The sequence below is a fragment of the Notechis scutatus genome, chromosome 4 (assembly GCF_049901735.1).
Source record: "Notechis scutatus isolate UNSWTSFEM ecotype Mainland chromosome 4, rNotScu1.2, whole genome shotgun sequence".
In the NCBI taxonomy this organism is placed as follows: Eukaryota; Metazoa; Chordata; class Lepidosauria; order Squamata; family Elapidae; genus Notechis; species Notechis scutatus.
The window spans coordinates 98619092-98763270 of NC_142012.1; the positions used below are offsets into that span (position 1 = coordinate 98619092).

A 144179-nucleotide genomic window follows, 5' to 3' on the forward strand; every position below is an offset into this window, starting at 1 on the left:
CGGCTTCAGAACTTTCCTCAGAGCCTTAACAAGGTTTGAGTCAGTCTCAATACATAAGAGATATCAAATATAACTATGCCATTTTATACATGGGGAAGATTTTAATTTCAAAATCCCATATAAAGCTAATGAAAACAACTCTAAAGATCTTTTAAAATTCCCAAGAAAACCAGAGAGGTCAACAATCACATATACAGAATCCCCAATAAAGTCGCTACAGTCAACTTGGATAAACCAATTAGAAATACTGGTAAAAGGTTAACCTCAGATTACAGAAAAAATATCTTTCCACCTAAGAAACATATTTCAAGTTATTTTCCCAAGCTCTACTTCCCTCTCCCCTTCTCATTTTTTCCCCCTTTCTCTTTCTTTAGATACAGATGCGAGCATTGTAATCACTTACCAAACTTCAAATGCTCAGTTTTATAGACACTTATTTAGATAAGTAACGTGCTTAACCGAGTGTGCTCTTAGACTTTATGCATTTGGTTTACTTAAAGAACAAAGTGGAGAAGCTTGATGGTTGCCTAAGGGAATGGAACATATAAGTAAGTGAGATGTAAACCCAAAGCATCATAGGAAATGTCAGTGTGGTTTTGATGGCGACATCTCCTAGAGAAGAGATGATTGATGGGCTCAGGCTGGCTAATCACTTGAAACCTAAAGAGGTATTCCAGAGTATTGGATAATTAACAGTATGGAACCCACAGTGAGAATGGAGAGGAACTAAAGTATATAAATGTATACACCAGGGGTGCAGTGGCTCATGTGGTTTAGAATGGATTGTCACAATCTGCAAGCCTATGTTTGAGACCCAAGTGCTGCAGTGAGACAGGGTAAGCGCCCGTCATTTGCTCCAGCTCCTGCTGACCTAGCAGTTCAAAAGCATGCAAATACAAGTAGATAAATAAATACATTTTGGTGGACTCAAAAATGGGGACGTGAAAGGAACCCACAACTGGATGTCCCTCAGGCAACAGTGATATCACCGATTAATCCTTCAACCTGGAAGAACCTTGCTGCTTCCAATTCTTGTTGCTTCCAACATGATGTCCTATGCCAGGGGCCCCCAAACTTGGCAACTTTAAGACTATGCTGACTGAAGAATTCTGGGAATTAAAGTCCACAAGTCTTAAAGTTGCCAAGTTTGGGGACCTCTGTCCTATACCCTGAACTCCAGATTTGGCACCACAATTTCCTGGGTTGTCCTCCAACTATTTCCTAATACTGTGTAGGAACTTTGTGATGCTAACTGATCATGACTCTAATTGTAACACGATGGAAATCTATTCTTACTTGATTTGTCCTTCTTGCCTCATCCTTTTTCATTTATTTATTGTATCTTTTAAAGTGTACTCTCAAGAGCAGGGATATTTCTAAACCACTTTTAAATCCTTTTTTTTTTTAAACTAGCAAGCTTACATGTCTTGGAATAAATATTCATATTTCAATCAGTAGGTTCGTGGCAGGGTTCTTAGACTGGAGACTTCAGTGATGTATTATTTTCAGATAATGTTACAAAACTAATAAATCAACAAGGATGTCCAAAAGTGAATTTTAAATCAAGAAAGGCTCCTGCAGGTGAGACAAACCTACACCCCCTGCAAATCACAGCTCCTCTTAGGGTAACAACCAGCCTTAGTCTAAGACAGAGGTGTCAAAGTGGTGGCCCGTGGGCTAGATGCATCATGCACAGGCCAAACCCACCCCAGCTCCGCGAATGGGAAAAATGTAGCGAAATGTCATGTGACGGCAACGTGACTCTGCGACTTTGATGCCCGTGGTCCAAGAGATAAACCAAACTTTTTACAAAAGGCCATTTGTCCATTTAGATCAATCAATTATGTGCCAAAATAATAGCAATTGGAGAAACAGCTTAGTGTAGTGGTTAAGATGCTGATCTAAAAACCAGAAGATTGTGAATTCTAGTCCTGGCTTAGGTATAAATACTGGCTGAGTGACGTTGGGCCAGTCACTCTCTCTCAGCCTAACCCACCTCGCAGGGTTGTTGTTGCAGGAAAAATAGGAGAAAGGAGTAAAATGTTCTTACTTTATAAAGTAATAAAAATGGGATAAAAATTTAATATTAAGGACAGAGTGAGGTGATGCTATGAATATGCTATAAATCGCTATTGGAAAATGCCTACTCATCTGGATTGCAGTTGAAACCAGTGTATTTAATGGAGAGGGAGAGAGAGTTTTGTAAATATTTTTATTTATTTTTTTACAAAAGGGGGAAAAATGAGGATTACAATCTGAAAATAATCTTATTGTATAAAATCAAATTGCAGACGATGTATTTCATATGGAAATGGATATCCACATCTGTATAAATACATATGGATGCATTTCTACGGATAAGAATGTACATGCATTTTCATTTATATTTGTGTTCTTTATCACTGAACCCAGCATGAATGAGTAGTGTCTGATGGACAACCCACACCATGTGATTTTACAATGAAATGAATTTTAGAAAAGAATGTAGATATATCATCAGAATAACTTGCCTGGGCCTGGTTTCATCCTTTCCAGAGTTCTCCCTCAACCAAGGTACAGGAGCCAGAGACACCAACAGAGGCGCCAACAGAGCATGGAATCGAAAAATTTCAAGAAGGTATCTGTAAATGCATGATTGAAGATCCACTCTTTTTCTGCATGCCTTTCTGATGCCCCCTCCACCCCCCCACCCCCCCCGATAGCAATAAAACAGCACTTAGGCCAGTACCTGGCTTATATTTCCCAATCAGAGCTTAATTTATTTCATCAATGCTTTTACAGAAACATACAAAGAGTGAGTGACAGCTCTATTTCCCTAAGCAATTATCTTGATGTATCTAGAAATCCTGATAGAATTACAATTCTCCAGTGCATATACTCAAGTGTTTAAACATATGCACCTGTCATTCACACTTTACATATTTGCTGCGGGAAGAATCATTATCCTATAAATCGGAGACCCTGCCCACCGTTGAATTTTAAGAAAGCCCCAGAATTATTCTACATGTACCACAGCACATGTAAAGTAAGAGTAGGGTTTTGAAAGTCAGCAGCAAAACAATTTAGCCCTCTTGCACTCATGTAGCATTTCAGAAACATTCTGCCATTAGATATATTGTAGTCATTAAAAGTTGATTTCATGTTTTCAATGTATTCCTTCATAATACAGCCATTCTGAAATTATATTTGTGCTCAGTTTGAAGAGGTCTGTCCTAACGGGCAAAAGTTTTTCAGGAAGCAAAAGTTTTGAAAACATTGTTGTCCAAATCTTCAAGAAATCCCAAGGCTGTGGGCTGGCCTGGGAAGCAAAGGATCATTCCGGAAGAAAGCACTAGTGTACTAATTCTGCACTTTTCCAAAGTAAATGGCATGAACATGAGCATAACGTCACCAAGACTCAAATTCAATTCAGGGAGATTTGAAATCCAACAGGATCCCCAACCTTTCGGGCGGCCGGTCCGACAGGGGGGGGGGGGGAGGCATCTTTTATGACGGGGGGGGGTGATTGGGGGGGGGGGGGGGGGTCATTCGAAAGAAAGCGGCCTGTGGCTTTTTCGGAAAGTGGGGCTGGGCATTTTTTAAAGAAATGGTGAGCTTTTACCGGAAGCCTAGAAGCGCTTTTAGATGGCGGCGAGCCGGGGGGCAGTCTCAAGTTCAATTCCGGAGACTTGCGGTCTGACCCTGTACAGTATAGGCAATTTCTTGCTGAGGCATCAGGGTCCAACCATTCTTTGTCTCTGCACAACTTTGGCCAAATTGTTATACAAACCCTTCAGCATCAACTTTAACAGATAACAGATAATCAGAGTTGGAAGGGACCTTGTAGGTCATCTAGTCCAACCCCCCCCCAAGCGGGAGACCCTACACCATTTCTGACAGATGGCAGTCCAATCTCTTCTTGAAAGTCTCAAGTGATGGCGCTCCCACAACTTCCGAGGGCAAGCTGTTCCATTGGTTGATTGTTCTCACTGTCAGAAAGTTTCTCCTTATTTCCAGATTGAATCTCTCCTTGTTCTGTTTCCATCCATTATTCCTTGTCTGGCCTTCAGGGGCTTTAGAAAATAGCTTGACCCCTTCCTCTCTGTGGCAGCCCCTCAAATATTGGAAGACCGCTATCATGTCTCCCTTGGTCCTTCTCTTTACTAAACTAGCCAAGCCCAGTTCCTGCAACTGTTCTTCATATGTTTTAGTCTCCAGTCCCCTAATCATCCTGGCTGTTCTTCTCTGTACTTTTTCTAGAGTCTCAACATTTTTTTATAGTGTGGTGAACAAAACTGGATGCAGTACTCTAGGTGTGGTCTTACTAAGGCTTTATAGAGTGGTATTAGCACCTCCCTTGATCTTGCATTACGTTAGGCTACCTTACTTTGGTCTCTTCAAACCACTTTTTCTTATAATTGGTACGCAACACAATCTTGTTGAAAATTAATGTCAGTTTAAAGTCAGTGTTGCAAAGGACAAAAATTGCCATGCATAGCAAAACAAACAAATAATTGTAATTTAAAAAAAGCAAGGGGACCATGTTTCAGGGTGAGAACTGAATGTGTGGTAACAAACGAAATGTTTCTTTAGTTTTGAAAAGCTTTTGTTAAACCCTATTTGTATTTTTTAAAAAAAGCTGACTGATACCAATTGAGTAAATGCCATATTTTGTATTGTGTGTCTAAATTTCCATATGTTTGTATCTTTTTTCTTCTTCTTTGAAATCATTTTCAACTAGATATGGCTTGGGTGGCACAAGAGCTTATTCTGTTACTAGATTAAATAAACAGCACTTATCTATTCCAGAACAGCAGGAGGCTGAAGAACACAAGGACACTCAAACCTTCTGCTGAAGAATACAAGGACACTCAAACCTTCTGCATATTCCATTAATTTAAACTCTTCTTTTCAAAATAGACTTCCAAAATTTAGATTAGAGTCTTAGCCAATTCATTATCATAAACAAGAAAAAGGACCAAGTACAATTTTATATTTGTCTACTTCAGAATAAGCAGATTTCATTCCTGGTGAATGAGTATAAGAAGAATATCTAGATCTTGAAAATAACCACATAGATTATGAAGGAGCCAAGCTTTGTTCTATCTTTCTACTAATTTTCTAACTCTACCACCGGATTCAGAAAGTGCTATCGCACTGTTTACTTCCCAGCTTTCTTGCATTCTTATCATTTGTGAGGAAAATGGCACATTTTTTTGGCAAGCAAATGAATAAGTTCATATTTCACTTCTTTGAGAAGACATTAGTGGACGCTGTCATGACCAAGTCTGCTGTGTAGACTGTGTAGGCTGTGTAGACTTTCAAAATGTCCTAGTATAGTGAAGAACAACAAACGTTATTGGATATGTCTAGTCTAGTGAAAAGAAGGACTAAGGATGACATGATAGCAGTATTCCAGGGTTTGAGAGGCTGCCTCAAATACTGGAGTGAGGACATGGGCCATGTTTCGACAGCCAAGAGCAATGAGTGACCTTTGGAGAGAATGGAGATGGATGGAGGGGGAATTTAAGTGGGAAGAGTCATCTCATGCATACAGTATGTGCTTGGGCTTGACTTTTGACGGATGGGGGCTGAGTCATTAATTTGAACTGTTGGAAGTTATAACTGTTGAAAGAAATATCCTTCTGGGTTCAGTTCCAAGTGGGGAAAAAGACACTGGAAACATGGAGGCTGTTTAGAAGGTTTAATGGTGGACAGGAGGACCCCATGGCTTGAAGCTCCAGAGTGAAAAGGAAGGATGACCACATGCTTCAAGGTGAAGGAAGAGATCAAGAAAGGGCTGAGGTGCTGAGAGTGCCTGGGTTTTATAATCTTTGTTGGGATTTGAATTGGAGCTTGTATTCTGATTGGTTGTCAGACTCCCATGAGGCCATGCAGGGGCAACTCTGTTGGCTGTTCTGAGTTCCAGGCCTGGTTGAGCCTTGCTGGATGATGATGCACTGAAAGGGGCTTTTGGCAATAGCTTTACCTGGAGATCTTCGTTATGTAAAGTATTCTGGCCCAGGCCTTAATTTAACAAAGGTGGGGATGAGTTTCTGCTTCTGAGTTTCTACTCTTTTTAGAGGAAATATTCTGCCTTTTTAATATTTCCTAGGATATATACTTCCTACAGAAGTTAAAACACACCCCTCTCCTAGGAAAATGAAATTCTTCAGGATATATTTAAAAAGGCAGGATATTTCCCCTAAAAGAGAAGTAGAAACTCAGAGAGGCAGAAACTCAGGCCCCCCCCACCTTTGTCAATGGGCCATTAAGGCCTGAGCCAGTCTATTCTACATAACTTAAGATCTATCTGCTCCAGCCACAATAGGAATTGTCCAAAGCCCTTTCATTACATCATCATCCAGCAAGGCTCAACCAAGCCTGGGACTCAGGACGGCGTACAGCAGTGGTTGCCAACCAGTGGACCGGGGACCACTGATGGTCAGTGAGAAAATGTTGGTGGTCCGCAGAGAAAGCACCCCCCCCCCCGCAAAGCAATTAATCCAGGCTGCACGGAACACAAGGTTGCGCTGTCCACATGGCCCGTGGGAACACAAGGCTTGTGTTGCTTGAATTGCAAACAATATGAAGTAGTGAGGGGAGGGGGGAAAGGATGGAGGGGGGGAAACTTGCTCCACTCACCTGGCCACCGGGCTGCTTCTTTCTTCTTCTTTCTTCTGCTTTTGGCTGCACACCAGGAAAGCAGCAAAAGTCTTTCTTTCTCTCCCCCAAACTCCACCAAAAATGAGTCTTTGAGACCCTGCAACGCATCCTGCTCCAAGAGGCTGTGCCAGTGCAACAAGTCTCACAAGGACTCATTTCTGCCGGAGTTTGGGGGGGAGAAAGAAAGACTTCTGCTGCTTCTGCTGCTTTCCTTGCATGAAGCCAAAAGTCAGTCTCTCTCTCTCTCTCTCTCTCTCCCCCTGAGAACAGAGCTGGAGATTGTATCCTGCGATCCCAAATAAGGAATGATTGATCGGTAAGAAAACAGGTTGGGAAATTTTCCTGCAGACTTTTTTGGGGATTTTCCCAGGGTCTCTGGTCCACGGGATTTAAAATTATGCATTTGGTGGTCCCTGAGGTCCAAAAAGTTGGCGATCCCTGGCTTACAGAGTTGCCCCTGCATGGCTCTGTGGGAGTCGGACAACCAATCAGAAAACAAGCTCAAATTCAAATCCCAACAGAGGGCATAAAACCCAGCATTTCTGCCCTTTTTCTTCACCCAAGAGCTGCAAGGCATGTCATCCTGTTCATCAATAAACCTTCTTTCCAAGCAACTTTCATGAATCCAGTGTCTTTTTCCCCACTTAGAACTGAACCCAGAAGGATATTTCTTCCAACAGAACAAAGTCACGTTAATACCATTGTGATATTATAGGTCTTATATTATAGCTTCGTTCAACTCAAAAGAGCTTTCAGCAGTCATAGTTAGAAGAGGCTCTGCGAGATGTCACCAGATTGACTGAACTGGAATTAAAAGGTTTTAATCCTGAATGGGGCTAGATGTGGCTAAGGCATAGTGGCTGAGGCATTAGGGCAGAAACCATATGTTTAATTTTGTCTTCGGCACAAAACCAGACAAGTACTCTTGAGGCGGTCACACACTCTCTCTCAAGCATAAGAAGAAGGCAAACTACACACACACACTCACACACAAAATTCTCACTGTGTGGGAAGTCCAGTTATTTTTTATTTATCTAGAACGTTCATAATGGTTGCCCATCTTAAATAAATAATTCTGAATGGATAAGACCCAAAGCACAAAAATAAGCAAAGTATTTCCTTTACCAGTTTAAATCAAAAGAAATAGATCAGCTTCTAATGTTGACATCTGTGGTCTTTCCCAGGAATCTTAACAATTATTAAAATCAGCATTCTGAACAGCACAGTTTTATTACAAGCTGCAATTGCTACAACAATCTACCATTCAAAAATAATCAACCTGTGATAATGAAGCCTAAATATATAAAACTATCCATCCTCTTCTTTTTGTTCTGTAGAATTTTGTTAGCTTTTAAGTCAGGTTTTTGGAAAAGATGCGATGCTCCTTCCTCTTTTGCAACTCCATCTAGTGGCGCTGGAAAAAAATCATTTCCAAAAAAGGAAGCAAAGCAAAGCAAAGAAAGCAAGAACGGCCTGAAATGTTACATTTCCATCCATGCAAGGGCTCTTTCTGATGGGAGAACTGTCAACTGATCTATTATACAGTATAGAACCTAATTACACCTGTGTGTTTGGGTGAGGGTTATAAGTTTTCTTCATTTTATACTGTTGGAAGAAATATCTGTCTGGTTCAGTTCCAAGCTGGGGGGAAAACACTGGAAACAACATGGAGGCTGATTGGAAAGATGGTTTATTGAATAGAACCGCAAAGACAGTTCTGGGTCAGCTGAACAAAATGGTTGAGTGATGGATTTTTATCGGTTTCTGTGACTTTGAGGTTTTAGCTGTTCGGGGAGGGATGCAATGAATGTACTTGTGTTCGTCTTGTGTTGGATCTTGGACGAGGGCTGCTTTCTAATCCTACCGTTGTGCCAAGGAGTTTCAAAATATCCTGTCTTGAATGGATTTCTGCCTGTGGTATTTGCTTTGCTTATGAATAGAGCTATCTAGATACCTGTTTTCCTCTTTCAATAAGCTCTTTATCTATTAAGTGCTGGCTATTAAAAAAAAGACTTGGGCACTGCTTCCTGCTTCTAAAAACATGTTTCTCCATTTCTCCTTAGGGAAATACAATATTCTGCCTTTTTAATATTTCCCAAAATATTTCATTCTTCTGGGAGGGCGGCTTCCCACAATACCTACCTATAACTTGCACTTTTCAGTAATTGTAATCAGAGGGGACCCAGAGGGCACTGAAAAGGACTTGGGGGGGTGGGTCTCTGGTAATCCAAGTGGCAACTTTAATAAGACCATAGAAATGTGCCCTCCCTTGTTTGAGTGTATTGTGGGAAGCTAATCCTAGGCCTGGTTCAAATATTTATTTGAAACATTACATGGTTAATGGCTTAGGATGTTACATGAAATTGTCGTTCAAAACCAGCTTTTTGTGCTTAACCAAAGCATAGCTTGTAATAATAAGTAAACTCGATCTCAAACTTCTTTAATCCAGTTAGAGGGTTTGTAGGATTTGTTCTTCAAATTGACATTTTTGCCTGTTTCATCGATGTTATTTCCTTAAACGCAGGTCAGTAGCTCGTAATCATTCTCGATTAAACAAATGTAAGCTATTTATAATTCACAAATAAACATGCATTATGTATTGCAGTAAAAATAGACCTTTATATGGTGATGATGTTAACACATAGTACCTGTGACTCATTTCTAAATATAGATCGCTTTTCATTAGAGAAAGGAAGGCAAAGAATTTAAGCCAAGCTTTGGCACCCTTCGCTCGCCTTTACATTTTCAAATCTAAGCTGTCAATGCTTGCTCTTCTCCTGCAGCCACTGACCCCTGGTCTTTCTGCACTGCATGGGACAGCATTCCTTATTTCAACACACCCTACATGAAGTATTTTTAGCCACACACATTTACACCCCTCAGATGGGAATCAGAAGTAGGTAATAACTCATTCTGGAAGTATTATGTCTAACTGTTCACATCCAATTGCATTTATATTATGCCCTTTCAATTTTCTTTGACAAATATGAAGGCAGAACTGTTGCTCATGAAAGTAAGCCTGATTAATCATGCACAATTCAACAGTAATAGGTTCAAAATGTATACCGCAACTGTTTTCCTTTTTAAATACACAACTGTATTTTTCTGGACAGGCAGGTATCAGCCTATCACTTATCAGATTAACAAAAGCTACCCAAGAGCTCTGTCAGAATCCAATGGATGCTTTTCTTTTCTTTCTAAATGTATCCCCTTGGTTACAACGGAAAGTCATTGTTTTGCTTTAACTGCATTGGGTCTTTTTGTCCTAGGAACTGCCTGGTCTATTTTTCCCTAAAAGAGTCAGAGATTAAATGTTATTACTCACCATTTAGCTCTCAGGAGCTTTCTGAACTAAATAGGAAAAGTGGCGCAGATCAAAATAACAGAATAAGAATAACAGAACAACAGAGTTGGAAAGGACCTTGGAGGTCTTCTAGTCCAATGGTAGCCAAACAGCGGGCTGGGGACCTCTGGTGGTCCACGAGAAAATTTTGGTGGTCCACAGAAAAATGCCATCCCCAAAGCAATTAATCCAGGTTGCGTGGGAACACAAGGCTGCGCTGCCCAGTGTCGCTTGCATTGCAAACAACGCCAAGGTAGTGAGGGGAGGGGGGAAAGGGCGGAGGGGGGAACTTGCCCCACTTGCCCCACATGCTTCACCTGGCCACCGGGCTGCTTCTTTCCATTTCTTTCTTCTTCTGCTTTTGGCTGCACACAAGGAAAGCCACAAAAGTTTCTTTCTCTCCCCCAAACTCCACCAGAAATGAGTCTTTGGGACCCTGCAACGCATCCTGCTCCAAGAGGCTGCATCGGTGCAACAAGTAAGACTCATTTCTGGCAGAGTTTGAGGGAGAGAAAGAAAGACTTCTGCTGCTTCTGCTGCTTTCCTTGCATGAAGCCAAAAGTCTCTCTCTCTCTCTCTCTCTCTTTCTTTCTCTCCCTCCTCCCAAGAACCGAGCTGGAGACAGTATCCTGCGATCCCAAATAAAGAATGATCGATCGATAGGAAAACGGGGTGGGGAATTTTCCTGCAGACTTTTTTGGGGATTTTCCCAGGGTTTCTGGCCTGCGGGATTTAAAATTATGAGTTTGATGGTCTCTGAGGTCCAAAAGGTTGGCGACTCTTCTTCTAGTCCAATCCTCGGGTTTGTCCAATCTTTTCTTAAAAACTTTCTGATGCCCCCCACAACTGTTGGAAGTAAGCCTAGCTAGCTCGAGATTCACAGGGTCTCAGTTTCCAGACTGAGTCCATTAATTGCAGCGGTTGTTCAGTCCCAAGAAGGCTGGAAATCTGGTAAGATATTCAGATCACGAATAACAATAAATATTCAAGGCATTCCAAAAGCATGGTCTCCTGTGTAATCCTTACAAAACTATTTCCAAGTATGTTGCAATCACACAGAACCTGCCTGAGAATTCTGGGAAACGTAGTCCCAGAACCTCTGGAAGACACCAGACTAGAGAAGTCTGCTATAGGTTGTCTATGTACATTAGGTTGGATGAGGCAAAACCTCAGTCAATAAAAGCTGGGCATGAAAGCAGAGATATTGACATGCTGTGTGTCATTGCCTTTATCTCTCAAGCTAAGCACAGGTTGTCGAATGCAGCAAAGTATTCTCTTTAATGCAAAAGATTCAGCTGACCATCTGATGGGCTTTATTCATTAAAAGGGAGCAGGGTGAGATACAAAGGCCAAACAAGGATGAAGACTTTCAGTTACATCAACAGACACCTAGCTTCTAAAGCATGGGATGAAATGGCCCACTTTAATCTTGAAATGGTCAAAGCCCTATTCCAAGTAGCGTGTCTGGATTTTGTATGAAATTAGAATAATAACAGAGTTGGGAGGAACCTTGAAGGTCTTCTAGTCCAAACCACTGTTTGGGCAGGAAACCCTATATTATTTCAGACAAATGGTTGTCCAATCTCTTCTTTAAAACTTGCCATGTTGGAGCATTCACAACTTCCGGAGGCAAATTGTTCCACTGAATAATTGTTCTTAACTGTCAGGTAATTTCTCCTTAGTTCTAGGTTGCTTCTCTCCTTGATTAGTTTCCACCCATTTTTTCTTCTCCTGCCCTTAGGTGCTTTGGAGAATCGCTTGACTCCTTTGTGGCAACCCCCTGAGATATTGGAACACTGCTATCGTGTCTCCCCTAGTCCTTCTTTTCATGAGACTACACATACCCAGTTCCTGCAACTTTTCCTCATATGTTTTAGCTGCCAGTCCCCTAATCATCTTTGTTGCTCTTCTCTGCACTCTTTACAGAGTCTCAGCATCTTTTTTACACCATGGTGACCAAAACTGGATGCAGTATTCCAAGTGTGGTCTTACTGTAGGAAGTTGGCACCCGCACCTCTCCTAGAAAATTGAAATATCCTAGGAAATATTAAAAAGGCAGACTATTTCCCCTCAAAAGAGTAGAAACTCAGAAGCAGAAACTCACCTCAGAAGTAGAAGAAACTCATCCCCACCTTTGTTAATTGGTGGGCCATTAAGGCCTGGGCCAGAATACTTTACATAACAAAGATCTCCAGGTAAAGCTATACAATTGCCAAAAGCCCTTTTCAGTGCATCATCATCCAGTAAGGCTCAGCCAGGCCTGGAACTCAGGACAGCCTACAGAGTTGCCTCTGCATGGCCCCATGGGAGTCTGACAACCAATCAGAATACAAGCTCCAATTCAAATCCCAGCAAAGGTTATAAAACCCAGGCACTCTCAGCACCTCAGCCCTTTCTTGATCTCTTTCTTCACCTTGAAGCATGTGATCATCCTTCCTTTTCACTCTGGAGCTCCAGGCCATGTTGTCCTGTCCACCATTAAACCTTCCAAACAGCCTCCATGTTTCCAGTGTCTTTTTCCCCACTTAGAACTGAACCCAGAAGGATATTTCTTCCAACTTTACCAAGGCATTATAAAGTGGTATTAACACTTCACATGATCTTGATTCTATCCCTCTATTAATGCAGCCTACAACTGTGTTGGCTTTTTTGTCAGCTGCAACACACTTAGTGGCTCATATTTAAGTGATTGCCCACTAGGACTCCAAGATCCCTGTGACACTTACTGCTATTGAGCAAGGTACCACCTATATACTGTACCTGTGCATTTAGTTTTTCTTGCCCAAACGTAGAACCTTACTATTTTCATCATTCAATTTCATTTTGTTAGATTGCGCCCAATGTTCAAGTCCGTCAAGTTTCTTCTCTATATTAAGCCTATTTTCTGGAGTGTTGGCTACTCCTGGCAGCTTGGTGTTGTCTGCAAATGTGATGAATCCTCCATCTATCCCCTCATCCAAATCATTGATGAAGATATTGAAGAGTACTGAGCCTAAAACAGCCTTGAGGTACCCCACTGCATATTCCCTCCATGTAGATGCACTTCCATTGAGGACTACACATTGAGTGCAGTTGGTCAGCCAGTTATGAATCCATCTGGTGGAGATGCTGTCTAACCCACATTTTTCTATCTTATCAAGTAATAGGTTGTAGTCTGCTTTATCAAATGCCTTACTGAAGTCCAAGTAAATTATATCCACAGCATTCCTCTGGTCACTAAGTTTGGCTCCATGTCCAGTTTCTAATAAACTGGAATAGTTAGGTAATAAACATATCAGGAGCTAGAAAACCAAGTTTTACAAAGTGAGATGTGGGATCTAGTCAGGCTTCACCTTCAGAAGAAGAGATGGAAGTGGAAAAGGGCAACAATCATCACAGCAAAGAGCACATTCGCTTGTTGCCTATTTTCCCAGAAAGGAGACATAGAATAATATAAATCAGAATAAGACAAACGTTGGTTGAATATTAGGAAAACCTTGCAAACTGGTTATACCAGTCTAGGGGTGGAATAAATTATCTAGAGAAGGGAACAGGTCATTTTCCACCAGTTTAAGCAGAGACCAAAGAGACATTGTGAGAAAGCTTCAGTTTGGGTGTGTGCAATGAGCTGATTATGTGGTTTCAACAAACAAAAAAAAAAAAAAAAGGAAAGCATCATGTTTGCGCTAAGTAGCAAAATATCTTGGACTGACCCTGAGTCAGTTTTCTTATTCTCAGAGGCTGGGAACAATACTGAGAAGAAAAAAAAATTGCACGCTTAAAGACAATGAGCGAATTTACAGCAGAGATGATATTCAAACCAGAGCTGTCTTAATGCACAGGCCCACTTGCCTGTGGGCCCCACAAGCATAGGGGCCCCATACTAATCTGTGTATGTTAACCCTTCAATGCACCTTGTATCATATAAATACAGTATATTATACATATATTATGCAAATATATGTTTAATTTTGTTGACCATTGACATTTTTATTCCTGTGAGCAGTTGTCATATGGGCCCCAGAATACTGCTTTGCCCCGGGCCCATAATGCGGTTAAGACCTGATTCAAACCAGGGACTCTATTTCACTGAATCTGAATCTCTGAGCCATTCTGCTATGCCATTTCATATGTATCTGAGTGTGTGTATATTTCTGAAATGTATATTCCTACTTTTTGATTATTAAAAATAAATGCAAACCACGTGATTCCCTTTGCTTGTTAAAGGCATCTGGAATACCACTTTCTTCTTATGGTTTTCTCAACATGTCTTGTTAAGTAACCGCATGGAGCATATGGCAGGATTATACACATCTCTTTTAAACATATGACTGCTGTGTTAAGTACTGAGAAACCAGCTGCACATATTAAACTGTCTGGTAAGCTAAACAGAGAGCCAATGTGGCATAACGGTTAAGATGTTAAAGCAGGAATGAGAAGATTGAACAAAAGGGGATACAAATCTAATCAATCCATAAACATATTGGCCCAGATAATAAGCTTAAATTCCTTGGACACTTCAACTAAAAAAAGGATATCAGTCTGGGAAATAGAGATTTTGCTGGTGACTCAGATGAATCCAAGTCTTTTTACTACACAGTATTATGGAACACTGGTATATCTCATTTTATTGGGCTTCATTTTTATTACATGTCACAAATACTGCATTTTTTTTTATACAACACTCTCCACCAACAAAAAGATTATGACTCGATGAAGGCTCAGATGATGGTTAGCATTTTTAGCAATCAAGTATTTTTTTAAATTAAAGTGCATGTACTGGATATTTTTTTAGACATAGTTTTATTTTATTTTTATTTATTTTATTTTATTTGGTTTGTCAATTGCTTACAAGATAATAGGTATAAGTAAAAACATAGTTATAAATACATGGATACATATAAGAAAAATAAAAGAAACAATAGGACAGGGACTGTAGGCACGTTGGTGTGCTTATGCACACCCCCTACAGACCTCTTAGGAAAGGGGTGAGGTCAATAGTAGAAAGTCTAAGGTTAAAGTTTTTGGGGTTTGGGGAAGAAACCACAGAGTCAGGTAGAGTATTCCAGACATTGACTACTCTGTTGCTGAAGTCATATTTCCTGCAATCAAGTTTGGTACGGTTCACCTTTAGTTTGTATCTATTGTGTGCTCTTGTATTGTTATGGTTGAAGCTGAAGTATTCATTGACAGGTAGAACATTGCAATGTATGATTTTATATATTATACTTAGATCGGACCGAAGGTGGCGTAGTTCTAGGTTTTCTAGGTCTAGAATTTCAAGTCTGGTGGCATAAGGTATTCTGCAATGAGTAGAGGAGTGGAGAACTCTTCTTGTGAAATATTTCTGGACTTTCTCAACTGTGTTAATATCAGATACGTAATGTGGGTTCCAGACTGATGAGCTGTATTTGAGTATTGGTCTAGCAATAGTTAGTGTAATATTACCAGAGAAAAAGCTCCGTAAGATTAGGTTAACAACTAATAATAATGCTATCACACGCTTAGTAGATTACTATATAGTGTAAACATAACTTTTAGATACACTGGAAAACCAAAGCATTCATATGACTTGCTTAATTTTGATATTCACCTATATTGCAGTGGTCTGGAAACAATTCCAATATCTTTGAGATATGCCTGAATACTAATGTTTGATAGGTGGATCAAGAGAATGAATGACGATTGGAAATTCTGACTTCATCCTATACTTTCATTCACTAATCTAACCATATCATTCACCATCCCCACTGCCAAGTAGACCAGCTGCCTCATTTTGATCTTTGCTGCTCTCACAGCAAAAGAGTGAACTTTGATGATAAATTGGAAGATTAAGAAAATGCCCAATTTTGGACCTCTTTTAACGACCCCATAATCCCTTGCTGGGTGGAGTCTGGGCAACTGAATGGAGTTAGCAGAGTGTTTAATGGCCGGATGCCCTTCCTGTCACCAATGTGGAATTTTGTTCAGCATTTTCTCATTGTGCCCAGAGAGGGGAATATCTGTCTCGATCTAGGATCGAACTCACGGCCTACTGATTGTGAGGTGAGAGTTCCACCTCTAGGTCACTGCACCACTCCAACTTCTGTATTTTTATGATTGGACTATTTGGTATAAAGGCCATATTTTGCTTTGTCCGTATCAATAAACTTCTGTGGCTCTCTCATGTCACTGAACCTGCCAACCTCTCCTCCCTCATCACTGAGGAAGCCAAGACTAATTATAATAAATCAAGAATAATTATAAGACCCTGAGAGCCGTTCTGCCCGTTGTTCAACATCACCCTTCCAAGTACTGTACATTGATTTATTTTCTGTACAGGAAGGGACAACACCTCTTCAATTAAATGAGGCCAACTAAGATGCTTGCGTTAATCAAGAAAGCCTTAATGACATGGACAAATGAATTAGTCTCTTGATTTTCGAGTTCTGCAGGTACAGTCTGCCTTTCTTCAAAGCAAACATTGTACTTCTCTTTTTAATCTCTCCCTAAAGCAATAATTCTGAGAGGTGGGTACGTTTGAAAAACAGCAACTACCCCATTCAATGAACTTTCATGGCTGAGGGAAGACTTGAACCTGAGTATCCCTGAGTATCCCTGAGTCTAAACCAGGGGGTCCCAAACGTGGCAACTTTAAGACTTGTGGACTTCAACTCCCATAGCTGGCATTCTGGGAGTTGAAGTCCACAAGTCTTAAAGTTGCCACGTTTGGGAACCCCTGGTCTAACCTAACATTTCACCACTCATACTATCTCTAAATCGTCATTATCAATACAATTGTAGAAAATTAAAATGTATCTCAGGAACCATGGCATGTCTCTCAGGAAGTAAAAACATCTTTGTGGTTTTTAAGAGCATATGAGTTTGTTTTTTTCCTAAGGAGATTCACCTAATGCCAAGCGTGAGTGATACCTTCTCATTTCAGCTAAAGTATTTTTTTTATTTTTGTCCTAGCCTCTTCATCAATTCAATTGTTTTATCTAATGTTTACTGTTAAGTTCGCCGTTGGAAAGAAGGCTCGGGAGTCAGTGACCGTTTTCAGCTCTTTATTAGGTCCCGAGATCGACTCGGGGTTTAGGAGATCGGCGGCGGCTTATATTGTCTGGCCGCGGAGGCCGCGACCAATGGCACCACTTTGAATCTCCCGCAATTAGTTTCCACCAATCGCGGGGATTCGCAGTGGGCCAATCAGTGCGGCTCGCTCGGCCAATCAGGTCGCCGTGCGCCCTGGCCAATCAGGGCACGGTGTTTACAAGTATGCTAATGGATCGTACAGAACATTTACATTTTTCTTCTTCCTTGAACTGTATTTTGTACAGGTGGATAATTCACTGAGTGACTTAGCTTAATTCGATGCCCTAGAGAACATTGGATAAGAGCTTTGTCATATACAAACAGTGCGGATAGTCCTTGACTTATGACTTGCCACAGCAGTGGTGAGATTCAATTTTTTTTTTACTACCAGTTCTGTGGGCGTGGCTTGGTGGGCATGGCAGGGGAAGGATACTGTAACATCTCCATTCCCTTCCCACACCTGGGGGAAGGTTACTGCAAAATCCCATTCCCTCCCCACCCCATTAACCTGCTTTCCAGCTCCGTTCTCCCGTGCAGGGCAACAGAAGAAGACCCAGCCGATCAGCTGGGACTCGGGAGGCAGAGAATAGATGTGGGAGGGGCCAGTCAGAGGTGGGATTTGCTGGTTCTCTGAACTACTCAAAATTTCCGCTATTGGTTCTCCAGAACTGGTCAGAACCTGATGAATACCACCTCTGTGTCACAGAGTTTAAAGTTACATGGATCTCTCCAGGGTTACTTACACCCCAGTTCCGAAGTTCTGGTAGCTACCCTTCCCTGACCGCATTTCAGGCATTTAGCAACTGGCCCACATTTAAAGCCATTTGCTGGGTCCTGCGGTCACATGACCATGTTTAATGACATTCTTGCCCAAAACTGGCATTTTTAGTAAAACCAGCCCTTTGTGAACAATTGCTCTGGCTAATGACTACCACATTCACTTCACAGTCATGATTGCTGCAAAAAAGGTTGAAAAATTGGGTCAGTCATGTGGATGGCCTCTTTTATGTCTGTCACAATTTACAACCTTAATGAGCAGGTTCCGTTACTGTCATAAGTTGAGGACTACCTGTATCAGTGGTGGGCTTCAAATATTTTTACTACCGGTTCTGTGGGCGTGGCTTGGTGGGCGTGGCAGGGGAAGGATACTGTAAAATCTCCAGTCAGAGGTGGGATTTGCCGGTTCTCCGAACTACTCAAAATTTCTCCAGAACTGGTCAGAACCTGCTGAATACCCACCTCTGACCTGTATGATCAATGATTGCACTAAGATGACAGTAGAAAAGTATTGTAGTACAGAGTCCTTGGTGTCACCTAGTTTGGGTAATGAAACGTCTGCAAGGAAACAAGGAAGCTCAGAGAGCACCAAGGACCCCCGTTTCAATCATGACCTACAAATATGCTCCTTTATTAGTATTATAGTAGTTTGAAGAACATTGTTCTAATCTAATCTAGTCTAAACAAATAAGCACACATCTACTCCTGCTGACATCTCCCTGGGAATTAAGCCTGCTTTTATCATCTCTGTCCTATCATATTAAAATATAGCTTTAAAAAACTCAGAATGCTAACTTAATTCTGTCATTTTCTACTTCACCTCTTATGCAAAATACTTTGGGCTTTTCTGAGGAGAAAAGTAACATAGAAATTTAAAGGAAATAAACGATGCAGAGAAGTCACCTGCCTACCTCCAGTCAAAACTGACAATCAACTGATGACTCTGATGAACAAGTTCACTCGGTTGAACAAACCGAACCATGATGACAACGTTCATTTTCTACAGATTGTTTCCAAGGTGAGCAAAAGGGCCACATTCCTCAATTGTTGAGGCAAATGCCTTGAGTGGGAAAATGTCTCATTAACTTGCTCTTATAGATGCACACCAACGCTCACAACTCCCACTTTGTTCAACTGATTGCTGGTAAGTAGTCAAGCATCTGATAGATGCTAAGGCTAGATGGTCTTTTAATAGCTGATCATCTATTTTAGGGATTTGGACTGTAATACATGCCAGAATCAGGAAGTAAACTTCAGAAAGGAAAAGAGGGCAGAGAAATAAACATCAAGGGGTGGGGCAATTTTAATTTCAAGAATCCAAGTAAGAGAGAACTTTAGGTAGGACAGTGTATAAACAGCCTGGTAAAACAGCCTACTTAATTGGCTAGCAGAGTAATTGAAAGAAGGGGACGTTTCTTGATATTTCCAAGATAGGGATAAATTATCTGACATTTTCCAACAGAATGGAGTTTTTTTTTTTCCCCTCTTCATGTTTTCCTCCTTTCCCCCCTTAATTGTAAGAGGTGGTTGCTCTCACAGCCCGATTACTGTTTTGCATCCTTCACAGGGCACCGAGAATAATGCTGTAACATTGTGGAAGGGAATGGGTGAATACCATCACTCTCTCAACTAAATAAATAATAATCTGTCACCATGGGTTGAGAAATCATCAATATAAGGACGATATTCGGTTCAACCCCTCTACACAAGGTGAGTGAAGTGGACCCTGCCATCTTGCAGTGCCTGGAGGCTTGCAGTGCCTGGAGGCTGTAGGGGATGCAGGGAGCCTCAAGATCCAAGTGTTTGTCATCCTTACTTGTGAACGGGGTTGCATTACCCATTCAGACTCAGTTTGCAACCTCGGGGTCCTCCTGGACTCACATCCCCTGCTGAGAGAGACTAGGAGAGCTTTTTCACAGTGTGTTGATCCAAGGCAGCCATGCAGCTGGCAGTTCAAATCACCCCTTTATTGCTCCAAATTTCCCCAAACGCTCCCACGTTTTCAGCAAGTCCTAGAGCAAAGTGATCACACACATACACACACACGCACACACACGCACACAACTCCAGCACACCACTGTGAGCATAATGACTGCAAAGCAAGAAATCCAGCAGGGCAAGTCAAGGAGTCCAGGAAACAAAGAAGCAAGGCAATCAGATGAGGAAAAAAATGCAAGGAATCCAGAAACGTTCAAATGTCGGCAACGGCACTCAACACTCCACGAATTCAGCGTTTGTTCCTGACAAATCCCCCTCCCCACAGCGTCCTCTTAAGTTTCTTGTGAAGAGGGCGCTCTCCTCCCAAGTCCTTGGGTCAGTCTGCGCTGTTCTCGCCTTCTCTCTACTCTCCTTGCTCGAGGATCAGGAGGATGTGTCCTTGCTCATCGCCTGAGCTCTGTCTCTCATGTTCACTGCTTAGCATCTCTTGGTCATCCTGCTCCTCTTCCTCCCTGCCCACAAGCCGTCCCAATTCTGGAAGGCCCTGGCCTGACTGGGCCTGCTCTTCCCCACCTTCCTCCACAGCCAATGACACCACCTCCTCGATCTCCGTCGGTTCCAGTTCCAGCTCGTCTTCTTCCGCAGTTTCAGGCTCCGACAGGGTCATGACACACAGCTTGTACAACAGCTATGACCTTTCCTGGATCATGACTCCCTGCACTCAATTACTCAAGCCATGGTCATCTCTTGTCTGGGCTACTGAAATGCGCCATTCAGAGGCTTCAGTCCAAAGTGGCGAGAGCAGCCTTTGAAGCCCCTAGGATGGTCAATATTGCACTTCTGCTCCATGAACTTCATTGGCTACTGGTTTGCTTCGAGTGTGGTTCAACGTGTTGATCATGACTTTTAAAGCCCTTAATGGCATAGGTTCAGGCTACCTGATGAACCATTTCATCCCACTAGGATAAGTCTGTCCTACTTATGTTGGCAGGCAGGGCCTACTTTGGATCTCGGAGGTCAAAGGATTCCAACTTTCAGGATCCAGAAGAAGAGCCTTTTCTCCTACAGCACTTGCTCTTTGGAGCATCCTACCCATTAAAATAAGATTCTCCCCTACCCTCCTATCCTTCTGCAAGAGCCTGAAGACATGGCTCTGCTGGTTGGATTGAGGAACAGATGGGGAGTTACAACTGGAGGTGGCTCCTGGGTTGATGGCAGATTCCCCACTCCTCCCCCCTCCTCCCCCATCATCCCCTCTTTTTGTTATCATATTGATATATTCTTCGTGTGTTCTTTTTCATTGTTTATTTTATTGTTCTTTATTTTACTTCTGTTCACACTCTTTTCATTTCTTCCTGTTTGTTGTTGTAAGCTACCTAGAGTAGCCCTATGGGGAGATAGGCAGCAAATACATCTTAAAAATAAATAATAAATAAAATGAATTCTTTTCATTATGTCATTGATTTTGTAGCCTAAAGCAAATGGGAGATGTATTCTAACAATCTCTAGAAGACACAAATTCCACTCTTCTGGAAATTTCTCATGCTTTACTGAAGTCTACAAATTTATCTACAAAATGCTTACTGATCTTCATATTAATTAAATCTAAGTAATGTGGCAGCTAGCCCAGAAGACTCCACATTAAGGTACCATCTTCATTGTTTATATAACCTTTTGCTGCAAATGTTTTGATTATTTCTGGAAGCAAATAGGCTAATACCTAATATAACTTCTATTTATTTTACTGGTTTTACTCATCTTGAATTTGCAGGTCTATTGGCTGAGATTAGAGATTTTTCTTGTACTGCATCAGAACTAATAGGATGGATTTGTGAGTAGGAAGTTCGAAGGAAATGCTTAACGGCAAAGCTTTGGCAGGATGTTAACCGTGCAGCAGCCCACTTTAGAGGAACCAGATGCTCTGAGAGTGGGAAGAGAGGAAGGAAATATGGAAATGACGGATATGAGAAGGCAAGAGAGTCATTGACAGCAGAAAATGAGAGGAAGAAGGGGTACTGCTCTAAGGAAACCTAGAAGAGAAAAACCGAGGAATGGAATTGAAGGTGAGAGAAGTGTGGTTAAATGAAAAGGACCAAAGGAAATAATAGAAAGAGGAGCAAAGAGGAACAGCAGATATATTATTATCATATTGTTTACTCCATATTCCTGAATGAGAACAAATATCTGTCAAGTAATGAGTTAGAGCAGTGATTATCAACCTTTGCTTCACCATCCACCCCATTTAAATACCTTTTGTGGTCACAGATATGGCCACAGACCACCAAGACTTAATTCAAGATTTAAACCATAACATTTGTTCAAAGCTTCAATGATCTCCTGTAATGACATTGCCCCCCGCCCCCGCCCCAGGAATCCATGGACCACAGGTTGAGAACCACTGAGATCTAGCATTTAAGATTTGGGGGGGGGGGTATAATCAGGGCTGCTGCAATTAAAAAAAATATCTACACATATGTTGTAGGTTTATTGTGCAGAGAAGAGCAACAAAGATGATTAGGGGGCTGGAGGCTAAAACATATGAAGAACGGTTGCAGGAATTGGGTGTGTCTGGTTTAATGAAAAGAAGGACTAGGGGTGACATGATAGCAGTGTTCCAATATCTCAGGGGTTGCCACAAAGAAGAGGGAGTCAAGCTATTCTCCAAAGCACCTGAAGGCAGGACAAGAAACAATGGGTGGAAACTAATCAAGGAGAGAAGCAACCTAGAATTAAGAAGAAATTTCCTACAGTTAGAACAATTGTTCAGTGGAACAACTTGCCTCCAGAAGCTGGGAATGCTCCAATACTGGAAGTTTTTAAAAAGAGATTGGACAACCATTTGTCTGAAATGCTATAGGGTTTCCTGCCTGAGCCAGGGGTTGGACTAGAAGACCTCCAAGGTCCCTTCCAACTCCATTATTTGGTTTGGGGGTAAATACTTTTGTATGGTGACAAAAAATTTATATTCCACTTATACAATCAAACTTGGGTGACATAATGGATGCAAACCTTCAACTTAATCTTTCGGTGCCAAAAAAGCATTTTAAAAACTAATGGTATTTGGATATATAAGGAGGGTATGTGTCTTCTGCAGATCTAAATGTTGCAGGCCGTAAGTGTTGCTTATAACCATAGCCACAAGCTATTTGAAAAGTTGTTATAAATAGAACTTTTAAACTCACATTGAATAGCAATGACATAACCACTTCACACATAGCAACTTGCGGGGGGGTGGGAAGGAAAGAATCCTGCTGAATATTGCCTGATTGTGATCTCAAATTGCAGAGATTGTAGTCTTATGTACAATCATGTTAGTGGAAGATGTGAAGATTCAAAGAAGGCAGAGAAGTTGCTTGAAAGAAAGAGACAAAGAGAAGTTTGTTTGTTTTTAAAGAAATAGGGATGTAAAACAAAACACAGCACAAATAGATGGATATGTGGTTCAGGACAGTCCTATCCACAAGTTTTTATTTATTTATTTATTTATTTATTTGATTTGCCAATTGTTTACAAGATAATAAGTATAAGTGTATACATAGTTGTGAATACATGAAATGGGTATATATAAGAAAAATAAAAGAATAGAGAAACAATAGGACAGGGACGGTAGGCACGTTGGTGCACTTATGCACGCCCCTACAGACCTCTTAGGAAAGGGTGGAGGTCAATAGTAGACAGTCTAAGGTTAAAGTTTTGGGGTTTGGGGAAGAAACTACAGAGTCGGGTAGAGTATTCCAGACATTGACCACTCTATTGCTGAAGTCGTATTTCCTGCAATCAAGTTTGGTGCGGTTAACTTTGAGTTTGTATCTATTGTGTGCTCTTGTGTTGTTATGGTTGAAGCTGAAGTATTCATTGACAGGTAGGACATTGCAATGTATGATTTTATATACCATGCTTAAATCAGACCGAAGACGGCGTAATTCAAGGTTTTCTAGTTCTAGAATTTCAAGTCTGGTGGCATAAGGTATTCTACAACGAGTAGAGGAGTGGAGAACTCTTCTTGTGAAATATTTCTGGACTTTCTCAATTGTGCTAATATCAGATACGTAATGTGGGTTCCAGACTGATGAACTGTATTCGAGTATTGGTCTAGCAAATGTTTTGTATGCTCTGGTTAGTAGTGTGATATTACCAGAGAAAAAGCTACGTAGGATTAGGTTAACAACTCTTAATGCCTTTTTGGCTATGTAGTTGCAGTGGGCTCTAGCACTTAGATCATTAGAGGTGAGTATTCCAAGGTCCTTTACAGAGCTTGGGTCATCAACAAGATCTTGACTATTCAGCTTGTATTTTATTTTCTGATTTTTTTTGCCAATATGTAAGACAGAGCATTTATTTGTTGAGATTTGAAGTTGCCATTTGTTTGACCATTCTGATACATAGTCAAGATCTTTTTGTAGGGTAGCAGTATTGTCTGTGGTATTGAACAGCTTTACATCATCATGCAGTCCTCAACCCTCAGCAAAAAAAAAAAATGCTTATAACCTTGATCACAGTTTTATGTCACATTTACAAGAGTAGCCCTCTAGACGCATTTGTTGAAAAATGCATTTTCTGTCTCCCAGTGACGTGAGTGGAGTTTCTGTAGCACAGTTCCAGCAAACTGTAGTCTATGACTGCCACTTGATGGCATGAAGAAGAATAGAATCCTGTTATCTGAAGTGTTAGTTCTGTGCTTCACCTTTTTTTCCAAAACCATACGAAATTAAATATATCCATCTGTGATTCTTCGTTGCAGAATTTCATTAATTCACATTTTCCTTTTTTAAAAAATTCATACAAAGTATTTGGATTTAGACATCTTTGCCATGTAAAAAATAAACCAAAGTAATATGTAAAAAAGTTTTGGATCAGTATTTGCATATTCTCTCTCTCTCTCTCTCTCTCTCTCACACACACACACACACACACACACACACAGAGAGAGAGAGAGAGAGAAACAGAGACAGAGACAGAGAGAGACAGAGAGATAATGTCCCTCTCTTCCCAGGAAATATTTACATCATTAAAGATCATTTTTTAAAAACTGTTTCACCTGGTGTTTTGATTTCTTCTGATAACGACAATCCTAACCAATTAAGGGTTCAATTAATTCTTTTCATAATGAGTCTTTCAGGCATCCCAGTCTTAACTTTGTTGGGAAATTTTCCTTCTGAACTCCCCGAGCAAAAAACTGGTGTTGATATTTTGGATTTGCCTCTTATCAATCAATCCTTTAAAATATCTGATGAGTTGCAAAAATGATTTGGATTTCCTAAAACTAGTTGATTCAATAATTGATTCAGCTTGGAGCTGAACTCCTAAATTATTAATATTACTAGGGAAGGATTTGAAAGTTCCCAAATTTACAATAAACAATTGAAAGGTATTTGTTAAGACAGATATAGGAAGCTAGCCAGAAACTTGAACAAATAATAATAAATCGATAGGCAAGGTTTTATAGCCTGCTATGTAACCTCAACATTATGGGTCGGGGAGGTTCAAGGGAGGGGAGATTGAACAGCATATACTCAAGGCACAAATGTCATTCCAACTGCCTAGTTAAAGCAAGCAGGCACACACATCAGGCAGTAACAATCATCATCATCATGTTAGGGCTGTTTAATACTAGATCATTGAGAAAGTCAAACAATTACAAAAAGAAATAAATATGCTCCATTGATTATAGAAAGGCCTTCAATTGTATAGGTAGTCCTTGACTTACGACCACAATTGAGCACAACATTTCTTTGTTAAGTGAGACATTTGTTAAGCGAGTTTCCCCCATTTTGTTTGCCACAGTTGTTAAGTGAATAACCGTAGTTGATTAGTTAGTAACCTGGTTGTTAAGTGAATCTGGCTTCCCCATTGACTTTGCTTGTCAGATGGTCGCAAAAGAGGATCACAGGACCTTGGGACACATCAACGGTCATAACTATGAGTCAGTTGCCAAGCATCTGAATTGTGATCACATGATCATGGGGTTGCTGCAAAGATTGAACTGTGAAAAAGGGTCATAAGTCACTTTTTTCAGTGCCGTCGTAACTTCAAACGGTCATTAAGCGAACTGTTGTAAGTCAAGGACTACCTGTATTGACGGGATCAAGTCATGGAATATCTTTAGGAAAATGGGAATACCAGAACCTCTTATTGTCCTCATGCAAAACTTATGTATAAGAAAACCACAATCTGGGAGAATATGGTGAAGCTCTAGTTTCATCAACAGAAGTGGGAAAGGCTGTACACCCTCCTTTATTTATTCAACCAACAGGCTGAATAAATTTAGGGAGGCAAGGTTGGAAGATCAACATTGTTTTAAAATTTTGGGAAAGAAACATTAATGTCCCGTGCTTTGTTGATAACATTCCTCTGCTCGTTAAAAATGCAAATAATCTGCAAGCATTAGTTAATGATGGTTACGGAGCACAGTGAAAAAAAATAGGACTAAAATTAAATATAAAGAAGACCAACAGGTATAGCAACCAACTTTAGAACTGACAGTGAAGATATTGAAGTTGGGGACAGTTTCTCCCTTTTAGTATCAATTATCAATATTAAAGGAGTCAACAATTAAAAAATATTCCCACTTAATAAAGGTAAAGGTTCCGCTCGCACATACGTGCTAGTTGTTTCCAGCTCTGGAGGGCCGTGCTCAGCTCCGTTACAAAGCCGAAGAGCCAGCGCTGTCCGAAGACGTCTCTGTGGTCATGTGGCCGGCATGACTAAATGCTGAAGGTGCACGGAACGCTGTTACTTAATAGATTTGGAATAAAGGCTTTGGAAAAGATAATAAAGGCTTTGGAAAAGATATATCAATGCAGTGACATGTGTCTTTGCCAGTGACTTCAACTTGCAAACATCACAATCATACAAGCTATGTGAAACGGTATGGAAGCCAAAGTTGAACTTTGAAGCAGCAGGATAAATGAATGTTTTTTTGAATGTTGATATTGGAAAAGACTCCTGAAACTATCATGAATGGCCAAGAAAACAAACAAACGATAATTATGGGAAGACCATAAATCTTTAGAAAAGTGTATAATGCTGAGATAGATGGAAGAAAAGAGAAGAGGATGATCAGCAGCAGATAGAAGAACCTGATTTTCTCTCTCATATGTTTGACATTCATTCTATGATTGCACAATTTTGTTTCAATATTATCAATATGGCCAAACAGAGAAGAGAAATATGAGTTAAAAATACCAATGTATGTTTAAATTATACACTGAAGAAATCAGAATCTGTCGAAGTATAAAAATTCTGGATGGACATGGTCTATGACTGAAATATGGTTTTATTATGATGGAAAGCCAAATACACAATTTCATATCCTAGATTGAAAACATGCCTTCAATGTATACTTATAAATTATTATTTTATCATTGTAGTGACATAATTTAGTCAACATTAGTGTGTAGTCAAGATTTTACCTGGTTTAAAAACTGGGATGTTTGTTTCGTGTACATCTATGACGGTACCTATTATTATGTCTTTTCTGTCTATTTCTGTTTGTGTTGCTGCATTTTTTCTTGCATTTTATTAATATGTATATAGTTCCTGCAATTTTTTCTAAAACATAAAAATCCACATAACAATCTATGTTTAATGGTTAAACGGTATTCCAAGTATGAGTGGAAGGTGCTGGCAAATCACTTATACCATTTATTACTCACTGAACCAGGGTCATAGAAAAACCCTATATCACAATACCATATAGTTACTGTAATTTGGCTGTGTCATCCTATCACTAAAGATAGCTCAATGAAGACCACCTGTCTTGAATTAATTATATGGATGGTATTGGTCAATCCAAATCCACAAAGCGAAAGCTATTACCTCATACAATATATAACTACCATTTTAGAATATTATAATGTCATTTAGGCAAAGCATGATATAAAGAATTATGTCAGGATTTTTATGAGGAATGTTGAACAGTCAAGGGGGGGGGGCGGGTTGAACATAAAATATAGAACACAGAATAACAGAGTTGGAAGGGAGATTGGAGGTCATCTAGTTGAATCCCCTGCTCAAGGAGGAAAGTCTATACCAGGGGTCACTCTGGAGGCCCACGGGCTGGATGCATCACACGCAGGCCATGCCTGGGTAGCTCAGTGAAAGGGGAAAAAACCCATTTTGATACCATCATGTGATGGCAATTTGATGCGGCGAGTTTGACACCTGAGATCTATACCATTTCAGACAAATGACTGTCCAATCTGTTCTTGAAAGCTCCCAGTGATGGGGCATCCACAATTTCTGATGCAAGGCACTGGTTGATTGTTCTCATCATAGGAAGTTACTCCTTAGTTCTAGGTTGCTTCTCTCCTTTATTAGTCTCCATTCATTGGTTCTTGTTTTGCCTTCTGGCGCTTTGGAAAATAGTTCGCCCCCCTCATCTTTGTAGCAGCTCCTCAAATACTGCTATCATATCTTCTTTTCACTAGATTAGGTATACCCAATTCCTGCAACAGTTCTTCACATTTTTTAACCTCCAGCTCCTTACTCATCTTCGCTGGTCTTCTCTGCACTCTTTCCAAAGTCTCAATATCTTTTCTATATTGTGGTGATCAAAACTGGACGCAATATTCCAAGTGTGGCCATACTAAGACCGTGTAAATATATAATCCATCAGAACTTCTGGTACTGGCAGTGGCAATGATGATCACTGACTTCAAAATAACAGATACAACTTGGTAATCAAAGCCCTGCTTCTTTTTAATGTGTCACATGCAGTGCATGCATGTAAAAAGGCACATGGCTTCTATTGTCTGCTCAGCGCGGCGGCTCAGCAGTTAAGCTGGAAAGCCGGCAGCCCAGGTTTGAGACCTGAGCACCATATGACAGGGTGAGCTCCTGTCTTCAGCCCAGCTCCTGCCAACCTAGCAGTTTGAAAGCACGAAAATGCAAGTAGATAAATAGGTACCACTTTGGTGGGAAGGTAACAGTGATCCATGTCATGCTGCCCACAGGTTGGTAGAAATGTCTTTGTAGGGTGGCTCAATGACCTTGAAACAGAGATGAGCACCCTATAGTCCAGGGGTGGGATCCGACAAGGTTAACTACCAGTTTGGTCATTTACGAGGTTGGGTGATTTATGATGTGCTTCCCTGCACGCTGCCAGCGTGCGTCTATAAATTGTCATCAGCATGCTGCGTGCAGAGAAGCAGCCTTTCAAAAAGCCCTTTTTTCCTGCTTTTTTAACTGCAGCTGTGCCTCGCACGGCAGCTGAAGTTGAAAAAAATCAGGAAATAAAGATCAGGTAAGAGCCCGGGTGGGTGGGTGAGCTGCTCTTCAGAGCTACCGGTTCTACAGAGGTGGACAGAACCAGTAGAAACTCACCCCAGCTATAGTCGTCAATGACTAGTGGAATAAAATCCATAGGGACTCTTTTACTTTTATTTTCTATTGTTTGGTAATAATCATCATTCTGAAGCCAATGACTATTGCTGCAGATTCCCCTAATTGTGTTTCTGTGGAACTTAAATGTTCCATGGTAACAGCTGGAACCAAAACAAGCTTCTTGAACTATAGTGTATTGTCCTGGCAAGAACAGAAGCTGAACTATTGTGTAAATATGGAACAGATGTCTACAACTTGCAAAGATGCTAGCCAAGATCTCAAAACCAAAGATCCTCTGAAAAAGTAGGTAGAAAACTACCTACTTCATGAAGCACCAGTGCTTAAAATAACTGAAACAAAACATTCCATTTTGTCCCCTGTTAGTGCAAAAGTCTGGAACATGGGATGCTTTGTTCTGAACTAAAAAATGTGAAATCTGTAATTTCTAATTATATCCAAAAGTTATTCATGCTTTTTTGGGGTTGAAATGACTAACAGTTTATCTATCTGGACAGTTTTCATTTAATCTGGAATGTTCTTTGCCACCCTAACTTGATATGAGCAGAATGAGAGCAAGTCTTACAGATATCCAGCATTATATAACAGAGGCATTTTAAATAAGTTTTCACTGTGCTTTTTACTGCAATATTTTTTTACTGAAGACCTTTTTCTTATAGGTTTTCTTATTCACAAAAACATATTATAGAAACGATAATATAAATGGTTAATTTATGGTGACACTGAAATTTTCTGAGATTTCAAAATAAAAATGAGATTTTATTTCATATACATGTCAATGATTTTATTATATACATTAGAAAGATTTCAAGTAGATAAAAGGACTTTATCTTGAATATTGTAAAATGGATTTGAAACAGAACTATGTACAAACGATGTACACATTATTGCTAAAATGTATAAATTTTTTATGTATGATAAAATGGGCTGAAATTTTGATTGTAATGTACAAATGGAACAATGGGAGATATTTGGATGAAAGAATGAAATTCTCCATAGACACTTCTGAATTAAAATATGTATTTAAATCCAAAATGTTTTAACTTTCATACATATCCACCAAACACAAAAGGTTCCCTCTTGTTCCCAGTATTCCTTCCTCTTTTACCGCTTTGGGTGTCAAAGGACTTGTTTACATTTGAAGTGATTATGATGATACAATGATGTCCAATCTATGGGCTACCTAATTATATAGTTTCAGATCTTGTATGGCTTCTTTCAGTTGTTTCATGCTAACTGGTGTCGGCTTTGAAATTCAAAGTATCTTTATGCCCTAGGCAATTTTTCCTGGGGGAAATAACAATACATAACTTTATAAAAGTTCTATTTAGGATTATAACAATGTGATTCTCAGTCATCCAGGTCATGGTTGTCTCAAAGGTGCTTTTTCAAGAGGCAACTGGACTTTCTGGTTTTACTTTGAAGATGTTTTGCTTCATATCCAAGAAGCTTCTTCAGCTCTGATTGGATGGTGAGGAATGTAACCTACTCTGTATTGGTTTACAAAGCACTGTTACAAAATGTAACAGTACTTTTTCCATCCCCCCCCATTCAGTCAGAGCTGAAGAAGCTTCTTAGTTAAGAAGCAAAATGCCTTCAAAGAAAAAACCATAAAGTCCAGTTGCCTCTTTAAAAAGCACCTTTGGGATTTAATTCAGAAGAACTTCAAGATTAATATTCAACAGAAGCCACATATGTTGCTTTGAGGCTGAGTGAATTTGATAAATGACTTTGATGATTAGAAAATAGTAAATAGAAAAAAAAGCAATGTTGTAATCTTAGAAAAAGAAGTCAATTTAAATGTATGCGTACAACTTGTAACAGGAAACTGGAAATATTTTCTTTATATTTTTACTTCTTTCTGCACTTTTGGCTTCATTCTTCCTTAACCTTTTTCTTAACTTTTTTCTTTCTCTTATCTTGATTTTTTAAAAATCTTTATAGCGTAAAAAGTCTAAGTTATTAAGAAAATAAAAGTTTACTTCTATTAACTGCACAGCGCAGCTATTGGATTTGAGGTGAAACTGCAGTTTTCAACTTGCATTCCCTTACGAAAAGGAAGGCATTTGGTAACAGTTAAAGATGTGCTAACATTTAAAACGTGCTACACAGTATTTGCCATTTTAAGCGTCTTCCGTTTTGTAAAAAGTGAACCCCATAAAACCCAATTAAAATATTTATATACTTTCATAAGAGGCCTCAAAAGATATATCTATATCTATATCTATATCTATATCTATATCTATATCTATATCTATATCTATAGATAGATAGATAGATAGATAGATAGATAGATAGATAGATAGATAGATAGATAGATAGATAGATAGATAGAGATAAAAATAATAAAAGTACATTCGGTAGCCTTAAAAAAAACCGGGACCTCTCCAATAAACCATGTTCAATGGGACGGTCAGAATCAGATCCGAAGGGGATCATCCAGGAGACCGCAAAGCCATGCACAAAACTCTTCTAAATTCGTTGCAGTCATCTAGTGGCCGTCCGGATTTTCGCAGCCCTCGTGCACGCAAAGCCAAAACAGGTCCCTACTAAAACCTAAAGGGAGAGGAGAAAGAAAGACGAAGAGAAAGGCAGAAGGACAACCGGCGACCTTTAGGCTTCACCCTGCTAAGGAACCGCGCATCCTCCCCGCTCGAACTAGCAACCTGTCGTCCGCCTTCGCTATGCGTGACGTCAAACAGTGCTATTCAAAATAATAATAATTTTAAAAAAAATTCTCTGAATTGCGGCAGTTACGTAATGAGAACTCCCTTCTCTCGCTCTTACTCGGGAAGCCTCCCCGACAATACGGAGTTTTCGTAACCGGGGGCGAGAGACTCTTTCTCCCACACACCCGACCCTTCCAAGTAGGCAGGCTTGCCTCCCAGAACAACATGGCGGGCTGGGTTTGGGAAGCCTGGTGAAGCGGGAAAGGGTGGGGGAAGTGCGGACGGAAGGAGGTCGCGGGCGAGAGGAACCGCCGCAGTCTGGCAATTCGACTGACGGGTCCTCCTTCCTGACAGCCCGGCGGGGAAGCGATGAGGGAGGGCGGCAGTCGCTCGCCGCCGCCGCCGCTGCTGCCACGTCTCGCCTCTCCCTTTGCTGTTTGGACCAGCGCGGGGCTGCTTGGAGCAACGCGCGAAAACAAAAAAAAAAACCCGATCCGATCCAGTTAGTCAGGCCCTCTTTAAACTGCGGAGGAGAGAGAGAGAGAGAGAGCGAGGCGCTGAGGGAATCTCCGCGGCGCTCGCCTTAGAGCGGTTGGGACGGAGTAGCGTTGCTCCTCTCGGGCGCTTTTGGCGGGACAGGGAAGAAGCGGCACGCGCAGATTGGAGTTCCCTTTTTTTTGGCGGGAGCGGGGGGGAGAAGGATAAGACAAGGGTGTTTTTTTTTTGTTTTTGGCGGGAGGGGTGAGGAGAGAAGGATAAGATAAGGGAGGGGGCGTTAAAACCCTGCTCCAGTGGCCGCCGCCGCCGCCGCCGCCTCCGGGCGAGCGCGGAAGGTTGCCTGAGGTAACCGCGGGCGAGGGAGGCGGAGGCGAGCTGGGCAGAGCGGAGCCGGGGCGAGGAGAGGATGGCAGGCAGCCCCAGAGCCGGCTGACGGGAAAGGAGAAGAGAAGAGACCGAGAGGGAAAGAAACGAGGACTTGGAGGGAGCCATGGCGCTGCCCAACCCGCCGCCTGCCCTTGTCGCCGCCGCCGCCGCCGGTTCGGATCTCCTGCCTGCGGTCGTCGACAAACGCCCCATGCTGGGTTGCGACGTAAAACAGGAAAGCGTGGATCCCCCTCCGGCGGAGGAGAAGGGATCCCAGCCACCGGAAGAAGGGATGGCAGCTGCGGAGGAGGAGGAGGAAGAAGAAAGGAAACTCGGCGTGGGAGAAGGCGAGGAACTGCTTCCTCACCTGCCTGAACCGAGGTCGGCTTCTGGGGTAAGGATCGGCTCCAAGTAGGGACCGGCGTAGGAGGCTTCCCTCTTTCGGAGATGCCGCCCTGTCCCAAGGGGACTGCATGCATAAATGCATTATTTGATGGGGTGTTGTTTTTTTTAACCCTGTTTAAGGGCAATTGGGGTTTGGGGGATTGAAACTAAAAGCATGTTTATTAACCCTTACCATGAATCGAGTATGATAACATATTCACCCATAAAGTGGCCATAATACGGGGAGAGAAATTGTGTTTTTGGTTTTTTTCTGACAAGCGAATGGGGCCAAGTTGGGTCTTTTGCTTGGCAGAGAATTCAGTCTTTCCTTAGATTTGGATCTCCTGGTCTCTTGCCTTAGTTTTCCAGTCCCTTCAGCTGTCATTAGAAACTAAGTATTCCATCTAAGCAGAGGGAGCAAAGCAAACTCAATTTTTTTAAAAAAAGGTTGTGGATTAGGCTAGCTTGAGTACCTCTTTTGTGATATTTATTTGGATTTTTCTTATTCATTATTTTTTTTTCTCCTATGGATAAATATCAGGGAAAAGTTATCTAGAAGGATTGGAGCGGGAAGTAAGTTTGCAGGAACAACTTCAAAAACCTAGTTGTCATCAAAACTGCTAAATAAGTCTTGGATATTAAATTTAATAGGGACCCCATTTATTCCTGGTGCAGAGCACATAATGATTCCCATCACATCTCCAACAAACAAATGTAACCCAATTCCGCAAGTTTATCTAAATTAGTTCATAGTACCAAACATAGAAGACTGCTACAAAACAAATATTTGTATAAATAACTTATAATTTAGGTCTTCTTGTGCAATCTGGTGTCTTCCAGATTTGTGAGTTGAGAACTATCATCTGCCAGTCACCATGGAGAGTACCAGACTAGTGATAGTTCCCTAATATGATGGTGTTAAGTTTATAATATTCCACATTCCTTCCTTCAAAATTAAGCTAGCCCATTAACAAATTGGTGACCTTTCTGAACTTGCTTTTTGTTGTTTTAATGCAGAGGGAAGAAGGTTACGCAAGAAGGAAACTATCTTCTAGAACTACTGTATGTTGCATCATGTATTAGTCTGATAGTATATTTGTTTACTTCCCATGGGAAGATGCATGCCTGTCATGAAAAACAGCAGGGGAATTATTACTGCTCTAAAAAAAGTTGAACATAGGCTGTTATTTTCCACCATAGTCACTTGTTCTGATTTCCAGCCACCTCCCCCTCTTCTCAATAAACTCATGTACTGGATGATCCCTTAAGGGTCGTTTAGAGACAAAACAGTTCAGCTGAAGATATGAGGAATAACAGTACCAAAGTACTGTTATATTTGAAACTACAGAAAACAATTTCCATTTCTGACTTTTTTGCTGAATTACTAGGAAAAAAGCCAAGAATACAAATCAGCAAATATATACATTTAAAAATACCTGCATTTTTAAAAATAATTTCTCCAAATCAACTAGTCTCTTGCCCAGTTACCTCCTTTCTTACAAAAGCTGCCTAGTTACAGCTACAGCAGAAATAGAAAATTGGAGGGATGCTTTGTTAGGTCCTGCCTATTTCCACTTCCATCTAATTTATTCTGAGAAATATTCCAACTGCTCAGTAGTATCTCAGTATAATAAGTGTCTGCTGCTCACAGAGGCTTGGATTTAGAAGTGTATTTTTCCTGCTTGCAGTGGTATTTTTGCTTGGAAAATATCAACAAGCCATTGTAGTCTTATTTTGAATAGGAATAGAATTCCAGGTTACTTCGTTTCATCTCCACAACTGCTTCTTTGACATCAAGCATCTGTGCTACCTTTCAAAAGCTATATTTCACCCATAACAAAAAAAATGGTTAATAAAATTAAGAATTATAGTAAGAATTATAGTAAGAAACAAGACAGGAGTTTCCTTATAACTGATGAATCTAGGCGCAAGTTGTACTTTGAACACATCATATCAGGACAAAATAGTTACACATATGGTATACATCTGTAATTTAAAATAATTTAGTTGCTAGACTTAATCTTAACATATAATTTTAATTTGTCAGCTATATTAGCTCCTTCAGATTAATTTAAATAAGATGTATTTTTATAATTAGATTTTAAGAGTAACTTTTACAAAAGAAATGAATAATTAGAACTGTTTACTTATGAATTAAACTGGTAATCCATAAATCTTTATTAGTTATGAACCATTGGACATTTACACTGTTTTGAGTATGGTATACAACAGAGGCAGAAAGGGAATAGAAGCCTATGTATTCAATACTATTATATATATTAGACTTGTTCCTTTAGTACTGTCACGTACTCCACAGTGGAAAAAACACTCATACTATAGTGGGGGAAAGCATTCATCCTATATCCAATGTTAAATTATTAAAAAATACTTAAGAACATGAAATGATTTGAAGTAGAGATCTTCACTAACAGTGTCATAGTCACTCATATTCAATTCATTGTACTGAATATTACAAGCATAGCATAATGGAAAAAAGTCTTCAATTATCAGTAGCTTAATATGGTGCTATATTACTAAGAACAAGTAGTTTCTTTACAACAGATGGAAGGTAGAAAGGCATTTTGAACATGTATTTGCAAACTATTTGCCAGTTCTAACTAGCACAGAAATAAAAGGGAAAAAAACTTCATATTTTAATGGCTGAATTAGTTCATGTATGAGGTTGAATGTTTAAAACAACTATCTTCCTTTTTTCTGGATTTGTTTGTGAGCTGCTTTCTACTTTAAAGTTTTCTCTCAGAAAAACAGTTTGCTGTCTGGAAAGGCAGCACAAGAAAAAAATCACTAGTTATTATTTCATCAAATACTGAACATCCTCAGAAGAACTAATATTTCTAATTAACACCGAATCAATTACCGGTATACTGTGTTTAAAAAATCCCTGAATTTAAAAATGTAGACAAAAGTATAGATTTTTCTGATTTCTGTCTTTATTTTCTTATTTTATATTACTTTATATTAGGCTTATCTTTCTTGTTAAAACTTTAAATAACATTAAAGCATAATTCATGTCAAGATAATACAGTTGACTTATAACTATTTCAGTGACAAAGTTAATGCACCATTCCAAATTCCAGTATCAAAATCAAATATCAGAGACTAATATAAACCAATAAACCTAGAATACATGTAAAAAAGAACGTTCTTTGAATGTGGTCAAATGTAAAATTCTAAAGGCCAGTTTTGAAAATACATCAAGTCCAGTTCATGTGAGAAATTTGTTACACTACATTATGTATTTTTCCATATTCTTTTGGTAGTCACTATTGATATAGTTGAAACAGATGCAGAATTACATATATGGAATTTCTTTTACGGTATTTGCTTCAATATCATGGGATTTCAACAGTTTCAGATGCTTATCACTACACAAGCACATTTGATTAGAACACTTTCTGGTTAGTAAACTACAGGCCACATCTAAGAGACTGCAATGGGAGGTTTATTGGTTTATTCTAAACTACTGTTAATTCAGCGGTCCAGCAGAGAATTTAAAGACATCCAGTATGAAAAATTGTGAAAGAAAGGGATCCCATCAAAGCTGGTAGTATTGTTCCATCATTAACATTATGAAGAATCAGTCAGCTCTGTTTTCACTAAGAAAGCCAGATAATTTAATTTAAAGAATCTTAATTTTGAAGGGAAAGGTACCTATTGGTGAGGCAAGGTAATAAATTAGCAAACAGAAATTGTTTATTTTTCTCTTCACCACAGCAGAGAAATGGCTACATGACTTTTGATAAGAATGCAATTAATAGTTTTGACAGGACTGTTCTAGTTAAATAGTATGGCAGAGTGCACCTAGTAGAGGTGATGGGAAGAATAAGTCCAGACTGATCAGAATAATAGAAATAACCATGACAATGATAATGGTAATAGTAGCAATGCAACATCTTCAATCCTATCCTGACATTTTTGCACATATGAAAGATTCCAGATTGACCTTCTCTCCAATAGTAAAAACGGAAAGGTAGGGAATAATTTCTTCTGTGAGCCCATTCTCTGCTTTATTTAGATGAAAATAGTATTTTACCAATATCAGCACAGAAACTAATAGTGTATATTTGATAACAATCATTCGTTTACTGCTGATTCAAAGTTATGACAGCGTTGAAAAACTTATGATCTGTGCTCAAATTTACAAATTGCACCACCTCCAGAGCCACATAATAACAATTTGTGTTCTCATTTACACCAGTTGCAGCATCCTGTGGTGATGTGGTTACAATTCCTGATTTTCCCAGCTGTCTTCTGACAAGTAAAGTCAGTGGGGAAAGCTGAATTCACTTAATGACCAGAGTAAAAATTATAGTAAAATCAGATGTGATGGCTTAACAATTGCTTAGTGATAGAAGATCTGGCTCTAATTGTAGTTGTAAGTCAAGGACTACCTGTATTGAGCAGTCTTCTTATTTAAATGCCATCAATTTGATTTACTGCATATTTCAATTTTTATACTGCTTTTCATTTTGCAAATCATATATAAAATACATAAAACTGAAGTCAGTATTCACTTCTTTAGAAAATGCTCAGAAATGAATTCGTAACATCAGGAGATATGACACATCAATTGTAAGAGAAGTCTATTGAAATACTCATCCATACTAAATTTATTTTCTTGAATGGTTTGAGTAGAATTATCAAAAGCAAAAACCATAAAATGTGTAAAAATTACAACCATGTTAAATAAATGCTTCAGCTTATCTAGGGAGAGGAACAGATGGAGATTCAAGAACACAATGATATTTTGGTAATAAGCGTCAATGCTTATAAAACATTAAATAAATATAGAAAAAGGAAGTATTGCATCTCATTTACTTCAAATAATTTTTAAAATTCTAAAAATGAAAAAATATTAACTCCACTACTTTGGCATTCTGTAAGTGGGAGTACTAATTCAAACAAGTATGATACATGTAGTCCTCAATGGCCATTATGGTTGTAAGTCATCCCAGTCACAAAGGGGGTCACCCCATGACTGATCTGATTTTACAGCCTTTTTTGTGGCAGTCATTAAGTGAACACCATGGTAATAATAATGACCTTCTGGGATTAAAAAAAACATAGTAGTCATAAAGCAAGTCCATTGTTCACTATGAGTCATTTTTGCCAAAAACTGCAAAAAGTTCTCTGCAGAAATGTTGTAAAACGTGGTAAATGCTAGATGCTGCAAACAACTATAAATGCAGGACCATTGCCAAGAGTTTAACATGTGATTATGTGACCATTGGGGGGGAACGGCCTTTGGAACTTCAGAACTGTGTAATAAGTAGCCCAGGAGAGATTCATCATAACTTCAAATGGTCACTGTGACCAATCGTAAGTCAAGGACTACCTGTAGGCTTGTAGGGGAGCACAGAAAAAGTGTGGACTGTTGTGCTAATTAGATTATAACTGAGGTGGTTTCAAGGTGTTACTGCACATTCAAAATTGGTACCTTTCTGCTTTTGTCTCTACTACTACAATTTTAGTTCCCATTCAAGCTGCTTATAGAATCTGAACAGCATTTAGTATTAAAAATATATTGTTCATTCATAATTACTCCACCCTCCTCTCCCACACTTTAGCTTCTGTCATTTTTTCCCCTTTAGAGTGAAGGCTGAAATAACAGTACTCAGACAGAGCATTATGGACTCCTCTAGAGCTTTTTGAAGAAATTTACATTTTTAGCACATGACATGTAGTTGGGTTTTTTTTTATTCAAAAACAACATTTATTGTGGAGTCTTTTGGGAATATTCACATATTTTTTTCTGGCATATCGAGCCTTCAGATAGCTTACTGCTACATTTTCACATTTTCTTGATACATGAACTTTAGCATTACCAGATCAAAACCCCAGACAATCTTGTATAGTCTTGGCAGCAATCTAGTAGTCATCTGGATTTGTGCAGTCAATAGCTGGTAACTGAAGTGTATCTAAAATTATTTCAAAGTTGAAAATGTTCATTTAAAATTTAATTTTGGAGAGGGGAGAAAATGTAAGGCAACCTTTTACTTCTATTTCATAACCTATAAATAAATATGGATACAAAAGCCACTACATTCTCTTTGAAGACAGATCTACATTCAGAGGTGGTATTCAGCAGGTTCTGACCAGTTCTGGAGAACTAGTAGTGGAAATTTTGAGTAGTTCAGAGAACTGGCAAATCCCACCTCTGACTGGCCCTGCCCCCATCTATTCTCTGCCTCCCGAGTCCCAGCTGATCGGCTGGGTCTTCCTTGGTTGCTCTGCACAGGAGAACGGAGCTGGAAAGCAGGTAAAGGTGAGGAGGGAATGTGGATTTTGCAGTAACCTTCCCCTGCTACACCCATCAAGCCACACCATGCCCACTAAGCCACACCCACAGAACCGGTAGTAAAAAAATATATTAATCCCACCATTGTCTACAGTCCTCCATGGAAATCTGATTTGATTTGGTCTGCAGCCATCCATTCTCTGGAAGGGTAAAGGGACTAATAATTGAAATTTTGTCTTTCCAAAAATTATTGCTTTTTATTTTTAATTGTCCATAACAAAATTTTTATTATAATATGAGGCAGAAAAGAGCTTTTTCATGAGAAAAAAAACAACAGCCATGAACAGAGAAAAGAGCCTGTGGCATACTGGTTAAAGTACTAAACTAGCACAGGTAGACCCAGGTTCAAGCCATCCTCAGCCACAGAAGCCTGCTTAGTGACTTTGGGCCAGTTATTCTCAATCCAATATCACAATCCTACATCAGAAGAACATTGTTGTCAGTAAAGTAGAGGGAGATAAATAAAGTAAAGTAAATTGCCTTAAGCTCCTAAAGGAAAGACTGGTATGACTCTTAACAAATAAAACTAACTGTTGCAACTTGGAAATATTAATATGTGTCTGAATTGTTTCAATTTTATCCATCTCTGAAAAAGCTTTAAAAGTCCCCCCCCCCCGCCCCCATACTTGGAGTGGGGCTATATAAAGAGCCTTACAATTAGATTTCCAGCTCAGAAAGTATCAAAGAGAGTGAGGGATAATTTGAATACCATAATCTGATAAAGACTGCCAAATGTCATACAAATTGGTGCAAAAAATATATTCCCTACTTTCTAGATTACTTAAGTCTCCACAATTTTCTATATTTTGCAACAAAAGAATATGACACACAACAAAGCTAGACTGTGAGTAAGTGAATTGTGTCAAATACAGTATGCTTGGAAATATGCTTAGAGGAATTTTCCTGTCACTGTTTTCCTTTTTTTTAATATAGCATCTGTTTACCATGCCCAGAAATCCTTTGCCCTTGCAATTTGAATACAACTACCATCTATCAATTTCCTTAACTCCAACACACACACACACCTCATTGACAGGAATAAAAGATAGAAGATTAGGCATACTGCTTACCAAGATTGGGAATTAGGAAGGAAAATGGGAAGAATGGATTGACTTTGCTTATCAGAAGGTTGCAAAAGGTGACCATATGACTCCAGGATACTGCAACCATCATAAATATGAGTCAGTTGCCAAGCATCTGAATTTGGATCACATGACCATGGGGTTGCTGCAACAGTCATAAATGAGAAAAATGATCATAAGCCACTTTTTTCAATGCCATTGTAATTTTGAATGGTCACTAAACAAATTTAGGTTGAAGTTGAAGACTATTCATATGATGGAATCCATATGAATATTCTGTAAAGAAACAGAACATGGTACGGGAAATGAGACAACTGGAAAATTGGATAAATGTATTGATGGATGTTAGAATGTGTGTGAAAATAGTAATGTATATTCATATAGCTTTCTGTTCATCCTTCACAGTTTTAACATCTATTCAAAAGGCTGCAGACAGAGCAACCTATTACAACTGTCTTTCCATTATTTTTCCTATCACGATTATATGAGAAATTCTGAAAAACTTGTCTAAAAATGTATATATCTTTTTGACAGGTAGCGTGTTATTCTGCCTTTCCATCATTCATTATTTCATTCAGTGGAATTTATATGCCACTCCAATCGAGGAGGTCTCCTAGCAGCTTACATTTATTTCTTACAGTAATAGAATTAAAATTAGTCTCCTCTCCACCCCATCTCACATTAAAACAACCTTCATCTTGCATTCTAGTTTTGGATTTATGTCAAGTAACAACACAGCCCTGGCTCCACATTCATTCTGAAATCAATCAACATTAAATATGTAGCACTGACTTACACTTGAATTTTCATTCATCAATGAAATATAGATTTTTTTTTTCTGTATTGCATTCCAAGTTGTACTACTTTTAAATATGGAAGTTTTTAATGTGTTCCTTTTTTCTAAACCATTGCCACTGCGTTGCTAATAAGAAAAGTAATGTTCTATGAACTGGAACCCTGTCAAAGTTCATTGTCAAGCACTTTGTTTATTTTTCCTAATTTCAGGGAATGGAGAGAGGACACAAAAATGATATTTCTCCTTTCAGCAGTTTCATTTCAACCATCAGCCAAAAGAAGGAAGATTCTGTAAATGAAAATTCACCTGAACAATTAGTTATTACTGATATAAAAAATGGTGAGAAAATAAAAGATTTAATTTTTAGTCATTTCTAGCTGAAGGGGGTACTTGACATTTGAAGATGTTCTTTTTATTTGTGTTATGACAATGCTTTCAGTACTTTTGTAGAACTCTCTTTGTGTGAAGTATTAACATGATACAGCACAGTAAGAAACAATCTTCTAGTAAGTAGTTATAACAGCTCAGTAGGGATTGTAGGGTGCAGTAACTGGAATGAATTTTAACACACATAGTGTTCAGTTTGCACATGTTAATGAATAGTAATAACAGTAACCTGCCACCAGCTTAATTATGTTTTCAAACAGTATTTGTTCTTCCAAGGGTTTTATAAAACTTTGATTGCAAAAAAGATTTCATAATAGTTAGTGTGTTTAGGAAAGACTTTTTAAAGTTACATATAAGAATAACTGGAGTTGAATCTGTCTTTATAAACAGAAGAATTATGAATGAATAAGCAATCATGAGAATATGCAAAATATTGGAACTTTATAGTATTTTATATTTTGTTATTTTTGGCCCTTTTACAAAGTGGTTTCTGATTCTTATCCTTCACATACCCTCATTTAAAGGATTTAACATTTTATTAAATAGGAACTTTAGCTGAACAGGCTAAATGTGTGAAGCAAAATGTAATAATCAAAGCAAGTATGAAAGAGCAGAGTTGCATCATGACATTGTGAAACATGTTTCATCCATATGGATGCCTATGTTTAACTACAGAATAAAAATGATCGGAATTCTATATTTGAGGTTGAACATCCAAATTGCCTCTGTCAGGACCATGCACTTATAATAAAATGAGTTATCTCAGAATCTCTTGAGAGATGTAGGAGAAAAAAGAGTCTTAACGTTTATTACAAGTTACAAGTAATTTAAATATATATGAACTTATCACAAAGTTAAGGGCTGGAATTAAACATACAATTTTCCTATTTATAAAGAGAATTAGAAAAAAATGAGTTTTCACTACACAAAATCTGTTTTTTAAAGAAAGCTGTCCTTCAATCATCTTGCATTTTACCAGTTTTCCAGGTACCTTAGCTGTTTTTGTCAGTAATGTATAGAAATCAAATAATCAGAGTTGGCAGCTACAGGTAGTCCTCGATTTATGACCATTTATAACATTCAAAGTTATGATGTCCTTGGAAAAAGTGACTTCTGGCATGTACTCACATTTATGGCCATCACATCATCCCCATGATCACATGATCATAATTCAGGCATCTGGCAACTGACTTGCATGTATGACCTGTTGCAGCATCCTACGGTGATGTGATGATGATTTCCAGCCTTTTTTGTTGATTTCAGGAAAAGAATGCACATTGGGGAATCTGGATTTGCTTAACAATTTAAAATTGGGTTTGACTCAAATTATAACCACTACATCTTATGACAGAAATTACTGTCCATTGTAGCTATGAATCAAGGATTACCTGTACAGACTCTACTTTGCTATAATGGGTTTTTACATTGTATATATACAAATATTTATTTTTTCCTAACTTCTTAACCCATCTCCAACTTTTTGCAGTCTTTCAGTTAACAGTACAAAGGAGTCTAGAAATTCAGAGCCATACCTTACAACTGAAAATTTAGTAACTAGCTTGGAGAGAAATATGTGTTTGATCCCAGTCTAGCACTTGCCATCTTGTAATTTCATTTTCTGGAATTATTGGAGCTAATAATACTTTTAACAACCAAATTGTATATTTAAAATGTGGTTCTATGGTTTGCTCATTCTTGGGTGTCACAGATGGAAATGTACACCTCACTACGCTATGGATGCTTCTGGGCTGAAAGGAGGACAATATAGCCATCACTCTTCACACTGCTCTGACTCATCTGGAACAGCGGGAGGGCTATGTGAGGATGCTTTTTCTAGATTTTAGTTCTGCATTTAACACAATTCTTCCACATAGACTAGTGTCTAAATTTATGGACCTTGGGCTTTCTTATTCCATCTGCCTTTGGATTATGGATTTCCCATCTGGCTGCTCTCAGAGGGTCAAATGAGGTGATCATATCTCTTCAGCCCTTATTCTTAACACTGGTATACCACAGGGTTGCGTGTTGAGTCCCTTACTCTATCCTCTTTATGTGCATGACTCCATTCCCACTCACACCAGTAATACTATTATTAAATTTGCAGATGATACAACATTGGTGGAACTTATCTCGGGGTGGGTGGGTAGATGAGTCTGCCTATGGAAATGAGGTGGACCTGTTGCTTTCAAGGTGTGGAGACAATAATTTGGTCCTTAACACCAATAAGACCAAAGAGCTTATAATGGGCTATAGAAGGAATAGATCAGACATCCAGCCCTTGCTTATCAATGGAGACTCAATGGAGCAAGTGATCAGTTTAAGTTTCTGGGTGTTGTTCTAAAAGAGGTCCTGACCTGGGGCACTCACATTGCAGCACTGGTAAAAGGGCCCAGCAGAGATTATATTACCTGAGACTTCTCAGGAAATAATAACTGAATGAAAAAGTTCTGGTAACCTACCACTGCACTATAGAGAGTATTTTAACTTAATGCACCTCTGTATGGTTTGCCAATTGCACAGTGGCAGATAGGAAAGCACTCCAGAGGGTTAACATCATTGCCCAGAGGATCATTGGTTGCCCTCTCCCCTCTTTGGAAGAGCTTTATAGCTCCCGCTGCCTTAAGAAAGTTCAAAACATTCTCAAAGATCGATCTCATCCTGGGAACCCATTTTTTGAACTATTACCATCTGGCAGACGGTACAGGACAATAAAAACAAGGACAAACAGGCTGAAAAGCAGCTTCTATCCCAGAGCAGTAACTATATTGAATTCTACTGTATAGTGTAATATTAATGCAGTATCAGTGGTTTTCAATTCAATTATATAGAATGTGAAGAATGTTTTTGTTTTATTTTTATAGTTTTCTTAAGTATGATGTACACTGAAGATAGCATTTAATTTCATTGTACAAGGTACAATGACAATAAAGTAAACCAAATTAGCTACCTATAACCTGCTGTCCAGGCGGTGCCAGAATATGGTAACAGCACACATTCTTCCGAGAGGCTCCTTTCATGAGGACTATAGGATTATATTTTAAATGTTACGTCATATAGTATGCCTTTTTTTAATTGTGATGCTTTTGACATGAATAAACAAACAAAAGTATTTGGTGTTAGTAAGAAATTGCACTCATTCCACTTTTAGGTCAAAAATATATTAATTCCAGGGTGGAATTCTGCAGTTATATTGAAATACAGTTTGATCATTGTGTTCACATATTTGTTAGTTGAGCAATCTGTATTTATGTGATCATTAAATCAGATTTGGCATTCATTTGCAACTCTTGTATTTCTCTTGAGCTATTTCCTAAAGCATTTTGTTTTATAATGTTTAGAATCTGAAGTGTGTATTCCATATGATACCTGAATTTGAAGAACTTTTAATTTTATTCCTTGAAAAGAATGACATGATCAAAACTGAGTTCAGCTTGATCTCAAATTCTACAGAAATTAAATTTTCCTGACTTTGAATTCTATAAGGAATTATGACTAGTTTAAAATTGGGGGGTGGTTGCATATTATTCCTCTCATTTAGTTCTTACTTACGTATAAATAGTTCAATTAGATTTCCAGACAACTGAATTCTAAATTATATTGTCTTCTTTATGTAAGAAGTTATCCTTTCTGCAATGCCAATAAAATTATTAGAACATTTATAAGATCATTTGTGAATATATTATTTTAAATAAATGGTATTATTCTTATAATGGCTTTTTAACTGAGAATATATGTTTATGTGAACTGTTTATTATGTAAAGATGCTGGTTTTCTTCCTCAGCAGAGTTCTAAATGCATTTCAGGGAAGTTCTGGAATGAAAAAGAATTAAGAGGCAGCTTAGAGGCTAGGATTGGAAGCAACATCCTCTCTTAAGTATCTTTCCAGGATCAGAAGTAAAAATTTAATAATATTTACTCAAGGTTGCATTATTTTGGATAGCCATTTTCATGTGCTATTTACCTGAGCATTGTAATACTGATTTTTTTTGTTTGTTTCATTTTTCTCTTATTTTTAAATTAGCAAAAGAACAGTCACTTGGCCTTGGTGTTAGGCAAAAGCAGCGTACCTCAGTGGATATACTTCCAGTAGAAATGAAAGTTTCAATCCCATTGGAACCCTCCTGTCTCACCCAAACAAAAACTATGAAAGAGTTTTGGTAAGCAGTGTTGCTACATATTTGATATGCAACTAAGTTCAACTTATCAGTGTATGGTCTGCTTAAGGTAATTATTGTTATTTTACTTGGTGAGGACTTTGTGAGTAATAGACCAATTATTGCAGAAATTACTGTAGTAATTTCTGTAATTACTGTAGTAATTTAAAAATATTATGTAAAATTTCTGACTAAACCAGTGCTTACTTTTTCACTTAGGCCTAGAGGGTTTTTTTTAAAATACTGTACATATTCATATAGGCTTGTGCTGAAGAAAGGTGTTGAAAAGTCATTTTTTCTCAAGGATAAACATGTCTAGTTCCCTTAATTTCTTCTCATGAGACATTTCTTCTTATTCTTCTTAACTTCTGCATCTGTTTTGTTTCCTCTGAATCTTTTATAAAAACAAGTGCCCAGAAACTCAAAATAAGGATTCACCAATACAGAATGCTGCCTAGTAGAACTATTTATTTATATACGGTGGGCCTTTTTTTGAGCCCGAAAAAGGCTGGGGGTCTTTTCGGGGAATTTCCCCTTTCTCCTCATCTAGGCGCCCGGCCTCGCCACCAGCCGCCTACGGGTCTGGCGCGCGAGAGCTCCCTACTCCCACCAAACACCTTTGCTGCAGACCCAAGACCTTTGGCACCTGCCTCTGTTGCTTTCCCTTCTGCCCATTCCGCTGCCGTTTGGAATGCCGTTGGAGCTGCCGCCGCCGTTGGAGCTGCCTCTGCCGTTTGGAGCTGCCTCTGCCGTTTGGAGCCGCCGCCGCCATTTGAAGCTGCCGCTTTCGCGTTTGGAGCACTACCGCTGTTTGAAGCACCACTGCCACTCCAAACACGGCGGCAGCTCCAAACACGGAGCGGCAGCTCCAAACGCGTGACGGCGGCACTCCAAGCGGCGGCGGCGGCTCAAGCGGCAGAGGCAGCTCCAAACGGCGGCGCGGCTCCAAACGGCAGAGGCAGCTCCAAACGGCGGCAGCAGCTCCAACGGCACTCCAAGCGGCGGTGGTAGCTCCAACGGCACTCCAAATGGCAAGTCCCCCCACCCTTCCCCCTATTTTGCATGTTTTAAACTAGGCCTAAATTTGGGGGAGGGGCTTAATTGATTTTATGCCTAGAAAACATGCTGGGCCTTCCTATTGGTGGAGGCCGTATTGTTGAGAAACACGGTATGTCCTGCCTTTATTAGTTTTACAAATAACTCAAGGCAGCGAACATACCAAATACAATTTTCTTCTCCTAGTTTCCCCAAAACAAGAGAGAGTCACCCCAGCTGGCTTTCATGGATATAGCAGGACTTGAAATCACAGCCTCCCGCTTTCTAGCCTGGTACCTTAACCACTAGATTAAATTGGCTTTCTGTGGTTTGCAAACTAAACTTCTGTTGATACAAATCAAAATTGTATCTGCCTTTTAGCAATCATGTTGGGCTGCTAACTCATATCAGCAAGATGATCATCTATTGTTCCCATGTGGATACCTGGAGTAATATCTTCACAGTTATTTAATCTCATCCCTACAAGATAGTAAGCTTCATAAGTCAGTTAATCTTACCAAACATTCGTTTTTTTATCACAGTAGGAAAACTTCAACCATTGTTTCTCTCCACTTTGTCCTTTTCAGATAACTGTTGCATCCATTCTGTTCTTCAGGGCTTTTGCAGTTGCTGTTACTAGAGTCGCTTATTCCTTTTCTGGAGACTTGCAGTCTTCTGCAAAGGCCTAAAAGCTATTATGGAGCTTCAGGGCTGAAGAATATGTATTTACATATCTTGCTTCTGGTCTACTATTGTTAAAAAAATCATTTCTGGTCCTTGAAATCCACTGGGTCGACTCCTTTCTTTGATTCTCTTATGAAGAGTGGCTTTCTCTGACAGTTTCAGTTGCAGAGCTTCATTTGTTTGGCTTGAAAATCCGTTCTCTATCTGCTATAACCACAAAAGCTTATATTTGCTACAAATCTATGCAAAAACACATCACAAGTACTGTAACTCATAATAACTTCATGATCATGTCAATTTATCTTCATCTTAACTTCTTACCACTATTTCTTTTTGTCCCCACCTCAAGCTCTCAGATTAGCCAAGAATTCACTATCATCTTAGAGGAAAAGTTTCCCAGATTCTTGAACTCCATTGACAAATTATTTTTAGTTTTTGCTTAGTGAACATTTCATGCTGCAATATTTGCTGGAGCCTGTTCTTACCAAGAAGTAATAATTCACAATAAGCAATGTAGAGTTTTCTGGCTATGCACCTTGTAGGAAAACTGCTGATCATAATCCTTCAAACCCATAATCAGCTTCTGTTTGCTTGTCTATCTAATACTAAGGCTTTCTCTTCTGTTTGTTGTTCCTGGTGATTTGTTTTGAGCAAATTATTTGGAAAGTATTTTATGTTATTCAGCGTTAATCAAAAATAGACAGAGGTCTTTGAGGTTAAGCCTTTCTTTTTATTAATGTTATATACACGTAATAATGCTTATTTTCATTTTAATATATATAGATATTCAATAAGAGATTAATTTATAACATGTTGAATTTTGGACTTTCTTAGGGATGACATAGAAAAATCTAAGTTAACAGGAGACTGGAAGGAAATCTATGACTTTTATTCAAAAACATTTGATTCTTTTCCAGAAGTTAACACTACATTTAAGGTAAAATTGGCAATACTTTCACTGTTTTTTCTTTTCTCTTCCAGTTTGTGACTTAAAAACAGGAATTACCAATAGTGTAAAATATATGTTACCAGTTATAATATTGTATAATTAAAACCAAAAAACGAAAATAGAAGATGGGTAGATTAAAGAAAAAAATGGTTAAAAAAACCCAATACCATGAAATGCATTATTTTTGTATTGGTTCAAAGTCATTTTCTCAACTGAGGCTTTGTGTTTTTTAAAATGTTTATTTTGTAAAAGTATGAAAACTACAACTGTATCTATAAATAAATAAAAACCAGAAAGTAAGAACTCCAGAAATAAAAAATACAGGTGGAATATATTCATAATACAAATTGAAAGATTAGCATTGTCAGAGCCACAATATACATCTATTCAGGAGGCAAGAATCTTAACCTTGCCATTGTGCCCCACCATATTTCCAGATAATCACACTTAAGGAATTAGTAGAAGTCTCAGGAGACTTCCTGCTTAACAAATAGGTATAAATTTTGACTGGTGGGACGTCACCCTGAACTGGTCCACTTCAAAAACTGGTCACCCAGTTTCTGAAGTGCACCAGTTGCAGTTCTACCTGGACCTTACACATCTCAGTAACTTACATATCAAGCGAGACTATTGCAACATGCTTTATGTGGGACTCTTTAGAGACAAACCTGAATTTTGTACAGCAGTAGAACTGACTGTTCAGTTCCACCACGGCAAGGGACACCCATTTTGAGATTATTGCTGTAGATTTTCAGGCAAAATTCAAAGTGCTCGTCATTATACTTAAAGCCCTACATGGCTCAGCACTAGATTATGTCAGGCAACCCTAACCAGAATGGAATCTGCCTCCCCAAAGGGATGATCAAAAAAAGAGTCCACTGGAATCCCATCTGTCATCTGAGGTATGTGATATGGACAAGATGGCAGGCGTTCTTGGTAGTTACCACCAATTTAGGACAACCATTCTTCCCAGAAACACCCATAACTCCCACTCTTCTGTCTTTTCACAAACACTGCAATTTTATTTCATCGTACCTTTGGCCGTAGCTGAATTGAGGTGCTATGATGCTGTTCTTTTGTTTTTTTCAAGGTAAACTTTATTATATTAGTTTTTGTTTTAAGTGTATTATCTCATTGTTTTGCTGCCTAAAATTCCATTAAATGAATAAAAACATTTAATTATAATTTTAAAAAATAAATATTATTCCAAGAATTATCGTTGCAACACAAGTTGAAAATACATTAGAGAAGGTTATCTCATGTTTATTGTTTCAATTTGCAGAAATATACCGAAACTCCTTTTAATTCCATTGAAGATTGTGGAATTGATGCTAAATATGTGAATGCAGTTTATGATACCTTACCTCAAGCTGTAAGTCAGCTCTTCTTTCTTCTTTGTAATCTTGTGCAGAATACTGTAACGATATCTTTATATTACAGTTCAATTTTTTCCAGTTATTATTATATATATTGGGTAGCTTCTGGGTTTATTCAGTTGTTGTAACTGTCAATATTTCTAATGTACACTTTAATAATTTCCAGAATTTACAATCTCTTTGAATTTGCCTAATTTGTTTTTCAATTATAACTGAAAAGATGGTTGTATGATGCTGTAAACAGCAGATTTTTAAAAAAGAAATATGGGTATTAAATCTAGACTTAGGGTATACACATAAGTACTACATGAATGTTCCCACTTGGTCTGAAACATCTTTTTTGCCTTTGAAATAATCACTGCAGAACAATATAAATAATAAATGCTAATTTTTAATATATTGTAATGTTATTTTCAAAAATACATTATTTAAATTAGTTGCATAATTTAATCTGTCCACATAAACCTGAACTGAACCATGAAATAAGTTTACATGGGAAAGATAGTGACAATATGAATTTGAACATATATTCATTTTAAAGAGAACAGATCTAAATAACTTTTCAACTGTCCTAAATAACAACTGTACAGCATTGTATCATGGCTAACATAGCTAAATAATATTTTCAAACTGAAATGTTTCTGAATTTTAATTAATTTCCACACCCCAAAATTGTTATAGAAACTACTGGTCATTAGTTGCACACTATTTATCTGTAAGGGTTGGAAGAAATATTGCTTGCTTTTGGGTCCGTGAAATTCTGCATAAATGGACAGAGATACAGATGATTTGCTTGATGTTGAGATAAAATCAGACAGAGATACAGATGATTTGCTTGATGTTGAGATAAAATCATTTCTGTAAAAAAATGCATGGGAAAATGAAAGCTTATAATCTCTTAGAAGGGATTATATGTTTTATGTGTTTATTTTAAAAAGAATCGTACGTGCTAATTCACAATGCTTTGTGAATTCTCTCTCTTTCAGCTTCTTTTTAAATACTCACCTGATCAATGTTGCATGGTCAGCAGTTCAAAAGGAGATGCAAAATAGAGAAGAGAAAAATACTATGTTGATATAAAATATTGAATGAAAATATCAACTGTTGGCTTAAGTTATTTGCTAGCACAAAAGAACAGAAAGAAAAACTTTCTATATGCAAGAATAAAAATCACATATATGATATATAATTACTAATATAGAAACAGCGCACTAGTACATATTGAAGAATTTCTGAGAAGACAGTATAAATCATACACTATCTTCTTCAGCACCAAATTATTGTTCATAAGTTAGAGACTGAAAATTAGTTGCAACCGTTTTTACAATGCTCTGTGTCCTTTGAGGGAAAAATTGTGGAAATAAGGAAGCAGGGAGAGAAGAGAGATTTCTAGCACATATAAATACCAAGTAGGCAAAGTGCACGCACATGCACGCACTTTTGGCACACAACTACGAAAAGGTGAGCCATCACTGATATAGGATATATAAAAATCTAGAAAGATGATAATTACTTTGAGAGAAAGATGCTAAAGTGATCAACAAACGCATTGTTGATTTACAGCAATTTATCTACCTACATAAGAGTGGAAAAATTTTGAGTAGTCACTGCCATCCAGCTTCAAAAGTAGATACTATAATTAGAATGTAACATTCGAAATTATTCTCTTGGTATATTAAATACTTTAGTGATTTATAAATATGAGGAACATTTAAAAGTAAAATTCCACTAACAATTGTTTACTCCTTAAGGGCGTGTAGAAAGCTATGATTATTTTAAAATTGTAATATTTAATAGCTCAGTAAGTACAATTCAGAGAAATCATGGAACAAGTACAAGTACAATTCATCTATATTACGGAGCAAAGTAAAATATATGACTAAATGTGCAGAGGTTGTGCTTCCCATTGCTCACATGCCATTAACTTAAATGTCATTTAGTCTTACATGCTCTAGCTTTGCCACCAAAAATATGAACAGTCTGAAAAAAACTTCTGTAAATTCTGAAAAGAGAAATTACCCTCTTTCTCCATCAGAGAAAAAGACACCATTTCCTTTAGTCATAACTTTCAGCCGTATGATTTAGATTAGAATGTTATTGGCTATGCTGGAATTAAGTGATACCATAATGAAATTGGTGTCTTACAATTAAATATTTTTCCTAAAATAAATCTACAAATGGAAAATAGACATTTTGTAAAGTTTTAGGCACAAAGGGATCCATTACAATAAAAACTATATCTTCTAAAAACTGGAATCTATCTATCTATCTATCTATCTATCTATCTATCTATCTATCTATCTATCTATGTACCTACTGACCTACCTACCTATCTTTATACATAAACAAATGTGTGTGTGTAAATATATATTGTCATCATTATCAATCTCAGACGTAACATTTGAAAATTGCCATATCTATTTAAACAATTATATGAACATATAGCAATTTCTTACTGACAATAGAAAGTGGTCAAAATTGCTTGTTCCTATGCTATGATAGATCCCAGAAAATTGATTGCCCCACTGTATAAAAGCAAATATCAGTTTATATCTCTATAAAGAAAGGAAAAGACCCGGGGGTGGGGGAGGCTGAATTCAATGAGTTTTAAATAGAAAAATTGGAACTTAGAAAAAAGATCACCAATCAGTGATTTTGAAAAAAGTTACATTTTGAGATTTCTTTTACATTTCAGAATTATGCTTTAAAAATATATTGCATTTTATGTAAATGTTTCTAAGTTCTCATTTTTATAATTGTGATCTGACCATTTAGTGATAATAATTGTTTCAATTGTGTTATTGATAAAAAATTATCTGGATTATTTCACTCCTTTTTCATTTGTTCTAGCCTCAAGATATCCAGAAGTGTGTCCTAAAAGGAATAATTAATGGTTTATTGCATGAATGTAAAGGGTAAATACAACTAACTTTTATATATGTCTATAAGACATGATATTTTAATTTCTACAGAAATTGAATTTTAAATACATAACTTATTAGACATAAGAGCCAGTTTAATGCAGTGGTGAAGGTGCTGGCCTGAAAACCAGGAGATTATGAGTTCTACAGAATCTCACCTTAGGCATGAAAGCCATCTAGGTGTCTTTGGGCCAGTTACTCTCTCGGTAAAACCCACCTCATGGGATTGCTGTGGGGACAAGAAGGAAGGAATGAGTTGAATTGAATAGTTACATTGTTGATCTTACATTTTTTGCAATAAGTCTATTAGCTGATATAAATATTAGGTCTCTGTACAAAATTGTGTCTTATTTCTATTCTCTGCATTTCACAGTTTATAAGCTTATTAATATATAATTTTAACATGAGTTTGATAAATAAAAACTCACATGAACAAATGGAAAACATTTTCCCTTTCTGATGAAAAAACTCATTCTATTTTATAGCTCCAAAGTGTTACATATAACTAGGGATAATTTTGTAACATAATCAGAGAGTATTAATGTTTATGTGGTATGCCTTTATATTTATTCTTAAATTAAATAACTACATCATTTATGCACGGGTGTAGCTAGTATAAAATAGCTGTAATTCCACTTAGAATTGAGCATGCATTTACATACTTAGATTGTGCCTTTCATTTTTCACTTATTCATGTTCTTTCAGACCACAAACAAAAGATGATCTCAGAGCATATTTTGTTCTTCTACAGGTAAGAAGGGAGAAAAGTATTTATTCAGGGGTCTTTGTATGCCATCTCCTGTTGCAAGTCATGTTATTTTACCTAGCGCTCATTATGCCAGTCCTTGTCAAGCTCTGGGGAAATCAGGAGATTCAGGCAGTTCAAATGAATATAAAGATTTATTGCAAGCTTAAGCTCTGTACAAGAATCTGAGCTACTAATGGTCAGGGGAAATTAGTGGGAAGTAGGAATAGAAAGAAATTCAAGGTGGGCTGGACTTAGATCGTTTGTGGGCACACAGGGACTCATGACTGATGACATGTTTGACCCCTCCCTTGAGTTCAGCCATGTGGCCATGTGACTGTGCGCGGCTTTTTTTTTGCTTTTTTGCACTTACCCCCCCATCCATTTATTGGGCCTTCTGGCCCAAAAAAAGAAGAGCCTCTGGGGGGGCATTTCCTGAGGTTCAGGAAGAAAAAAAAAACAGAGCGTGGGAGGGGCACACAGCACCCCTCCATGCTCCATTTTGGGACCTTCCTGGTCTCAGAAGAGCCTCTTTGGGGGCGTTTTTGCTCCTAGAAGGCTCCTCTGAGGCTTAGGAAGGCAAAAAATGGAGGGGGGCTGAGCCTCTCCCATTTTTTGCCTTCCTGGGCCTCAGCAAGGGGAATCCCATCATAGCTGATCATATGAACAGCTGATTGTCAGGAGGGAAAAGAAAGAAAGAAATACCTTAAGGGGCTAGCGTCAGGCAGGGTGAGCGAGCATCGGGCAGGTGGAGCAAGCGAGCCAGCGGCAGCCAGGCAACCGGGTCGGGGGCAGGGCCAGCCAGAATTTACTACTGGTTTGGCGACCCATGCCAAATCCTTGCTACTGGTTTGCCCAATCCGGTGCAAACCAGCTGAATACCACTACTGCTTTGCATCTTTATAGCACTTATGCACAAAGAGAATTCTAACAATAATGAGCATCAAATGCAAGAATAGATCAGTCTCACTGTTTGAAACAACATGTATTCATATTTATTTGTGTGTGATAATTTATGGTTGCAGTTAGCACTTCAGTGTAACTGCCAGAGTGAAATTTATAGAAGGGAGCTTTTATCTTGACTGGATTTTGTTCAGGTACAAAACAAACTGTCTGGCACTGCTGTGTTTACCCAGTTATTGCTGTACTGTAATAGTGTACTTCTGAAATCAATGAATTGGCTTAATGTATGATTTTATCCCAGTGATACAATTCGAACAAGGATAGCCTCATCTTATTATGTTTCTAGCTTAACTCCATCATAACTCAACAGCACTGTTAGGTAAGGTTGCTTGTATACCAATTAATCACTGACAGAATCATACAGTACTCCGTCTATTTTCAATACAAAGGAAAAGGCAGCCTTTTTACTTCTAGGGGTGTTGTATGGTTACTTCACTAAATTGAACTCGTTGATGAAGCCACCAGGAGTCGGAGGAAATATTACTTTTAAAAAAATCATAAAACAATCCATGTGTTACTCCATAATGAGAAAAATCCACAGTTGGGTTATACTTTATCAGAACCACTCAAAATAACTTAAACTTATTTCAGTAATATTATTATAATTTGGAGACAGATAGTTTATTTTGTTTTTTGTACAATATACTAATGAAGTTTTTTTAATCTTTTTCAGAATCCTCTATTTAGTAACACAACAACATATGTTATTTTTGCTCACTTGCTAAGACAGATTGCTGCTTTACCCGAAGATGATCATCACTACCTAATTCACTGGTTGAAGAAGTAAGGCTATTTTCTGTTGTTTAAAATTATGAGTTTTATGTTTTCAGTTATTATAGGTGGTTATTATTTATCCATGGTAGTCAAAATACCCTGAAGTACTCACACTATTGAAGAAAATATTGCTAAGATTCCATGAATTCTGTTTTATATCAATTAAACTTTATTCATTATTACAACAAAAACTGCCCCGAGTGACTTTGACCTTCTCAAAGTATTGGACAAGGAAATTCTGTGCCTAAACCAAAATGTGAAACCCACTGATTCCAATGACATAAATTCATCAATTTATAGTTATAGTTATCTAGTTACAACTACATGCTAAATTGGCAACAATAGGTTAGAAAAAGTAACTTATCTTTCATGGAAAGGGTTAATAGTTCTGCTGAATACATTTTTTCTAGAATTTTATATTTCACATGATTGTTTTGTAGAAACATTTTGTGGACTGTTATTAAGAATAAGAACTATGAATTCTGCTAGGACTCCTGCTATTATAAAAACAATATTACTATATTTTATAGGATGTCACAGAAGCGAATCAAGCAAATTATAAGTAGAATCATACAATTTATTTCTTTGCGTCTCTTTCCGGCAAAACCTGAAGATTTGCCTCCTATGGAGAAGTGTACCTGGTGGATTCCATCAGCAACCAAAGTTTTGTCTTTATTTAGTAAGTTTAGATGCAATTAATTTTTTCTGAATTCTCATAGCTATAAGGCATTAAATCATCACAAATTATGTCAGTATAATATTAGTATTTTTCTCTTCAAACCAACATATTACATAATAGCAGAAAACATTTCAACAGAACATGTATGTATAGTCTGTATATGGTACAGTATTTTATAATTATTTTTAGCCACTTTTAAGAGAAAATATTTAAAGGTTTCCACATTATAATAGTAGTAACATTTTAATGGCTTGGAGCAGTGCTCACGAACCAGAGGACTGGGGACCACTGCTGGTCCGCGAGAAAATTCACCCCCAAAGCACCCTCCTCAAAGCAATTAATCCAAGCTGCATGGGAACAAAAGGCTGTGCCACCCCATGGCCCGCGGGAACACAAGGCTTGCTTCGCTTGCATTGTGAACAACACGAAGTAGTGAGGGGAGGGGGGAACTTGCCCCACTCGCCCACACACCTCGCCTGGCTACCGGGCTGCTTCTTTCCGCTTCTTTCTTCTGCTTTTGGCTGCATGCAAGCAAAGCAGCAAAAGTCTTTCTTTCTGCCCCCCAAACTCCACCAGAAATGAGTCTTTGGGACCCTGCAAGGCATCCTGCTCCAAGAGGCTGCGCCAGCACAACAAGTCTCACAAAGACTCATTTCTGGCAGAGTTTGGGGGAGAGAAAGAAAGACTTCTGCTGCTTTCCTTGCATGAAGTCTCTCTCCCTGTACCCCAAGAACAGCTGGAGATGGAATCCTGTGATCCCAAATAAAGAATGATCGATTGGTAGGAAAATGGGAGGGGGGATTTTCCCAGGGTCTCTGGTCTGTGGGATTTAAAATTATGAGTTTGGTGGTCCCTGAGGTCCAAAAGGTTGGCGACCCCTGGCTTGGAGGACTTGTGATTACAGCTATTATAAAGAATGCCATTGTAAATAAATATATTACAGCAATGATCTGTTTCAGTTATCTAAGAATATAAATATGAGACTGTTACTTAAAAAAATGCTGCAGTAGCTTAAGTATTTATCTTTTCTAACTTACTAACTTATTAAAAAGATCAGAATTACATACAGTAGTCCTCAACTTACAACCATTCGTTTAGTGACTGTTTGAAGCTACAACATTGCAATATCCCCATGATCAAAAATCGATGTTTGGAAATTAGAATATATTTCTGACAATTGCAGTGTCCCAGGGTCATGGCATCACTATTTGTAAGCTTCTCATCTGGCTTCCAATAAGCAAAGTAAATGTGGAAAATGCTTAACAGCTATGGCAAAAAAAGGTCATAAAATGAGGCCACCTCTCCTAACAATTGTCTTGTTTAACAACAGAAATTTTGGGCTCAGTTGTGATTATAAATCAAGGACTACCTGTATGTTACCACCAAAAACTATGTAACTATGGTTTCTGGTTCCACTCATACTTTTAAAAGTCTAAACTTATCCCTTTTGTTACAGAATATTGTTGCATCAAAGAATATTATTGGGTTTTTTTTTAATAACTATGAATTTCATTGTTTTAAACAAGGTTGTCAAACATTATTACTAATAACTAAATATGTCATTGCAGATGCTTCAAATAGTCTAGGTAATCCTTCTCTTATTCCATATACGGATTTTTATAATTCTACGCTAGATCATATTGATCTCATGGAAGATTATCATAATTGGCAGTGTTATGGAAATTCTCATAGGTAAGGGATTATTTAATAGTAATTTTTATTTGTAAAATAGTTATCTTAAAATACTTTATAAGTGATACACAGGTTATCAACCTGCACCAGATTATAATTTCCTTACAATTTTTCTTTAGTTTTTGGTTCATAACAAATTCAATGTGACAGCTAAAGTGTTCTTTTTTTCAAAATAAATTGCATATCCATTCACAACAAAACTGTAAATGTTTTTTCAGTATTCAGAATCAGTTTATTCTTAGTATTTGGCACAATCTGAACAATTTTGAAATACAAATGATACTTTTTTTTCAAAACAACTTTCCAAGAAGCTTAGTGTAAAAGCAATATAGCCTTTCTTACTATTTCATATTGTAATATTTTTGTGTGTAGCTCAAAATCATTTAATGTTCATTTAATGTTCTTAAAACTTTAAAGTGCTTTGTGGAATGTAAAAAGTATTTCAGTTTTTGAGTAGATGTTAGTTGAAGATCAAATATCTAGGATCATTTTTGTGTGTCATTTATAGCTGTTATAGCTGCCTGTAATGCCATTAAGGCTGACTTATTCCATATATGTTCTTCTATCAGTAGCCCCTTAAGTGCTCTTTATTAATCATATTAAGGGTGGGCTTTGAAAATTTTAGCAACTGGTTATCTGCCCGGTTGCTGGTTGGGTGTGGCCTAGTCACCTCCTCCACCATCGGGGGGGGGGCGTTTTCACCCTCCCCAGGCTACAGAGGCTTTCCTCGAGCCTCTGGGAGGGTGAGAACAGTCTTCCCGGGCTATGGTGGCCATCCGGAGGCTGGAAAAGGACCCATTTCTGGTCTTTTGGAGCTTCTGGGATGCCTATTTTTCACCCTCCCCAAGCCTCCATGCCTTGTACTTACCTGGGATCCAATATGGGCTCCATGGAGACTCCTGGGAGGGGCCAGCCAGGGGTGGGATTTGCCAGTTTGCCAAACCAGCAATTAAAAATGATAAAATTAGCTATCGGTTCTCCCGAACCGGGGCAAATCAGTAGCAGCCCACACCTGGTCATATCAAGTTATTCTTTAGGATCTAGATTTTCTCTATCTAAATAGCTTAATATGTCCTGGACTACATCATTTATATTTTTCAATGACCATAATTCTGAAACATCAGTCAGATATACATGGAAGGTACTATAGCAATAGCACTTAGACTTATATACCACTTCACGGTGCTTTACAGCCCTCTCGAAGTGGTTTACAGAGTCAGCATATTGCCCCCGAGAATCTGGGTCCTCATTTTACCCACCTCAGAAGAATGGAAGGCTGAGTCAACCTTAAGCTGGTGAGACCCAAACTGCTGGCAACCGGTGATCAGCAGAAGTAGCCTGCAATACTGCATTCTAACCACTGCGCCATGGTGGCTCTTATTTATTTATTTGTTTGTTTGTTTGTTTGTTTGTTTATTTTTGTCAATTGCTTACAAGATAATAGGTATAATTAAAAACATAGTTATGAATACATGGATACATATAACAAAAATTTAAAAAATAAAATAAAAGAAACAATAGAACAGGGACGGTAGGCACGTTGGTGCGCTTATGCACACCCCCTACAGACCTCTTAGGAAAGGGGTGAGGTCAATAGTAGACAGTCTAAGGTTAAAGTTTTTGGGGTTTGGGGAAGAAACCACAGAGTCAGGTAGAGTATTCCAGACATTGACCACTCTGTTGCTGAAGTCGTATTTCCTGCAATCAAGTTTGGTGCGATTAACCTTGAGTTTTTATCTATTGTTTGCTCTTGTGTTGTTATGGTTGAAGCTGAAGTATTCATTGACAGGTAGGACATTTGCAATGTATGATTTTATATACTATACTTAGATCGGACCAAAGGCGGCATAGTTCTAGGTTTTCTAGGTCTAGAATTTCGAGTCTGGTGGCATAAGGTATTCTGCAACGAGTAGAGGAGTGGAGAACTCTTCTTGTGAAATATTTCTGGACTTTCTCAGCTGTGTTAATATCAGATATGTAATGTGGGTTCCAGACTGATGAGCTGTATTCGAGTATTGGTCTAGCAAATGTTTTGTATGCTTTAGTTATTAGTGTAATATTACCAGAGAAAAAGCTACGCATAAGATTAGGTTAACAACTCTTAACGCCTTTTTGGCTATGTAGTTACAGTAGGCTCTAGCACTTAGGTCATTAGAGATGAGTACTCCAAGATCCTTGACAGAGTTTGGATCATCAACAAGGTCATGACTATTCAGCCTGTATTTTATTTTCTGATTATTATTTTTTTGCCAATATGTGGGACAGAGCATTTATTTGTTGAGATTTGAAGTTACCATTTGTTTGACCATTCTGATACATAGTCAAGGTCTTTTTGAAGGGTAGCAGTATTGTCTGTGGTGTTGAATAGCTTTACATCATCAGCGAAGAGAACGCAGTTGCTCTTGATATGATCACAGAGGTCATTTATGTAGAGTATGAAAAGAGTTGGTCCTAGAACACTGCCTTGGGGGACACCACTATTGACAGGTACAGAATTTGATAGGACGCTCCCAATTTTGACCATTTGTTGTCTGTTTGACAGGAATGCTTCGATCTAGTAATGCAGGTGTCCAGAGATACAGTAAGATTTTAGTTTTAGGAGGAGGAGTTTGTCGTGTACCACTGAATCAAAGGCTTTACAGAAGTCTATGTAGATTGCGTCTATTGCTTTGCCCTGATCGAGTTGTGTAGTCCATATATTTTTGCAGTGTAAGAGTTGCAGAGTACATGATAGTTTTTTCCTGAAACCAAATTGTTTATTAGAGAGTAGGTTGTTTGTTTCTAAGTGGAGGATAATGGATTGGTTAATAATTGATTCCATGACTTTACAGGTGACGCAGCATAAAGAGATTGGTCTGTAATTTTCAACTAAGCTGGGGTCTCTCTTTTTGAAGATGGGGATGACCGTGGCTTGTGACCATAGTTTTGGCAAGGAGCTGGTCCTGAAAGATTTTTCAAAGATTATGCTTAGAGGTTCGGCTATGGCAGTGGATAGCTTTTTTAAGAAGTAGGCACATATTCCGTCCGGTCCAATAGATAGAGATGGTTTTAGATTGCGTAGTGCTTTTTCAACATTGTCTTCTGTAAAATCGATATGTATTAGATCATTGTAGTTGTCTGTGGTTCGACTAGGAAATACTGGGTATGATCCATTGCTGTTTACAAATACTGAGCCAAAGAATGTGTTAAAGAGGTTGGCTTTTATAGTGTCGTCATTGCAGTCTTTACCATTAGGTCCTTTCAGGGGTGAGTCTTTCTTTTAGTTTGTTGTTTACAAAATTGTAGAAAGCACAGGTAGAATTGGTGCGTAGGTTTTCTTCTTGTTTAATGTGATAATTGGTGCATTCAGTTTTTATCTGGTGGTATAAATTTTTGCTGGAGAAAAACTGGTTTAATCATTATTTTTCATCTTAGTTGTCCAGAATATCAATATTCATTTAAGGGAGATTTTATTTTTTGTATAATTTGTACAGTTATGTTCTGTAAGAGGAGGGGGATAAAGATTGCCTGGATCTCTTTCATAATTATTAAGTGTTTCTTTGGCTCATAGGTAAACTTATAGAGATTCCCCAGATATCCATTTTTTTCTTCATGGCTTTTAGCATGTTTCAGTGGTTTTTCAATAGGATACAAGTAACTTGCCTCTAACTAGTGTTATTTCAAGTTTCCAAAGTGCAAATGAAGATAAACAGGCAGAGAAATAAGCTGTAGAGGATTAGCAATAAAAAGATTTCCAATGAAAATGAAATGAAATACTACTTCTCTCAGTAAATATAGCATTGGAAATTTGTGTCCCTTGAATTAGCTAAACATGTATACGTTATGAACTGCTAAGCAGTTAACTTCTTTTATAAGTTACTTTTTTAACAAGGGTAATCCTCAACTTAAAATCTTCAAACAACAGTTCATTTGCAATGAACAATGTAAAGTTACAATGGCACTGAAAAAAGTGACACGATTGTTTTTCACACTTACGACCATTGTAGCATCCCCATAGTCACATGATCAAAATTTTGATGCTTGGCAACTAACTCATATTTATGATAGTTGCAGTGTACCAAGGTCATGTGATAACCTTTTGTGACCTTCCAACATGCAAAATCAATGGGCAAGCCAGGTTCAATTTAAAACAACTATGCTACTAACTTAACAACTGCAGTGATTCACTTAACAGCTATGGGAATAAATGTCATAAAATGGGGCAAAACTCACTTAACTGTCTTGCTTAGTGACAGAATCAATTAGCAATTGTAATCATAAGTTGAGGATTACCTATATTTACCTACAGTAATTCGATTTATTGTCTTTATATATTATTTCCATTAGTTTCTTTCAATATAAATAGATACACAAACATGTAATATTTTGTCATTTAGGTTTTCCTTCTGTCAATATCCATTCATTATTTCTATAGCAGCAAAAAAAGTTATAATTCAAAAGGATTCAGAACAACAAATGATAAATATTGCACGGGTAAGCATTATTTATTAAATAAATTATGTATTAAAATTGAAATGCCATTTTAGATACTTTGTATTTAGTCTCTTCTTTTTAAGTATATTTAGACTTCTGATATGGTACAGCTTAAGTTATGCTTTAAGTTAACTGCAGAGTCACTCGGAGTTGGGCAACATATACATTTAATAAATCATTATCTACAAAAATGTATTTTGAATGGTTTACTCTCTGTATAAAGGGTGGGAACTCTTCCAGGTATCTTGCAATTTGAAATAATATCTTCTGCTTATTTGCTGACCTTATTCCTACTAAAGCCAACAAGTATGATGAAACACTTGTAATATCAAAGAGGAAATATGTTTATCTAAAACAATTATGGAACAAACTGTAAGGGATTATGTTCTTTTTAAATGCCAGGGTGGGATGACTTTACATTTGCTAGAATTGTACTTTTACATGTACAGATAGATGTAACTATTCTTCACTTCAGTGTCCCTCTTTCCTACAGTATATTATAAGATATGTGGTCATAAGGATTGTAAGGAGGAGTTAATTTCTAGCAAATTCTGAAACCTAAGTGTGGAGCATATTTTTAATTTCTGTATCAGTACTATAATCGCTGTCAAAACTATCCACAGAAGAAAGATGCCTATGTCACTGAATGCCTACATTTATAGTTATTTGGCAATACTTACATTTCTATATAGAAAATTATTCCAATCAAATCCTATCACTTAACATTGCATTTGATATATCTTTTCTTTATATTTTGTTAACGATATAGATTTGATAGAATATTAACAATCCATAATTAAGGTCAGGTAGAAACATATATAATTGGCATTAATATTAGATGTTTAGGTTGTAAAAATTAGTTTACAGTATCATAGTATCTTTCATAATTCATAGAGGGCAATATATGATCATTATTTTTTTCCTTCCACAACCTCTTTGGATTTGGAACAGCAAAGCCTTGTCGATAAAGTGTCTCGGAGGCAGAGACCTGATATGAATATGCTATTCCTAAATGTGAAAGTGAGAAGAATGCACCTAGTTAGTGATTCATTGGATGAGGTATGCAAAATGGTTTCTGTAAAAACTGTTAAAAGAAACAGTCTGATGGGTTCAGATTGATATCCTTGCCATATCCAAGTCATAAATCATTTTGATTTGTCCACAGTTCCTCATTCAGATATAATGATCAACTATGCTGTGGTAAGTCCAGAAATCTTTATTTCTGGCATTTGAGGACAGAAACGGGTGGGATCGGACAGGGTTAACTACCGGTTCGGTGATTTACAATGTGCTTCCCTGCATGCTGCGCGTGTGTGTAAATCTTCGTCAGCTTGCTGCCTGGAGAGCTGAGCAGCGCTGCATGCAGGGAAGCAGCATTTGAAAAGGCACTTTTTTCCTGCTTGTTCAACTGCAGCTGTGCCTCGCACAGCAGCTGAGGTTGAAAAATCAGGAAATAATGGTCAGGTAAGAGCCTGGGCGGGCGAGTGGGCCAAAACAGCAGCAGACATAGAACCGGTTCTATGTCTGCTGCTGTTCAGAGCTACCGATTCTACAGAGCCAGTCAGAACTAGTAGAATCCCACCCCTGGACAGAAAGTAAATGATGGAGAAGAGACCATCTAAATCACAAGGTCATAGAACCCAAAGGGATCTCAACTCTCCAAATGCAGAGTTCCAAATTAAAGCATCCTCAGGAAATGGCTGTCTAGCCTCTGGTTGAGCAGATCCAAGGTAGGGAAAATCATTACCTTTCCTGGGAATTGTTCCACTCTCTTTCAATCACAGGATTTTTATCTTAAAATTCAGTCAAAACCTGCCTTCCAATAACATTATGTCACATACACGAAATAATAGAGAACAAGCTTTTTTTTTTTTTGCATTATATTTGTTCAAGTACTTGATGAGCGCATATATACCCATGTTATCTTTTCTTAAAAGTTAAACATACCCTATTCCATTATTCTCTTTGTAAGGCTTACTTTTCAATCTATTAAACATCTATTCCAGTTTCTCTGCATATTTTTTACAATTTATGTAAAAGAGGTGGTATATGACCTGTGCTGAACAAAGTAAAACTGTTATTTCTACTAATAGAAATAGAAAGTGTGTAGAAAGGTTAATGAGACACCTAATAGTTGAACCTTCTAAGACAGAAATTTGCTTTTCTTTACATTTGAGTGTTAGTTGTATTATAAATGTTGCATTTATATTCCCTGTTCTCCAAAATAATGTTCAAATAGCATGAGTATCTTCTTTCATTTTATAACATGATAAAATTTAAATGTTCACCATTTTGTTTTTAATAGCTCACAAGGAAGCGAGCAGATTTAAAAAAGAAATTAAAAGTTACATTTGTAGGAGAAGCTGGTCTTGACATGGGTGGCCTAACAAAAGAATGGTTTCTTCTTCTAATTAGACAGATTTTTCAGCCAGACTATGGTGAGTTTTTAAGTTCTACTTAATATTTAACCAAGTAAGATGAAAATTAATGAATCCAAACTTGTTCGTTTGTGATGAAGTTTTAAACTAAGACCTTTAGGTCACAATAGCTTGTCAATCTATTGCACACTTGGATCATTTGTAGTAGGTTTGCCATGTATTCTCCCAATAACAGAGCCTTTTAGTGTCATATAAAGGATATCAGATTCTCTTCCTGAGTAGAGAACTAATTGAACTAATCTCTCCTCAATTAATATGCAAGTTAAAAGAAATTAAGAAATTCAGGTGGGGGTATCTAAAGTATGAAATAGCATTAATGGGTAATTCTTCTTTGAAATGTTTTAAAACATTGTTATCACTATACCTATAATCATCATGGTATGCTTTACATTTAAGGAAATATATAAACTATATTTTATATATTAAATATTAAATATGTAATAAATATGTTACATTTCAATTGTTTTGTTAACTATTTTACAAAACTGATATAAACTCTTAAATAAAAATGAAATTAGAATATGTTTTATTTTCTCCATCTGACCTTCCAGTTGTTATATTTCAGTATTTGAAATAAAACCAATAAAATGCAATTTGTGAATAGATAAATTATTCTCTTGCTGTAATGCTTGAACATCTTTGAGAGATGAGAATGAAAATTGTAGACATAGTTCACAGAATCTTTTGAGAACAATAATAGAATTTTATTTTTAAAACATGCATTCTCTCTTACAGGGATGTTTACATACCACAAAGATTCTCACTGTCATTGGTTTAGTAGTTTGAACTATGATAATTATTCTGAATTCCGATTGGTTGGAGCTGTATCCTTTTCTGTCCACTAGAAGGTGCTGTATACACAGCTGATACCCCATAACAAGATTCTTTGCATTTTTAATGTATTTTTTATTTTTTTATTTTCATAGCATTCATTTGACTATATTTATAAATTTTGAACAGTGGAGATGAACAGTAGTTATGATGGAAAGATTATTTTCATATTTGACAGAATAGTTCAAATATGAAAGTAAATAATTTATTTCAAGAGAATTAGTTGCTGTCACAACTCGCCCATTATTAATAAAGGAACATTGTTACCATTGGCACAAATTAATATGTTCAATAGAAGAGTTCTGGATTCAGTATAGAGATGATGGCCAGATTCTAGACCAGTGATGGCTAACCTTTTTGTCGTCATGTGCCAAAAGTGCTCATGCACATGCACACACATGCCTGCACCCATAATGCAATGCAGGTGCTCACCCGCGCTCACCCGCCCCCCGCGCATGCACACATGCCCCCATGTTCCCCCGTCCCCTGTGCATACGCACACATCTCCTGCATGTGCCCCACCCCCTGTGCATGCACGGCAGATACCCAAAAATCAGCTGGCTGGTGGGAGGCATGCGCAGTGGAACTGAGCTGGGGTGACGGCTCGTGTGCCGGCAGAGATGGCTCTGCGTGCCATTTCCAGCATGCGTGCCATAGGTTTGCTATCACTGTTCTACGCCCAAATACTTTTTAAACGTTTGCAGGAATTGAGGATTATAGAACTAATACATATTAGGTAGTCCTCATTTAGCGGCTACAATTGGGACCACCAATTCTGTCATTAAGCAGAGCAGTCACTTATTGAATCTGCAACTGTGCTTATGATCTTACTTCAAATTTCCTTTGTTTTACAGACCTGTGAAGGTTGTACATGAGAGGATTGATCACAAAGTTACTTTTTCATCACTGTTGCAACTGCAAAAAGTCATTAAACGAGGCAGTCGCTCAATGAGCCCTACCTTTAGTTATATCTTTGCTTGAAATATCTCTAAGAGTGCAAAAATAAGTATCATATGTTTAAATCTCATTTTTAAAAATTATTATTTCACATACAAAAAAGGAGGCAACCCTCTTCAGTGCCACATACTGACTTGTAATGATGGGGACTAAACTTGATCACAAAAAATAAAACCTCACTGAGGAGGAATTTTTTTGAATAAAATTTAAATGTGGATGGTTATAATGCTGAGATGTCAATATAATAGCCAAAATGTATTTTTAAAGCAGTTATTTAAGTGTAATAGATTACACATGTGTTTGTGTGTGCCTTTGAGTCAATCTTGGCTCCTGGAAAGTGTCTGGACAAGCATTTTCAGAAATGGTTTTGCCATTGCCTTTTTTAGAAGAGATGTGACTGGTTCAAAGTCGTGCAGCTGCGCCTAAAGTGGGACTAGAACTCACAGTCTCCCTGTTTCTAATGTTTTAATCACTATACCAAACTGGCCCATAGATTATATATCTGCATTTACAAAGTATTTTTTTTAATATTCTAATTATGAGTAATTTTTTCTCCCATAAAAATGCCTATCCACGTAAGCAGGTAATCTTTAGTAGAATTATTTTGGAGCATGTCAATATCCTAAAACAGTTACTTATCTTTATTTTCCAACCACTGATCAATTAAAGAATCCCATCAACCGCTTGAAAAGGTACCTTTCAAAAATTTTAGCTATTTGTTACATGTTTATGCTGCCCATCTCATTGTCAAGCAACTCTGGGCAGCTTACCACATCATAAAACAGCAATACAAAACAAGTAGAATATTAAACATTGAAAACATCAATCATTAAAAGTTAACAAAAAACTGGATAAGAAAAAAAAAATACATAAACAGGGTGGAAGTGGGATCTTTTTCTTAACCACCTCCAGAGTGGGCCCCAAGCCAATCAGCAGATCTAGGTTTTCAGGCCTTTTCTGGAGGCAAGAGGGTGGGGGCATATCTCACCTCAAGCAGCACAATGTTCCAGAGGGCTGGAACCACGGCAGAAAAGGCTCTTTTTTCTAGACCCCACCCACTAAAATTCCTTTCCTGACTGGGTCCATAGCATGTTCCTTCTGCCAAAGCAGGCTCATTGGGGTGAGACGGATCCTCAGGGTCTAAAGGTAAGAACCCACACCTTGAATTAGACGTGGAAGCAAATTGGCAACCAATGCAGTTTGTGCAACATTGGTGTTACATGGACCATCCAAGGGGCTCCTAAAACTACGCAATTGCATTCTGTGGCACTTACAGCTTTTTTTAATGCTCTTCAAGGATAATCCCATGTAGAGCACATTGCAGTAGTCCAAACACGAGATGACCAGGGCATGAATGACTGAGCACATTTTTCAGCTTTATTTATAGTTTCTTTATTCCATTTACATTTTAAGCTTTATTTACTCTGTTTTCAGTCATTTTGCAGTTATTATATTTTCAGTGAATAACTGCAATTTTAATAAGAATCTTCAGAATCTGAAATACAGCTTTTGTTATTATGTATTACATAACTTTTGTGGTCAGAATATCTAATAATATCTGAATATCTGAAGTGGCTCATCATAACAAATAATTGTATCATACAATAATTTTGTTTATGTTAACATCTCTGTAATTTTTTTTGTACTGAACATGACTATTTCTCTGGAATTTCAATTAAGAAAAAAATTTGGAATAGATTTTTTTTTAAGAAATGTTCCTGTTTCCATCTTAAGATGGTTATAAGATGATGGGTTGGTAGGTTGCCATTTTACAAACTCATAGTTAAATAATTTTACACAATGTTTATTATGGAAATACAATATATTAGAATAGACACAGGGAATATTGTTGCAGCTATAAACATATCCCTAGTGCTTCCATGAAATGCACCAATTTTCTATTTGGTACATTATACACAGATGATAGGTTATACACATACCTTGTTTGCTTATATAATAAGGAATCAGGATCTATGGTATTTTTGGCAACATTTTGGAAATGGCTTGTTGCCTTCTGGGATTATTTTTTGAAAATAATTGCTATGCTACGATAGAATTCCATGGTCTACAAATAAGCTTGTTGGTGGATTATTTGTTATAGAAATTATATCACGTTTAGATGCAGCGTCAGTATTCTAAATATGTAATATTTTTATCACCCCTGTTTAATATGTGTATTAAGTCATTAGAACATTAGCAAAACTGATAGTATGCCCTAAAATGAGAGTTTGATTTTAAACTTAACATTCATCATCCAGCTTATGGGACTAGCTGTCTATAATAGTATCACACTGGATATTCGATTTCCACTGTGCTGCTACAAAAAATTACTTAGTCCTCCCATTGTACCATGTGACCAGAATACACCTGTAGGAATTGGTAATGTTACTATTGATGACCTGTGTCGGGTTATGCCGGTAGGTATGAGTTATTTTGAAATGTCAACTTTTTTTTTCAGTACAATATTGGTGGTTTGAGTGCATAATTTCAGATTGTGTTTATAGAGCAGAAAATACTATTTGTACTTTATAAAATTCCCGTTTATCATTAGTAGATTCATACATTATTATAACACCATAAAGCCCAGAAATAGCATATATTTTGCATCAGTCATAACGGTTAATGTTTTACCTCTGCTTTGTTTACTGTGTGTGCTGGTGTTATACTTGTTATATATATTATGTATATTGTTAGCCATATCTGCAAAGTTTCTAGTTCTAAATCAAATAGCCATTTATATTTCTGGTGCATGATTAAAATTATTCATTTTAACAAATATAGCACTATTGTAAATAAGCACAAACGTAGTCTTTGAAAAACAAACTCCATTGTAAGTTACTTTAGGATACATTGTACTCAAATACCATTCACATGAACAATTACCCTAATGTTCATAACTGACACATATTTATAAAGGAGAATATTTATAGCTCAAGGCTGACATGAGAGGTCCTTGGTGCTCTCTGAGCTTTGCTTGTTTTCTTGCAGACGTTTCATTACCCAACTACATTACCTAACTACCTACATCCAATTTGATGGACATATTTATCAACAAATGAAAGGGACACCTATGGGATCACCTCTTTCAGGGCTTATAGCAAAGGTTGTCATGCAACATTTAAGCCATAGCACTTCCTCAAATACAACTGAAAATATTAACCAGATATGTACATGACACCTTCACCATAATAAAATTAGAGAACACCCACAGAACCATCAATAATATTTTTAAAGGAATCCAATTTACTAGAGAAGAAGAAAACAACAACTCACTACCGCTCCTGGACATCCTGATCAGCAAAGACTACAAAGGCAAACTAGAAGCACAAGTCTACAGAAAAACCCATACTAACCAGGTGCCCCACTACTAAAACAACCCAACCTCCCACAAGAGAAGTTGCGTAAGGACTTTATTTAGACAAGTCTAAACACACTGCAACAATCCGGAACAGCATGAAAAGGAAATACAGCATCTATACAACATATTCCAATAAAACGGATATCCATGCAACTTTATCAAAAAGTCCTTGATCACTCAATCCAATACAGCACAACTAACACAAACCCTTAAATAGAATTACACTGCCATATATCAAGAATATCTCAGAAACCACCAATAGCCTACTACAACTTCATGGTATCAACATAGCATACACGCCAACTGAAGCCTTCAAAATATCCTAAGCAGACCAAAAACCCCAGAAGAAAAAACAAATCATGTACAACATACAATGTAAGGATTGCAACAACTACTACATAGGATAAACAGCCAGAAGACTGGCAGAAGATATCCACGAACATCAACTAGCAGTCAGAAGACATAAAAAATCTTTAATTTCACAACATATAGACAGACTTAACCATACTTTCACTTGGAAAAATGTGACCATCCTAGAACAAGCTAAGACCAAAAATACCAGGGGATTTCTAGTAGCCTTGCACTCTAGCAAATCAGCCATCAATAGACATATTGACATGAATAGCAATATCACTTAGACTTATATACTGCTTCACAGTGCTTTACAGCCCTCTCCAAGCAGATTACAGAGTCCTGCATATTTCCCCCAACAATCTGGGTCCTCATTTTACCCACCTTGGAAGGATGGAAGGCTGAGTCAACCTTGAGCCTGGTGAGATTCAAATTGCAAAGTCGCAGGCAGGCAGCAAAAGTTGCCTTCAGTACTGCACTGTAACCACTGCACCACCACAGCTCTAACAACATCTACAGAATTTGCAAAAGAGACTTGTCATCCACACCCAGCCCAAAAAGGAACAAAAAGACCCAACACCTCTGCACCAGCAATCAGCACCCAGATCACATAGATTAACTTAAAAGTTAACATCAGACCAACAATCAAGTAAACAATACCCTAATCAAGAAACTGTCAAAGAAGCCAACAGCAAACAGCCCAACCAAAGAATCTCCAGGACCACCCCCACCAACACAGGACTAGTCACCAGAATATAAACTGACAGCAAACCATACTCCTCACTAACACTGATGATGGTTTGGGTAATGAAACGTCTGCAAGAAAACAAGCAAGCTCAGAGACCATGAGGATCCCTCATGACACATATTTTATCTAGAAATGTCTTCAAATAATTACCAGTATACAATATTTGCAACTGAACCATGAACAAGTTACAATTCTAAACTATTTTTTTTCATGTTGAGGAAGTGTCAGGCAATTTAAAATTCTGTGATGCTCAGTTGATGATAGCTCTTTCACACATGTAAGTAATCATCTGATATTTTGCAGAAATTGAACTAATATGTTATGATAATAAAAATATGGGCTTTTCCCCTTTCAGCCCAATTCCTGGAGAGGAACTATGAGCACCTTCAGTAATAGGAGATACATAATTCTACTCTTACAGATTAGGGGGCCTTCTTTGGTAATCAGTTGCACTGGCTCTGAATAAACTCAAGAAATCTGGTGCCTCCAGGACTATACAGTAGTCATTTTAATTGCCTACTAAATTGTCAAAACACAGCATTCTAAATTGCTGATCACATATAAGTAACAATATAAAAACAGCATTAAAAAATGTGGCCATGAAAGAGTCCACTCTGATTGCCATGTACATGTATAGTTTCAACATAAAATCTTTCTTAAGGTAATGTCACAAAATCTAACCATTTTTGTTTTTGGAGGAACTGAACAAATACCTAAGATCTACTTTCAGTATTTTAGGTATCAGAAACAACATTTAGTAATCCTCTCCAAGAGGCTTTATCATCCACCACAGAAAAAAAAAACATTTGTCATTGAGCACATAATATGCAATTAGGATGATTCGGAATGAAAGGGTTGCCAGTGGTCCACTCCACTACTGTATTTACAGAAAATGTTTAGAGCTAGCAATTATGTGCTACAAAACTCTGAACAATCACTAAATGGCAGCAATCAGATATAGAATACACTCGTTTCTTACTTTCATCAAATGGCAGTCTCGGTCTAAAGCAGTCTAGATCTATAGCCTAGCATTCTTAAAATTGTGGGATGGCAGCATTTAAATACGGTGTGCCAAACAAATGAATTAACCATTCTTGATTTTAATAAAAATGCTGCATTTTTAAAAGCTTCACAGGAGAAATCCTATTCTAATGTTTTATGAAAGCAATTAGGTCTGGACTGCAAAAACCTTGATGGTCAATACATGGCAGTAAAGTTTAGTTTTCCGTATCTCTTTGTTGATGTCTAGTGGTTATCAGGAATTTGTGCAGCCCAGATCTTGTATCTTCAAAGAAGCATTTGTTATTAAAATAAGGACTTTAGAGAGAGTTCATTTTAAAAAATAAAACAATGGAAATGTATTTAAACAGGTCATTTGGAACAGAGGTATTTTCATTGGGAATTTTTTATCCCCCTATGATGATCAAGGAAACTACAGGTGAAACTTGAAAAATTAGAGTTGTGCAAAAGTTCATTTATTTCAGTAATGCAACTTAAAAGGTGAACCTAATATATCAGATAGACTCATTACATGCAAAGCAAGATAGGTCAAGCCATGATTTGTCATAATTGAGATGATTATGGCTTACAGCTCATGAAAACCCCAAATCCACAATCTCAGAAAATTAGAATATTGTGAAAAGGTTCAATATTCTAGGCTCAAAGTGTCCCACTCTAATCAGCTAATTAAGCCATAACACCTGCAAAGAGTTCCTGGGCCTTTCAATGGTCTCTCAGTCTGGTTCAGTAGGAATCACAATCATGGGAAAGACTGCTGACTGACAGTTTTGCAGAAAACCATCATGGACACCCTCCATAAGGAGGGAAAGCCTCAAAAGGTAATTGCAAAAGAAGTTGGATGTTCCCAAAGTGCTGTATAAAAGCACATTAATAGAAAGTATGTGGAAGGGAAAAGTGTGGAAGAAAAAGGTGCACAAACAGCAGGGATGACCGCAGCCTGGAGAAGATTGTCAGGAAAAGGCCATTCAAAAGTGTTGGGGACTTTCACAAGGAGTGGACTGAGGCTGGAGTCAGTGCATCAAGAGCCACCACACACAGACAGATCCTGGACATGGGCTTCAAATGTCGGATTCCTCTTGTCAAGCCGCTCCTGAACAACAAACGTCAGAAGCGTCTTATCTGGGCTAAAGAAAAACAGAACTGGTCTGTTGCTCAGTGGTCCAAAGTCCTCTTTTCTGATGAGAGCAACTTTTGCATCTCATTTGGAAACCAAGGACCCAGAGTCTGGAGGAAGAATGGAGAGGTACACACTGCAAGATTCTTGGAGTCCAGTGTGAAGTTTCCACAGCCTGTGTTAATTTGGGGAGCCATGTCATCTGCTGGTGTTGGTCCACTGTGCTTCATTAAGTCCAGGGTCAACGCAGCCATCTACCAGGAGATTTTGGAGCACTTCATGCTTCCTTCCGCAGACAAGCTTTATGGGGATGCTGACTTCATTTTCCAGCAGGACTTGGCACCTGCCCACACTGCCAAAAGCACCAAACCCTGGTTCAATAACCGTGGGATTACTGTGCTTGATTGGCCAGCAAACTCGCCTGACCTGAACCCCATAGAGAATCTATGGGGCATTGCCAAGAGAAAGATGAGAGACATGAGACCGAACAATGTAGAAGAGCTGAAGGCCACTATTGAAGCATCCTGGTCTTCCATAACACCTCAGCAGTGCTACAGGCTCCATGCCATTCTGCATTGAGGCAGTCATTGCTGCAAAAGGGGCCCAAACCAAGTACTGAGTACATATGCATGCTTATAGTTTTCAGAGGTCCGATATTGTTCTATGTACAATCCTTGTTTTATTGATTGCATGTAATATTCTAATTTTCTGAGATTGTGGATTTGGGGTTTTCATGAGCTGTAAGCCATCATCATCTCAATTATGACAAATCACAGCTTGAACTATCTTGCTTTGCATGCAATGAGTCTATCTAATATATTAGTTTCACCTTTTAAGTTGCATTACTGAAATAAATGAACTTTTGCACGATATTCTAATTTTTCAAGTTTCACCTGTATATGCATGGGTTGATGTTCAAAACCTCCCAGAGTCACTGGGAGCTAAATTTAATACATTATGGTTCATCACATCACCAGCCAGATGTTTGGACTGGATTTGGCATTTTTACCTACCAGCCAAGTCCTTCTCAAGGAGAAATAGGCGAGATGTTTTATGCAGTTTTACTTGGAACAGCTTACATCCTGCGATGATGCCTTTCATACCATCAAACAATGGGTATTATCTCATTTTCTCTATATAGTACTAGTTGTGTAGGAAGCACTAAATATACAGTAAGTTTCCATTTTTTTTACTTTTAAAAAACCTTGATTCAGAAAGTAAAAATGGATGGCCTTCATTAACCCATTTCAAAAGGAAAAGGAGCAATGTAAATATTTGCTGCAGTAAGAGTGTTGTTTGGTATCTAATATGAAATGCTTGTGGCTACTCAGGTGATCTCCTACATAACATTTCTAAGATTGATAAGGAAAGAAAGGACATTCTGTATATTTTAATTTTCAAAAAATTTTCTTACAGGAGTTAGCTCACGGATTAAATGAGCTGCTATCCTATGAAGGGAATGTTGAAGAAGACTTTTATTCAACCTTCCAGGTATCATAGTTAAATCAGAATGTTTGAGTTGGAAGGAATCTAACTGGTTATAACTATATAATTATATATTATCTAATCTAGCCCCCTTGCTAAATTCTGGGACCCATTAAATTGTTCCCTCCATTATAAATTATTGTAAATTATATTGTTGTTTTGGAAAATACTTCTCTATCATTTCTGACAACAGCAGCATTTAATTAGCTTAAGAACAAAGATGGGAATTGAAAACTGTCATTCAAATATGCTCCCATTGTCCAAAATTCTATATTATCCAAATCTATTTTTTTCCATCTTCCTAAACAATTCATTACAATTATTTAGAATATTTTGGCTATTAATCTTTCTTTTCAGCTTCTTGCTTTCTTGTTTTATCCTTTCTTCATTGTAGCTAGGAACTAGTTCAGCAAGTCAGCCAAAATTATTTCGTGATTTCAGAATTTATTTCTGTCTGGTTGGCTGCATTCAGTTTTTAATCATCCCATCTTTCACTAAGCTCTTGAAAGGCATTTTTGCCTCTACATAATGTCCATGCACAGCTCAGAACACCTTTTCCATGAAATGTTAGTGCAAATACCATTTTAAGAACTGAAAAATAATTGGAGCTACAGTCAAGGAACACCTTGTTTATGTGTAAATGAGTTTTAATTTATCTTAGAATTATTAGAAATGTACACATTTACCGAATCTCATATGATCTAACTAAAAGGCAGATCATATTCTGACAGAAATTCTGAGTAACAGATTTTTTTTTTGTAGGTAGGTACGAGTGGTCCTTGACTTACAACCATTCCATTAGTGGGTACTTGAAGTTACAATGGCATTGAAAAAGTGACTTACGACTGTTTTTCACACTTCTGATCGTTGTACCATCTCTGTGATCATGTGATCAAAATGTGGGTGTTTGGCAACATGCATGTATTTATAATGGTTCCAGGGCCCTTGGGTCACGTGATCCCCTTTTGCAACCTTCTGACAAGGAAAATCAGCGGGGAAGCCAGATTCACTTAACGTGTTACTAACTTAACAACTGCAGAGATCCACATAACTATGGCAAGAAAGGTTGTAAAATGGGGCAAAAATCACTTAACAACTATCATGCTTAGCAATGGGAATTTGGAGACTCAGTTCTGGTTGTAAATCGAGGACTACCTGTATTACATTTATATCCTACTTTTTCTTCAGAAGCTCAAGAGACACTATGCTTGGTGTCCTCTGACTGCTTTTAACCTCCCAGCAACATTGTGAGGGGAAAAATAATATTGGCCATAATAATTAGCAGATTTAATTTCCAATGAGGTATTCCAATCTTAGTCTGTCACTGCATCTCACTATAATATCTTGTCTTATCAGGTTTTTCAAGAGGAATTTGGTATCATAAAGTGTTATGACTTAAAACCTGGTGGTGATAAAATACCAGTTACCAATGAAAATAGAAAAGGTATAGTATAATATATAGAAATCATTTGAATTAATTTGAGCTGTTTTCAAAATTAAATCTGATAACAATGCATTAATTTTAAGTACTGATTATTAGAGTTTCAAATCCACTGCAGTAAACACCCGGGATTAATAGTGGCTAAAAGAAAATCTGTTTCTCTTTCAGAGTATGTGCAGCTTTATGTAGACTTTCTTCTCAATAAATCAATCTACAAACAGTTTGCTGCATTTTATTATGGATTTCACAGTGTCTGTGCTTCCTATGCATTGATGGTAAGAATAAAAAAATATTGAACAGAAAAGTAGAATGCTGTATACTTTGGAGAATACCTATGCGTATATATAGTCCTTGACTTAGCGACCATTCAACGTTACAAAGGATACCCCCCTCCCTGAGGGTACTTAATCTGGTTCTGAAGTTCTGACAGAAGGGGAAGCTAGTATACAGTAGTTCGTAACTGAATGTTCAGTTTAGGAATCCTGGTTAAATTACTGCTGTAAGAAAGATATGTTTACAGGGGTGGAAATGAAAAGCTTGTCATTTTGTAAAGTATGACTTTTTTTTCAGTGTAGATGTTACTTACTCTTGCTCTAACCAGAACAATTACCAAAAGAAAACAAATTGGTGATTAATAATTATAATCTATTTATATAACTAAGAAACATAAGATTGTATTTAAGTCTTTAGCAGTGAGTGTAATTAAATTAGTTTAAATCTAGCATACTGGAGTGTAAAGCTACTGGTAAGATTGCACTGAAGAAATTTTGATTATAAGCAACTTTGAATTTGACAAATATTTGTATCTTTGTTTAATTAATAATTATTTTATTCATTTAACCTGACTTTATATCCAGTGTTATGAAATTTTATATTTAGCCTGAACCTTAATTTAATAATAATTTTTGCTGATGTTATCTATATTTTCCTCATATTCCCTATAATGTTTCCTTTTGTTAAGCCTGAAATGAAAGATTAAGAAACCTCAAAAACTACAAAGGAAAAATATTTACCAATTTATACAATTCATTTTATTTTGCAGCTGCTTCGTCCTGAAGAAGTTGAAATTCTGGTATGTGGAAGTCCTGAGTTGGATATGCATGCTCTCCAGAAACACACACAGTATGATGGGTATCAGAAAACTGATCTTACTATCCGGTATTTATTTTTTTTACTCTTTAATCGAAAATATAGAAACTGATTTTGAGTTGAAACTAACACTGTTTTATATAAAATTTAGGAATTTCTGGGAAGTAGTACTCGAATTTCCTCTTGAACTTCAGAAAAAGCTCCTTCATTTTGCTACAGGAAGTGACAGAGTACCCGTGGGAGGAATGGGAGACCTCAGTTTTAAAATTTCAAAGAGTGAAGCATCCACAAACTGGTAAAAACTTTGGCTTATACTGTTATTGTTCTGGCTTGTAATCAGACATTACAGAATGGAATTAATGCATGTAAGCCAGTGAGTGAGTCATTGAAACTGTTGCTTGCTTACCTCCTATCTGGACATCTAAAAGTAGATGGTTGCTTCTTTGAATGGCCCAGGCGACAGGTCACATTTACAAAATTGTTTGTCAGGAATTCACTAAAAATAAATGAAAGCAAAAAGAATGTTCAAGGACCAGGACCCAATCCATTCTACTCCTCTTTCCTACTCAGTCCTTCCACAAAAGTGGATTGAGACTGCCCTTTTCCCCTTTTTCTCCACCACGAAATCAAAAATAGGGTCAGCAGCATCTCAGCAAATGTGACGATGCCAAAATGTTGACATGGGCAGGTTACCCCATAAATGGCATGATTACGCTTCTACAGGTATCTGTCTGATGCAAGTCTAAAAGTTTCAGGACTGCATATTGATGAAATCATGAGCATCTTGTCCTTTGCTCACCAATGCAATTGACCATGATTAGGGGATCCATCATAATATTTAGCTACTCCCTGGTATCAGATGGGTTGAAGTAAAATTATACTGAACTGCTAAACATTGTACACTTCAAAGCTATCAATTGCTGGTAAAGAAATTTTACTTCTCTATTCTTTGAACATTCTTCCTTTGTTGTAATGGAGGGGGTCACTTTGAATTCAAATGAATAGAGCCATCTTATTTGCAGTATAGCATACATATTTGTGCATGTTCCATGCTGGATTAGAGCCATGTTTTAATATAGTCATCTAAATTATTTCTTATTTAATATGCATATCTTCTTTTGCTTATTTTAGGTTACCTATTGCCCATACTTGCTTCAACCAGCTCTGCCTGCCTCCATACAAGACGAAAAAGGAACTGAAGCAAAAGTTGACAATTGGGATCTCAAATGCAGAAGGCTTTGGTTTAGAATAAGACAACTTTTAATAAGCATAGCGGATGTAGCACCTGCTTTCTACTGTGCCTTTAAAGCTTCTTATGTTTCAATCTCTCAATACTGTGATAGTCTTACTTAGAACTGCGTGAATGTTGTTGTTTTTTAAGGAGTGCATTCTTTTTTCTGTATAGAAATATGTTTAGTCTTCCTTATAGAAATTTTGTATAAAAGTCTTAATCTTTGCAATATTTGATAGACCCTGTCAGAACTATCAAATATATGATGCTATACAGTCATCTAATCTAAGAGAGACAACGATCAAGAATTAATCTCTTATCACCTCAAATTGTTTGCACTACAGGGATGAGATTTAGAGTAAATTATTATTGCTCACAATTGATATAGTTCATATACAGTATATTCCACTGCTAAGTGCAATATAAAAATTGTAATCTGCATGATCAGTTAAGCCCATTTTCAATTAATAACAAACTGTAACTGTTATTTATCTGAGACAAATTGAAACAAATAATGTTTTAAAGATAGATTAAATATTATTTTGGTTTTCCTTTTCAGAGTAAATTATTAATTTAAGATCATGTAAATAATTGCCCACGGGCCAATATGTTTTTGATAATACCATTTACAGATAAAGGTTTATTTTTACAGGGTTTCCAGTGTTAAATATTCAAGATTTTTACAACCGAACAGAATTGATTGTATAAGAATGCAAAGACTGCTATCTTACCATCTTAAATTTATCTAAATTTAATGGACCAACTGTAAGTTTTAAATTGCATGTATATGATACCAGATTGATAGATTTGGCTATTATGTGTTTGTAATTCCAATTTAAACAAGAAGATTGAATGTTTAATAATAACAAATTGGATTTGTTACTTGATTAAAAACAAATCACTTTGGCACAACGAAAAAGTAGTTTTAATATTTTTGAATTATGCATCTTCACATTACTAACACCATATTTCTTACACAAGATTTAAAATAAACTAAGCAACTTTTTGTATAAAAATGAATGTAATTAAGCTATAGTAAATACTCTAGCTTTTATTTTATTTCTTACCTTGGAGTGTGATAGCTAATAGCCAAAATGGCTCTTAAAGCTGTGATTCATTTCCAAAGTTGTTGCTACAATCTTCTCCAAGTACCACAGGCTAGAGCCGAGCATTATCTCCAGGATATTCTTTTCATGAATATATTTGGATGACAACTGCTGAAAATAGAAGTGGGGGAAGTAGAGCAGGCCAGTGTCAGCGTGCGAAGAATGGCAACAACCAGAGCCTGGGGCAGTGCAATGGCCTTAACCACCATTGGTCCTTTTGCTTCTTTCTCTGGGAATTTGTACAAGTCAATAGTTTGGACAAAAAAGAAATCTTATTACTTATTCCTTTTTCTGCAAGTACTTCGTTTTATGCAATTTATCAGCTTTATAGTGGTTTCAAGATTATTTTGTTGTGCATGGTTGTGCCTGCTAATATCTACTGATTTGGGAGATTTATTAGTAGCAAAGACCATACTTGGCAAAAATGTAATCAATGTTTAAATAATATCTAACCTCTTTAATATGACAATTATCCAACATTAGACTCCAGCTATTGCTGCAGAAAATGAGAAGATTACCAAGTGGTTAAATTAAATCAGAATTCAACAGAACAGATGTGCGGCTTGTGGTTGGAGAATAGTAAGAAGAAAATGTAGGCAGAGTTTATGGCCTGGAGTGCCAAAGCAGGAAACTGAAGAATCCAGTCTAGATGTCAGAACATACTGTGGAAAATGTCAAGAAAAGAAGAGAAGCCAAAGCCAAGAAGAAAATTCTCTGGAAGGAGCCTAAAGAGTTTCAGAGAGTGGTTGAATGATACAGCAGTATTGCAGTATTAAAATGACATTGAAGATGGAAACAGACACAGAGACAGTTTTCCAAAAAAAAGTTGTTTTTTTCAGAAGGAAATTAAAATAACTATGGAGATTCTCGATCATCCAGATCTTGGTTGCCTCAAAGGTGCTTTTTTCAAAAGGCAAGTCGACTATGTTTTTTTCTGAAGGAAAAAGGATGCTTTGCTTCATCAGTTCAGGTGGGGTGTAATGGAAGGATTAATTCTGATAATCCTTCCATTCCCTCCCCCCCCCGCCCATTGATCATCCTGTCAGAATTAATCCTTCCATCCTCCCCCATCATCCAGCTAGAAATGATGAAGCTTCTTGGATGAGAAGCAAAACAACTTCAAGGAAAAAAACATAGTCCAATTGTCTTTTGAAAAAGCACTTTTGAGTCAAGGGGAGGTTTCAGCCTCAAACTGGTACACTAAAGGATAGCCATGGACAAATTGTCACTCATTCATAGATCAAGCAAAATGGAAGGAATATATTGAAATTCTGTGCAATAGGGAAGTCAACATCCAAAATACCTTGAAAAATGTTTGTTATTTACAAGAACCTATAATGTTAGAAGATGAAGTAGGTCAGAGTTCTGGTCATTATCGAGATAGAAAGCTACAGAAATTAATATCTACAAAAATATGGCCAGCCAGAAATTAAAAATTGTAGCTAAGCTAGGCCACAAAAAGTGGTAGATGCGAACAGTTTGGAAAAGCTTAATCTGCATACCAACATCAAAGAAAGAATTAAGACAGTCTGCAAACCTACACAACATCCTTAATGTCAAATGCTACCAAAATAATGCTCAGGATCATCTAAGGCAGATTAGATTAAAAGAAAAAGAAATACCGGATGGTCAGGCTGGTTTTAGAAAAGACCAAGGAATAAAACACTATTACTGATACACACTAGATAACTGAGAAAGTTTTAAAAAAACAAATAACCAATTCTATAAATCTGAGGCAGATGAGCATTCCCAAAATATGATAAATAAGAAAATAAAAATAAGTCAGTATGTACTTTATTGATTAGAGAAAGTAATTCATTTGTGTCAACCATGTCAATTTTTGGCCTTCAGGAAAAACCTATACAGGATAGGAACATTCAAAGTGGCAAGCCAAATTAACTCCAAGTAGGAAAACAAGTTTACCAGATACTCTCACATAATTTATTCAATTTAAATGCTTAATATATATTGAGGAATACTGGGTTGGAAAAAGGCAAGAATGCAAAAAATCAGGAGAAAAAAATATCAATAACCCGCACTTACCATAGAATCAACCAGCCTTAGAAATAATAATGAAGATACTACAATGGTGGATAGTCTCCACCTCTTAGGAGCAACTGTGGACCATAAAGGAACCCAAAGTCAATAAATGCCACAAACTAGCACTTGGTGAGATAGCAACAATGGCCTTGGAAAAAAAATATTCAGATGCTGTGAGATGTCTATGCCTGCAAAGATTAGAATGCTGTAGGGAATTGATTTCTTTGTGATGCTCTATCAATGCCAAAGTTGGTGCCAGGTGCATAAGATCAGTTCCACGTGTGAAGGTCCAATTAAACTGATGTATTGCCAAAAAACTTATACACAGGAATATTCTCTACTAACAGCATCTGCTTATAATTTGATAAGCACCTAAGGTATTCAATGGGGTTGGACTCCATTTGTGGCTGTGTTGCAGCTGTAGGCTAATCCATCTTACAATTCTGTCACTAGGTTCTGCCACTCTTTCTTCTACAATTGGGCTTTGAAGAAATAGGATAGAAAAGGTATTTATGTGTTTGAATTTGGATGTAAGAGAAGATTCTGGAGAATAATGCCATGTCTAGCCAAAACTACAAAGACATAAATCATAGAACAAATCAGAGTTCTCACTCAAGACACAAGTGACCAGGTTCAAATTACATTAATTTAGAGACATGCAACAGACCCAATTCCAATGAATAGTCTATAATGCTCAGACAGGTGAAAGAAAAGAAAAAAGGACCAGTAGCAAAATGGATGGACTCAATCCACCATTGAGAGGCCTGAAGGGCAAGTTTAGGGATAGATAAACTGGGAGAAACTCTAATGTTGGTCAACATCAACTTGATGGCTCATAAGAAAGCAAACAAAATAAGGAGAAACTGCATTAAAAATTAAGAGTTCTATCTTTTCTGCTTTTCCTTCCCTTTCCCTCCATCATACAAAATTTGAAGAGTGCACATTTTTTTTTCTTAACAATCAATCCCAAGCCATATTCGGAGAGCTCTGACTTGCAACTGTCATCCATTTTCCACCTGTATTGATTGTTTTCCAATCTTTGGTAGAAATTGTTGGTTATATTTAGGCATGGTGATTCCATAAAAAACTTCCATCAAGTTACTATATTTGTTTCATATGAGAGGGTGTAAGTCCAAATACAACTGGGCAGAAAATGACTTCCAACTCTTCCCTGCAAGGAGAGCTGAAGATGATTTAGGGACTATCTGACATCCACAAGAAACTTTAGTTGCTTCATTTTTCCATCATGCCATGATTTATGCATGCATTTATTTTTGCTACTATGATCTTCAAGCCAATGAAACTTAATTCTTTCCAGCATTAGCTGCAAAGCTGGGTCATTTTGACCCATATCTGTTATGAAAGGATTTGGAATGTCCAAACTTGGCACTTGTCCAGCTGCCGCTAAGTCTTCAAATGACTGCAAGATGTAAAAGAGCCCACGACACGCCCCTGTCTGCCATCCCGCCCAGGATTTTTTTTGTAAGAATTGTATGAACTCTTTTTTAAAAAAAAATTCCTGAGCATTAAACATGACACCTTCTGATCTATGCAGAGATTGTATCTTCCTGATTAATGAGGCACAGCTGAACTGAACAGTAGCTGGCTGACTGCCTAGCACTGAATAAATAATTCTATTAATATTTATTTGTACCACCATACGAATAATCTGCATGGATATCTGCAGGCGAGAGCGAGCACCATTAAAGACAGGATTCCTGTCTTAGTTTTCCCCTTTCTACAAAGAGCGTCAAACTAATATTTCTGTCTAGCTCCGCTGACAACTCTGACTTCCAGCAGCTAGGCCAACAGTTGAACAGGGGTAAGAAGGGAGCTGGGTTGTATTCTCTGGCCAGTGGCCAGCCCTGTGCACCTCTCTCAAGATTCTTTTCAAAAATTTAAAGATCAAAGTTGGTATTGCTTTTGTAAATCACTGGGGAAATTCTGTGGAAGGGCTGCATAGACAACCTAATGAACAAAATCCAGAGATCTAGACCAATACAAAATTGTTAGGCTGCAATTATAGCCTAACTCTTCCAAGTAGTCTAATAGCACATTTATCATTCCGCAGAGCCTTTGTTCCACTGCCAGAAAGAGCAACATGTAAAGGAACAATATACTGAGTTCCTCTAGCACACAAGTGCAGTTTCAGAGTTTCAGGTGTGTAGGTGGGGTGGAGGGAGATGGTTGCTTGGAGCAACTTAACAAGTCTGTGATCTTGTCTCCAAGCCTAACTTTGGCATAACTAAGAAAAGAGAAAATATTGGCATGAATTCCACCCTCTAAGTCGTTTCAGACCACCATATGCTCCAGATTAAGGGTTCTTCTTCAATGCTCCTTTATTCTCAGTTTCTTGAAAGATAGCTGGGCTTGTCTATTGCAATGACACAGAAAGAATCTTGTGACACTTTTTACAGAAACACATTGAACATGTGGGTTCTAGTGCATGAAAATGTTTGCCTTTAAAAAAATATGGAACATGTTCTTGTCACCAAACTCTTAGGCCAATTAAGTTGCTCCCCCCTTTTCTTTCTTATAATTTTGATGTTGTATTATATTGTAAATACTGTACTGTTGTGCGTATGCTTTTACTGCTACATAGTCCAACATAACGAAGTAAAAAAAGAAAAGCAATGCCAAACCACAACAGTGCACAATACTTCGATATGTCTGTACTGACAAGCAACAGCATTTAGTTAACATTGTTAATTGAATAACTAGCAAAATCATGGGGAGAACGGAGAGATAAATTCCCTATCAAATAAGGAATATATTCACAGTGTAAACTACAATTGGTCACACTAACCATGTTATGAGAATTAGTTTGGGGTAGTGGTTACAGTACCAGGGTAGAAACCAGAAGGCCATGAATTCTAATACCATCTTGAGCACAAAGCCAGCTGGGGAACTTTGGGCCAGTCATTCTGTCTCAGCCCTAAAAAAAAATGCAATGGCCCTTCTGAGATCTTGCCAAGAAAATGGCAGAGACCTGTCCACCCCAGAAAAAACACCTCACATTATGACTCAGTGTCGTGTATGAACTTCCTCAACATGTTTGCGTGTACCAATCAAGTAAATACATATAGTATGAAATTAGGGTGGAAAACTAGCCCAAAATTGCAAGACTGAAATCCTGCCATCCCATGAAAGGTTGAATTGCTGAGTGCTTCTATTAAGAATCCACAGAATAATAATTTTTTTTCTAGATTATATCATTCTGTTTCAGTCCCAAACTTTTCCTTTTCTCCTACCAACAACACAATTAATCCAAAATTAAGATAATCAGACTAATTCTTTAATGAGATATTTTGATAGTTTGACATTATGAATTTCCCCCCCTAAAGGCATCTTAGGAATCGAGTTTTTCTGAGCCTATGGATACTAAATATGGGAATATTGCTATTTTGGCCACTAAAAGATCTTCACTCTAATAAAGATTATACTAGTAATATATCCCGGTTATTCAGAATAATATTGAGATAATTCTTTATTAAACTAAATGTTGTTTATTAAATTAAATGCTGTTCATCCTCAATTCATTGAGATATGAAGGGAAATTCCAGTTTCCATTTAAGACTGATGGCATTTTACAACATATTCTTCCTCTAATATAGATCTCTTTTACAACATATTATTTTACAACATATTCTTCCTCTAATATAGATCTCGCTCTAAATTGGCAGAGAAAACAAGAGCACAAGGATGTACAGAGGTACTCTCACTAGGGAAAAAGTCTCCAAAGTAGCAGATTTGCGTACCACCAATTCCCACTGAGGTTTAGATTACAAACTTTAATTTACTTTTGACTATTTTAGATCCATGTGTAGTTTGCTGTTCAAAGTTTATTGACATTTTCATGGCTAAAGTCTCCATTTTGCTCTGAGAAGGATGTCAGAAAGAATAAAGCAGAAACCTGCATGGTAACAAAGAGCTCTTCAGATTAAAACAACAGAAAATTTAAAATATATGGAAATACTATCCTAAGCTCCAGGAAACCAGCCAGTTTAGATCTTAGCAAAAAAAAAAAAATATGATTCATTTATGAAAAGTCTTCATGAAAAATAAATCCGTTGATTAAAACAGCACCTGGAATGCCTCGGAATCATGGAACCATCCAATTTTGAATCTAAATTTTGAACCATCCATCTTGAATCTAAAATTAGGGGTGTCTAACCTTGGCAACTTTAAGGCTTGTCAACTTCAACTCCCAGAATTCCCCAGTCATCCAGGTGATTCACTTAACAACTGTGATGATCTTCTTAACAACCATGGCAAAAAGTTAATAAGGTATGATATGATTCACTTAATGACCACATCGCTTAGCAATGGAAGTTCCAATCCCAATTGTGGTCATAGATCAAGGATTACCTATAATCATTTCCCTCAGGTTTTGGTTACTAATAAAAAACATTAAAAAGGATTGTACCAAGAGCAAGGTTTTATGGCATGCCACTCAATACCCCCCTCAGATTATATAAAGAACTCCTGACATTCAATCTCTGAATACTGTTTTCAAGTCAGAAAGTCACTCAGTGAATTGTCACTTCATTCAGCTCACATTTCATTAACTTCCTAATCAAAATGTCACCAGAGTACTTTGTCAAGTTCAGTCAGCTCCATATGCACATCCATATTTAATTTTCCTCCATTGCATCTTTCCTCAGGCTCTTCAAAAAAAAAAATTCTTTTTCAACCAAATTGTTTTGGCTCCAGGATTCTTCATAATAGTTCACTCCCATTCAATGGCCCCATCATCACCCACCATCACCCATCAACAATTCTTTGAGATGTTAATACAAGGCATCGTACCACCCACTTACAAAATAATTCTGAGGTGAAAAGAATGAGAGCCAGAAGGTTCAAAATAAGAATGAGGTAAAAAGTATGAGATGCCAGGAGGTGGTCTGTGCTCACCATAAATGTCGGTATTTCTATATCCCACAAGGAAATAAAGTCATTCCCCTTGATAGGACACAATTATCTCTATTCTGATTTCTCTGGTTCTTGTCTCCCTGACACTTGGGTTTATTTTTCATACTGGCCTGAGAACAATGGCCTTTCTACTCCTTTAGAAAAGCTATTGAATGTCAATCTTTTTCCCAACTCAATTCTTACTATTGCATTTGGAACACAGTGGTCTTTTCTCTGTTCCAAACTGTTGATATACAAAACAAACACTCTTCTTTCTTTAAAATATTTACAGTAGAATTAATTTGTATCCTTTAATTAATTTGTATCCTTGGTCACTATTTGAGCATGGCACATTTCTCAAAAAACCTCCCTTGCATGTTTGTTTGGACTCATGTACATGAAAAGAACATGAAAATACTATTAGATCCAAGATTAACATTAGACCAATAATCAAGAAACAAATAATACCCCAATCAAGGAACTGCCAAACAAGCAAACAGCAAACAACAGCCCAATCAATGAACCAATAAAGCCACTCTTACACTGACAGAAAAGATTCAAAAAAGATTCCTCTAGCATATAAAATGAGAGCAAACCCCATTCCCCTATCAGCACTGATTATGTTACCTAGTTTGGTCATGAAATGTCTGCAAGAAAACAACAATTTGTTGGGAGAGGCTGAACAATCAAAACCATCGCAGTGTTCCAGCTCCACTTCATAACCAGCTGAATTTGAGTCTGAATTAAACCAAAGCAATTTAGAAAGCACTAAAGAAGGAAAATAAAAAGGCAAAGAACACTCCATTTTTATTCAATCTCTATTGTTGTTCAACCCATAAGGTATTTCTAATGGTGAACACCTCTGGGGTGGCATACTCCAGCAGCTGAATAGGATCGTTCCATAATTTTTTTAAAAATACAAATCTTCAAAAAAGATTCCTCTTTTCCTATTCTGAAAGTAATGGCTCTTCCAACTATCAGGGAATAGAATGCCTTTTATTCATAAGCCAAATCCTAAATGTGTTCCATTATAGTTTAACTCACTTGAAATTCCTGCCCATTTAGTCAATAAATTAATTATTCACGTATTCAGTTAAAACCATTACATTCATCAACTTGAGAATTCTTCAATAGGCTGACAGACTTAATTGAATATAGAAACTATTACAGTACTTTCTTTTCTTTACCACAAGCATCTTTATTACCTTCCAAATTTTATAAGGGAAACAATCCAATTTCATTTTTTTAATCTTGTGAATTTATATAATTCTTTCACAATGAAATTTAATCGATAATATTCAGTGAGAAGACCATAGGAATGAAAATCCATATTTCAAAGATTATATGCCATCAAGTTGTGGCTGACTCTTAGCAGCCACACAGGTAGATTTTTTTCCATGTCAATCTGTTCCTAACCTGGTCCTTCAGGACTTACGGTGATGGATTCATCATCACTGCAATTCAGTGCATTCACCTTTCTGCTAGTTGTCTTTTCTTTCCTTCCACCTTTCCCAGCATCCGAGCCTTCTCCAAAGAGCTTTGTCTTCTCATCATATACAGTGTGATGACCCGGGGCATGGCATAAAGGCAACACAGTCAAATAAACAATAAGAGTCCCTTTATTATCCCCAACTTTGCCCCTAATGTCCAGGTTACCTTTGGCTGGAGAAAAACTCTCCCAGGAACAGCCTTTAATTGTGGAAAATTCAGTCCAAAGCAAGGTACATACAAACGGTAACTAAAAATCCAAACAAACCAAGCTGAAGTAATTGACAGGGCAGGAGAAGGAGAAGGAATTTCAGACTTGAAAGCATGGCAAAACTCACACAGTTGGGAAGACACCAGGAACGCAGATAAGCCACGATGATACAAGATAACTTCATGTTTGCTCCCAACAACTTGCTGTGCGCAGCTTCCTCTTTTATACACTGTGTTCCCAGCTGCAGTTAATGAAGGAAATCAGGTCCCTTTCCTCCCCTGTAAGCCATGCAACCCATGTTGCTCTCTTCTCCGTTCCTCCCTGTATGCCCTAGGATGAAGAGGACGTGGGCCTGGGTCTTCCTCTGAATTCCCTCTCCCTTGTTCTTCCTCTTCCCTACTCTGCCCAGCTGGATTTTACCCTTCCCCAGTGTCTTCCACATCCAACGGAGCCACACTTCCACTCCCTGTCAGCTGTTCGGCCTCCCCCTCCGAGTCAGATTCCAACAGGGGCATGACATACAGATAGTCCTCAGCTTACGACCACAATTGAGCCCAAAATTTATGTTAAGTTGTTAAACGAGTTTTGCCCCATTTTATGACTTTTCTCACCATATTCGTTAAGTGAATCACTGCCATTCTTAAATTAGTAACGTGGTTGTTAAGTGAGTCTGGTTCCCTCATCGATTTGCTTCTCAGAAGTTTGCAAAAGTGACCCCGGGTTACTGCAACTGTTATAAATGGGAGTCAGTTGCCAAGCATCTGAATGTAAATCATGTGACCATGGGGAATGCCACAATGTTGATAAGTGTGAAAAATGGTCATGAGTCACTTTTTTCGGTGTCATTGTAACTTCAAATGGTCACTAAGTGAACCACTATAAGTTGAGGACTACCTGTATTCAAAGAAGGATCATTTAAGATTGATCATTTGTGCCTCAGGTTTGCGTTGATATGTTTCCTGATCTTTTTTGTTTGTTTTCTTGGCTGTCCACAGTATTCTCAGGAGCCTTCTCCAATGCCAAAATACAAAAGCATCCGCATGGTACTCTTCCTATGCTGCTTCTTCAAACTCCAAAATCAATATCTTTGCTTTTCTAAGTATAAAATGGGAACAGTCAACATTCTAGTCAGTCAAAAATGTCTGTGCTGATGCTGTCCATCATCTTGATTGCTATGGACATATCTATAAAGGGCTCAATTCATGTCCCAAGTAGACTTGCAGCCACATCTGGTAACTGCCTAAGTGAGCTGAGCAATGGGAAAATAGTGAGGCCACCCTTCATCCCACTTTTCTGTTTCTTCCTTATCTTCAGAGAAAAGCATCATTTTCTCAGTGGCCAGACATTATCTACTGTGAAGTAAAATATTTTGAGGACACTTGCTCACTGATATCCTGAATCAACAAATTGTTGACGGTTAAGTATTTCATTAAACACTAAGGAAGGGTAACTGAGGGTTACAAATGGGTATTGGAGAAAGGAGCTCCAAAAATTGCAAAAAGTAGTTTGGCAAGACTGATAATCAACAGATATAAACAATGCAGGAACTTTTGAAATGAAAAGATTTTTGTAGCCAGTGATTTCCACCATGTCAAGTTTTCCGTCTCTTGGACTTTGAAAAAAGGAGGGATACTACATCAAGATCTGGAGAAGTACATTATCCTTACCGTGATAAGGTAAAGGTATAAATCCAAATCATGTTCAAATTTCTACCAATTCACTTCTGATAAGACTGTCTCTTCCCAAAAATTGTGGTCTCAAAATTATAAAATGACTATGTCAACAGCTTATAAAGAATTTGTATAAGATGTTTTACAGGTGGCACTTTCCCCCGACAAGAATAGCAAGAATGTTCAAGAATAAATCTGAAAAATGCTAGAAATGTCATCAGATACCTGGCTCATATTACCATATGTGGTGGACTTGCGAGGACACTAGAAAATACTGGACTAAAATTCGCATGTGGTTGGAAAAAAATGACAAAGAAACACATAGATTTGAAACCAGAGATCTTTTTATTGGGAATCTTACCTGATACATATAATAAAGATTTGAAATACCTGATTGTAAATGTATTAACAGCGGCTAGGATTGTATTTGCTAAAAACTGGAAAAATGAGAAGATACCATTGCAGGAAGAAATTATTAAGAAAATATTGGAATGTGCTGAAATGAGTAGATTGACATTTGAAATTAGAGAACAAGAGGATAAACAATTCTATAAAATTTGGGACCTTTTCTATCAATGGTTGGATGATAAAATACAATAATAGAATATTTAGAATTTTAGATAATAATGAATATATAAAGAGATTTTTTTTCTTTTTTATTTGATATCACATCTATAAAATGTTTTCAGGATAGATTTGGTATGATTATATGATTTGTTATAAAATAAATTAAGTAAATTATAGTTATCTTGCAAAGTATGAATGAATAAAATCATAGTCAAATGACTGTTTAATAGTGATACTAGGGTATATAATTTCTGATTGATAATATGAGTTATTATGTAATGTAACTGTAATTGAGACTACGAAATGAATGCACAAAACTGGTAAACCAACCGACACACTGTTTGTATATCTATGAAAGAAAGCTGGATGTTTTTATGTTTTGTTTGTTTTGTTTGTCTTTAAAAACTAATAAAATTCTTTTCAAAAAAAAAAAAGACTGTCTTTTCCATGGACTAAGATGAAACGGTATAAAACCAAATCATGTTCAAATTTCTACTGATTCACTTCTGTTGAAGAGGTTCAGAAACTATGTGATTTGTGCTATTCATGCTTTCTCTCTTTACCCATATTGCTTGAAGACAGAGAGGTTTTACATCTCTTGTTTTAAGCAATGTTATCTTTGGCATGGAAACAGTTTAGAAAGTACATAGGCACCGTAACAAAGAAATGATAAGGCAATGCCTAATTAAGATAATTCCAGGACTGGGTTTCGATCTTAAACAGCTATGCACTGACTTCAGCAAAATTGCTTCAAGCAAAATGCAACTCCTACAATTTCTGCTTATTTTCTTTGAAAAACTAGCTATGTGCAGCTGCCAGAAATTATTGGCTCGTTTACAATATAGTCCCCTTTTTCTCTAAGTTTGGTATTGTAGATATTTTAAAGATACCAGTAATTTACTTTGGCTTTTACATGATTGCTTTCTCCCAAGCAACCTAGTTTCAACAACTTGTAACTGCATGCATTTGGTTTATGAAATGCCAGCTTTATTCTTAATCTGTCTTGTTGCCACATCCTATATTACATCAAAAAAATAAATTAACTCATTGTCCAGCTTCACTGGGAAAATAACACTCCCAATTAATAAGTCCATATGGGTTTTTTTGGCAACATGAAGCAAATACTTTCCATAATCAGCATGAACTGAAAATAAAATATTAGTTCCATCAAAGGTCAGTGTAGTGAAATTTTATCCAGCAAAATAAGTGTAGTGAAATTTATCCAGTGTAGTGAAATTTAATCCATTCCTCTCATCAATTGCTTATTTAATGTTTACTCAGATGTCATTCTTATTTAACAAAATAATCTTCTACATCACTAATTAATTCCTCTCTGCAACCCACTTCCTTCGTTTCTTGTTCTGCTTTGAGGAGTTCAGTAAGATTAGAAAAAATATAATCACCCTTTAATTTTCAGTTACTTCTGACCGATGAGGCAGGAGAAAATGTTGAGTTTGCTTTCACGGAAATCATAAGAGCAAAACTGAGATTAATTGCATTTTGTTTTAATAAATAAAAATGAGCTCTTCTTTCTTCTTCCAATACAGATAAGAGCTTTTGAACCAAGGAAGGTGAAGGCAACAGGGCTTGTTCAGACTTCAAACATAAGCAGAGAGAAAAAAAACCGAGAAGGGAGAAATAAGAAAAATGTAGAAATAAATATAACTATATTAATTTCTCTTCATGTGCGTGTGTTACCTGAAGGATTGATATCTCTGACAGTAAGGTCCCTAAAAGGTTAGAAAGGAGGGAGAATGTTCACCAAAATTCAAGTGAACAATTGTTGTTGTTGTTTTTGCCATGTGCAATCATTCTGTGTCATCACACAATAATGGCTCAGTCGATATTGCACTTATATCTGATCTTTTCAACTCTTCCCACTTCTCCATAATTATAATACTATGTCATTTGATCACATTATGTGATCAAATCACATAGCATTATAATTATGGAGAAGTAGGAAGAGTTGAAAAGATCAGATATTATTTTACCCTTTATGTGTATAAACAATTAGTGTCAATATGCTTCTTACCATCACGATTGTTCCTAGAAGATTTGCTTCTGGAGAAGAGCTGAATCCAGAATTCAAAGAGAGGCAGATGGCTTCGAAAGACCTGGGAGCTGATTTCAGCCTTCAATGGGAATCATTTTTGGACCCTCATTTGAGATATAGGAAACTTTACACCTGATTCAGATAACAGATAACAGATAATCAGAGTTGGAAGGGACCGTGTAGGTCATCTAGTCCAACCCCCTGCCCAAGTGGGAGACCCTAGACCATTTCTGACAAATGGCAGTCCAATCTCTTCTTGAAAGCCTCAAGTGATGGAGCTCCCACAACTTCTGAGGGCAAAGTGTTCCATTGGTTGATCTCACTATCAGAAAGTTTCTCCTTATTTCCAGGTTAAATCTCTCCTTGTTCAGTTTCCATCCATTATTCCTTGTCTGGCCTTCAGACCCTTTAGAAAAAAGCTTGACTCCTTCCTCTCTGTGGCAACCCCTCAAATATTGGAAGACCTCTATCATGTCTCCCCTGGTCCTTCTCTTTACTAGACTAGCCAAGCCCAGTTCCTGCAACCGTTCTTCATATGTTTTAGTCTCCAGTCCCCTAATCATCCTGGTTGCTCTTCTCTGTACTTTTTCTACAGTCTCAACACCTTTTTTATAATGTGGTGATTCTGAAGATGGTTTGATTCATTGCCCAATCTTAGAGTCCAGTTGGCAGAAGATGCTGATAGCAATAGCACTTAGACTTATATACCACTTTACAGTGCTTCACAGCCCTCTCTAAGCAGTTTACAGAGTCGGCATATTGTCCCCAACCATCTGGCTCCTCATTTTATCCACCTCAGAAGGATAGAAGGCTGAGTCAACCTTGAGCTGGTGAGACTCGAACTGCCAAACTGCTTCTTAACACTGCGCCATCAAGGCTCATGATCAAGCTAAGAACTGTCCATATAGGAAATGAAAAGTCAGATTCTTTGAGTAATGGACTGCTGTACATAGGAATTATTCCCCACAAGAAATGAACAGGGCAACCAAATCAGTGGTGGGATTCAAACAATTTTACTAACCGGTTCTGTGGGCATGGCTTGGTGGGCAGACAGAGATGGTATTTGCCGGTTCTCCGAACTACTCAAAATTTCTGCTACTGGTTCTCTAGAACTGGTCAGAACCTGCTGAATACCAGCACCGCACCACATATGTGTTGGGGGAAAAACAGATGTTTGTTAGGGACCAGCAAAGAATGAGTTTGTTGTCATCATCTAAATGTTTGTACCAAGAACTACAATTGTAGCTCTCTAATGGAGTCAGGCAGCCCCATTTCCCATTATCAAACAATTCCTCCATAACCTGCTGCTATACTTCTTGATAAATAATAACAGAGGAGAAGCTACAGACAAGGAGCTCTTATATAAAAGCACCCAAGTTCCAAAACACATCGATACTGATTTGTCAGTCTATACTGAAGTTTTTAATATTAAAATATCACTACAGGTAAGTTTGAAGAAGACTGCAGTTTGCAGGCAATATTTTGAGGGATATTTCCATGCTACCAGCAATATGAGTGGAAGGGGATCAATGAGCCTCTAGCCTATCAGAGGGTTTCTCAAAGTTGAGAATCATTCACTCAATTTAAAAATAAAAGGCATGTTTCTAAAGAAAAGCTATTTCTCTCGTCTCCATAATGCAAACACATAGTTTTAAAATTCCATTTCAACTATACATAATTTTTAAAAACCAAGTTCTACTTGTAGCTCTGGTCAACTCTTCTTTCCCAGGCAGGATAGCAGCAGTAATACAAAGGAACTTTCTGACAATGAGCCAGGAGCTATGACTTCCTGGATTATTGGTGTTTGTGTGTGTGTGTGTGTTGCAAAATCCAGACCAATGTCAGGGATGGAAAAGAGAAACAGGAAAAAATAAAAACCTTCTTTACTGGTCCCTAGTGGCCCTCTTGCACAGTAACTCTGGAAAACTCACCATGCACACCAACATCAATATCAACACCAACACCAACACAACACCAACACCAACACCAACACCAACATCAATACCAACACCAACACCAACACAACACCAACACCAACATCAACACCAACACCAACACCAACACAACACCAACACCAACACCAACACCAACACCAACACCAACACCAACACTCAGATAGATCAGGATAAGGCAATTCCCATGTAATCATTTCCATGGGTGATTCCTCTAGGCCTCAAGGTCCTTCAGACAGATAACAAGTGCCTTGGACCTTGCACAAAAACACTGAAACTGATTTTGGCACAGGGTAATAGAAATTCCTCATGAAATTCCTCGGGAGGTTAATCAGAGGAAAACAGCAGCCATCTAGCAGTATGCCTGAACTCTGTACAGTATGACAAGCTCCAGCTACAGAAAGTCTCCTTTTGTATGTAAGTATGTGAATCTCCTTTCCTTTCCTTATCACTTCTATGGGCACAAACCTTCACTGATACATTGCTAATATTTCAGCAAACACAAGCTGCCCCTCCTCTCTGAGAACACATGGTCACAATCCAATAAACAAACTCAAACAGTATTCAACTTCTGGCCATTGACCGCAAGAAAGGATTTGACTGGATTTCAACATTATTCACATAGCAGATGCTTGGGTAGCAGACATCAGCCTAAAAATTGTAGAGCCAGTTTGGTGCCGTGATTAAGGTGCCAAGCTATAAATTGGGAGGCTGTGAGAGTTTAAGTCCCGCTTTAAGCAAAAAGCCAACTGGGTGACTTTGGGCCAGCCACGTCCTCTCCTCTCCTCTCAGTAAGAGGCTCTGGCAAATCACTTCTGAAATCTTGCCAAGAAAACTGCAAAGTTCATGTAGTCACCAGGAGTCGATACTGAGTCACTCCTGCCCCCCCCAATCATACCATATATAGATACCCTAAAAACTTTCTTAAGACTTTGACTAGAAATTAAAAGCATACTCTTATATCATGAATGGAAGAGGGAGAAGTGTACCCCAAACTTATACAACAAATACTGGAACTGACTTGGTAGGCAGTATAACTGGACAGAATGAGCTGCAAAATTGGAATTTAAGCTTTTATATAACATTCCTTGTTCTGTGCCAAGTAACAAAGCACTGTTATAAATTTTACTTCTGCCCAGACATTGCAAAGCACTGGGGGAGAGGAATTAAGAGCCAAAAGATGTTTTCTCACAGATTTTTGGCTCACAGCCATAAAAGACTATCCTTCCTGTAAACCAATGACTTTACCCTTTCCTAGGAACTTCTCAGCGTGTTCTTCTTTCACCCCTGCTTCTTTAAAAAAAATGTCAGTTACCACAGTCATGAGTTGGAAGCTTTTCAACCAGTTACTCAGTTAGACCTGAGGTAAATGATTTCACAAAGAAGCTTCGCAAAACATGGGAACTGATGAAGCTTGGAAGGAATGCAAATGAATGATGTGTTTGAGAAGTGAAGTAAATGGGCAGCAAAACTTTTAAAGTGTTGTAAGGAGCACCTGAGTTCAGGATTAGACAACGCCATAAGTAATTTAAAGCCCAGTATGGGCCCAGCTGAGCTGTGGCAATGATTGGGTTGTCAGTTTATCTGGGGGGGATGTATTAAGATTCTCACAGTGAGGAAATCAGTAATAAGAGACACATTTATCTGACAACTTAGCTAGATTCCATTATCTTTCTACAGAATCCAGTCAAAAAGAATAATGGATATAATTTCCAAATGAATTCTCATTTATCCCCAGATCAACATTAAATGTCTGGTATCATTAACAAACTCTGACAAAAAAAATTCTCCCCAAAATATTCTTCCATCTCTGTAATTTAATATTTATTGGTAAAAATATGCTATATGAACAAAAGCCCAAGACTGAAGAATTGTGCATGAATGTAGGTTATCTATAAAAGCATAGCCTAGATATGGACAAGACCTCACTGAACTAAAGTGTAGGAGTGCCCATTACGTTGGCCCATTCCACTCAGTCAGCCAATTAGCCGCAGCCAACTCCCCATGGACAATTCACCATGGGACAAGAGTTACACTAATATCAAAGAGGTAGTAGGATACAATCATTAAAGAAAGGATGTCAAAGGAGAGACAAAATGGAATCTGAATGACAAAAATTAAAATATTTTTAAAACTATTGTCAATAATTAAACTGAATTGTTGAATTGTTCTGCAGCAAGTTATCCTGTGGCAAGTTGGCCATGGGGAGTTGTTCCATAACGAGTTTACTATGGAGAGTTGGCTGTGACGTGTTGTCCAATTCCAGGTTCAGGACTCGGTCAATTAAAGGATTTAGACAGGTGGGCTCCAGGAAGACAACCTTCTCAGCGGTTTCTCCTGCCCCTTGGACTGTTCTTACAATAGAACCCCTGGCTGAAGGAAAAGCGGGGGCCCTTTAGGAGCAGTAAAGAGATCGACCAGCTTACAATCTGTTGGAGGAGGACGCGCCCGAAGTCCAACTCTTAGAGCTATATCTGCTGTTTCCCAAGGGAAGGCAGACAGGCAAGATTTGTCTAATATAGGTGATCAAAAATAAAATATCAACTTAGGCCTATCCATGAGTGAGTAAGGTTCTGATTTTTCCCGCCTTGCAAAATGTCCTAGCAATTCATCTCGGTTTAGCCAGACAAATACCTCGAGAGCCAATGACATAAGCTTCCCGTTTTCCCAGCCTTGCAAAATGTGGCCGGGTCTGTGGACCAATCAGGTTCAGAGTCTGGGCTTATAAACTCTGAGACTGGTTTGCATGGGGCCCACAGAGGATCCCTTCCCAGCCATGGAGCTGGGAAGCAACCAGAAACCCATCCCCTGCCTTTTTAATTTTAATTATTTGATTCTTCTTCTAATGTCTTCTATTATAGTATTCATACGTATCTTTTGTGTTTTTATGACTACTTATAGGCTGCCCAGAGTTCTTTATTTGTGGCATGCAAACAAATAAAAAGTTAGCATCTGAGAGAGAACCCCAGGGACAAAACTTCTCTTATGCTGAAGCTATCTTAACTCAACTAAGGGTTGGACAATTCACTGGAATCTAAATCAGGGTTTTTCAAACTTTTTTTTTTTTTTTGTAAATTTTATTTGAGTTTTCACACAAAAAAATACAAATAAAACATCTTTTTTGAAAGTAGCGTAATCCCGGGTTACATTTCTTCGTACAGACACAAATTCAATTTCATGCTCATTTTTATGTTCTATTCCATAACTTATTACTGTTTTACATTTTCTGCATAGTTTCTCCCCTCTTTTAATTTTCTCAATTTTATTTTAATTATCTCGTCTCAATTCAATTCAAATCATTATATTTATATTTTTTGTCTGTCCTGTTTCAATTATCTATTATCTTTTCTCATTAAACAAAGTTTCTCCTGTAGTTACTGATTGGAGTATGACGCCTTTATATCTTTTAAGTTTATCCATTTAACTCTTATTTAGGCTTCAATATATACCCTAAAGTTATAACATTCAATATAATACATAACTTCCATTCGGATTCTGCTTGGTACATTCTTAAAATACACACTATATTCTTAAAAAAAGAAAAAATTATAAATGTATGTAATTAAAACAACACATTCCATTCCAATTCTATCATTAATGTTAATATCCATTAAAATCTTAACTTCTTTAACATTACTTTTCAATTAAATATCATACTTCTATGGGAACAATTATAAGCTTTCCATAATTAATTCCCCCCCTTCACTTATATTTTATAAAACATTAACTAATTAAAATGTTCCCGTCCCTTCCTAATTCAATTTTCTCATTTATTTTATTTCACTTATTTTATTAACAAACATTTCACTAAATTACACTATTTTATCATACATTGTTTCCAATTTTCTAAAGTTATTTCTATTACTAATATAACAATACAATCTTATGTACCTTTACAGAATCCCTTTTTCAGTTAAATTTTCACCCATTATCACTAAATAGGTCCTGTTTTTCTATATCTTGTTTCTGTCCTTTGTAACTTCTTTTCCTTTCCTGCTTCCCTCTCTTCTTCTCTCTCCCCTTTTTACCCCCTTGTCTCTCTACCTCTATTTCTCTCTTCTGTATTCCCCTCTTCTGTTGCTTTCCAATATTATACTTATTTTTCAAATTATTTTTCTTTTCTTTGGTTGTTTTTTTAAGTCTTAAATTCTCCATTCTCTTTACCCCCTTTCCTTTTTCTTCCCCACATAGAATTACTTGTTCATTAAAGATGGCTTCTTCTTTGTCCCAGTCTTCTTGTTTTGCAGACGTTTCTTGTTGTTTCTCATAGTTCCAAATCTCCATTTCTAAAAATTGAAAAACGAAGCCAAAAGAACCCTTCCCTTCTTGTGCATCTTCTTTATACTTTTTAAGTTCCATTTTCAATTCATCCAGAAGTAGTGCCATTGTATAAATTTTTAAACAACCACCCGATTAATTTTAGCCATTCAAATGCAATAACCAAGAATCCAAAAATCACCAAGTAATCCAAATACACGCAAGCTGTTTCTTTTTGCTCTTTTTTTTCACTTTCTCTTCCTGGGGTTCTACTGTTTAGTTACAAAGTTTCAGTTAAAATGTATCTTTTAGAAGTCTTGTTGAAGTTTTACTGTAGATTATTTTTAATTCCAGGCAGTCTCCTCCCTCTTTCCAGATCCTGCCCTTTTATTCTTTTTCTCTCCCTTCCTGCTTATGAAAAAAAAAATTAGTGTCCAGAAAACTTTATTATCCCTTTGACATTTTGTTTTATTTTCAGCTTAATTGCCTGTTGATGTCAAAGCAGATTTTTCCGATTTCTTATTTAAGTCTCTTAGTTGTCAGTATAGGGAAAGGGAGAGAAGGAAAAAAAAACCCAAACTTTTCCCTTTTCACTTTCCTTCGCTGCTTCTGACTCTTCTTTGGGAGCGATGTTATTTTTTTGTAAGTTTAAATTCCAGGGTACCTTAGTTGTTGCTTTTGCAATTTAACCCGGTCAGCCAAAACTTTCACTTCTTATCTTCCTCCTGCACATTCTTTTCCGGTCAAGTTCTTCTTTGAGGTGGCCATTTCTGACCACCGCTGCAACCGCCTTCGGGAAAGGGAGTAATGGCCATCTGAGGAGGAGAGATGCGGCTCTCCTCAACCCTGCTGGCAGTCTCCCCCCTCTTCACCACCTCTACGGGGTGGCTTAGCCCCAAAACCAGCTGGCTTGGGGCGCTCCAGCGGCGAGTCCAGACCGAAACCACGCATGATCACGGATTTCTGTCTGTCGCTGAAGGAACTCAAACCGGAAGCTCCAGGGTTTTTCAAACTTTTTCAGGTTGTAGACCTCGTTAAAATGAAACAAAAATCCAGAATCCTTGTTCTGCAAAATGATGGCCAAAGCATTCCTCTTCAGGACGTAAGGCCTCATCCTTTCTGTCTGGTGAACTTTGGGGGTTTTTTTCCTCTTAATTTTCCCTTAACTCTAGGTTTCTATGAAATGTAATCTGAAAACTCTGTTCTGGAATTCTTAGTCTACAATTCCAACCAGCAACGATCCTGTCTGGATGGTACAGAAGCTTAAGGAAAATATGTGGCAATTATCAGCATTTTGATCTCAGAATAAGAACTTTGATTTTAAAAAATAGCTGGGATTTTGACATCTGGGATATCAATGGCTACCAAGCTGACATTTTTGATCCCTCGTCCTCCATGCATCTTCATATTAAGGCATCAACATCTTGAATGTTTACAAAATATATTTCCCTTGTGCCAGTGGAAAGCTTTGATTAACATTTTGAGCTTTTATAAACACAAAAGCATTGTGAGGACACCACATAAGGCAATCAGGCAGATGTATCATTCATTGTTCAGAATATATGCACATTCACAGCTTTAAAGAATGGGAAGAAACAGAAAATGAAGCATCTCCAAGAAACAACGTTGTAACAAAAATGAACAATGTAGAAATCACAAAAAGTTAAAGTAAGACTACTTTGATGTTTGAGATTTAAAGCATTTTGCGAAATGCAATTTGATAACTTTTGGCCATGCATGCAAGAGCTGAGTTTTATATGTGTCGATTTCACAGAATCAGTATAGCAGGAAAAAAAAAGTGTGTATTACTTAATAATTTAATATTTCCAGCTTTGGGGCAACTATAAATGGGAAGAAGGATGTATGCATTGGAATTCCCCAAGTACATATATTTACAGAAAAGGAACACAGATTTGCCTTCAGCAACTAAAACCACAAGGAATGTCAGAATACCCTCACCCCAATATTTATACACACCATGTCCAATTTCATTCATGCTTTTAATGGTTTGCAGAACCTAAACGAATGGGTAGACGAGACTCAAACTTTCTGGTACACAAAGCTAAACAATTCTTTCTTTTGGCACTTTTGTAATCCAAAGCAGCCTAACTAGGCCACAGGTTTATAAAAGTATAAAAGAGCAAGCATACTTAACCCTTTCTTCCAAGGTATTTTTTTCCCCAGTTCAAAATTATTCTCTATTCTTTGTGGGGGGGGGATTTTCTTTTTTAGAGGAGAAAGGTTTCTTGATGAAAAAAGCAATTTATCTCCATCAATTATTCCTCAATTATTCTTTCAGGTAGGCTGGGTGGGGAGGGACAAGGAGAAGGAAAACATGAAAATCTAAAATATTTGACATTTGATAGGAATCTCAGTACTACCAGCAGAGAATATCAGAAGCACAATAAAGCAAAATTAAGTGTGTATAATCTTTTAATCTTTTAATCTCTGTCTCTTTTTTTGGCCATACGAAGAAGAGGAAACTGGCATGCCTCAGCCTGTCTTAGCTTCAGCTGTTTATACAAAGCAGCTTCTTTATGACTTGTGGACTTCAACTCCCAGAATTCCTGAGCCAGTATGGAGTTGAAGTCCACAAGTCAGTAAAGAGCCATAGTTCCCCACCCCTGGATCAAAGGGACGCAGAAGCACCACAAGTGATAGAAGCAAATAACAACTAAGCATCACAGTTGATATAAAGAGGCACTTCTTGGTCACAATTTCTCCTCTCCATGGCACTGAAGTCAACCTACCATTTTCTCACTCATCTTGAAGTGCTGAGAGAACCATGGTGAAACCAATCTATTTTCCACCAGTCGATCAATAGAGCAGAAAGAACACATCGTTCAATCAATGTGCAATTCCTCCCATCCATATTAGTTCATGTTGCATGCATCAGGTAATTTGAAAAGAAAAAGAAAAAAGAAGTGTCTTCTACATTGGACATCTGGAAAGCTTCTAAGATCCTCTCCCTCTACATTACAAAAAAAAAAAGTCCTATGAAATAATTGTCTTAGCATGATGGGAAAAGTGAAAGACAGTTGAGCTCAGGGGCCAGGGGGTAAAGTGAGAGGAAAATTTCCACCCATGGAAAAATGCCCCTAGGCACTGGAGAGCTTCGCTGTTCCAGTGGAACAATTGCCTTTAGTTCAGCTTCAATTATGCCTCACCTGAGCATGAAATGCATTGGTTCAACTGCTGAATACAGACAATGGTATCAGATCATACGTGTCCAGAGGAGATTCAAACACACTGTAAAAACTCCATGTGGAAAGGCCTGAAATACAGCACAGCTTTCCCCACCCTATATAACAATCTATCTGGCGTTGGTAGGCCTACCTGAAATTGTTCTTCAAACCGAACGTCTTACAAGGGAGCTTTCTACAATCCTCAGAAACATTTCACCAGCTTATCAAAACTCCCAGATAACTCCAGGTGGGTATTATTCACGTAGGGTATTTCCATCTGGAACATGGTTATACCTGGGAACAAAAAGTTTGCTTCCCAAATTTGGGGAGAAACAGTTACCAAATCAGTCAAATCTGGACCTTTTTTTTTTAAAGACTATTTTATTAGTCAAATTCTAGATCAAGCAAAAGGAAGTCCTTCTGCCATTAATCACAGCTAGGAAAATTTAGAGAAGACAGTACCAAAATGAGATTTCTACTTATCAAGTTTTACATAAATACAAGAAGAGGGCAAATATTGTCTTTATGTGGTCCATCAAGAGCTGCAAAGAAGGTCTGGCAACACTGACTGCAAGCTTTTTCACACCTTGCATATGCATAAATGCAGAATGTCATAGATAACCATAGCATATTCAGAGTATTTTCTTTATGATACATAAACATGACTTATAAGTAACTCTGGTTTGTTTTCATTATAGCACACGAATGTGAACAAGGAGACTGTTTTCTGAACCTGATTGCAGCAGAATATTTGACTGTCATCCAAGCAAGTTTGGGTCACATATTTACACTGGCAATTTTTCGAAGGTTACCCACTAACCATTCACAAATCAGGATCGCTGTCCAGATCACTCCTTCTTGACGCTGGATATTGTCTCAGAGATTGTGATCATGTGATAAAAGCAATGTGTTAAATTTTAACTGACCTTTACAGGCTTAGTTTTCCTGTGATGTAGCAAGTTAGCCAGAAATAGGAAAGGTCTGTTATTTTTAGTCTGGTGAATGTTAGCAAACAACTAACTAAATGATAGAATTATTTTAATGTTCAGCACTTTTTTGAAATATTTATCTTTGATGAAGTAATGCTTACTTTTACCTACTAATCTACTTTTATTTATTCATGTGTTTGTTTGGAGCTTTCTTACGTACGAGCATTTTAGTAAATCAGGAGGTTTGTCATGGAGACAGTGTACAAATATTCTAAATAAATAAACAAATTTGTATTTGGTAGGTGCTTGGAGGCTTCATAACACTGGAATTTTTTAAAAAATAATCATCTTGCCATCAAAATGGTGTTAAGAAGTGTTATGGTGTTATGTCTAAAGTATGAGGAAAAAGAGATAGGGTTTCATTATTTCAAATTTAATCCAGATAAGCCTTTCCTTGGTTGATATCCTGTAAATCAGTGTTTTTCAACCTTGATGACTTCAAGAGGGGGGGACTTCAACTCCCAGAATTCCTCAGCCAACCATGCTTCAAGTTGCCAAGGTTGAGAAACACTGCATGTAGATATTGGCCATACTGCTCTACTCATTGCAGAATGTCTTATGCCACCAGACTTGAAATTCTCGACCTAGAAAACCTAGAACTATGCCGCTTTCAGTCCGATCTAAGTATAGTATATAAAATCATACATTGCAATGTCCTACCTGTCAACGAATACTTCAGCTTCAACCATAACAATACAAGAGCAGACAATAGATACAAACTCAAGGTTAACCGCACCAAACTTGATTGCAGAAAATACGACTTCAGCAACAGAGTGGTCAATGTCTGGAATTTTTTTTTTTTTTTTTTTTTTTTTTTTTTTTTTTTTTTTTTTTTTTTTTTTTTTTTTTTTTTTTTTTGTTGGTTGTTTCTCTACCTGACTGGTTTCTTCCGCAAACCCCAAAAACTTTAACCTTAGACTGTCTACTATTGACCTCACCCCTTTCCTAAGAGGTCTGTAGGGGGGCGTGCATAAGCGCACCAACGTGCCTACTGTCCCTGTCCTGTTGTTTCTTTTATTTTTCTTATATGTATCCATGTATTCATAACTATGTTTATACTTATACCTATTATCTTGTAAGCAATTGACAAATAAAATAAAATAAATAAATAAAATAAAATTCTGGAAAGAACATTGCATTTGGAGAATACTAGTTAAAACTAAGGCTAAACTAAACTAAATTCATTTTGTTTTAATTTTTGTACCTTCAAGTCACTGTTGACTCCTGGAGACTGCCGGGACTAGCCCTTGAAGTTTTCGTGGTAAGATTTTCATTATGGCCACTGAATCTGAGATCTGTCTGACTAACAGTGGGAAGGTGGTACACTCTCTATGTGCCTTTGCTTGGCCCATTTTCCAGACAATCTGGACAGTTGCTCAGTTGGAGAGCTGCAAAGAATCCAAGTCAACTTTTTTCCACCTTATTCAACAACATCAGAGAACTATGACACTGAAAGAACAGAAAGGTAGCTTTTTGGATCTCAAAGCTTCTCCACTACTTGAAACCATGCTCCATACATCTACAAGCAGTTGGACCGGATGAGATATATTCTCGATGAACAGGGTGCTAAAGCTTGAGGCAAGATCCACACAACCAGTGGCATACTAAAAACAATGCATTGAACTTGCACATCACTTGATCCTTAACCCTAGGCATCTCACACAATCAAAGAAATTACAATAAAACCAATAAAAAAGGAACAATTGCAAGCAAGAGCCTCACTCCTCTTCACCAAAGGCTGGATAGAGAGACCCAGATGTTCAAGAATCTTCTAAACAACAGCAGCCCATTGGGATCTCAGAGGAACCTCATTCCAGAGGGCAGATGCTGTAATGGAGAAGGTGTGTTTCCAGGATGTGGAGAGATGACATTGTTTAATCAAAGGAAGCCTTAATCAAAGGAAACTGGACTATGCCAATCTTGCAGGAGCCAACTGGATAGGTGGATGCTATGGGAGACAGACATTACCTCAGGTAACCAGGCCCTATGCCATGTAGGCATAGATATAGTGAAAGCATTCCTCTCAGAGCCCACAGGCTTCCCGCTGCCTACTTTTCCTTGTACCATGCCTTCACCAGACCCGATTCGCTGGGTGAGGCAACTATGAGCAACTGGTCAACAACTAGTTGTCAACAACAAAGTAGTGGGCACTGTATTCTTGTACACCAGATGTGGTATTCCAAATGCCCCCAAAGCCAAAAGCAGAACAATGGTGCAAAATAACTTTTCATCCTCTTTTCCTGAATGATTGAAGAGATAAAGAGAGACCCATATGGATCTCAGGTTTGCTCTGGTGTAATAGAAGGTGGGGATAAAAGACATGGCTATGTTATCCCTCTTTTTCTCCTATTTGTCCTCAGCTGCCAGAACTTGGAGTGGTTTTGAAAGCTGGTCTCTCTCGTCTGTGGGAAGCCCCAACTGGGATGTTTTCCTTGGGGCCCAGTCCAGAGAGCTCTGTTGATACCTTTGTTCAGAATTGAGAAATAAGAAAAGCAGATTGCCAACCAGCTCTGCAGAGCCAAAGTTTATTTTGTTTCAGTTCAATTGCAGTGGAGCCAGAAACAGACTGATGAAGCTCTTCATTTCATCTGACCCAGGTCCAGAGCTCGGCTCCAAAGTGGTACAAAGCTCTTCTGTGAAGCTCTCTTGAGCTAACTCACAAAACCTACAAGAAACTTTTCTCCCTTTATCCTCTGGAGGACTAACTGAGATTGAGGAAAACATTTAAAATACGGACAATGGTTGAAATGCAGCTATAATCACATGCAGTTAATTATATAAAACAACCATTTTAGACACATCCAAGGATAGTTTCGCCAGTGTTTATATGTACAGATATCTCTTTTTGATTCCTATTTCATTATCATAAAGTCAAATGATATCAGAATAATGAATAGTACACAAACATAAATTAGGGAATGATTCTGTTGGCTTCTAAATTTCTGCTTCCAAAATTGGAGACAGAGACAGCTCCAATATGTTCCTGCGTCTTCTCTTCCTTCTGGTCTCTGCAGCCAGAGATGAAGACCTAAAAGAGGCTAACAAAAGATTTGGCCCAGGGACATGATGGAAGGAAGCAAAAAAGATCTTGCCTTTCACATTTTTTTTCTACTTTTATTCCAGCCCAGCCCATGACTTGCAGTGGAGAAATTAAAATAAGACAGTAAGTAAATAAACAAATAATCTGGGAAAGAAAGACGTGCGACACTTTAGCTAGTTTTGCACTGCTGAGCAGAATCTCAAAGATTTTACCTATGTTAGTTTCTCAATTTCAGCAACTTCAAGGTGTGTGGGCATCAACTCCCAGAATCCCCCACCCAGCCTGCCCAGATTGAGAAACACTGTTAAAAGCAAATGTCTATGGATATTCTTAGTCATCCAAGTCATGGTTGTTCCAAAGGTGCTTTTTTAAGAGGCAGAAGGCCTTTCTGAAGAGCTTTTCTTGGATGAGAAGCAAAATGTCTTCAAAGAAAAACCAAAAAGGCCTCTTGAAAAAGCACCTCTCAGACTGTTAGAGCAACCTGTTAACACACTTGGGATTATTCTGCTCAACATATGTATATATTTCTCATTTCAAGGATTCCTTTGTATAAGAAAAGTAACTTAAAATTAATTTTTCAGGAAAAGGAAATATATATATAAATCAGACCAAGGATTCAGAAAAAATAAATCCAATTCGGTTTGGGTTATCCTGTTAGTAGGACTATAGGGCCTACAGTGGCAAAACACATTATGCCTGAGCAACATACCTCAGGTTCTTGGCATAGCTATTTAAAAAGAGGTGACATGATTGAGAAATGTTTCAAGTGGAGACCTCCTGTAACCTTCACCAGCCAAGAGACATAATATTGGTTGGGTAAAATGAACCAAACAACTGTCTGTCCTAAATAGAGTGGGTTCATGTTTGCATCATCCATAACAGAATGTGGTGTTATAGCATGTGTGCTCACAATGGATTTCTGTTGCTGAATCAGACAGAAGGTGCATAAATTGAATTTGGTATTCCTCCTTGGCAGAAAACAGAAAAAGGGGGACAAAGTATTCTTTGTAGGCCACGTGAGTCAGACTTTGACTTTCTTAAAAGAACACCAAAAGTTAAATACGAATGCTATGTCTAATAAATATTTCTGAATGTATAATTAGTACCTGTAAGAATTTTCACATCAGCTTCTTATTTTCTTCCACTGTGGGCAAAAGGAGAGACAATTATCTAAGGATTAACATATTGCAGATGAAGAACTTGTTCTTTGTTTGGGTCTCTTAGGCGACATTGACCATGTATAAATGTATACACGTGTTGGCTAATATACAAGAAGCACAATCAAGAGATACAGGTTTCTCTGAGCATTGCTTTCCTCCTTTCCTTCTGTGATGACCCGGGGCGTGGCACAAAGGCAACACAGTCAGATAATCAGTAGGATTATTTATTAGCTCCAACTTTGCCCCCAATGTCCTGGTTACTTTCTGGCTGGAGAAAAACTCTCCCAAGAACAGCCTTTGGGTGCAGAGAATCAAGTCCAAAACATGATCAACAAAAACTGTAACTATAAGTCCAATCAAGGCAAAATGAGGTAATTACTCCAACAGGGCAGGAACAAGAATTCCAGATGTGAAGGCACAGCAATAACTCAACACGGTTGGGAAGATGCCAGGAACACAGATAAGCAAAGTCAATACAAGATAAACTTATGTTTGCTCCAAGCAGCTGCCGCACTCAGCATGTATTTCTTTTAAACTCTTATTCGCAGCTGTGGCTAACAAAGGGAATCAGGGTCCTTTCCTCCCCTGTAAGTCACAGAACCCACGTTCCTCCCTGCGTGCCCTCGGATGAAGAGGGGGTGGGCCTGGGTCTTCCTCTGAACTCCCTCTCCCTTGTTCTACCTCTTCCCTGCTCTGCCCTGCTGGACTTTGCCCTTCCCCAGTTTCTTCCACAGCCAACAGAGCCACACTTCCACTCCCTGTCAGCTGTTCATCTTCCGCCTTGGATTCAGACTCCAACAGGGGCATGACACCTTCTTTCTTTCTTCCCTTTTATATTAGACAACCTTGAGCTTAAAAGATATTTCTATTGTGCTACAGAAGCAATACATATCTACTAATGACAAAATCCCAGGAGCCAACATTGGTGCAAACACGATTAAGAGATTATATTTATTTTTGTCCTCAGTGCTTTTTAGTGATGACAAAACTATCATTGTTCAGTCTATCCCAAAAGGCATACATCTCAAGAAATATAATGCCCTTCTTTATTCTGTGTTAATTTCATTATGATATCATCCATGTAGAAAAACTGAAAATACTGGCATTCTGTTTTAAGGCAGATTTGTGAGGCATAGTTTATGTAAATAATGTTTTTCTCATTTCAAGGATTCCTTTGTATAAGAAAAGTAACTTAAAATTAATTTTTCAGGAAAAGGAAATCCTGTGAGGCAAACTGAAAATATTTTGGCCCCGGTCTATATTACATTGCTTTAGGGGGGGAATGGTGAGGGAAGTAAAGGGGGGAGAGAATAGCAATGATCATAAAGCAATAATAATCTGATTTTAAAGGCAACAACAAGCATGATACTTTCAAGGATAATATTAGGTCATAAGCCTGCTCTATTCATGACAGATGTTTGGTTCATTTTATCCAACCAATATTACATCTCTTGGCTGGTGAGGATTACAGAACAGTCTCAACTTGAAATATTTCCCAATTACCTCACCTCTGCTGAAAAGTAATGCGTAATAAGATTACCAAAGCCACTTTATCACTTCACAGTTATTAGTGTATCAACCTTCAGTGCAGACTATTTACGTACTATCAGTATTTTCCTAGACTATCTTGCATTGGGATTGCTTGGCTCTTCGCTAATAAAATCATTTCTGGCTCATAAAGTCATTTAGGACAATATGATAGTATTTGCAAATCAGGCAAATGTGCCAGGTCAAATTCCTAAGGGAATATGATGCTGAAAAGTTCAATCTGTTAATGCCTATAATTCCTCATTTCTAAATGGGATATAATTACTCCTTTCCATGCCTAAATAACATTTAGCAATAGGCATGCCCTCCTAATGAAAGAGCAGAGACCATCACTCCCTTGTTGGAGCAAGTGTTACAACAATGTTGAGTAAGTGTGCATCTACAGGTTTTTCATGTTATACCCAACGCATCTCAATCTCTTCTCTTTTTTCTCTGTTAGTTGCTTGCATTCTTATTCAGCATGCATGAAATGAATTCTGAAAATTACAGTCCCAATCTATCCTCTGGGGTTCTAGAAGGTGCTTCATATCTATCATCAGGAGCCTCCAGTCACTAATGGGTGGATGAAACTCTATGCTCCTGTCCGAATGCTCAAGGAAAATGGCTTCCCCTCACTGATAGTACACCTAATTCAGGGACATGATGAATCATGAGATGTTTTTATTGTTTAAAAGCTGATTGGAAAGGAACAAGTTGCAAGAATGTCATTCATTCATTATAGCAAATATGTGGTAGCTCTTCCTGACTATAAGTTCTAATCAATGGAGTGAACTTCATAAGAAAAATCTATTTCAGAATTTGGCCTAGCATGGAGCCGTGGTGGCGCAGTAATTAGAATGCAGTACTGCAGGCTACTTCTGCTGACTGCCGGCTGCCAGCAGTTCGATCTTCACCGACTCGAGGTTGACTCAGCCTTCCATCCTTTTGAGGTCAATAAAAAGAGGAGCCAGATTGTTGGGGGAAAGATGCTGACTCTGTAAACCACTTAGAAAGGACTGTAAAGTGGTATATAAGTCTAAATGCTATTGCTATTAGCATCTTCAAATCATTTCATTTACTACTGTTTTCCACCTCTGGAAATGTTTTCCACCATTGTTTTCTGCCACTTTTCATCCACTACTGTTTTGTGATGTTACCTAGTCTGATAATGAAACATCTGCAAGAAAACACACTCAGAGAGCACCATTCCATCCTGAACTACACTAACTATATTCTCTTCTATCATCATTTGTCAGGCTGAGACATGCTTGCAAGGACACGCAAGCATTGCTGTATGACCCATTCTTAGACGTTTAAAAACACCAAAGAACAGGACAAAAAAAGTCACCATCACCATGCAAATTAAAGCACCCACCATTTAAAGTTTTTTTGATACCTCACCATGAGCAACCTGACAAAATCATATAGCATTAAAACCAATCCATTGAATTCTACTTCTCTTCCATTGTCACTCTTGGCATACTTTCTTCTTGTGTTGTGGAAGGAAGTTCTGGTGCTCCTTAACTCTTGAACTGTACATGGTTGGCCGGCATTTGAACCGGATTTATTTTTGCATATAGAGATATGTAAAGTGATGACAAGTGCTGTGGGCTGATTATATGTGTGTATTTTTATTTTGTGGTGTTTAGGTGTATCTTTCAGAGCTACACAAATGGTAAGTAGCAATATTTAGAGCTGCTTTTGTCTCTGCATACATAAACACCCACGTCAAAAAAAATATTTGTATTTACCATAGGGAAAAAACACAAGACTTAAGCTTCTATGTATAATATAAAAAAACAAACATGTATTCTTGCCTGTAAACTCAGCCCCAACTAGAGAGAATCACCCACCAAAATAAATAATTCCAGAGAGCACCAGAGATAAGACAGTGGCAAAGGAAAGAGTTACCAAAGATTACAAGGCTACACAGCAATAACAACAGTTTTACAGAGATTAAATCTTACTTACAGCTATCTGAGCTTTCAACAGGCTTCCAGTGCAATGGATTCAAGGGAAGGGAAGAATGGAGACAGTCTTAATTTACAGGTTAACAAAGTTGGAGCAGGGGTTTGGACTAGATGACATCCAAGGTCCCTTCTATTATTCTAAGGAAGGGACCTTGTAGGTCCAACCCCCCACCTCCAAGCAGGAGACCCTACACCATTTTTGACAGATGGGAGTCCAGTCTCTTCTTGAAAGCCTCCAGTGACGAAGCTCCCACAACTTCTGAAGACAAGCTGCTCCATTGGTTGATTGTTCTCACTGTCAGAAAATGTCTCCTTATTTCCAGGTTAAATCTCTCCTTGATCAGTTTCCATCCATTATTCCTTTTCTGGCCTTCGGGTGCCTTGGAAAATAGCTTGACTCCCTCCTTCCCATATCCTTAGTTTCAGATAATGAAAAATTGTTTCTCAGATTTCTCTCTCAGCCACAGATGCAACATCAGTATAAATTGCTGATAACAGTATTGTTGTAGTTTGGAGCCTCGTTGTTTTGAGACTTGGGTTGGTGTAGCGCAGGGGTGTTAAACTCGATTTCATGGAGGACCGCATCAGGGTTGTGTTTGACCTCAGGGGGCCCAGGGTGTGTGGCCAGGGTGGGCATGGCCAGCTCGACATCACTCGTGTCAGGGGCGCTTGTGGTGGCCCAAGCACTCTGCCAGCGAAAATGGAGCTTGGGAGAGCCACGCGCTGCCCTCCCAAGCTACATTTTCATGGGCAGAGGCACCGTGGCCCAGTCCACTGTTTCCAGGGTGGCCCCACGGGCCAGATCTAAGCACCCTGCAGGCCAGATCCAGACCTCGGGCCTTGAGTTTGACACCCCTGGTGTACTGGATAAGGCACCAGACTAGAGTCCAGGAAACAATAAGTTCTAGTCCTGCTAGTCCTCACAAAGCTAGCTGGTAATCTTGGGCCAGTCATTCTCTCTCAGTCCTAAGAAGGAGGCAATGGCAACCCATTTCCAAAAAGATCTTATCAAGTAAACTGCAGGGACCACTATAGGGAGTTACCAGGAGTCAACACTGACTTAAAGGTACACACACAAAAACAGATTAAGAGGACCCAGTAGACCAATGAACTTAGATATATAGATTGCTCTGAGCTTGGCTATCCTCCTTCCTTACCATTTTATATTAGACAACCTTGAATTTAAAGACATTTGCACTTTAAGTCCTTCTGTCATCACAGAATTCCTCCTAAATTTAGATGGGAGACAGAAAGACATTTAATATAATAGACTCAAGCCCAAAATTATCTGTGCTAGTATAAAATATTTAATATTTTAAGGCACCAGAGACTCGTATTATAAACTAACTTGACTGCCCGGTTTGAGATTATTTGGTCTGTTATTTACTCTAATTATGGTGCCTTCAAGATGACTGAATTAAATCCAGATTGGCTAGTAAGAGTGTTGTACTAAAATATATTGAAAATCTTGCCTTAAAGAAGATTGGGGGTGGCGATTTCCAATTCCTGAAAATATAATATTTTAATCCTCTAACAATGTTCAGTTTCATGAAGAAGCAGTTGCATCTTCAAGGCATTTCCCCTTGCAGACAATTGTGCTGAACACACAGCTGCCCACAGGAAACTGATGTTTGAATCACCTTGACCAAAGGTGGAAGGATATTTAATATGCTAATATATTGAGAATACTGAATAATATAATGCCTAGGTGGAAACTTATGTAGTTAAATCTGAAAGCCTTTGCTCAGGAAAGAGCAAAACTAAATAATAAGTAAAATGAATGCAAAAGTTCACACATGAAAAGGGCAGTTCTGCACTCTACTAAATCGACTATGTCCTGGTTTACTAAATAAGCACAATTGGCTGGTTTCACACATTACACTCACTAGGTCACGGTGGCTGAATTCACACAAAATGCTAAGCCGCTTCAAAATCAACCTATTTGATATGAAGCCATTTTAAGCAGAAGATGTCATGCCCCTGGTGGAGACTGAGGGAGAGGAGGAACAGCCGACAGGAAATGAAAGTGTGGCTCCGTAGGTTGTGGAGGAGGCTGGGGAAGGGCAGAGGTCAACTGAGCAGTCAGAGGAGGACCCAGGCCCATCCCCTATCCATCCTAGGGCATGCAGGGAGAAGAGGATAAGGGAGAGATGTGGTCTCCTCGGGAGGAGAGGGCCTTGATCCTCTTCATGGGCTGCAGGTGTGACAACTGAATAAGAGTTTGGACCTGCGTACTGGCGAACGCTGGAAACAAAGTGTGTAAATATCTCTAGTTTATAGTTCCTCTCTGAGTTTGGCATCCTTCCCACTGTGTGTTATCTGTGGACATCCTCCAGCCCTTATCTTGCCTGGTTTGTGTGGCTTTTTTCCTTCTTTGTGTAACTGTGTGGGAGTTTTTTTGTCTTCTGTCAAAGATATTCGGAGCTTGGAAGCAAAGTGAAGGAATAAAAGGGGCTTCACCTGTTTTCTGTAACTGTGTTTGTTTTATATCCCACCCAGGGTCATCACAGAAGATGTGAGGCGGCACCAAAAAGGAAGACCAAATTATCTAATAGAAAAGAATAAAGTCTGGATACCCAAATGTTTCAGGACAGATAAAAATATTTTTATACTACTTACAGTGTAAGTAGGTCACGGTGCATCTATACCTAAGAAGAAGTGATAGAGTTTCAGCCTTAGGCCATATCTACTTGTGTGAAGACAATTTTGGACAGGGATTGATTCCAGTACTGTTTTTACCAAAATATCATCTGACATTCATGCACTGATCCACACCTCAATTTCTTTATTTATCTTAAATTCTCCATTTGTGAGTATCGTAACTCTATTAAGGAATCACATTAACTATCCAAATAAACGTTAGTCTACAATGTTGCATGAACCCAGATTTGAGATCAGTTATGGTTTAGTATGTGTCCAAACTTACACAATTGCATGGATTGCATGAGTCATGGATCAGTTATCTATGATTAAGTTGTCACATGAACATAACTCATGGCATATTCCATTTTCAGGTCTCAGAGAGCTTGGGAGCCACGAAACAGTCCAGAATTGGAACTACAGAAAGAAAAATGTAGCTATAAAAAACACAGGCATCATTCATGCAGCCCACTAATAAATGGCAGCCAACAGAGGTTTCTATGGCTTTCTGCTGCCATCTTATAATTGCCTAGTTTTTATAAGCTTGGGTGTGGTAGGCTTATCTATCACATTAATTAATTTTGAGATTTAGTGTAATAAAAAGGGTGATTCTGAATAAGCCAAAATTGGGGATGGAGGATGATCCAGCTTGATTTATCCCTGATTTTGCTTTGAACAGCTGTTTGGTCTGCAGAAATAAGGAAATGCAGCAATTCATGTCATTGAGAGGAGTGTTATCACTACTAGCACCTGTTGTTCAAGCAGCTACTCAATACATTAGAGCTGGACTCAGACAGAAAACCAACTACCCTAATAAACGATGCTGATTGACATTTGTTATATAATGATGAATTAATTGTACAAAGCAGTTTCACACATGAGAGCTCAATTGTTCCTAAATGCAAAAGCTACTTTGCTAAATGAACATGTTGTAATCCAGGGCCAGAAATTAAGCCCTTGTGGGTAATAGCTCTTGCTGTCAGGAACCTGTGCAAAGGCGTGCAGCATAACAGCACAATGCTATAGGTTTGTGATGAAAACTTTTGGTTCTCCTATTGTTATTGGACTCACAGTTCCCCTGATTATTGGATAGGTTATATATTAAAGAATATATAGCTGTAGAAAAAGCTCAGGACTGAATAGGTTGGAAACAATGTGGAAGAGGCTTTCATCCTGCAGTGGACAGACAATGGCTATGATGATGACAATTATGATGATGATGATGATGATAATGATGATGATGATGACGACGATGATACAGCCGTAGAGACAAAAATAAGAAAACTTTAAAATGCAAAATATCCAGGAAAAAAGCCTATTCATAGCAGAAGCTAAGCATGACTGCTTTATGTTCAAATCCAACAGGTTCTGGTGTTGTACAAAAGTTGGCCATCTTCCTAGAGAATTTGTAGATTTAGGACATTTAATAGGACAGATACAATTGCCTGTTGGCACTGATCCAGCAAATTTGTGGTTACAAGAGAGATTACCTCCTCCTTCCAATTTCAGTCGGCCCGATTGCACTCAAGACTGCACTGTTAATTTTTATTCTGTTCATCTTTGTGTTTTCAGTATTTGCACAGGTGAGGACAGTCAAAAACTTTCCTCTTCATGGCATGTGATTCCAAAGCCTTTCTGCATACTTGCAGGAAACAAACAGCACATTATTGCCTAGAGGGCATACGTTCTCATTTCGTATTTCTGTAAACTTGTAAACCTGAAAGGTAGAGTAAATCATCAATGAAAAATGAGGCATCCTTCACATGTAAGTAACACCGATGCCAAGCTAAAATCCGGCACCACACCGCTGGGTGCCAACAAATTGTCAGGCTTTTGCAACCCAGCCAATTCATTTCCAGCTTAGCAGGGGTGTGTTTGGAGAACTGCTTTCCTGCGTAACACTGGAGCAGCTAAGTGGGTGGTTTTCTGTTGGCAAGAATCTAGCTCATCCCATCTCTCAGCCTTGCAGCTCCCTTTGCTTCCTGCTGGAAAGTGAAACAGTATGATGCCTTCCCGCTGTTTCACTGTGCTGTTGTCAGACTTCCCACCAGCCTCTTGCACCCCTAAACTCAACCCTGTCATCTGTGACTAGTTAACAACAGCGACTTCATAGGCACAGTATGACTGGCAACGTTGTTTTATTGCAGACAAGGAAAATGTCATATTAATGCAGTAGATTGAGTCACTCTAGAACGAAGAAACCAACCTAGCAAGATATGTCTCTGTGTATCGGTCCCAAGGCTGGTGTCCTGTCCTTTAACTCAATGACCCTTGGCCATTCTCTTCCAAAGCTTGAGTTTGGAAGATGCCTGCTCATTATTTATGATGTGCTTCAGCCTGGCCTGAGCACTGCTGGTACATGCCTTGCCAGCTTTAATTATTCCATTTGATGAGCTTTTCCTGTAAACCTCTATAAGAAACAAGGTGAAAAAAGGCAAGTGGCTTGCCCTCTTCCTGCATCAGACCAAGCGCTGTTTGTTGCACATTTAAGCTAAATAAACTTTCGTTGCTATTCCTCTTGCTGAGAAGAAAATTCAGCGAGGCAGTTTGAATAGTCAAATAAATTCAGGATTGTTTTCCTTATTCTGCTAGGTGCAAATCTACTTTTAATTCCCAGACATAAACCAAGAGAATCTTCTCCCCATTTCTTGTAGAAAAGGTTAAATATAGTGGCTAACAGTGTTTACCTAGCAGCTGTTTATATTCAGCATTAGCCATTCTGATTTGGCAAATTAACTGAAAAGTAAAGCAAGAGTAATACAGTTCTTATTCTTCCTCCAAGATCAAGTTTGTTTTAGGGACCTAGCAATCCTGTCTTTGGGTTTCAAAGATAAAAGTAACAGTTGTAAAGAAGCATAAAACAAAATTGCATCCTAATAGATTTGCAAATAAAACAGACCATTTTGTTCCCTTTGGAATACTTACACATGCAGACGTGCATTCAGATTTAACATTTAATTACACATCTTTGAGTTAAAAAACAACCAACAACTGTAATTAGATTCCAGGTAAGTATAGCAGAGATATTTCTGGAGGCATGTTAGTAAAAGAAGCGATTTAGGCAAGACCTCTGCCCGAGTGTATGTTTTTGAAATGCAAACTTTAAGGGATACTATTTTCTACCATCTTAATGCAAGAGATGCCTATTTGTGTAGACAGTAAATATTTCAATATTTCATAAAGACTGCAGTTAGAGCTACCATCCGATTCACAGATAATGCATCTCCAGTAAAGGTCTTAAAACTAAAAAAAAAAAAATCACTAAAATCATATCCTTCAAATATTACTTATTCCTTGGTTACCAAATAATTTGTCACTGATAGCCCACAGCTCAGATTCATGCTAAGATCTTTTTTGCATTACATGATTCATGATCATGTATTTGCAATGTAAGTATAATACATTTTGGGGGGGCAATATAGATTGAAAGAGCAGTAGGTGCTGTCCCGCTCATACACACACACACACACACACACACACACACACACACACACCTGTGGTTTAGTGGGTTTATTAATATCCCCCTGCAACTCCCTTCACCAAAAAAACCAGAACTATCCCAATTAAATCCAGCCACAAGCAGACCAATGCTACTCCATAGAGCAAAGGCCAATGAGTCCAAAAGGCACTTGACAGTTTCCCAATCAAAATAAACCCACCAGGCAAAATTAAATGCACAATACAAGGGGGTTCACAAGACACGATTTCAATCCAAAGCAAGGCAAGAATCATGACCAGAAAACACACAGCTAGGAAAAGAACACATTCTTCCCAGCATCGCCTCAATCTGTCTGCTATGCTAAATAGCCAACTTCTGGTGCAACCCATCAAGTCGGGCGAGGCTTTCTCCTCGCAAAGAATCTGTCTGATCATCTCTGTTCCTGCCTTTTCTCTGCCCTACGTGTTCTTGGATCAGGGGCAGAAGGCAGTTCCTCTTCCTCATCGCTGACCGGCTGCAGGTGCATGCTTTCCCCATATGAAGCCTCAGGGCTGTCCTGCTGCCAAATCACTCTCAGACGGCTGCTTGCAGCCATTGACCAACTCTCCTCCAGGTGTACCTGGAACTGGTTCATCCTCCTCCGATCTGATATCTGGAGAGATATCTGGGGAAGTGTCCGGGGGAGTCATCACACAATAAGAAGTGTTGTTCTGACCCAACCTGTTTCCAAGAGAGCAAACACAAGACCAAGGCAGCAGCACAACCTTTTAATGTTTCAGCTAAGAATTCTGTTTCTTCACAGATAAAAGGCTGCTTCCAACTAATTAGCTCTGACAAGAAAGAGCCTTGCCAAGTTTTTGCAAGGCTGCCAAAAAACAACAGATAAGAAATAGTTTACAACACAAGAGTCTTCAAATACCAGCTGTAATGTCCATGAGGCTGAGTTTTGAAATGTCTTTGCTTCCTGCAAAGAACATTTGCTGCACAGCTGCCTTTTATCTTCTTGAAGGAGGGGCCATTAACTTGCAGCCTTACTCCCAAGTCACGCATGCTGTTGTAGCTGCTCTTTCCTGTGAGCAGCCCTGCTCACACGTGCACTTGGCACAGACTCCTCGGGAACCTCCTCATTGCTGTTGCCAGCCCCCACAATCTCTGAAGGCAGCAGTCCACTCCCTAATGGTCCTGGTCCCTCATCTGAGTCCTCACTCTCCTCAGCCGTCCGCACCTGCTGCCGGCTAATCACAACAAGTGTTCACTTCCTCAGATCTATCTTTCTCAGTTTGATTGAATGCAAGAGGTTTACATAGAATTACACAGCAGACATTCCTCATAACTGGTCAATAATAATTACATGGCCATTTCTCTTCAACTTTGAGGTTAGAAATGTCTGTCAAATTAAGAGTACCATCATTGCATGTTTTTTGTTGATGGACTGCATTTCTATTCCACCTTTTCTTTGGAAACTCCAAACGTTCTACATCAGTGTTTCTCAACCTTGACAACTTGAAGATATGTGGATTTCAGCTCTAAGAATTCCAAACGTTTTCAAGTTGCCAAGGTTTAGAAAGTATTTGAGTTTCCTTTCATTTTTTTCCCCTTGCAGTACTATGGATTGGACTGAGAAAATATAATTGATCCAAAGTCACCCACTAAACTCCAGTTTGAATGACACCTTGAAGCTAGATATCCCAGTGACCCTTAGTTTCCTGGCCCCTGTGGCATTGGGCAGTGCCATGCTACAAAAGGAAGCTTTTCTATATTTCCCCTCTGAAACTGCTGTTGGGAGAACATTAAAATGGGCTGGAGTTAATGCATTTCTACATTTTCAGAGATCCACAATACTGCTTATTTCTGGCTCAATTCCAGTGCATTTGAAACCACAATAAAGTCAGCTTTCTTTTTGAAATCTGGTTGTGAGTCTGTGTAGTTTGTGGGAAGCTGTTCCTCCTTTCTTGTCTTGCCGCCATGTTTTTGTCTTTCAAGGAGAAAAGTGACTTGACGGTCTCTTTTGAGCCCTCTCTGAGAGAAACTGCTATCGCCAAGTACCTAACACAAATTAAGGCACAGATGAATGGTGATGCAAGCCGTTTATTATATTTACTTTTTGTCTGGAGTGGAGGTGAAGGATAATAAAGTGGCTCTTGCTCCTTGTCCTCAGCAATCACCTTCCAACTGTTTTGAAGAGACTGAAGAGGGCAAGTGGTGCTCTGAACTGTGTGGGCTCCTCTGCCTACCGAAAGATCTGTTTGAGTCTTTCTGAGGGCAAAGGAAATGGCTTTGAAGGACAGGAGGAAGAGTTCTACCAAGTCCCATAAGCAGGGCAAAGAAAGTTAACTTGAGAAAACCTCTCAGTCAATCAATCAATCAATCAATCAATCAATCAGAATAGAGCTGGAAGGGACCTTGGAGGTCTTCTAATCCAACCCCCTGATCGAGCAGGAGACACTATACCATTTCAAATCGGTTCAGTCTTTCCTTAAAAACCTCCAGGGATGAAGCACGTACAACGCCTGAAGGCAACTTCTGTTCCACTGGTCAATTGTCCTCACTGTTAAGAAGTTTCTCCTTCATTCCAGGTTGCTTCTCTCCTTGATTAATTTCCATCCATTGTTTCTTGCCTGGCCTTCTGGTGCTTTGGGAAATAAATTAACCCCCTCTTTTTTTTGTGGCAGCCCCTGAAATACTGGAATACTGCTATCAGTATTCCATATCAGTATCAGTATCAGAATACTGAAGATGGTTTTTAATTTCGTTGTACGAGGTGCAATGACAATAAAGTAAAGTAAACTAAACTAAACTAAATCATGTCACCCCTAGACTGTCCTTCATTTCTTTAGACTGACCATACTCTCAGACAAGCCCTTCCCTAGGTGAAGGAGGGGAAATACATATGAGATGCTGTACTATAGCGGTCACAATAAAAGTAATCCTGATCGATAGGCATTGGTTTCTTAGTCTGGTCTGCCTTTTTTGGAGGGACAGAATTGCCTCCGCATTGAACATTTGAACATATTGCATAGACCTAAATAACACCCATAAACTTTATCTTACTATTCTCACAAAAACAAATCACATTGATAAGGCTGCTAAATCATAGCATTAATAGCTTAAAATACTATTTGAGAAAAGTACCATGGTACTTTGTGGCACCATTTATACCCAGACAGTAAACACCAAATCACAATCTTCCTCATTTAAATCTTGTCCCTAACCTCATTTGGAAGCATAAGGCCACCCACTTCCTCAGAGCTTCATCTCCCATAGTTATTATGATTTATGTTTCAAGGTTAGTGAATATTTATTTATTTATTTATTTATTTGATTTGTCAATTGTTTACAAGATAATAAGTATAAGTGTATACATAGTTATGAATACATGAAATGGGTACATATAAGAAAAATAAAAGAATAAGAGAAACAATAGGACAGGGACGGTAGGCACGTTGGTGCGCTTATGCACGCCCCCTACAGACCTCTTAGGAAAGGGGTGAGGTCAATAATAGACAGTCTAAGGTTAAAGTTTTTGGGGTTTGGGGAAGAAACTACAGAGTCGGGTAGAGTATTCCAGACATTGACCACTCTGTTGCTGAAGTCGTATTTCCTGCAATCAAGTTTGGTGCGGATAACCTTGAGTTTGTATCTATTGTGTGCTCTTGTGTTGTTATGGTTTGTATGCTCTAGTTAGTAGTGTGATATTACCATAGAAAAAGCTACGTAGGATTAGGTTAACAACTCTTAATGCCTTTTTGGCTATGTAGTTGCAGTGGGCTCTAGCACTTAGATCATTAGAGGTGAGTATTCCAAGGTCCTTTACAGAGCTTGGATCATCAACAAGATCTTGACTATTCAGCTTGTATTTTATTTTCTGATTTTTTTTGCCAATATGTAAGACAGAGCATTTATTTGTTGAGATTTGAAGTTGCCATTTGTTTGACCATTCTGATACATAGTCAAGATCTTTTTGAAGGGTAGCAGTATTGTCTGTGGTATTGAACAGCTTTACATCATCAGCGAAAAGAATGCAGTTGCTCTTAATATGATCACAGAGGTCATTTATGTAGAGTATAAAGAGAGTTGGTCCTAGAACACTGCCTTGGGGGACACCACTATTGACAGGTACAGAATTTGATAGGACGCTCCCAATTTTGACCATTTGTTGTCTGTTTGACAGGAATGCTTCTATCCAGTTATGCAGTTGTCCAGAGATACCATAGGATTTTATTTTTAGGAGTAGTTTGTTGTGTACCACTGAATCAAAGGCTTTACAGAAGTCTATGTAGATTGTGTCTATTGCTTTGCCCTGATCGAGTTGTGTCGTCCATATGTTTTTGCAGTGTAAGAGTTGCAGATTACAGGATAGTTTTTTTCTGAAACCAAATTGTTTATTGTAGAGTAGGTTGTTTGTCTCTAAGTGGAGGATGATGGATTGGTTAATAATTGATTCCATGACTTTACAGGTGACACAGCATAAGGAGATTGGTCTGTAATTTTCAACTAGGCTGGGGTCTCCCTTTTTGAAGATGGGGATGACCATGGCTTGTGACCATAAGTTAGGCAAGGAGCTGGTCCTGAAAGATTTTCAAAGATTATGCTTAGAGGTTTGGCTATGGCAGTGGATAGCTTTTTTAAGAAGTAGGCACATATTCCGTCCGGTCCAATAGATAGAGATGGTTTTAGATTGCGAAGTGCTTTTTCAACATTGTCTTCTGTAAAATCGATATGTATCAGATCATTGTAGTTATCTGTGGTTCGGCTAGGAAATACTGGGCATGATCCATTGCTGTTTACAAATACTGAGCCGAATAATGTGTTAAAGATGTTGGCTTTAATGGTGTCGTCGTTGCAGTCTTTACCATTAGGTCCTTTCAGGGGTGGGATGGACCTTGAGTCTTTTAGTTTGTTGTTTACAAAATTGTAAAAAGCACGGTGGAATTGGTGCTTAGAAGGTTTTCCTCTTGTTTAATGTGATAATTGGTGCATTCAGTCTTTATCTGGTGGCATAAATTTTTGTATCGGCTTTTGAAATTGGCAACGTGACCAGATTTGTTTTTCCGCCAGAGTGATCTCTTTTTGGATTGAAGTTTCCTTATTGTTATGGGTAATCTGAATAGCAGTGATAAAGTCCTCTGAACTCTCAACCAATTAGTTTGGGGTACCAATTCTAGGCAGCAAACAACTAAATGATAAAAGAGAAACATAGAAAACTCAGACTTTTTGCTGCCATTTACTAATCTTCTATATTTTTGCAACCCAAATCCAATAAATCTAAAATAATACTTGTAGTGATCGCTTTCTTCCACATTTCTAATCTTATTCTGGGAAAGGGAAAGGAAACAAGGATGTCTCCTGATATCAATATATCAATTTCTCACTTAGGGCCTGTCATTGTTTAGGCCTTGACCCTACAAGAGTAAATTTCAGGGGGTCTTAGCTCATAAAACTGAAAAAGTTGCTGAGCTCATGAAACTAGAAATCTGTGTGTGCATTCCTCTGGTGACATTGTGTTCCACTTATAGCAGCTGGATGCCCGCCAAGTGGCCGATCCCTTCTGCTGCCCCAATTTTATCCGCCCCTGAGAATTTTGCTTGAAAGGGGCTCTGCATTCCTCTCAGTCTCCCCCCCTCCCCCTTGGGGATGGGCCTGCAAGTCAGAGCAGAGGAGGAATCCGGCATTCATTAATATTTGAAAGGGGTTGACCGTTCTTTCTCCCCTTTCTAAAACCTCCTTCTGTCAAGGCTTCAATCTGCAAAGCGAGGAAACCTCCCTGCTACCCCCGGCTACTTGAAAGGGTGGTTCCTCCTTTCCTTTCTTTCCTTTAGCCATATCTATAATGCTTTGTTTTTTCAATGAGATTAAATTGCAGCTGGCTGCCTTGGACCCCTTGCAGTGTTTCCAAACTATAGCTCACCCGTAAAACAAATGGCCTCAGAATGTTTGCATAGGTCTGGGTTTGATTGGATGTAATGAAAGGATTTGCAGAATAATTGGGGTTATGATTACTTACCTGGTTAATTCCACTGAGCACTCAGAAATGGGCCCTTAATCAAAGCTGTCTGCCATACTTGGCTGGCTTCATGATGCTGATTAGGATCCCTGGCCATGAGCCCAGAGCCTCTCCCTCAAAGAAGGGTAAGACTAAAAAAAAGAGCCTATAAGCCAGCAGGGTCATTGCCATGGCTTCCTCTCCTCTTTGCAGTTCTTTAGCACCTGAAACCCTCCCAGCAAAGGTGTGATGCAAAAAAGGGGATCATTTGACTACATATTAGGGTACTATGATTTGGTTCACTTCACACGTTGCCCTGAGCCCTAGTTCATTGAATGAAACTGTTCTGTCGCCAGTAAAGAGACTCGCAGACCGGAGTTGAATTCAGCTCTTTAATAATAACAGTAACTTCAACTGCAATCGAACCGCAGCAGCTCCATGGCTCGCAACCAATGACATTTAGTTAAACTTCCCGCCGCTATTGGCGGCCAATCAGGTACTAACGTTACTAACCAATCGTATCGTGGCTTCTGTTAACCAATAGGAACATCGCCCTAGAAGTCTCTATTTAAATACACTACAGAAACAATCTTGGTTGGGATCCCATAGCGATGCAATTCATAAAGAAAGCATAATTAAGCAGGGTTAATTGTGGTGGTGGGGAGATAACTTGGCTCTCTATTAGGATACTGCGACTGAGTTCACACATTCCCCTGACCCCCTGATTTATTGAATGGAACACCCTTGGTTGGATTCCCACAGCAATGCAATCCATAATGAAATCATGCTTTGGCTTAACAAACAACATTGGGCCTAGTGTAATAGGTGAACTTAGTCATAGACTGTAAAGCAAGGGATTGGAAGATGTGGCTCATAACAGTTTGGAAAGTCATGAGTCAATTTGAGAGGACTCACTGTTCTATATCAGCATACTCCAAATACTAAATACTGATTGGTCCACACGGACCGCGACCCGATTGGTCAACTGAATGGCCGTGATTGGCACGCTAAGAATCAACCGTGATTGGCCTAGCCGATCGCAGGAGATTCAAAGCCCTGTCATTGGCCACCGAGCCGCAAGCAATCCCTATATGAAGGGCTGCCGCGGCTCCAAGATCTTGTACAGGTCTTAACACTGAAATAAAGAGCTGAATGTACACTTTGGTCTCGCGTCTCTGTGGGAACCGATCTACCCGATCTAACACTCACCTCTATCCAGACAGAGTCAGATTGCAGGGAACTTGTTAGTGGTTGAGTTATGAGTGCAAGTTAGGCTTCTCAACACTGACCTTTAGCATACCTCAGGAAGAAGGCCTTGCACTATTGCTGCCATCACACAGTTTAATGCGAGGTAGTTGCCAGGCAGAAATTAGTATATCCCCTGCCACTCCCACCACCCAACATCACTCTCTGGCAGGAATATCAATCTCAGATCACTTTCCTGAATTAGATTGGTAATGAGAGAGGTGGGGCTGACACCTTAATCTTTATTAGTTACTACATGTTTCTTCTGGCACAATTATTGGCCACTTCCAAAACTACCAATAATTTCATAAATATTATTTTAGGTGATTGCGGAATTATAAAAGTTGACAATCCCCTGACAAAAAGTACCAAGTGGGGATGGAGAGAGGGAACTACCCAGTAACCCTTCACTATCCTTCTAAATATTCCTGTCTGGGACATGTTTGCACTGAAGTGAGAGAGCAATAGCAATAGCACTTAGACTTATAGACTGTTTCACAGTGCTTTACAGCCCTTTCTAAGCGGTTTACAGAGTCATCCTATTGCCCCCAACAATCTGGGTCCTCATTTTACTGAACTCAGAAGGATGGCAGGCTGAATCAACTTTGAGCCGGTCAGAATCGAACTCCTGGTGAATTATCCTATAATACTGCATTCTAACCAGGGGTGGGCTTCTACAGGTTTGCACCTATTCTCTAGAACCGGTTGTTAACATTCTAAGCAGTTCGGAGAACTGATTGTTAGAAGAAATTACTGGCCTAATCCTATAAGGAAGGCAGGAAGGAAACATTCTGGTGTTGCTTATAGAAACTGCCTCTCCATTAACCCTTAGGACATTCTTGGCAGGACTGGACTTCCTGTCTCAGGAACTTCTCTTGAGTTTTTTTCCCCTCCTTTGCTGGTACTTTTCTTGTGTGGAGTGACCGTTCAAAGTTACAGTGGCACTGAAAAAAGTGACTTATGACCATTTTTCACACTTACGACTGTTGCAGCATCCCCACAGTGATGAGAGGCCAGGCGAGGAGATGTGTGCCTCGATGTGAGTGATGTTGAGTTGGCCACGCCCAGCCAGTCACATGACCACCAAACCATGCCCACCAACTAAACCACGGCCACAGAACTGGTTGTTAAAAAATGTGAATCCCACCCCTGATTCTAACCACTGCGCCACCACAGCTCAGTGAAGAGGGACTTCACCCTAAAATCTCTTAAAACCAGAAGCAGTTATTGTGGCTTTGCAAGTGGCACTCAAAAGAGATGCCTTCATGTCTAGTGTTGTTGGGAAGAGCCCTGTTTGATCAGACTAAAGGCCTGTTTATAAGGTTGTCAGGCAAAGATATCCTGCAAAGCACTTTCGGGCTTAAAGAGAAAACGACTAAAGTCTTTTAATAAGGGTATCATGCAATGGTTAAATCCTGCTTTAGTACGCAAGAGATCCAGAAACGATCCTGACATTTCCAGGTGGGCTGCCAGCTGAAGTCTGAAGAGCTTTGCCAAACTGAGAGGCCACAAGTTCTTAACTTGAAGAGGACCTGACAGCCTTTTGATGTCAGAAAAGACCTCTGCATTGTTTCATGTAAAAGAGAAACTGGAATGCTTGCCTTTAATGGACAACTCTGTCATGGAAAACATTCCCACTAAGCACTAGAAAATGTTATCACTGTGAGAGTGTAAATGTGGAGATACTGATACATACATTCCAAGCACTTAGGACAAGGTCCGATACCTAGCATGTATCCCCCCCTCCCCAATCCTGTCACATTTGTGAGGAACGTTACTGCCTGGGACTGGAAGACCAAGTGTAATGCACGTTCATTGCTGAGATAGTCCATCAGCCGGTTTCTAATCTAGGAAAGATGTGTTTGGACAACAGCTGCCAAATTTCTCAGGATCTAGGGTTGTACTAAGGTAGAGCAGAAGAAAGTAACCAAGAAACAAATCCAAAATAGTAATAACCCCCACCCCCCAGGTCACTTGATTCTTCAAAAAATAATTAAAAAAGACTTCGAAAAGCTAACAAGAGCATTGCGTATATTTTTGAGAAGCACATTTTAATGAGCAGAGGCTCTTCAAAGAGAAATCTAAGGACTGGAGTTTGTTTTTAGCTCTTTCTAGCCACGTTGATTTAAAATGTCCTAGGAAAACCAGTGGGGAGGGCAGATCCACTGCAATAAATAAATAAATATTCAGAAATTTCATGAGAATGCACTAAGCTCTGAGATACTGAAATGGCAGATAGTTTTTGCCTTTTAGCATCATTGATAAAGTAACTAGCATTTAAGAAATACGTTGCAAATTGCCATTTGATAAAGTAGCCATGAAGGCTTTGGAAAAGATATTCAGATGCTAGGATGTGTCTATACCTAGAAAGAGTAAACTCATGCAGGCAATTATACCAAAAAGTAAACAAATGTTGTACTTTGAAGAAGCAGGAGAGAAAGAGAATACAACAGATAGTCAAGAAAGCACACTAATGAATCCTAGAACTAATCAATTCAGAATTCTCACTCCAGGTGAAAATGGCCAGGTTCAAAATAGCATACTTCTCATATATTGTTAAACAATCTAGCTCCGTGAAGGAAGTTTATAATGGTGGGATAGGTGATTGAAAAGAGGGGGGGAAAGGACAACAAGCAGCAAGGTGAATGAACTCAGTCACTGCAAAAATAGGCACACAATTGGAAGAACCAGGTTGGAAATAGATACTTCTGAAGAAAAATCTGTGGTCACTAAGAATTAACATTAGCTTGATGATATTTAATCAAACAAAAAGCATTGATATCCAAAGAATGTCTTTAAAAGTAAGGCAGCATCTTAATACATCTTGGAATTGCAAGAACAGCTCTTGTAAATTTGTACTGTATTGCTTCCAGAGTATCATGTTTTGTAAAAGTCCAACTTTGAAAAGAAATAACATTAGTTAAACAGAAACTTACTAGCTACAGGAATGTTTTGAATGAAATAATCTCAAAGATAGCTGGAGAGCTACACTGAGCATCACTAGCTTGAAATGAAAAATGTGCACCCCTAGAATTATTTAAAGAATAGTTTATGACTATTTAGGGAATAAGTGTCCTCCAAGTTATTTGTAAGCATGCACCTGCTCAATAGGGATCCCTTTAATTTGCCATTTATGCATCTTAAGACAGTGTCCTCTAAAAACTAAAACTTTAGCTTTTTTTATTTTTAATTTATTTTAATTTAATTTATTTCAACTTCTTTTAGACAGAAGGAAGTCAGTAACCCTTCTTTATTCCTGCCTGCGAAACAAACAAAATTACTAAAGTACATCATCTGTATGTAACAGAGCTGGAACTGCACTGCTAATACTGTAACAAAAGATAGAAATGGTGGTTGAGACTTGGGGTTGTGGATGTGTAGAACAAACAGAAAGGGACACAGTATGAAAAGAGTTACTCATTCCTGCTTAAGGAAGCATCTGAGAGCCAAAACAAAAAAGCTGGCAGAGGAGAAAAGGAGGATGCTCAGAACATTTTATGCTTTGCTTTTTTTTCAGGTCTGCCATGGAACTCACAAGGGACTACTTAAAGTTACTGCTAATTAAGGGAGGAAGATTCACCTCTTGAAGTTCCTATGTTGCTTGGTAACAGGTTGGACAAGGTCACCTAAGGCTGAGTACCAGGGAAATATTAGAGGTGGATGAATAAATGGTCCATTCACTGTGCTTTTGCAAACCTCCAAAGCTCTATTGCTTAGAAGACTCCAGAATCCAGGTTATCAGGCAGCAGCTGGGACTAAGTTTAATTGGACCAGATTTGGTTATGAGGTATCTCCCAGATATATTGGAAATATAACTCCCACTCTTCCTAAATCCTCTGGCCATACTGGTTAAGATAACTATCAGAAGGTAAAGTGGTGCTAAAATGCTTGTTCATAAAGACGGACATTTTGTGCATGAAGGCCAGAGCTCAATAGCCGCCTAGTCTGCCTAGATCAGGGATTCCTCAGTGAGCAAAGCTGGCTGAGGAATTCTGGGGGTGGAAGTCCACAAGTCTTAAAGTTGCCAAGGTTGGAGATCCCTGGCCTAGATAACTTGCAGATGAATTAGTCCTAGTGAGCTCTAGCTGAGGAAAGGGAGGGTAATTACAGCATCTAAGGTAGAATTCTCTGCATTAGTGTCGCTTGCAGCTGAAAGCAATTCTGTTGTCTTGCAAGCCTATTTGATGAATTTGCTTTGTATTTTCCTGCTGCCCAGATGCTTTTCTGTCTATAATCTGACCTTTGTCCTGTTTTATTTTCCTTCTAAAATTGTCAACGACTCAGAAGGATTTTTTTTTAAAATTTCTGGACAACTTACTACTTTTTTTGGAGCTTCATCACTTGAAAGCAGGGGTGGGCTTTAAAAATGTGAGCAACAGGTTCTCTGCCCCGTTGCTGGGTGGGTGTGGCCATGGTGGGTGGTGGGTGTGGCCTAGTCGGCCTCCTACACAATGACAGGGGGGGCATTTTTGCCCTCCCGGGGCTCCGGAGGCTTTCCTTGAGCCTCTGAGAGGGCAAAAACGGCCTCCCTGTGCTCTGGAGGCTCTCTGGGAGCCAGAAATGGGCCCATTTCCAGCCTTCCTGAACTTCCAGGAGGCCCATTTTTCACCCACCCTGAGCCTCCATGTGTGCCCTGCATCCAAAACGGGCCACGTGGGGACTCCTGGGAGGGGTGGGCGGAGCCAGCCATTTTGGGGTTCTCTGAACTGCACAGAATCTTAGGGGCTCTCCTGAACCCCTGCAAACCCCCAGCAGCCCACCCTTGCTTGGAATCCCAAGACAGGTCTAAGTTAGAAAACTCAAAACAATATTTTTATATTTTCACATAAAATAATCTGAAGGCAACTGTTGGAAGCCAGGTGGTCAGTGAGTAAAAATGCTGTGCACTTTGAAAGATAAAAATGATATGTTGGATCTCTTGGGGAAAAATTGTGAAGGGCAGAGAAACCTTTAGAGCAGGGGTGTCAAACTCACGTCATCCTGGCGGTGTCACATGACATATCGGGACATATTTTTCCCCTTTGCTAAACCAGGAGGGGGCAGGACCAGGGGTGGGATTCAAATTTTTAGCAACCAGTTCTGTAGGCGTGACTTAGGTGGTGGGTGTGGCTTGGTGGTCATGTGACTGGGTGGACATGGCTTGGTGGTCTTGTTATTGGCTGGATGTGGTCAACTCAATATCACTCACATCAAGGCACACATCTCCTCGCCTGGCCTCTCATGACTGTGGGGATGCTGCAACAGTCGTAAGTGTGAAAAATGGTCATAAGTCACTTTTTCAGTGCCATTGCAACTTTGAATGGTCACTCCACACAAGCAAAGGAGGGGGAAAAAGTTCCAGAGAAGTTCCTGAGACAGGAAGTCTAGTCCTGCCAAGAATGTAATAAGGATTAATGGAGAGGCAGTTTCTGTAAGCAACACCAGAATGTTTCCTTCCTGCCTACCTTACAGGATTAGGCCAGTAATTTCTTCTAACAACTGGTTCTAGCGAATAGGTGTGACCTGGTAGAATCCCACCCCTGGGCAGGACCAGCATGTGACGCACCCGAGTTTGACACCCCTGCTTTAGAGAATATATTTGAAAATCCTCTCCATCCATCCCCAAAAGAGCCAGTTTGGGCTTAGGTGTTAAGGTACCAGGCTAGAAACCAGGGGACTGTGAGTTAGTCTAGTCCGATCTTAAGCATCATAGCTGGTTGAATGACTTTGGGCCAGTCACTCACTCTCTCAGCCCAACATCTTATAGAGTTGTTGGGAAAATAGGAAGAAAATGGAATGTTAGGAATGTTTGCCACCTTAAGTTATTTATAGAAACAAATATGGGGTAAAAAAAAAAATTAAAATTCAGCGATGCTATATAGTGAACTAGCTGGATACCCGTGCTTCGTAACTATGTGATCGGGCTATGCAGGAGAAATTCAGTTCACAATCCATTGGCTCAGTGGTGGTCAATGATTGAAACACATAAGCCTTTCCTTTCCTTTCCTTTCCTTTCCTTTCCTTTGCCCACTCCTTTCCTTTCCCCATTCCTTCAATGGAACAGCTTGTCTTCAGAAGTTGTGGGAGCTTCATCACTTGAGACTTTCAAGAAGAGATTGGACTGCCATTTATCAGAAATGGTGTAGGATCTCCTGCTTGGGCGGGGGGTTGGACTAGATGACCTACAGGATCCCTTCCAACTCTGTTATCTGTAATCCTTTCTTCCTTTCCTTTCCTGCTTTCCTCCTTTCCTTTCCTTCTTTCCTCCTTTCCCTTCCCTTCCCTTCTTCCTTTCCTTTCCTTTCCTTCTTTCCTCCTTTCCCTTCCTTTCCTCCTTCCTTTCCTTTCTCCTTTCCTTTCCTTTCCATCTATCCATCATTATCTGTCTGTCTGTCTGTCTGTCTGTCTGTCTATCTATCTATCTATCTATCTATCTATCTATCTATCTATCTATCTATCTATCTATCTATTTATTCAGCAAGTGTTGTAAAATACAATCCTCAAACTGTTGTCCCAACAATGCTTTTTTCTTCTTCTGGACTTTCTGGTTTTTCTTTGAAGATGTTTTGTTTCTCATCCAAGGAGCTTCTTCAGCTCTGACTGGATGGGGGTAATAAAAATACTACAACTTTTGATGCCAAAGTAGCTTCATGTTTGGAAGTGTAGTTTCCATCCTTTTAGAGAGTCGCTGAGGCAACTTGGAGGTTTCTCTGTGTCCTCCAGTCACCTCAGTGGTGCAAAGGGCTGTGAAGTTAATAAGGTAACAGAAGCTGAGGTAACGGAAGGTGAGGCAACTGGCAGTTGAAACAGAGTTCTTTTCAGGTGGGGAGGGGAATTAGAACTCCTTAGCATCAGAGCGTGTTAATTACTGTATTAAGAAATACTAATGATCTGATGGTCATTTCAAAAAATCCTTTCTTAGCGAGCACCTAGAAGCCAAGAGGAACATACATGCCAAATTTCCAGTGTGTAGACATTACGGTTCTGGAGACTTTGTGATGCTGCATGAGTGGTATTTTGCTTTTATATATATAGATATCTCCACGTTGGGAGAATTGTGGAAAGGGAAAAGGGGAAAAAAGAGCTATTGGGGTAGAGAAGCTATTGGGGTAGATGAGAAAGGATCACTGAGGGGAAAAAGAGCTATTGGGGTAGAAGAGATGTTGGGGTATAAAAATGGAATGATCTCCCAACCCAGAGTGGAGTAACACTGTAGAGAGACTTTGTATGTACCGTATTTTTAAAATCTATTTACAGTAGCAAGAAAGATGGAAAGATGTATGAGAGGTATCAGCTTCTGCAACTGGTTATCAATATGCCTATCAGTAGGTAGAATACTTAAATTTACAGTAAGTTTGGCTTCCAGATCTAGCCAAAGTAACACAGAATATTCACTATAATTGTGACTTCTGTTTCTTCTGGATTCTCAATCTCATTTAAGGTAAAGTTTGGGTTCAGGTGCCCAGACCAGCAAAGTCAAGATCTGGCTTCTCCTGAAATGCTTCCTGTTACATTTCTTGAGCTCTGCTGTTTCCTACTCATCATATTTGGAACTGCTCTAAAGAAAAATGTAAATCTGCTCCCCATGTTTTTTTTCTACACTAAACTGTATCTTCATTAGGAAAAACAGCAGGAAGGAAGGAAGACTTCCTAAGTCAATGGAAAAGTGAAAAGAATGAGTCTGGTTTCTCCACCGAAAATTGTAATTAACTTTAACTTTCAAACCAAAAGAATAATAACTGGCTATGCTATGTGATACTAAGCAGGCTTACTTAGAAGGACTGTCCCATATAGCCGTGAGGAATCGCTTCCAAGTGGAAAAGAATCACATACTGCCCATTTAATTCAAAAACTGATCTTTTTTTTCCTGCCCATTGGGAAACAGAAGAATTAATGGAGAAGAATTGCTATATGGGTGAACTTTGCTGCAAAATTCCCTTTGCACTTCTCCTCCTCCTCCTCATACACTTTTGAGGGAGGGAGAGAGCAATGTGGAGGAAGAACTTGGCAACCAGCGTGGGAAGAGTGAAACTAGGGTATTAAATGCAACACAATGCAAACCAGAAACCCTTGTCTATCACTTGCTTGTTGTTTCATCCAAGGCAATGTGCATTGCCAGTCTATGATAATGTAAAGCCACTGCATGGAGATTATGAAGAAAAAAAAAGGATGGGGGCAGGAATAATAATGGTTTGTGGTATCAAGGAAAGCTGTAGGAGCCAGTTACAGGAGCACTTTGAAGGCACAGATTGGCGCATTCAACTGGAGCAACATGAAGGTAGTGACCCTCTGTAAAGACTACATTTATCTTATGGTTTAAGTATACACGTGGTTTTGAAATTAAATTGAACCAAGTAGGCAGTGGTCTGGAAATAGATCCTTTTTAATTAGTAGATGAGTTAATGTTTCACCAATCTGAACTATTCAGAATTTATTATTTATCAAATGTAGATAGTGCCCATCTCCCTCACAGAGGGACTCTGGGTAGCGTACAAATAACATATTAAAACAAAAAAAAACTACGTATGAAATTTTTAGAATGTTGATGAAAATTCAACACTAAAAAGTTAATTAAAAGAGGGGAGAGAGAACCTTCAGGGCTCTAACCAGCCCCACAGCTGCCTCCTCCTCCTCCTCCTCCTGTGAGGACCAAGCAAGAAAAGAAAAGCTATGTTTTTAAACCTTTCCAAAAAGCCAAGAGAGTGAGGGTTTTATTGCTACTGTGACTTTTTTCCTCCTGCAAAGTATATGGAACATCTATAAAGAGGTTATTTATTCCACTTTAGTGGGATGCCAAGATAATTGTGGCATGAAAATGCATATCTAATTTTCTACACTTAGGATACGATATGGCCTAAGGTTGCCTTGGTATGTAATACTAAACCATAATTTAGTGAAATACTTCTAAGAGGAGGAAAGCCCATTCAAATTCTCCCTCATCTTCCTGTGCAGCCAGGAAAGAGATCAAGCATTAGATTTAATTATACTGAATTCTATGCTTGTTGTTACATGCAAACAGTGGATCCTGGATTAAAAATACATTTTAGTTTCTTAAGATAATGGAATAACCTGGGAAATGTTTAGCAATTTATCCGAATTTATTTGATAGCAGGATTCCTGGCTATCTCATGATAAGCCATAAAAGAAAGTAAACTTAAGTGCAATATAAGAATCAGTTTAAGATAAACACTGGCATTAACAACTTTTTTTAACTTGTTGAAATACAAACCTAAACATATAGTAAATATGAATGTGGCCTCTGAAATTAGAGATGTGCAGTTTTATGTAGATATTTCACATACCACATAATAGCACCTGTCTCCAAGTTACACTATCTCAAATCTATTTGAGAGATATGGTTGTTGCTTTGTGGTTCTGTTCCTATTTCCAATCTCAGGTTACCCTGTAATATGTCATAATATTGAAAGACATCAAGAGGTCAAGAAGGACCAATAAAGATACATTGTTTCAGTTGGCTTCCAAACAAAAAATTGTTCATTTAGTCTCAGAATATAAGCCAGTTCTGATGCCAGTTTGAAATGATTCAAGATAACTTATTTACAGTTTTTGCAACCTGGCTCAATCCATAGATTCTGGGAGGCGTTCTACTCAATTAATAATACAGCATAAAAATGAGATACAGTTACTAAAAATGCCCCAGCTGTCTGCCAGAAACATTCAATCCTGGTTTAAAAACATGGCAGACTAGTTTTATCTTAGCAACTTTATGAAATCCTAGGCGGGAAAGGGCTGCTTGAACCCCAGAGGCACATATAAGGACTGCAATAGAAAGCTTCGTAACTGGGGACCTAAGCAACCCTTTTCATCATGTTCTTATCAAACAAGCAGATTCATCTTTTCCCCAGTCAATGCCTGATGTCAATGCCAGTGTTTTTTTAGCACATGTCTTTGTAGATCATCACCAGCTGTTTGATTTGGCTTGAAAATCTTTAGAGGTGATGTTACCCTACTACAATGGGATTGTCCTATCAACAATCTAGCTATATCATTTGCAAAGGCTGCCCCACATATAGAACATGTTTTAGTAATCCAACTGCATGAGTTATTGTTACCGATCTAGATAGCAATGTAGATAGCAATATTGTTACCGATCTAGATAGCAATGTAACTGAGCCATCTATGAAAACTGGGCAAAGATATAAGCAATAGCCATATGTCCAGGACAAACATCAGATCACAAGCTGACTGTTTCAGGAGGAATGCAACCCTATCGAAAGTAACTATCAGAACCAAAATCCCCAAGTGTTTATTGGAAAAGAAATTGATCTTGAAGAGATTCTGTCATTAAGGCCCTGAGACCTCCAATTACCAGTTCAAGCTTTCCACATCTCTTCCACCTACAATTGAAGATACCTAATTGAGCATCATCTGCATACTGATACTGTAATACTTCCATCTTTTAAAAAATTAATTATCTTGGCTTCTTCTTGACCACCTTCTGCAAACATAGGAGATTAGATACTGCCTTATCATTGTTCGTTACTACAGGATCAGTTGATGGAGTTTTTTTTTCAAAAAGGTTTCATTATTATCACTTTTTAAAAAGAAATAATCTCCTGCTCTCAATTATTTATGTTGATAACAAATAATAGATAGCACCAATCAATCATTAAAAAGATTTGAACCATCCCCACTTATAGGAGAAGAAGAAAATCCAATGAAGTATACAGTGCACCACAGAACTGCTCTCTGATTAACTAGAAAACTAGAAAGAGAGTTTAAAAATGGATACTGAACTCATTCCATACCATGAACCAAAGAGAATCCTGTACAAGCTCCAAGACCATTAAAGCCATTGTTGGTCAGCGGAATAGGTAGACTACTAAGAGAATCCCTAATCTCAGGCTGGATCTAAGATTGAGGTGTATTGACTCATTTGTCATAAAATTGAGTGCTTCTCAACCTTAGGAACAGGGGTGGGATTCTACCAGTTCGCACCTATTTGCTAGTACCGATTGTTAACATTCTAAGCAGATAGGAGAACCGGTTGTTAGAAGAAATTACTGGTCTAATCCTGTAAAGAAGGCAGGAAGGAAACATTCTGGTGTTGCTTACAGAAACTGCCTCTCCATTAACCCTTATTACATTCTTGGCAGGACTAGACTTATTGTCTCAGGAATGTCTCTGGAGTTTTTTTCCCCTCCTTTGAGGGTATTTTGCTTGTGTGGAGTGACCATTCAAAGTTACAATGGCACTGAAAAAAGTGACTTATGACCATTTTTCACACGCATCCCCACAGTCATGAAAAGCCAGGTGAGGAGATGCGTGCCTCAATGTGAGTGATATTGAGTTGACCACACCCAGCCAATAACATGACCACCAAGCCATGTCCACCCAGTCACATGACCTCGAAATCACGCCCACCACCTAAGCCACGCCCACAGAACCGGTTGTTAAAATTTTTGAATCCCACCCCTGCTTAGAAACTTTAAGACATGCGGACTTCAAGTCCCAAAATAACCTGGCTAGGGAATTCTGGGAGTTGAAGTCTACATGTCTTAAAATTCTTAAGTTTGAGAAACATTGTATCCTGGTAAGGGAGATTAAAAAAAAAAAGACCACAGGGACATGTTATGAGATAGGGCAAATTCTTACGACTCAATAAAGTATAGAAGATAATCTATTGAACTCTGACTTGTGTTCAAATTACTGATTAGCTCTGAAGTTCACCAAGTAGATAAATAACCATATCTCAACCTAACTTATCTCACAGGCTTCTTTTAGGCTAGAGGGAGCATGGAGGCTACCTTGACCTCTTCAAAGTAAGTATGGGATAAATAAGCCATACTTATTACTTCCCTTTTAAGAGCAACATTTCTGAAATTCAGATGTAAAGCTAGAAAAATTTCTCTGGGGATGCACACAGGCTCACAATTATTTGTATAAGAAATGTAAACAATGAACAATCCCACTTTGTAAAGAAAAAAATAATAATCAGACTTAGGTACTGACAAGGGAAATCTAAAACAGATTATAGGAAGAAGATAATGTTTCAAGGAAGTTGGGCTTGCTCCACCGACAAGGACTTGAACTTATTTCTACAGTTAAGCACAAGAATATCTGATACCTTTAAAAATAATTTTAATTGCTTTTAAAACAATAACAGAAAAAAGAGAACAGTTTTTTATAAACTGTGATTAAACAATAAGTGAAGAAAAATACAACAATCTTTTAAAAAGAATAGAGAATATGCTATTGCAACAGTAAATAATTACAATTCTGTATATAATTATCTCATGCAAATACCAGTATATATTTCTGATACACTTATACAAATATCATGCTTTTTTTAACCTACAGCATTATGCATAAATGAATCCCATATTTCATTATACTTATTCATGCAAGGTCTACATCTATAGGCAGCACGTTCATCAGTAGCAAGTGTAAACAAGTCTTCAATCTGATGCGGTCATATATTTATCTTTCCAATGTTGCACGCTGTCTTTTAGCTATAATAAGGCTATGGAGAATCCATCCAGTTGTGAAATGCTGTGTGCTAGGTATTTGGTATGAAGTAATTGTACCCAGTGCTGCCCAAATTTGGAGTGAAGTTTCTCAAATGCGTCCCACTTAATAGTTGTTTTTTATCACAGCAATGAATGGAACTGTCTCTTGATGAAATGTTTTAAAAACATTGTGTAAATTTTTGATGAGAAGCATGAGGCCCGCAAGATCCTTGTACCAATCCAGAATGAGAAGGTACCCAACAAGCTACTGGAGAAGGGAAAGGACCTGGAGTGAGTAGTCAAGTATTAATGAGGCACCTGAGGCAAATCCAGCAAGGATCCTGAATGCAACCATTGGTAAAAGCAAGAATCAATGCTGCAGAAAGACATATTGAATAGCAATGTGGAATTTCTGGGGAATGACCCAGGGTAAATTGGATATGATCAAATGGGAGGAGGCCAGGTTGAAAACTGACCTCTTGGCGTCAGTGAGCTATGCTGGATAGACAACGACTATTTCCAGTCTGAGAAATTCACTATCTATTACTTAGGACATGACAGCAGGAAATTGAATGGAGTGGCATTTGTCACAGGCAAGAAATCTGCCCAAGCTGTGGAATCTTCTTGATGGTTAGTGGTTGCATATTGGCTGTCGGAATCTGGGTCAAGCCACTGAAAATCACAGTTATCCAAGTCTGCACCCTAATAACTGATGCAATAGAGCTTGAAATAGAAGGTTTCTACGCTACTATTAAAAAACTCTGAAGCAAGTGCCCAAAAAAGATATTGTTTACATAGTGGGTAATTTCAATACAAAAGCTGGCAGCCAAGCAAAGCCAGACATCACTGGCAGCTCTGAATCTTTGGAGAGGAATGATGCAAGCAAGCATTTGGTTCAATTTGCCACGAAAATGGATTTTGAATCGTTTGACATCACCAAAATCCTTTCCATGTATTGAAGTGGAAACTAGGTTTGCACTGCTGGGCGCTGCTTAGAAAATACCTGACAAGAAACTCAATTGACTATCATTAACATACTATACAAGAAGTCAGAACGAAAAGCACAAGTGGCCCTCAGGTGAAATCATCAGCATAGCCAAACAAAAGCAGCCAAAACAGCATGCAAATGAGAGAAAGCAAGGAGACTGAATGCAGATTTCCAAAGAGCAACAAGGAGAGACAACATTTCCTGGAATCAGCTTTGCAAGCAGGTGAAAGAGAACTGCATGAAGGGCCACACCAGGAATGCATTTGCGTAAGTCAAAAGGATTCAAAAACCACTACCGCTCATAACAGCATAATAAAAACAAGGGAAAGAACTGTCTGACCAACAAGGTGTCAAGAATACATGGCGTGAATACACAGAAAAGCTGAAGGGCAGCAACAAAGAGGCCCAGTCACCCAAAGATAATGAGGCAAGGGAAGCAGAAATAGAAAATCATCCTTCAGGAAGAAGTCTTGTGGGCAATGAGCCAACTGCCAAACAACAAGGTCTCTCTCGTGTTGATTCCATCCCTGCAGAATTGCTGGGGCTTGTAACACCTACAACCATCACAGCTTTGTGCCAGAAAATTTGGGAAACAAACACATGGATTAGAAGTAATCAGTGTTCATTCCATTGCCAAAAAAGGGGAACTCTGGGGATTAATCTAATTACTGAGCAATTGCCCTCATCCCTCATGTTCGCAAGATTTCTATAAAATCAGATAATCCCTCTAGCACAGGGGTGGGCAAACTACGGCCCACGGGCCACATCCGGCCCGTTGGTCTTTTTAATCCGGCCCGCCGAAGATTGGTACAGAATTAATGTTTGATGTGAATGATTGAATGATTGCATTCATTTGATTTTGACTTGTAATGACAGGCATTTCGACACCAGGTGGCGGCCCGTCTGTCAAATTTTAAAAGTCAATGAGGCCCCTGAGCCAAAAAGTTTGCCCACCCCTGCTCTAGCACCAACCACCAAAAGGAAGTATCAGATATTCAAACAGACTTCAGGAGGGATCATGGAACTTGTGACATTGCAAATCTATGCTGGATTATGGAAAAATCTCAAGCGTGTCCAAAGAGCATTTCATTTGCTGTATTGACTACAAGAAGGCCTTTGATTGTGTTGATCATGACAAGCTATGGAGAACCTTGGAAAAGCTGGGGATGCCAACACATCTGATCAAGTTCGTGCAGTCACTGTACACAAATCAGCAAGCCACTGTATGAACAGCATATGGAGACTGATTGGTTCAAGACAGAGAAAAATACAGAAAAGTTGCATTCTTTCAGCTTTCTCATTCAACTTGTATGCTGAAGTGATCATAAGGAAGCTGGAATTGAAAGAATCAAAAACTGGATTAAAGATTGAAGGAAAGAACATCATCAACCTTCAATATACTGATGATACAACTCTTCTCCCAAAAAGTCCTGAAACAGCTCGCTCAAAAGGAGAAAGCAAGACATTTGGCCTGTTTCTGAACATCACCAAGACCAAAACCACTGTGAGGAATGGAAATATCAAATCACAATTGATGGTAAAGAGACTGAATGCATGCAAGAATTTGCTTTCCAAGGGACACAGATTGATCAAAGCAGCGAATGCAGTCTAAAATAAAGCACTGAAAAGAAAGGAAAAGAAAGGACATCAGCCTGGCAACTAAATGCAGATTTGTCTGCACCATCTACAATTGTGAAAGTTGAACCATGAAAAAGTTAGACAAGAGGAAAATCTATTTGTTTGAGCTATCATGTTGGAGAAAGCTCCTGCACATCCCTTGCACCGCAAAGGTGACAAATAAACAAGTGTACTGGAATGTATAAAATAAAATCTTGGAAGACAAAATCACAACATTTTGCCATGTCATGCATTTAAAACTCACTGGAAAAGGCAGTTGGAAGTCAGCAATAAATGAGGCCACCAAAAAACATGATGATTGGCCTGATCAACGCCAACACCAGCCAGTACATAAAACAACTGAAAGAAGCCATACAAGATTGGAAAAAGGTGGAGAAAGATGATGTCTCAGAATCGACAAGAATCAAGTACAATTGAACAGATAACATTGTCACCATCATTATCACTGGAAGCCCAATGAATATGATGGCAATTGTTGATCAGCTTCAAAATACTTCGAGTGGGGAAAAAACAATGGTGATGTAGAAAGGCCTTAGAAACAAACTTTTCTAAGTTCTTTGTCCATATATCTTCTCATCGATGAAGAAAAGCAAAAGAAGTATGCTATGGGGAACATAATAACCGAGTTAGACATCTGTGCTATTCTTCATCTAATTCTCATAAGGTTTCTTGCTTTTAACATAAGACCTGTCAGAAGCTTATTTTTAATTCTGTGGTAAAAGGACTCTGCAATTCCAGAGCCACAAAGCATGCACAAATAACAGAACCCTCCCTCTTTTAAAAGACAACCCCAAAATAAAATGAAAAGTCTGGGAGTTTATTTCTGGCTGAGGGGCAGTCTCAGAGGTGTTCTTATGATTATGTAATTTTTAAACCCATGAAGGCAAAGCTTTGTTTTGAAGCATTAAAAACTGGTAAGCAAACAACATGGTGGCTAGAGAAGATACCATGTTCTTTGAGGGAGATCTAGGGCTCTAGAGAGTGAAACAGCCCTAGCTGGTAATAAACTCGCCATTAAAATTGAGGAAGAAATGCAGATTTCCGTTTTCAACAAACATTATTTGGATTTTTGCATTTAGCAAATAGCTATGAAACTGGTCAATATGTTCTAACACATTTAATACATTTGCTTACACCTCATACCCTTTTTAAGTTAATTACTGAGTCATTGCCACGCAAACAGAAATAAAAGCTGTCTCATCTTGATCCAATGGATTTGCCAACCAATTCATGAACCAAAGATCAAACAGTTCACTAAAACCCATATTAAACAAATTTCCTCATGGAAACAAGACTTCCACTATGAGTTTATATATTCATTTATGTCATCATCATATTGACATAGCCATCCATCTCACAGACAAGTGACCCTGGGCAGCATACAATATATCTAAAATTATGTACAAATATTAATATTATGATTATTAAAAACTTTAACATAACATAAATGGCACAAAATGTATGTATGTATGTATGTGTATGTATGTAGTCATTGACTAACAAACCATAAGAAAATCTAGCCATTATGGTTGCAAGTGTTGAGGGCTGTTAAGCGAGATAGGCTCACTTAATAACCCACACCCCCTGCTCTCCCTGATGAGGCTGTTAAATGAACATGTGGGTCGCTAAGAGACCATGGGGTGCTTCAGGGATGGAGAAGGCCCTGGGAGGCCTAGTGCAGGTCCAGGCCTACCTACCCTGGGCCTCCCAAGGTCTCCCCCACAACCTGAGCCACCCAATACTCCACTTTGTGCTCCTTGGGACCCCTGCATGGGTCTCTAACCCAACTTAGACCCTAACCCACAGGGTCACACACACACACACACGGCCTTGGCCTGCTTCCCATTCAGCCATTCAAGGGAGCCTAAAGCCAGGCAACAAAAGCTACCATGCATCCAGAGTTGCTACAGCTTGTAGGCCAACTTCTGCTTCCCACTCAGCCACCCAAGGATTTGCAGGACTCGGCCTTCTCCTCAATCAGCTCTAGGGCTCAGCAATACTCAATTTACCTTTCTGTTTGTTCAGAGAGGCACCAGGCCGATACAATATGAGGCTCAGCTTTCCTACAGAAGCTGCCTGAATAGCAAAACATGCTATTTTGCAAGCATATTCATATCCTATTTTCAGTATCCTGAAGAGGCTCTGGTTCTGGAAACTTCACAAACTCCACAAAGAAATGGAACCTCCTTAAAAACCTCCTGAAGAAAAATACTGCATTTAGCCTACAGTTTTCTAGCATACCTGAATGCCCTATGTGTTTGAATGTGTGTGTGTAATTTGTATTTACAATTGTGCAGATACAGTTAGTTAGATGCCATCTAGATGGGCTTTTTTCCATGGACAAATATTTGCAAGCCTCACTAGTTTCTAGTACTAATCCAAGGATATTACAATGATCTACTTGATCATATCCATGCATCTGAACCTCAATATTCCTCTTTGTATACTTCTCTTAACTTTGCTAACAAGCATTGTGATTTTTCCCAGTCCATCGTTGGTTGCATCACGTGCCAAACGTATGCAAATTTGGGTGCATCCACACACTGTACTGTATAAATCTACTGAATAGTCAAACCGTATATGAATGTAGCATCAAAGCCAAAAAGTCATGGAACTATTACATTTCCTCTTGTGGTACAATATGGTATTTTCAAAGTAGTTATTTAAGACACAGAAGAGTCATGTTGGGGTTTGGCTGTAGCTTAGTTATAATTGTTTCAGTTTGTTTATGTTCCTAGCATGGTAACTGATTTACCCATGATCTCCTTTGTTCAATTTCAGTTCATGTGGGAGAATTTTAAAAAATATTCATGCTGAATATCCAATGGACAAAGCTAACTAAAATGTCAATAGTCCAATAATACAACTTGCTGCAATAATTCAAAGTATTGTCAGGGACATATAAAATAAAACCTTCATTGAATCTTAAATTTGTATTGCTTGTCTTAAATTCAGATAATGTCAGATTTAAATTTAAGTTTTAATACTGTTATTGTAATCCCTTTTTTTAAATTCTAAGTTCTTTCATCTAAACATATTTGTTGTTTTTACTAGACGTTTCTTTTTATCTTGACTTATGGCTTAATATATTGCATAAATCCAACAGAGAATACCTTTGTCAACAATGCATGGTTAATCAAATAAGGGCTTAATGGAATATATGAACTCACTCTCTCTTTATAGAACATGATTAATGTAGTTATTGCAATTATCTATTTTCTGGATTCCCACAATACATTAAAATTTAAAATTGCCAAATACACCCACTCCTCATTTAGTGACTACCTGAATATTTTTACCATTTACAAATATAAATGTTAATAAACAGTAATTAAAAATTAATTTTCCAGCCAATGAATATACTTATGACCAAATTTTCTGCCCCTGATGACAACACATGCCAGAATGAGAATAATGCTGACATAACTGAATGAGAGAAATTTATCCGAATGGAATAGTAACCAGTGATTTTTGCAGCATCTTTCTTTCTGCATCATGTGCTCATGAATCCATTTCACTTAACAACTTGTCACTAGAATGGAATTCATTCGCTAACATGGAATGGTCATAGACTGGGTTTGTGCTACGCACCAAGACACCCATACAAACCTGCACACACAAGCCACATGAAAAGTAACAGCTTGAGATGTAGTACAAAAACTACCACTAGACCTTGAACTATCCTAGTGAAATATGTCGTGTGAATATAAAAGATTGCATATAAAATAATCACCACTTTCTAATTTGGTTACCATACAAAGTACAAGAACTTGCAGAACAACATTTATCCTCAAGACCAAACATATGAAAAACAGATAAGACAGAAGGATATATAACCTCTGCAAATTAATCAGAGGTGGTATTCAGCAGGTTCTGACCAGTTCTGGAGAACCGGTAGCAGAAATTTTGAGTAGTTTGGAGAACCACCTCTGACTGGAGATTTTACAGTATCCTTCTCCTGCCACGCCCACCAAGCCACGCCCACAGAACCGGTAGTAAAAAAAAATTGAATCCCACCACTGAAACTAATCCTTACTACTCCAAACCTCCTGCACTGATCTTATCTAGAAAAGTAATTAAAAGTCTTCAAGTTGAAAACCAATCATGAAGAACCACACCAAGGCAACATATCAACCTTGAGATTTACATATTCACTACCATCACTACAAAATACGAGCAGGAAATACTTCACATTGCTTGGAACTGGGAAAGCTTTGCAACTAAACAGCTATATCTGCAGCAAAGGCAATGACATTTTACAAAGCCACATAAAAATTCCTCAGCCATGAGAGTTACAAGCAAACGGCACATAAAAGAAGTTCTGTAAAGACCCTATTTGATATTAGCTATAATGTAAGTGCAGGTATAAATAGCAGAAATAAACTACTTATACATTTTTCAACACAACAGATACCTGTACAATTTCATCAGAAATATATACCAATCCATCCAACTATGAAAATTATATCCCTTCTCTACCTCAAAGGCACTTCAGAGTCTACTAATGATTATACCAGCCATTTGAAGTAACTATGGGGCACAAATATAACATACTCCCTACAAAATATATCAAACAAGCTCAAGCCACCCACTACCAAAGGAAGATAAAAGAGGAGACATCTACATAATAAAATGCCAGGATTTCAAATGCCATCACATAGGACAAATAGGCAGAAGGCCAATAGTTATCAAAAGGTATGGTTTAACTTCATTAATCCTCATCTATTTAGGCAACATCAGGCATAACTTCAGTGCATAGGGTAAAGTTTACTTGATCATCCCAGCTGCCTTGCCAAATGACAAGAGACAAAATATATTTTAGGCCACAATAATATTCAGAAGAGGCTGTGATAGGGTTCTAGGTTAACTTGCTGCGGCCAATTTGCTGTGATGAACTGTCCTGGGGTCAACTCTCACCACAGGACAAGAGTTACACTAATATTGAAGAAAGAGTGGAATAGACTCATTAAATGATGCAAAAGAAGAGACAAAATGTCAAAATGTCAAAAATTAATTTTAAATTTTATTGTAAATAATTGAATTATTGAGTTGTCCCACGCCGAGTGGGACACAGCGAGTTGAGGAGAGGGCCATGGCGAATTGGCCGCAGCAAATTATTCCATTCCACTCTGATAGATACCTCCTAATTCACTGCAGTGTAAGGAGGAAAGAGGTTGCGGACTTGCATGGAGTTTTAGCCATCCTGTTGAGATTATTTCAATATTTGGTCTAATAGGACTGCAAATTATGTACTGAGCCCCATACTTCAATCCAATATGACTTAACTCAGTTGTACGCATTGACCCAGCAAACTGAAGTATTAGCTACATTGATCTGACTTACCCAACTAGCTTAAAATATAGTTGTAGAGTTTATAGCCCATTCCAAACGAATACAGAATGGGAATTAATCAGTAAAACGTTATTCTGTATGTATGTATGAATAAAACTCAAGGCAACAAAGATATTTAACATTCTGCCACCTATTTTTCCACCCTGGGAGGCAGGTTGGACTGAAAATGGCCCAAAGTTGTCCAGACAGTTTTCATGCCTAACAAGGGATAG

The 144179-nt window shown here is 38.3% G+C and overlaps 1 protein-coding gene across 1 annotated transcript; it reads left to right on the forward strand.

The window, feature by feature from the left end:
- The first annotated feature begins 32479 nt into the window (after positions 1-32479).
- Positions 32480-79026, forward strand: HECTD2 (HECT domain E3 ubiquitin protein ligase 2). Its single transcript, XM_026670779.2, has 21 exons — positions 32480-33025; positions 41422-41551; positions 45621-45756; positions 48307-48409; positions 49704-49793; positions 52648-52712; positions 53424-53469; positions 55100-55209; positions 55731-55879; positions 57448-57571; positions 61948-62044; positions 62996-63103; positions 64350-64482; positions 65218-65306; positions 68529-68687; positions 74278-74352; positions 75703-75790; positions 75956-76062; positions 76830-76945; positions 77028-77171; positions 78008-79026. The coding sequence occupies exons 1-21, from the start codon at positions 32756-32758 to the stop codon at positions 78126-78128; spliced, it is 2460 nt and encodes an 819-aa protein (XP_026526564.1). The 5' UTR covers positions 32480-32755; the 3' UTR covers positions 78129-79026.
- Positions 79027-144179: the final 65153 nt, after the last annotated feature.

What these genes read in the sequence shown, in the direction of transcription:
- HECTD2 (XM_026670779.2), top strand. Translation starts at nt 32,756, where the DNA reads ATGGCGCTGCCCAACCCGCCGCCTGCCCTTGTCGCCGCCGCCGCCGCC. An exon ending in ACCTGTGTCGGGTTATGCCG is followed by an intron (nt 68,688 to 74,277) that starts GTAGGTATGAGT and finishes ATTTTCTTACAG; the next exon opens with GAGTTAGCTCACGGATTAAA. An exon ending in AAAACTGATCTTACTATCCG is followed by an intron (nt 76,946 to 77,027) that starts GTATTTATTTTT and finishes TATAAAATTTAG; the next exon opens with GAATTTCTGGGAAGTAGTAC.